At 43.7% G+C, this 144179-nt stretch overlaps 3 protein-coding genes across 3 annotated transcripts; 1 reads left to right on the plus strand and 2 right to left on the minus strand.

Annotated features, from left to right (window-relative positions):
- Nucleotides 1-2723: 2723 nt before the first annotated feature.
- Nucleotides 2724-3693, plus strand: LOC103533843 (GTP-binding protein Rhes). The gene has a single exon (XM_008499751.2). It carries the CDS (start codon nucleotides 2872-2874, stop codon nucleotides 3499-3501), a length of 630 nt encoding a protein of 209 aa, XP_008497973.1. The 5' UTR covers nucleotides 2724-2871; the 3' UTR covers nucleotides 3502-3693.
- An 8151-nt stretch (nucleotides 3694-11844) lies between these two features.
- Nucleotides 11845-90679, minus strand: TNRC6C (trinucleotide repeat containing adaptor 6C). Its single transcript, XM_030462075.1, is given in 23 exon segments — nucleotides 11845-13569; nucleotides 13571-13802; nucleotides 15591-15730; nucleotides 16441-16511; nucleotides 17826-18017; nucleotides 20272-20388; nucleotides 22928-23071; nucleotides 23203-23394; nucleotides 24493-24660; nucleotides 26344-26575; nucleotides 26896-26979; nucleotides 27665-27787; nucleotides 28237-28383; nucleotides 29638-29787; nucleotides 35245-35390; nucleotides 35585-35642; nucleotides 36153-36233; nucleotides 37446-37612; nucleotides 38797-39006; nucleotides 45969-48560; nucleotides 64062-64388; nucleotides 89709-89730; nucleotides 90666-90679. Coding segments are annotated over 20 exon segments (5157 nt in total). The 5' UTR covers nucleotides 48343-48560; nucleotides 64062-64388; nucleotides 89709-89730; nucleotides 90666-90679; the 3' UTR covers nucleotides 11845-13440.
- A 15793-nt stretch (nucleotides 90680-106472) lies between these two features.
- Nucleotides 106473-110683, minus strand: LOC115599333 (basic proline-rich protein-like). Its single transcript, XM_030462125.1, has 3 exons — nucleotides 110536-110683; nucleotides 108234-109016; nucleotides 106473-108020 (listed from the first exon to the last, which is right to left on the minus strand). The coding sequence occupies exons 1-3, from the start codon at nucleotides 110681-110683 to the stop codon at nucleotides 107878-107880; spliced, it is 1074 nt and encodes a 357-aa protein (XP_030317985.1). The 3' UTR covers nucleotides 106473-107877.
- Between the last annotated feature and the right edge of the window lie 33496 nt (nucleotides 110684-144179).

The following is a 144179-nucleotide window of genomic DNA, read 5'->3' on the forward strand; positions in this document are numbered from 1 at the left end:
GGGCTGTTTCCCTCCTTGCTAGCATATCACTGCCTCCTTCCTCTCCCTCCCTCCCTTGTGGGGTGTCTTCAACCTGGCTGAAGCCAAGACCCATCATCCTGACAAGTCCCCATGGATGGATGGATGCTCAGCTTTTCTGTAGGACTCATCCATGAGCATCCCCACATCCAAGTGCTCATAAAGACCCCGTGAGTCTTCCCCCGGGGGGAAACACGTTTTATTTTTTTAATTTGTTTTTCAATAAAACTTGACCCAGGCTGGCTGGACAATCTCTCCTTGAAAACTGTAGTATTTGAGGACATTGTTCTGGCTCAAAAGGCTGCAGTGGAAAAACAAATCTGCATTCATCCTTCTCTGGTTTCTTCCCCCTGCACTTTTCTCTCCCTGCTGTCAGTGGACATAAGTGAATACAGAATGAGATATTCATGCAAAAGGCCTTTGGAAATATTCATTGCTCATCTCTTAACAAGATTACCCCTGAAACCCTCTGTTGCTCTGAGGGAGATTTAAAACCTTTCAGGCTCTCGGTAACCATAGCAGCACAGATGTGAGAACTCCGGGGAGACAACTGATGTGAAAAATCACTGGGGATGTGCAGCCAGGCTGTGCAGGGCTTCAGTGCCAAGCAGGGGAACTGCTTCTCCACCCCACTTCGTGGCTTTGTCTCACCAGACAGTGCTGGACACGAGTGCTCTGTGCAGAAACAGCCCCAGCTGCAGACAGGGGCAGTGGTGGGACCAGTGGTGGCTCCCCTGGCACTGGGGTCACCTTCAAACTGATAAATCCTCTATGGATGGTATTGCTGCTCAGCAGTTCCCAGTAATGTCCATCAGCTCCTTCCCCACAGGTGCTGGTTAGGGATGGTTCAGAGCCTGGATAGGGGGGCTGGAGTTTAAGGCCCCCGTTCCCTCCTGTCACAGGCTCCTCCTCACCTTGAGCACCACTTCTGCATCTCTAAGAGAAATGGGGTGCTATGAGGTTGAACAGATCCGTATTTTGAGGCCCTTTAGGATGAAATATGTGGAAGGTGAGCAGCAGCAAGAGCTATCCCACAGCCCCAGCACCTCTGAAGCTCTAGCTGAGCCCTAAGGACTTTGCCACATCCACACGGAGCAACAATGGGAACCAGTTTCATCTCTTCTCATGAAGAACCCTGCCCTGATGTCTGTCTAAGCACAAAGCATCACTGGTCAATTTCTCTGCTTCAAAGAGCTTCCAAAGCTGAGGTGACATTACTACTTGTCATGCCCTGCTTCCTCATCACCTTTGGTTCTTCATGTTCACCGATGCTGATGGCACACCAGGTACCAAAACACCATCACTGCTTCCTTCCTCTGCCAAAACCCAACCCTGCTCAGCCACCCCTTCTCCTGCTCCCATGCCTGATGCATCCTCAGCTTCTTTTACCTACAGCAGCTCAGCTGAGGGCATCACCTTTGGGCTCTCCTCCTCTCTAGAAAGAGCAACATTTGTGTGAGTGAAAGTGCATCACTGGGTGGTGCAGAACCCCACCAGTGTCATGGGGTACTGGGGATTTTTGGACACCAGTCCCATTGCCAGTCCTGTTGGGGATGCCAGGCTGAGCTGAGGAGGGGACACCCTGATGAAACCAGGCAAAGCTCTTGACGTGGCTAAAATGTAGTGTTAATTGGGTGACAAAGAGTCACATGCAACTATTTTCATGATTCTTGTGAAAAAGGCTTCTGAAATAATCAGAATAAATTCAGCCAGAACTAAGCACTGAATCTGGTACTTCGCTATGGAAAGAAACCCAAGTGCATTAAAACTACAAAAAAAAGACTAGACCAAAGCTGGGGAAACCCCCTCTCCTTCCCAAACGTAGGAGAAAAACTAATTTGAACTTTTGAGCAAATTCAGCTTGTGTTTGGATATTGCAGAAATCAGCTTCTGAAACAACTCGTGTGGAACAGGGAAGGCACCTGCTGTGGAAACAGAGCCGGTTGGGGCGACCTGCCCGACACAGATCCTGCCTCTTGCCCCATAAATCAACCAGCTGTTCTGGGTCATGGTTCTGCTGAGGCTGGGTCAGAGCCAGCGTTCCCACCCATCCCTGCTCGGCAGCTGCTGACGGAGATGGCGATGAATCCTTCCCTGGGATTTGTTTGTTTTCCCCTCGGGTTAAGTATTTCATAAAATCACCCCTTGACTGACAGCCGAACGCCGTGGTTATGATGCACGGGCTTCAGGGTGATCTTGTTGCACCCCGAGGGAAATGTTTCACAGACTCAAGGAAGAGTTGGGCACATTTGCAGCAACCCCACCTGCAAGCAAGTCCCGGGATCAGCACATGAAATGCTGTGGGTGATCCGCCAGCCCTTGCCATGGCCATGGCCACACAATGGGTGAGGGACCCCTGCCAAGCTCCGCTGCTGCTGGCAAGCCCATGCCAAGACACAAGGCATTAATCTCCTGGGGAAGAGAGGAGAGGAGGGCAGGGCAGGCAGTGCAGCGGGAGGGCTGTGATGCTGCCTGTCCCCGGCGCTGCGATGCGAGCGCAATGCGTGGGGCAGCGCTGCTGTCCAGGACTCAGCATCGCGGATTGGCCCGCAGCACCCCGCTCTCTCTCCTCCCTCCCTGTCCTCCCTCCCTCAGCACCCTCAACCCACAGAGATTGGACAGTCTGGTGCCACATGGCAGAGAGGAACCAGGATAAAAGATGAGCTGGACTTGGAAGCTGTAGCGTCCACAGGAGGACGGCTGGGAGAAGTTTGCCAGGGAGGTGGCACCGAACTGGCCTGGCTGAGACGAGGGGGTGCAGGGGAGGACGGACAGACAGACAGACAGCGGCCACACAGGGACACCTGTGGGGTGAGCACCACCCACCTGTGTGTCCCCCTCAGGCACCCAGCCATGTCCCCAGTGGTGAAGGAGAAGAACCACGTGAGGTTGGTCTTCTTGGGTGCTGCCGGCGTTGGGAAGACGGCGCTCATCCACCGCTTCCTGATGGACACCTTCGAGCCCAAGCACCGGCGCACGGTGGAGGAGCTGCACAGCAAGGAGTACGAGGTGAGCGGGGCCACGGTCAAGGTGGAAATCCTGGACACCAGTGGGAGCTACTCCTTCCCAGCCATGAGGAAGCTCTCGATCCAGAACAGTGACGCTTTCGCCTTGGTCTACGCCGTAGACGACGCCGAGTCCTTTGAGAGTGTCAAGAGCCTGCGGGAGGAGATCCTGGAGGTGAAGGAGGACAAGTTCCCTCCCATCGTGGTGGTGGGCAACAAGGCAGAGACCGGTGGCGAGCGGCAGGTGCCGGCAGAGGATGCTCTGTCACTGGTGGAACTGGACTGGAACAACCGCTTCGTGGAGACTTCGGCCAAGGACAACGAGAACGTCCTGGAGGTCTTCAGGGAGCTGCTGCAGCAAGCCAACCTGCCCAGCAGGCTCAGCCCAGCACTCTGCAAGAGGAGGGAGACGCTGCCCAAGGAGCAAACCTCCCTGAGGCCTCCCATGAACAAGACCAACAGCTGCTCCGTGTGCTGAGCCGCCCGCACGCAGCCGGGGGAAAGCCTGGAAACTCAGGTGGGGAGAGGCACTGCCTGGGCCAGACCCAACCCCGCTGCCTCCCACCCCTTCCCTTCTCTTCCCCATCAAACCCGCAGGGAGCGGGGAGAGCTGGAGATGCCCCGGGGGGGGGATGTGGGTGGCTGGGAGGGTGGGTGGGATCCCCAGAGAGGTGGGAGGTTTACCTGGGACACCAGTGGGCAGCCGGCTCCTGGCATCTGTGCAGGAGCTTGCAGGCAGCAGGCAGCTCCTCTCTTGCTAGGAAAGGGGACAGACAGCAGGTTTGTGGCTGCACATAGAAGGCAGGTGTGGGCATCGGGGCAGATAATGCCCCCAGTGCCACTCCCCCAGGTCTCCTGCGGGTCCTGTGTCACCTCACCCCCAGCACCTGCACTCACGGCCTCCTGGTGCGGCTGCTGTTACACCAACAGATCCCGTGTCCAAAGTAGTCTTGGTTTTGTACCTTGGCGTGGTGTCTATGCAGAATTTTGGTTCTTTTTTCTTTTTTTTCTCTTATCTTTTTTTTGTTTTTTTTACACATGACCAATAAACACCGTGTTGCAAAATGGAGCTGGAAAGCATCTGTGTTTCTTTCTCTTCTACTTCAAATCCTGCAGTGCCTGATATCAGTGTTTGATGCCCAAACCTCTTATCACCGCATTTGCTCTCCCTCCTCTATGCCCCATCCTTACCTGGAGCCTCTCCAGCTCCCCAGCTTTCCCTGGCAGTGTCAGGACATTTGGTGTTACAGTTTTCCCAACAGTTTAACCACTAAAGTTTTTACCAAGCATGAGTAACTAAAAATAAAACAGCCTCTTCTCATGTCCATGAAAAGAACAACGGCCATTAAAAGACAGAGATCCACAGACGTGTAAACCATAAACACATTTAAAAGGAGAGGGCTCCAACAGGTTTGGTACCTACCTGTGTCTCTGCAATGGGATGTGCTGAGGAACTGAACCCCAGCAGCTTATTTTCTTTCAACAAGTGGCAGCAGGTGACATGGCTTTTCCTTCCCAGCCACGCAGCAGTGGTGCTGAGCTCAGTGTCTGCAGCACGGGGTGGGCACAGACGGAACCTGTGATGGGCAGAGCTGGAGCTGACCCTGCAAACACCCCGCAGGCACACACCTCAGGAGATGGGCAAGATTTGCCCTTCCTTCTGCTCCCTTTCGCAGGAAGAGGGGGCAGCTGGGACAGCTGCTTTATGCAGGGGCTTCAGGAGGAACCCTGGGGAGAGCAGGATCCACCCAAACATCCATTCGGTTTCCCCCGGCTCAGTTCTGCCCTGCAGCACCTGGCTGTCCCCAGCAGAGCTGGGGGGACAGCAGAGTTAACTGTGACACCGGGCACTTGCAGCCTGAGGACTTCTCTGTGGGTCAGGGGCACAGCAGAAGGAGGGGTTCTCCCCTCCATAGCAGCTGCTGGAAGCTCTCCAGCACACAGGAGACTCAGCATCTAGAAGGGAAGATGCCTGTGAGCTTGAGGGGCAACCAGGGCCCGTTGAGGGCCATATTCCCTGCCAGCCTGGTGCCAGAGGCTTCTGTGAGGGCACATGCTCCAGGGAAAAGCCCTTCTCACCAGTGAGCTGTGTGACACTGCTGGCCCCGAGCTGGCATCCCCGGCAGCAGCACTTACTCTCCCAATCCCATCGAAACACCCATCAGGATACACACCATTTCCTAGTGCCACCGAGGCAGGTGCTGAGGTCTCTGGCGCTGCTGTTCTGCAAAACACACTGCAGTGAACTCAACCTGTACACGTGCAGAACCACGGGCCGTTCTTTCCATCCCCCCAAACATCCTAAAGATCCTGAACATCCTCCCATTGCAGCTCTGCTCATTCCCTTCCCTCCAAGCTGCACTCCGGGCTCCCCCCTCCCTCCCGAGCAGACGCCAGCTCAGTCCCCATGCTCGCCCACGCCCCCCCCACCCCAGGAGCTCCGTGTGATCCCTCGTGTCCTGTTCCACATCACGTAGCACAACCCAGCAAACCACCGTGAGATGCTCCCGCTTCGTTTGTGTACACAAACAATCCGGGGGGGATCGAAATGCCGCCTGCGAAAGCTGCACCAGCCACAGCCCGGGGGGTGGGTGAGGGGTGGGTGAGGGGTGGGGAGGTGTCTGCTGCCAGTCCCTGATGGGCCTAATTGGTGCTGGCTGTGGCAGTTTGCTCAGGTCTTGATTGATGGAGAGCTGGGGCACAAACACTTAAACCAAGGAGACCGATGGAGAAAGCAAAACATTTTAAAACGAAAAGCAGCACTTACTGGTGGAGGATGTAATTAGCCGTGTTTGTCTTTAGGGCCTTGCGCTAAGGGAGGCTCAGCACCGAGGAAAACAAACCGATGTGCTCAGTGCTCTGGAAAGAGGGAACCTGCCGCCCTCGCATCACATGAGCCCCATCAGGACCCATCAAACAAGTCCTTGTGTCCCACCAAAGGAGCCGGGGAGCCCCATCAGGGGCCATCACGCAGCTCCATAAGCCCCATCAGGGGCCATCACGCAGCCCCATCATCAAGACCCACCATGGGAGCTCCTGATCCCCATCAGGGCTTTCCCAGGCCAGGATTCAGCTGGGTCGAGCCGTGGAGGGCTGCAGGAGCACCCCTCAGTGTTGCACTCTGTAAGACCAACCCTCTCCCGAGGATTTAGTTTCCTAAAAGCAGAAGCAGGACTCGGTGCCTGCTCTCCTCGCTCCCCCGTGGCTGGTTCCGTGCCTGCGATGGGGCAGGGGCAGTGCAGCATAGCCCCTCACCAGCACTGCTTGCTCTGATGGTTTGCACTCTCTGCAGCAGCCTTCCAACGGCGCAGAAACTGTTTTGCAAAATTCCATCTGAAACCGCTATCAAGCAAGGAATTTTTTAGAAATGCAACGAGTGATTCTCCCAGATGTGGAGGAAAGCATCACCTCATACGTGTGACCCACTGTACCCACGGGGGAATCTCAGAATGAGAGGGAAAGGTCTCAAGTTGCACAAGAAGAGATTTAGATTTGGGATCAGGAGAAACTCCTTCACTGCAAGGGTTATTAAACACCGGCACAGGCTGCCCAGGGGGTGGCTTTGTCACCATCCCTGGGGGTGCTAAAAGCCCTGCAGATGTAGTGCTGAGGGACGTGGTTTAAGCCCTGGAGTTGGTAGAATGAGGCTAATGGTTGGTAGTGTTAGGTTATTGTTGGACTCCATGATCCTAAAGGTCTTTTCCAACCAGAACGATTCTGGGGTTCTGGCCCCGGGAGTCCCGGTGCAGCTCGGCCCGAACCCCCCCGCCCGGTGCCGGCTGCCCGCGGGTCTCTGTCGCCACCTCGTGGTGACAACCGGGAACTGCAGGCGGGGCCGGGCCCAAGCGAGCTCAGTCCGAGAGAACCGAAAGAGCTGCTCTGGTCTGGTCTGGTCTGGTCTGGTCTGGTCTGGTCTGGTCTGAGGAGCGATGTCTGCACCCCTGACACCTCTCAGGCATTAGATGTCTGTGTTCTGTCTCCCCCTGAGCACAGGGATTATATTATAAGGTGTGTACATATATATAAACTACATATTCCAATCTATATTCTATACATATATATTTCTAATATAGATGTTTCTAAGTACATACATCACCCTCCCTCTCTGCATAATAATCCTCTGCCTTTATCAGAAGTTTTCCATCACCTGTGGGGAAAGGAGGGCTGGGAAAGAGACAGACGTGCTAAAGAAAGGCAGAAAAATGGGTCCTACTTAAAATTAAGTTTAAAAAAATGAAAAACATGTATTTCTTTCCTGTTCCTATGGGGTACAGACAGTAAAAAATAGTTGTAAACCATGAATACTGTAGCCAAAAGATGAGGACCTACAGCAAAAATGGAAAGAGAAGCTGCTCCTCTCCAACACCATCAGTAACACAGTTTTTAGGCTGTTTGAATACATTTTATCAATATAGACTAAGGATGAATTAAGTGGACAAAGAATGCAGGAGATAAAAGTACAAATTACAGAGGAATCTGCCAGTTTTGAATATAACAAAGTCCACTCCTCTGAACAAAACGAACATTTCAAACAGTGAAGCATTTACAAAGGACAATTCCAGACAGCAGTGGGGGGTGGGGAGTGAATTTCTCATCAAGAGTCAGCAGCCCCACAGCCCGCTCAAGGCAACCCACCTTCTACTAGGAGTATTTATTGAAAGTAAAGCAATCTTCCAGCTTGTTGTGTTTGATAACATTTTAATAACCCTGAAATCATGACTGCACTGGGACCACGTTTTCATCAGAGAGAATTTACAAGCAACTCGTTTCCAATGCATCTGACAGTAAAAAACAAACACGGGGGGAAGGGGGAGGGGGGGCACACAGAGGACAAAGTGTCATATTCATTTCTAATGAAAACACTTTTCCATTAGAGAGAAGAAACACGGTGGGAGCACGAGGGGTTTATAATGGTCAACTTTTGACTGTCTTTGCAGAGGCTGGAGGGGCCAGTAGAGGATGGAGTCTGGCAACTTGCAGCAAGCAATAGTTAACCTGAGAGATGGGGTGTATCCACAGGGGGAAGACACCCAGACCCCACTAGAACATGGGCATGTTTAGCAGTCCGTCCTCCCTCAGGAAAGCTACAGTGTGGATAAATAAGTGTTGGGAGGTGCCTCTCCCAGATTCCAAGAGCACAGGTGTGTTACTGGAAGAGGCCCCTTGGGAAGGAGGGGGAAGGCAGAGGACAAGCTGGGATGCTCCCGGAGGCGTTAAGGGTTCCCGGGTACCAACGCAAGGACCTGGGTGAGAGTCCAAGAGAGCTGCAGGGAGCTGAGATCCTCCTGGGCGGCCCATGGATGGCCCATGGTCTCCTCCAAACTTCTACTAAAGGTCACCCCGTGCATCACAGACATTTCCAGGCATTTAGGGAGCTGCCCTTTACCTCGGGGTGCGGCAGCTTTGCTTACAGAGTTCCTTTGAGATCCCATTTGTCAGGACTCCCGTTCCCTGAAACTGGCTACGCAGGACTTGTGAGCAGAGATTGTACATTCAGCATCAATACAGTGATATTAATAATGAGTACACCTGTTGTTGGTACAACACGTCAACTCCAACAGACATTTAGCAGCAGTTCATGTACAAGGTCAGGAGATGATCTACAGGTCACCATGGCAATCTTTGATCTGGTACCATAGGGATGCTCCACACTATAGCTGCCCATAACCCAAATCCTAAAGGGTTTGGTTTTTTTTTCCATTCCATTTCCAGACTCTTCCAACTCCAGTAATTCTTAACATATACAGATATCCATATACATTTTCTTTAAGTAAAATGCTCCTTCACATACACAATCATATATTGAATTATTAAGAACAAGAATATATTTTTGGAGCAGAACAGCAAAACAATCTGCTCTGCCAGTGCCACCCACAAACTAGACAAGTAACTAAGAAGAAGCTTGACAGTTTCAGACCACTTAGGAAAGAGAAGTTCTCTTGGCCTAAAGACAGGGGAGCCATGCAGTGAAAGTGCTATGGAGGATACAGTAAATGCAATATACAGAAAAACACAAATTGTTAAACAAGTTTCCTTGTAAAGATTCTGGAGCCGTAAGGAGAACCCTTAACAATCAGGAGCTATCTTTACAATTTCAGAAACAGCAGAGAGCATTAAAGCAGAAAAGAGTACGACACCAAAAATTAAGAGCTATGCAAACACTGAGTGATTTGGCCAAAAGCTTTTTTTTTTTTTTTCTTTTTTTTTTTCTTTAAATATACCAGGGTGGGTGCTAAATTATAGCAGTGCATCTGATTTACAAAAAGCCACCTCTGCCAACCTTATGGAAGACAAAAGCTCTGGTTAGCTGAAACATCTGACTCTAGTGGGGGCTTTGATATCTAGGCAAACAAAGCTCAGGGATGCAGAAACTGAAAGGCCTCCTTACTAAGAAGAAAATCCCATACAAAATATAAACTAAAAAAAAAAAAAATCCAGGAAGGAAAAGGCAGCTCTCTCCCAAGAGTTTCATTACAAACACCTGGGAAACAAAAACAAAAAACCAACCAAACAAAAGAACCAAAATCCCAGAAGGGAAGAGCAGCAGTTCTCAGCAGAGAGCAGCCCTGGCAGCAGCTCTGCAACGTGGGGCTGATGGTGACAATAATAATATTAGCTGAAAAATTGTTAGCTCTAAAAAAATTAGCTCCAAACCTCAATTTGGTGATTTCTAATTCTATCTACCACCAAACTGCAAACTCCTGGGAGCTGCTCAAGTCCCCCTCTCCCCACTGCTCCATCCTATTTAAGGTGGCTTCTGGCAGAGGAGCTGAGAGTCCTGGGGACAGGGAGGATGGGTCAGAGGGGACACAGCTGCTCAAGGCTGGGAGCTGCTTCCTTAATCCAGTTCTTCAAGTCAGGTGTTTTTTCCCCTCTCTCAAATGACTCTTGTGGAATGAGTCGTAATGTACAAACTCCTGATCCCTGGGGCCAGACCTGCTGTCAATCCCAATTTCAGTTCCTCTCACCCCAAAATCACCAGGAGGTGAAGAACCTGTTGGATGGAGGTGGCAGAACTCAGGCTGCCCCCCCCTGGGATTCACCTCCCTTGATCTCAAAACCTGAAAGGCCAAACATGGAAATACTTTGGTGTTTTCACCCCATTTCATTTCCAGTCTATTTGCTCACCTCGTGCAATTCAATGGAACTGGTGATTCAGACACATCCAGGTCCAGAGAATGGGAGCTATGAATGGCAGAGCAAGAGGAGCCTTCAGCCTCCCAGTAATCAACGTGTTAACAATTCATCTACTCTGTTACCAAAGTCGTGAATAAAGGAGAAAAAGAGATCTCTACAATTAAAAAAAAAAAAAAAAGCCAAGCAAACAGAAAAGATTGCTGCTTCTGCAGCACTTTGGGACGGGATATGCAAAGCTGTCATGGCACAAGCTCAGGAGAACGCCAGCACCAACAAGCACAGACCCAAAGTCTGACCACTCAAGGAGTGATTTGCCTCATTAGCAGTGAAAGAGTTCAACTTCTTCCACAAAACCTTAGCAGATTTTAACAATATATATATTTTTTTTTTCATAGAGTATCCCCTGCATAAAAGAAAAATACACGTTATGTGAACAGCCAAGAAAAAACTGCAATTTATTAAGTTTCAAAGAATCTTCGTACTCTTGAAAGCAACTTTCGGTGCATGTTCTTTTGACAATCACATTCTATGAGGAGAATAAACATGGAAAGCCACAATTTGTTTTTTGTTTTTTTTTTTTTTGTTGTTTTTTAAATCTCAGAGTTACAGACATCTTTAATCCAAAAGGAAAGGAGATTAAAAAAAAAAAAAAAAAAAAGCCCCAAAACAAAGCCCCCCCCCCACCCCGACCCCTTGAACAGAGATTTTCATTCATTCCCAATTAAAATATCAGTTTTCTACAACTCAATGCTAAACTTCAGCATGGAAAACTGCATGTAAACACGCACATACACACATACATGTTTTATATAAGTGTGTGTGTGTTATAGATATATAAAATATCTATGTAAGAGGCGTGTAATGGCAATGAGATGCAGTTACTCTGAGGAAAGGTTATCCAGCTAAATACACTACGAAAACTTGAGGAAAAAAAAAAAAACAAGTCTTGAACCCAGTTTGTGCATAGTTCATGATCCTCTATAAAACCAGCTTTTGTTAATTTGCAATCTTGCAGGACCCTTTAAATCTGATAAACCATTAAAAAGCTAATCTTAAAAAAAAAAAAAAAAAAAAAAGTAATGCACAAATTTCCTGATCCAAGCAGGCAGGGAGCACAATGTTCATATAATTTTTAAAACATACTTGAAGTGTATGTTATTCCATTGTCTTTCTTCCTTTCAAAACAATCAAAAACATTGATCTTTTCTTTAAACATAAAGCGATTTTTTTAATATATAAAGCACTCTTCAAACATCTATTTCTTTTGAGTCCATTATTTGGTAAATATGTAACTGCTACACATTAGATTAGGTATTTTCTTCTTTCTTACTGTCTTTTTTTTTTTTTATTTTTATTTTGTTTTTTAATAATATCTTCAGTGCTAGGAGTTGGGTTTTAAAAATACATGAAATGGTGTGGAGTTGCTCCTCGGGAAACCCGGCTTTCCTGAGACATCTTCCACCATGTGCAAGATAGTGATCACAAAGTTTTCGCCACTTTGACGAAGAGGAGGAAAACAACAACAAAAATAGTACACAGCAATGGCCAAAGAAAAGAATAATACAACAACACTGTTCAATCCCAGAGCTCTGAAGTAGCATATCTTCATTCTGAAAATAGTTTTTCTTTACGATGGAAGTTTTTTTTTTTTTTTTTTTTTTTTTTTTTTTCCTCTGTTTTTTTGTTTTTTTTTTAAATTCCATTTTTTTTTTTTATTTTAAAGTTTGAAGGAGAAAAAAAAGGTCTGTAAACAGGTGGGAGCCAAAACTCCTGGCTCCTCCAAAAGCAGTCAAAACCTATGTCCAAGTGCTTGTTTCTGTTCCTGCTTGCAAGGGAACTATCCACTCTTTACAATTATCTATGGCCACAGTTCAACAAAGAGTAATTCTGGTTTAAACTTTTATCTTCCAAATGGAAAAATGGTGCAATACTCCGGTAATAATTTTCTTGCATTAGTCCACGATAAAAAGCTGCTAAAGGTAGATATACATATTATTCTCCAGAGATACACACTGTAATTTTTAAAATGCAATAAGAGTCCTTGAGTAAACATTTACACGTGAATTGTCGCCGGCCCCTTTTATCAGTTTTCTTTTTTTTTTCTTTTTTTTTTTTCTTTGTAACATTATAGGATTAGCTACAAGAAGGGCTGCGGACACTCAGTGCAAAGTTAGAAGCTAATAACAATTAAACATTTGACCAATGAGCAAATAAAAAGCATATACTGAATAAAAAGGAAAAAACTTCACGCTTTTAGTTAAACCACACGTGGGCACACACACACACACACACACACACAAGCTCACTGACATACAGACAGCTGTTCCAACAAAAACATAGAGTCTGAACTTGAAAAAACAAAAGAATAATTCTTAGAGCCTGTATTTTGTGTACTGATGCCAACCTGGAAGTGTAATAATTAGACTTAGAAAGTGTTCACATTTTGTTATTGGCCTGCTGGATTCAAGTATTTGCATGTTGATATGTTCTTTTTTTTGTTTTTCTTTTTTTTTTTTTTTTTTTTCTTCTTTTTTTCCTTTTTTTTTTTTTTTTTTTTATTTTTTTTTTTTTTTGGGATTAAAAAAAATGACATGAAAAAGTAATGAAACGAGGGTAATGTGCATAGGCAGATCCATGGGAGTAGTGGACACAGAGATTACCCCGACCCTGCCCTCCCTCCCCCCCCAGCTCAACCTCTACAGTCAGGAGTCACCATTTCGAGTCGTTGCTTTCTGTACCAATGGTAAAATATCACACTTCACCCTTTCTGATTATTGGGTCCGCCTCTGGTAATGTGCATAATAGTCACAGGCTCATTTTAAATAGGCTTTCATTTCCCCCTCCCCCCTCCCTCCCTTCCCAGTTGATAAAATAACCCTTTCCAGCCCAAATTCTGAAAAGTGCCCTTCATGATAGACCTATTCTAAGCAGCTTTTTTATACTTGGTTTTGAAAAATCACCATACAAACATAAAAAGACAACATAAAAACAAAAAGCCATGAAAACAAAAAAATAAAACCTGTCATTAGCATGTGACACTGACCCAAAGGAGCCCATACTGTTTCACCAACAGTTCACAAGGACTTCTGCAGTTTCATATTCAATATCGGACAGAGGTACTAAAAAAAACAACAAAAAGGGCTGCCAGTCTGATCTGTTAAAGCTGGATTCTTCATCAAGCCCGGGACTGGAAAGGGTTACAAACTTTTTAACTTTTTTTTTCTTTTTTTTTCCTTTAGTGCTGATGATTGTTATTTCCATTTTGTTTCTCTCTCGTTTCCTAGATGGACTCCCCGCTGAGAAGATCACCTGGAAGAAGAGTATTCAAAGGGGTGGGGCTCCCAATGACTCTGCCATCGTCGGTGCTGGGGGGTCCCCAAAGGCTGCTGGAGTACTGGGGTACCCCCCCCCCAGAGCAGGTCGCTGCTCCCCTTGCCCCCCAGGCAGGGGGGGTTCCAGTGCCCGGCGTCGCTGCGCACCAAAGCGTGGGAGCTGCTGGAGGAGCCCAGGCGGTTCTGGGTGGTTCCAGTGTTGGACTGCCAGCTGGAGGTGGGTGGCAGTGCCTGGCCTTGTGCTAAGAAACGGTTGACTTCTTCCTCACCAGCAAACTCGGCCAGGATGGTAGTGTTTCCCAGGACACACCTGGGGGACAGAAGCAAAAGGTGAAGTGACACCACACGAAGAGCGCCCCAGATGGCTGTAAATTCATTTTCCTCCAAGCAGAACTTGAAGTGTGGATTTATGCCACAGCTGCTCACTTTTAGCAGCCTCCTGAGCAAGCCTTATTCTCTATTTACCTTTCTAACTCCATAGCAAACACTTGGAGGACACCTCATTTAATTAAGACACACCATGGGAGCCTCTTCTCTATTTAGGCATGAAGATACAAGCACACCAGCATTACCAGTAACAAATGACACTAAGAATGGCTGATTTATGACAATATGTTTCCAAGGATTATTCTGATGCCTATATCTAAACAGATGTATCTAAGATGGGTCAATTTTTCATCTAATTTTTTTTCTGAATGCACCTTTACATCTGGAGAAACCATTGCTCCCAAATTAAGTATGGGGAAGGTACTCAGGCCAGCAGTACAGTGAGCTCCAAAGGGTGGTTCTGCTCAAGATTTTCATTTTACTCATACTACAACCTGTTGCTTTCCAACTCTGAACACCTAAGTGTTCTTTTTAAACATCAGTCTCTATATTCTTAATCCTCCCTGCTGTCACTGACTTTATCACTCTTATTCTCCATCTCTTTTGTAATGTGACAATTAGTCCAACAGATTTTAAAACACACCTAAAAGAACATTTTGCTGCCATAAATTTCTTTCCATACCTTCCATAACTCCATTAGAAAAGATGACCACCAAAGCCACACACAGCATTTACCATCGTTTTGTCCCTCCTGTTGCTCTTTGAGTTAAAACCTTGTCTCGTGCTCTCTTTGAGCTTCCTTTGCCATTTTTATCACACCTCACAAATTCTTTGCAGCCTTACAGGTGACAAATTCTTACTAAGCACATTACTAGCAGTGAATCCCTACTCTCAAGTTTTGTTATGATCTCTTATTCAGTATCATAGAATCCTAGAATGGGCTGGGTTGGAAGGGACCTCAGAGCTCATCAAGTCCAACCCTTGATCCACTCCCACTGCAGTTCCCAGCCCATGGCACTCAGTGCCACATCCAGGCTCTTTGGAAAGATCTCCAGACACGGAGAATCCACTACTTCCCTGGGCAGCCCATTCCAATGCCTGATCACCCTCTCCAGAAAGAAATTCTTTCTCATCTCCAACCTAAACCTCCCCTGGCACAACTTGAGACCCTGCCCTCTTGTCTTGCTGAGAGTTGCCTGGGAAAAGAGCCCAACCCCCCCCTGGCTCCAACCTCCTTTCAGGGAGTTGCAGAGAGTGATGAGGTCTCCCCTGAGCCTCCTCTTCTCCAGCCTCAACACCCCCAGCTCCCTCAGCCCTTCCTCACAGCAATTCTGCTGGATCCCTTCACAGCCTCCTTGCTCTTCTCTGGACCTGCTCCAGCACCTCAATCTCCTTCCTGAGCTGAGGGGCCCAGAACTGGACACAGGACTCAAGCTGTGGCCTCACCAGGGCTGAGCACAGGGGCAGAATCCCTTCCCTGGACCTGCTGGCCACGCTGTTCCTGAGCCAGCCCAGGATGCCATTGGCCTTCTTGGCCACCTGGGCACACTGCTGGCTCCTGTTCAGCTTCCTGGCAATCCAGACTCCCAGGTCCCTTTCTGCCTGGCTGCTCTCCAATATGTAGCATACAAATATCCAGCCCCATCAGGTCACTTCCAAAATCAGATTGGAAAGAGTGATCCATTCCAAGTCATAGCAAATAAGTGCCCAAGAAAAGAGTTTCTGAGCTGAAACTGCCTTTGTAAGAAGGGAAGTGAGGACAGACACGTACATATGCAGAGACTTTTGGGCCTTGGCTGCTTCTTCCTTGGAACTGTATCGGACCACAGCATTCCCTTGTGTCAGGTTCAAGTGGAATGTTATCAGAGGGCCATGTTGCAAACACAGTGTCCTCAGTGTGGAACCATCAATCTGGGAAAATGAAAAGGGGAAAAGGTTATCTGCATTTTTGTGATTGTACTTGAAATGCTTGTTAACTGAAGTGTAGGTGAAAGAAAAAAGGTTTTGTTTCCAGAAGTAGTATTTAACTATCGACTTATGATTGGCTTCTTTGAGTGAGATATCCTGGCTTTTAAGGCTTTCCAACAGGCCAGTGCACAAAATTTCCCAGTTTAGGTGATACAAATTGTATCTATCATTAGAAGTCCACAAAAGTCTAAAACTAAGTAGGAAGTAAATCTAGAAGTAAGAAAGAAAAACACATTGTTCATAAATATAACTCCATTTTCCCCAAGATAAATTTGGATGTCTGCATTCATGACTTTGTATTATGTTCTTCCTTATGAATGACACTACATGGAAGATGAGCAGATCTGGAACAAAAAAACCCAGCAACCTGTAGGAAAAGTGTATTTTACATCTCTGTATCTGCTTTAAAACATCATTCCCCTCCAAACTTACACACAGTTAAATGGTGCCCAACCAATGCCAATGACTAATTACAGCCCTGAGTGTTCATATTTGATTTGAAAACTTAAATTCCCTGAAGACAAACTCTTGTAATACAGGCAGAATAATTATATTCCCTTCAAACAAATGCAATGACCAAGGTTCAAAAATGTTCTCATCTCTCAGGTTTGCTGAGTCTCTTTACACAACCATCTGTGCACAACCCTATTTACCTGGGGGGTGAGGTTTCGAAGAACCAGCCAGCTGCTTGTTCTCCCTGAGCTGTCAGTACTCCATGCAGAACCTACAACACAACATTCCACAACAAAACTGTTACCCTGCTGTGGAGAGCACACCACAAGAAGAATCACAGCACAGTAAGCAAGCACGACTGCTACTGAAAACAAAACCCACAGCAGCTTCTTCCCATCTTGATTTACTGTCTTCTTCAGATTTAAAGGTTGTTGAATGAAAACCTGCTTTTGGGACATTTAAAGATGTGTGGCATTTTTTCACTTTCCCACAAGAATTACTTGAAAACTAGTGGCTGCAAGTGTGACCCTGCAACAAACTATCTTTAGGTTACATCAGAATTAATCTGGAAAACACATTTTAAAAGCAATTCAGATGTCCAAGCTCAGGCTGCTGGTTGCTATTAAGTTTTTATAGCACTGCACATTCTGCTATCTTGCCAGGGATATTTATGTATATGACTTATTCAAAACAGATACTTCTGCACTGACAATGTTCTGATTAAAGATACAAGTACCTACCCAACCAAACCTGCTTTTCCAGCTGCAGCCTGAAGAACTGAACAAGCCTGATTTTATAAATGGCATTTGAGAAACTGCTGTTGTTCTGTAGTCACATATGATTATGTGCAACCAGAGATAAGCCTGGCACCAGCAAGATCTGCCCACCAGGTGGGGTTTTGGTGAAGACAGATACAAAAGAAATGGTAAAAAGAGGGAGGAACATTTAACTTCCAAGTTAGTGCAAGCACATTAATAAACCAGTCAGTATTACCAGCTTCCTAGAAGCTGACAGAGCTTTGCCAACATGATATACACAGTTATATAGCCAGATCTGTTGTTTCTCATATTTGTGTTGAAGAAAACCAATAGCATCTAAAAAAAGAGCCTGAACAAAAAAGCTGACACATTCCCTGAGGCTCCTGCAATGACAACAGGTCCTAAATGCTTCACAGCCATGCTCCAAAAATGTGTTCCATATTAAATTCCATAGGCTGATGAGCTCATCTTGAAGTCTTGCAGTCGGAGATCATGCCACAGAGCAACAAGCATACTTGAAAGGTATTTTTAGAAATTAAGGAAATGAAAAAAAAAAAAATCTGAGTTGGGGTGAAATTATTTGGCAATTCCTAAATGAAATTACTAATGTGAGCACCTGAAAGATGACTACTTCATTTTTACAATTTACCCAAACTGAAGCAGCCAAGAGCTTTAGCCCCAAAACAGACACTCTGTTTGTACTGAACCTCCAGTTTCTGGAGCCTACACACAGCTGTTGGGTGCCTTGCTGTTGTGACACAGAATAAAAGCAAACAATTCTAAACCAAAGGGACTGTGGTGGTATAAAATGCACAAGTCAAGAGTACCAGAGGAGTAAGAGCTGGTCCAACCCAGGGGACTGGCACCCCACGTAGATGATGGCTTGGTGTTTAAGCCTGGAGGTGGTCTTGTAGGAGCAGTAGTGTTTCTGGGTACCTTCCATAGTTCATGGGATAGAGAGGCTTGTGTGTGAGAGATTGGGCCAGAGGACCACGTAGACTTGATGTCTGACAATTTACCTGCAACAGAAAAAACCAATAAATCTGTGTCATTTTAGTTAGCAACAACTCTTAAATAACTCTTAAAGGTAGGGTGGGTGGACATAAGTCCTGTGCTCTTTGAATAGACTTACACTGGTATTGACATTTTCCAAGTACTTTGTATTTAATGAATCTCACAACACCTGCTACAGTTTCCTTTTTAAAATCTGTTATCTTGCTTTCTCACACAAGACAATACATGAAAAAAAGACCAGAAAATGGACTTAAGGATTTGAAATCTAATTTAACTGAAATTATAATGAAACACTTGGACATTGGGTCTCTAAAAGCTTTAAAAGAATTCAACTACTTTTTCTTACACAACTCGTTTAATCTGATATAAAATAACCAGTATATCCATATGGTCTTGTGATATTAAAATTCCAACGATCAAAGACACACAAAAACTACATTTTTGATCATTCACAGTAACAAATACTTTTTCCACATCTTTGAGAAAAATGTTTTCAGAAGACATGACCACACCACACTCTGTAACTTTCTTCTGTTCAATTTCCCAAATGAGTTTTTAAGTTACCTTACTCCTTATCCTGCTAAATGAGAGTTTTATAAAAAAAAAATCAATTTAAAAATTAACAAGTAACAGTTTAGAAGTCAGTGTGGGAGACAAAATTAGTTCCAATTACTGTTACCAAAATAAAAACCTCTTTTATTCACCTTTAGACATCTCTTCCTTCCTTGAATCAATACATATGAAAATTTATGCTATAAAAGTACAATTTCCTTGTCCTAGCACAGTGCTTACAGCATGGGGTTGCACTGAAATGACCACATCACTGCATCTTCTGCCACTGCAAATGGTGCTGTGATTATGCTGCCTTAATGCTTTAATGTTGATTGCAGGCAGTAAGAAATGCACTTGGTCTGACAAGCTCCAAGATGCAAAAATACCTCAATTAAAAGAAAAAAACCACAAAAAAACCCAAGCAGATTTGAACTGGTAGAATATGCTTCCAGTGAACCAGTGCTTTCCATCAGGTTTTTTTACTAATCCTAAAGCCAAATTTACCAGTCACTAAATGACACACACTGTGATCACACACACACTCCCCAAATTGCCTCTGTTTATCTGTGTCATTTCACTCAATTATTTTAAACTGAATCAAAACAATTTAAATGAAAAGGCAACTGCTTTCCCACCTTCTTGCAAACTGCTGCAACAATTTGCCAGTAATGATGAAGCCATTAATAAGGCTAAAATGGTAAGAGGAAAGGGAAAAATCCTGAATTCTGGAGCTCAGAGCAGCTCAGCCTGTGGTGCAGAACACAATCCAGGCACATTCCCCCAGATCAGATGTTGCTGTGTCACTACTTCTCATGAGGTTAACTAAAAGATTAGATGACATTGCAAAAAAACTAGAAGCAACTAAAGCAGATATGCATGGCAGACAGAAGAGAAGCAAGCCACTCCTTTTTCCTTTCATCGGAGCAAACCATTTCAAACCAACTTTTTTTCATTTTGCATTCTGCAGTATAACCTGCTGGTTTCATCTTTATTTAAAAAAAAGGAGTTTTCACTGATTAAATAGGACAATATTAATACAATCCATCCAAGAGCCTCAATATATTTTTTATAAGGGGACAAAGTGGAATGTTTAGGTAGAGAGTTTGCTGCCAGATTTTCCATGATTTGCTGAGATGCTCCCAAATTTATAGCTCATTAAAAGAATGGGGTAATTATTACACCATTAGACCATTAGACCAGGGGTAATTATTTAGACCATTTACAAGCTCAGCCATACAGGAGAGCATCAGGCTTTGGACTGACTGTTACAAGAAATTTAGGACCCCCAAACCCAACCTCCAGAGTCATGCAGAGCACCTCCTTGTGGTACCACTAAACTTCTGCCTGAGCTGCAGATGGTTCACTTTTAACAGTGAGTTTATTAACAAAAAAATCTGTATCATTCGTTATCGGAAGGGTCTTGTAGGGTTGTTTCTATCTGAGACTCTAGACAAAGCTGCAGTGGAAATAACCATTAACAGACCTCGATGGCAATACAGAGTGGCAGGATGTGGCACCAAGTGGAATAAACACATTTTTCCTCAGCATCCCATCCAAAGAGCTGCCAGGAGAGCTGCCTCCCTGGCACAGCGCTAGAAAACACACTTCTGTCTAGAGCAGCACTACTGCAGTCACTGGGAAAGCACTTTCTAGGGCCTTTTCTCAGAAAGCAGGGGGGATGTGAAAGTAGAAAGGCCAGTTTCCTACCTGCAATGCTAGGTGCAGATGCAATGCTGCTGAAAGAGCTACTGTAGCCGGAGGCACTAAGCGGCCAGGCACTCGATGAAGGCAGCGTGGCATTCTGAGATGATGTTGGGGATGACCCTGCAGAACCAGCAGAGAAGCAACTAAGAAAGATGAGCAGAATGATGTCTGGTGTGACACAGGCAAATCTGTTATGTACAAATACAAACCATTTTCCTGCGTCGGCCTGGTCCCTGAAGTCTAGGAATGAGATTTCTAGGAACAGACAGCAGGATACAGGGAAGCAGAAGTCTTTAGCAGAAAAGAGAAAGGAGCTGGCACAGTAGCAAGTGTGCTAGTGCCTGAGCAGAAGAAAAACTCTGGATTTCCATTAAGATCTGTGACTTTCTCAAAAACATCAGTGTTCAACTGCTTCATCTCAAAGACAGGCATCATTTGTAAAGGTGCTCTGCCAGCTGACTTAAGCAATGGCAACTGTAGATGAGCAAAGATGTGTATGATAAACTAACCTCTTACCATGGGTGATTTGTCCTAAATTACTCAACATAAGCGCTTCTCCTACATCCTAACGCCCACAAACATCTTTAGATTTTTGCAGACTTCCAGTAAAGCAAGGATACATTTTAGCAATCTCTTCTCAAACTGATAACATTCAATGAAATAGCCTGAAACCATCTTGGTAAATCATTTACAATCTGAGGAGCTATCTAAGCATACATACAATTTCCTACTGGCAGCAAATGAAAGAAACTGAATATAAAATACCTTCATTATAAAGACCAGAAGAGCTGAAAGTATTCTCTCTGGCCAACAACAAAATTAAGTGTGTATGGTAGGTGACTTATCACTCCTGACATCCCTATATGGACTGTGATACTGAAACATCTACAAAAAAAGCCAGGTGAGTTCTTAGGGAAAGAGCACTGTGCTGAGGTATGAAGGGGAAAGGACAGTCTCATCCCTCACAGCTCAGTAAAAACAAACTCAGGCTGTATTTTCAACTGGAAGAGCAACCAACCAAACTTCATGTTCCTCAGATTCCCTGCACTCCAAAGGACATCAACACAGACATCAGTCTCAGGAAAAATAAATGTATCAAAGCCTCCTTTGGCAATAATCTATTCCCCAGGCAGGCCCAAAGAGTGGTTCTGCTAAGACTTTGAGCTGATAGTAGCTGACACTGCAAAGCTTCATTAACAAACAGGTTGTAACAAAAACAGCCCAAAAGCTTTGGTTCTGCCTGTCCTAAAGGGTACAGTGCAAGGGCAGTGTCAGCCACAGCCCAGCCCTTGGAGATCAGATCCTAAATGTAGTTTGTGTGCCTGGAGCTGCAGCAGTCAAAAACTTTGTACCATGGCACCATGTTGTGAAAGAAACAGATTCAGCAATTGCATTTCTTTATTAACATTTCATTATTAACGAGCTAAAAACCTAATGAGGAAAGGAAGCATTTTCCCAAAGTTTCTGGCTCTTTAGGGCCTGTTTACTTATGCTAAGATCATCTATACTGACCCTCCTTAAGTAAAATCATTATTTCTTCATTCCAAAGACTTATACATCAGCAGAGCTAATGTATACTTCCCTTCTAGAAAGAAGGAGGAGCTGTAGTAGGTATAATTTAACCTAGAGGTACAGCTCTGTAGGGCTAGGCTTTCTGGTCTAAGGGGACCATCTCCTGGGTACACCATATCTGACCTGTGAATGAATTAAGCCTTGTACTTTTCTTTTTATAACCTCAAACCATCCAGGTTGCCTGTCCCAAGGGACATTTGGGTCACTGAAAGTTATTACTCATGCACACAAATATTTGATGGTTCAGCTTAAATAAAGATTGCTTTTTGGTAAGAGACAACTGAAATCATTCAGGGCAAGGGAAACCCAGCCTCCTTTCCCTCACACTGGACAGCTCTTCAGTGGAGTTAACAAGCCCAGAGCTGGAAACCTGGTTCAAGGACAATTATGATTCATGAGCTACTGGAACAAAATCCTCATTTTTAAATCCTGACAGGTCCTCCTGAACAACCTGATTATACCTTTCCCGTGCATATCAGAGTGCTCTAATCAAGTGCAGATAACCTGCCTATTTCAGCATGCTGATCACAAAGTTTACTGTTTTGGAGAATAACCTTTTAATTTTGGATTTAGTGCTGCTGAGACAAAAGGAGTGGAAATGGCACAAGGAAATATTAGTTTGGTAGTCAATTCCCTGTTTATTTATTTTGGGAATAAACGAGTTCAAATTTATTTCTTCTAACAAAGCTACAATTAATTAAATGTGACAGAAGCCTCAGCAACAACAGTGGAACTTTTGTATTGTGTCTTCTCAGTATGTCACATAATGTATCTAAGGGGCTGGTCATTATGGAGAGAGAAATCTTGCTCCCAAGAAAGTGTTAAGCATTACCAAAACTTCTAGTGCCCACAGAAGTTTATATTACATCTCACAGGTTTAAATATTTACATTCCCATGGAAATCCAGGGACTTTTAAAACCCACATTTAAATCAACTGTTTCTGGATCTGCAGTGAAAGTTCAGAGAAGGAGCACTGTTAGACTAGGATTACATGCAAAAATATGCTGCATCCATAAGATGTGAAGTCAACTGTTCTGGAAAGAAAAAGAAAGTCTACACAGATGTGAAAATAATTTGTGTGGTTACCTCCACTCTTGAGAAGATAGCGATTAACATCTTGTATCGTGGTGTTTATGGTTGGCCCAGTTGGAACACTTCCAGGAGTAACATCAGGGTCATTTTCAGGATCAATATTCTGCAGACCTTTCCATGGCACTCCTGGATGAAACTCTGTTTCAAATATAACAAAAAGAAGGAGAGATAAAGGTCTCATTCCCTCAAGCTCCTATTGTTCGAATAAACAAACCCAAGGGTACGTTTCAAGGACAGGAGTTCAACAGAAATGCTTTGTATTTTGTTACCTGGTGGCCAGTTTATGCTGGAGCCATTGGAAATTTTATCACTATCAGTTTTGGCACGTGACCAGCTGTGAGGAACAGCTACAGGTGGACTGGCAGGAGATTCACTGTTCTGAATCAGATCATACCGGCCGTAAGAGTCATCAAGGGAGGACTTGCCCGGAGGACCAATACTTAAACCTCCAGGTATAGCACCTGTAATGAATGAAATGGAAAAGCTTTGCTCAGGAGTGGGACTAATTTGAGGTATGGAATTTAATCAGTCTTTATATTTTGTTTCTCCTCACCCCCCCTTTTTTTTTTCTTTATTACAAAGACAAAAAAAGAAAATATAAATCGTGTTAACAAGGCTTAAAAGCCTCTGAAGCTTCACTGGAAACTACAGCACCACTGGGACAGCCACACCAGCTAAAACACTGATTACATGACTACCAAAATGAGACTAAGTAATTCAAATCATCACACTGGTGGTGAAGAGGAATGTGCTGAGAGAGCATACTAAGGAATATCCTTGTAGGCAAGGCTTCTTCTTATCCTGCTCTAGATATTCATGGCTGTTGGGATGGATGGTTTGAAATGGCTGCTCTCATGTTCCTACAAACTACTACACACCTATTGGCATAAACAGTAAAACTACTCACAGAATGAAGTAAAAAAATATAGTAAAAGAAATAACTAACACGAGGCATAAAATCCAGGATAGAACAAAGTTAACAGATCACCATGTTCTAACAGGAAAAACTTGGTAGAGGAAATAAAGGAATAAGTGACTCAGGATACGTTTGGGATAAAGGTGTTCAAACAGATTAGCAATCACTTCTGGAAAAATATGAAGTTTATGCTCCTAACTCCCAGGATGGGTAACTATGTACTCTGTCATTTGTACAGGACTGGGTGTGAAAGGGTGATGACACCTGAACTGTGAGAGAAAACCCATGTAAAGTTTTTCTGGATTGAAAGTATGGAGTAAGGGGAAGCTTGTGGGACTTGTTTTGCCAACACTAAAGGCTTGCTTTACTCAGCTCCCAGGTTCTGAGCAACAAAATTCAGCAAAAAAAAAAAAGCCATTTCTACACCGGGTGCAGGAAGTGCAGGTTGCAAGAACTTCAATGCACTGTGTGACTGCAGGAAACATCTTAAATATATCAGAGTCTCAAAGGGCAACCATCTCTGTACCAACCACTTATGAGCACTTCCTGAAAATAGTAATGTGAGAAAAAACCTTACAATCACACTATGACTCAAGCCACTCCTCTAAGAGCCAGACTGAGGCTGGGATGAACTGCACCATACCGTGCTTGCTGGAGTTCTGGTCAAGAGAAGAAGCAGCACTCGAGAGATTATCCATTGAGTTGGGGTGTGTCCACTGAGGAAGGCGAGACTGGGACTGAGAAGTGTCCTTCACTGACAAACCACCAGTGATGTCCATGTTATTTACATTCATGTTCGGGTTCAGTCCAGCTGAGGGGGAAACAGGTCATTAGATATCCATAACATACTCTCAGGATTAAAAGACACGTTTTAAAACCCAACTCAATAAATTATTAAACATTGATTTCCATGTATGTGTAGTAATTTACCAGGCCCGTTCTCAGCTTGCTCTGAAGAACTTGTGCTTTCATGGGAACACCCATAACACTCCCATGAATTCAGATAATGTTAAAACTTTGTTGAAAGGAAAAAGGCAGAAAGATGTAGGGATAATATTTCAAAGCTGTCAGTATTTCTTCTCTTCACTTGTCTTGGAAAAGGCATTCTGGAAGAATGCACTGGAATGCTTCACTTAAACCAGTGAAGAATTTACAATATTCCATTGTTAGGCCAAAATATTCCCAGTATCTCACCAGCACAGCCCCATGATGCCTGCCATTTTATTGCTAAGCACATTTTAAAAAACCCAAACAAAGCAACTATTTAGAAGGTCATACAAACAGCTGCTATTCATCAGAGCTGGTATTGCATTATTTGGGAATATATTTTGTATACACAGTACAATAACCACCCACACTATATTTAAGGAATAGTTTCGACAAGCTTCTGTAAAACAAATCTGGTTCCTTTTTGATATATTACCCTGAATGTTATCACAGAAAGCTGAGATACTGTAAGAGCCTCTCAGATTTAGGCCTTTTATTCATAAAATTGTTCTACCTTCTGATGCTCCCTGCTACAACAGCTCACCCTAGCAGTCAAAATTACCTTCTGAACTGCTGCATGGTACATAAAGCTTGGCAATTCTATTGTACACAGTATAAAGAGAGTCACAAAGAGATTAAATTAATTCCTTCATAAATGAAGTCTGTAGCATACGTTAAACAATCACAGAAAACAGGTCTGGGAGGCTGTCCTGGTCACCCTGTTTCAAGGCTGAATTGATTACTTTGGCATCAGTTACATTTGACAGAGCCACATCTAACCTACCACAGGATGTCCAGTGAACAAGATTTCAGCAATTGCCCAATTTCTCCCAGTGATCAACGTTGCTTAAAGCAAGTCAGCAATCCATAATGTTTAACTAGATCTCTACAACACAAGTTTATTACCTCTTGCATTAGCCACATACAAGAAAACATCAAAGGTAGCTTTCACATGCTTGAAGATTCCTGCCTCTTGAGTTTTCTCTTTACACAAAAGTGAGCAGAGGATTTAATTTTTTCCTTAGCAGCCATGTGTTTGAAAAATCTGATCATCTGAACAACACTCTTTCTGCACCCCTTCAAACTGATCTTTGTTGAAATACAGTGACCAAAACTGATGCTTCAGAGATAATCAGCATGGAAAGCTGACTCTACGTGACTTCCAGGTGATAATTCTGTTTTTTCAAGGTGCTATTTGTGTGTTTTATGACACGGTGCTGTTAATAGGTATTTAGTCCACAAATAGCTACACACGTAGACAGCTAATCAAGCAAATCTTCTGCTACTTGTAGGCGGAGCAGAGGTGAGCAAACACATCACACCTGAGCAGCTACCAGACAGGCACCTAATAAAATGGTTTTGTTCAGCACTTTCAATGCTATACAGCAAACTTTTAACAAATATTTCTGCATTGTATTGTAAAGCAAAATATTTAGATGCTGAAATAATGAAAAATTCTTCCTCTCTGCCTTTCCCAGGCCAAACTGCTTTAGTGAAGGCCACGTACCAAGAGGGTAAGGAGCAAAGGTGTTCGGTGAAGACTGTTGCTCTTTGGTCTGCAGGTCAGGTAGGCTGGGAGCCTGGGGATGGGGTGAAAAGCTATCCATGGCTGATTTGCCTGCAGAGGGGTGCAAAGATAGATGTGGAGGGGGAGGCTGCTGCTTCATAAGCAGGGCCTGGGCCAGCTGGCGCTGGTGCTGCTGGATCTGCTGCTGCATGTTATTGATTGTACGTGCAACCTGGGGAGAAAAAGAATCAATAAATGCTCAATGGAACAAAAGGACACGAGGTGTCTTGTGACTTTCTCTGCAGTGAAACAACATAATAGGTTTCTTTACAAATAAAACCTGACAGCATTACGGGTTGAAGAGCTTGCCTCCAACAACTGAATGATGTGAAATAGCTTTATTACTCTAGCACTTGTTCTTTTCCAATACTCAAGCCATGCCCTGCATTATTGTTTCTAAGGATGCTTTAACTGCTTTGGTATCGTGTAGCACAATCTGTTGAAGCTATTGAAACCAAACTAATGGAGAGACTGAACTGGCATCAAACTTACTTGCTGCTCCTGTTGTCTCATGGGTCCGGAAACATTACGCTGAGCCTGTAACATCTGCTGCTGGATTTGTAAACGTTGGTACGCCTGCAGAGCAGAAAGGAGAGGTCTCAAGTCCTGACACAGCCAATTAGGCAGATCAAGTTTGCTTGAACTGCTCTGGTACATAACAAAAACACAGAAGCATTCTGAAAACACTCAGTGAAGCAAAAGTAACTTTCTTGTTACAAACGGAGCAAGTTGTTAAAAAAAAAAAAAAAACCAAACAAAACCCATCCTTGTTACAACTGGAACTATTTGATACAGATGTAAAAACTTATAATTGCAGACATCTAATTACAGCTGAAATTAAAAGATACATGTAACAATTGTTAGATAGTGTTCTTGTTGCAAATTAAACAAATACAAATGTACCACAGTTGTTACAAATGAGAAGATATTACACAAGTACCATTCTTGTTACAAATGTGATAAATTTGTTGTGTAATAAATTTCTTACAAATTTTAAAACGTATCCAAGTCCACTGTTCCACTGAGCAGCTGCAAAGGGTAACTATTCCACAAATGACTATTCCACAAAACCTGAGGCAAACCCCATGATTCTGTTTCTTTTGGATTTCTTTTCTTTAAAAAGAAATTCTACCAAAGAAATCAGCGTGATTGTTTGAAAGAACTGCCACAGCCATTTAAAATGTAGGTTAGCCTTTCTCCTAACTTATCTTCATGCTTCCAGTTCTGACCTAGAGCTTATTTGCCTCATCTTTTCACTTACCAGCTGCAGCTGATAGAGCTGGTTCAACATCGTCATATGCTGAGGATTATTAATTGGCGAGGTTAACTGTGCAGGGCTGAGACCAATGTTTTTTGCTGCAAACTGCAAAAGCTGTGCTTGAACCTAAGAAAAGAGCAGTGCATTAAACATTGTACCTTTACTTTTAAGTCTGGCAACCGTGTAAGCCATTAGTAAGACTCAAAAGACATCACTGGAAAACATTACCAGTAACAGAAGTAGTACCAGGAATTTTATAAAATTAAGAAGAGGGTCTAATGCAAATCTTAATAAACATACTTAGGTGTCCATTTATGGCAAAAGAGCTAAGAATAAACTCCTCAGACCTTTAGAAACACTGCTTTTTGCAAAAAGGAACACAAGAGTGTGCTCACACAGACAACACACAGGTAAGAACCTCTTGCCCATGTTCCATGCTCACTGGCTAGTGAACAAATCAACACAGACACAGCCTGCAAAGCCTCAGCTGCACGAGAGGATGCATCCGGAGAGGAGAGTGCATATGGAAGAGTTCCAGGGAAAGGGAAAACTCCTGAGTGGAAATGTCATCTAACCTGAGGGGATAGAAACTGAGGCACTTGAGCACGAAGACTAGGCTGGGATGAATTAAGAGGTTGCACTGGCGGTTGCTGCGGCTGTTGCATGGTCCTGGCTTGTGCTGCTCCGCTATTGCCAAACATACCCAGATTGCCACTCGGTATCTACAGCAGGACAAGAAAGACACTGTCTTTTAAAGACATCACTTAATATATAACCTGGAAGTTACTTATCTGTGCAGCCTTTATCCTCCCAAGATTGTGACAGGCACAGATAAAGAAACCAGTACATACAGACTGGACTTGATGATCAGAGGCTTAGAGTCGGGCATGGCAAAGATCACCCTGTATCCACCACCCCAAACATTGGGAATTTTGTACAGATGCCTCAACAAAGGTAACTGAAGCTGAAGATCACTTTTATAAGGATGCATAACCCTAGAGGGTCACAAGATAAACAATGGAAAGTACTCGCCAAAAATGTTTGTATTTGTGTAGCAAGGGACAGGAGAATGGAGCCACTGAACTCACTGAATCCAAACCCTTACATTAGCTATACATTAGGCAGTTTTGTACTTAACATTTTACAAAGGTACTGATATGGAAATGCCATTAGTGCAGTCTCTGCTTCTGTTTAATGGGCTCTAAGTTCAGAACAAGTACTGCCTTTAGAAAACTAATTATAAAAGAATACACACAATAAAAAGCCATCAAAGAATGACACAGAGTTCTTCCGTGCTATTTCTTATCGTTGCTAGAATGGCAATTAATATGGTCAAAATAAGCTTTTCATAATCAACAGTAGTTTGTGGCCTCTCAGTCTTGCAGTGTTTATCAATTTTCCCCTCCATCTCCTTTCCTTTTCTTCCCCTTTCAGCAGGTTTTACCCAGCAGTAAAGCATCCCCCTTCACCACAGTGCTCTGTGTGACCAGAGGTGCAAGAAGCACACTTGCTTTCTTACTGCCTGTCAAAGCCATGAGCCCTCCTGGCACTTATGGCAGCAATAAAAAAAGACCCCATCACTTCTCACCCACCTCATCACTGAATAATTATGTGAACCAGGAAAGATGAATTAGAGCAATGTCTCTGCCTTAAGAGTCTGTGACAATTAGCAATGCCTCAAAAAAGAGAAACCTCACATCAATCAAGGCGGAGTTACACCAGGGTTCAGTGGTATAAATCCCTGATACTAGAGCTGCTTCTCCACAGATGTGTGTAATTAGCAGGGTAATTACAACTAAGCAGTTGTTTTATGTCCTCTAACATGAACTGTTTACACAGCAGGTACTTTCTCCACTGATATTTCATGTGAACAAAGATGTTGCATGTGCTGTCAGTGTAAAACATCATTTCCCCCAGGGAAGTGACGAGTCCAAGTGATCTGAAATTCAACTTGGGACCTCCCCCAACAGCCTTACCTGTCTAGAAGAATTCAAGTTTTGCATGCCCAGCCCTGAGGCAATCCCGCCCAGGGTCTGATTAGGGAGTGCACTGTTTGAAAGGGGGAGCTTCAGGCTTGGTGAAGGCAAAAATGGTGAAGTAGTGGGCTCTTCCACTAGGCCGCCATCCTGATTGGAGAAAGAAAGGGTGAGCTGCGTGCGGTGCCCAGGAGCAGACAGTGCACAAAACAGTGTCCCATGGAAATATAAAAGGGCATGGATGAATAAAAATATAAAAAATAATAATAATAAAAAAAACAATAACAAGGAATGAAAAGTATGGAGTGAAGGGAGAAGAAAGAAAGAAACAGTATTAAGGTACTGTTTTTCTTTACTTTGGTAACACTTAACCCACAGTACAATCACCCTCAGCCACCTCTCCAGAAGGAAAGGAAGGATTGTAGCACAGAGCTCTGGTGCAGCCACCTCTTCCTCCCCCCCCTTAGATTTTGCCCTCTCTCCTCCACAAGATTTAAACATGGAGAGGGCAGAAACCCGGCATATTTAAGGGAATTTTTCTGTTTGTTTGGTGAACTCTCAGCAGTGGAGCACCAACATACCTAGCCCAGAACTTGGGAAAAGGCCAGATCAGCTTATTTGCCATCAGTCTGTATTTGGTTCTGTATCATAGCTCTACTCTTAAAAGAGCATTTTTGCAACTAATCTGTTTTCCTGAGACACATGAGCCTCGTTTAATACTCACATAGCATCAAGTTATTATTATCCACTATGAAACATTACACTCTAAAGCACCCAGTGAACACAAAAATGCTTAAAAACAGTAATTATAATGTTGTCTCTATAGCCTTCCTAGGAAAGTGATTAAGATACTGCCTGAACATCCCCCAGGAGGAGGCAGATTTTAGCAAGGCATAAGGACCCCTCTCTGACTGCCAGGCTGTAAGGAGCCAGGGATGAACAGGGATACAATGCACAGAAGGCAGCCCCAGCAGGGGCAAAACAGCAAGTCACAAAATAAAATAAATCACAGAATCCCTAATCAAACAGGTAGGTATCTAGCTAGTATTACAGTGGCGTACTGAGTTCTATCTCAAACTGTGCTTTGATGTCTGCAAAGCCTGCAGCAAGCATGATCAAATAACACTGTGTACAAAGTAGAGCTCAAAAAAAAACCCACCAAAAAAACCACAAACACAGGCAGAGTGAGAAATCTTTAATTTGCAATGTGCTGGACTGGTGTTTTTCAGACAATGTATTCATTGCAATGTGAGCTTTTTAAATAGCTGAGGAGCCTAGGTTATTTCAAGTAATAAATCCAATGCCCCAGAAGACTGTGAGACACTGATAAATCTCCTTTGTCTAAAAAAGCAGCCCAGTCTGCTAACCAAACCCAAACAAATGACCTAATGCAGCGAGCATGCTTGGTAAATTTTATGTTCTAAGTTAATCCTGAAAAATGCATTTTCAACAGCTCTCCTTTGATGCAAAGGAAAAGTTTCTTTACTATCAGGCAAAGTGACACTTGACATGCTATCTGACTATCCGTAGGGGGACACTGACATTTTCTAATGATATCCCCAAGGCCTTTCAGCTCAAGATATTTTACATTCTACTGGACATCAGTCACACTCCACAAACAACTGCAGCTTGCATGACAGTAACAGGTTCAAGGATTTCTACTTAGATCACAGACATATGTTTACAATTCCACCCTTCCCCCTTTAAAGTGAAAATAATTTCAAGCTTCATGCTTGCTCTCTCCTTCAGATGCCATTGTTTCCTATGAGAAGAAGCCTACTGACCATGAAAGAGCAATGCAGTGCCTCCCTGCCCTCAGAATTCATTCCAGTCTTGTCTCATTGACATTATTTTTTCCCCGTTTTGGAAACAGGCAGTGCCAGGGACAGTGGAGGACAAGCCACACTGGAGACTCAGGCATTTAATTTCCAGCACAGGCAGGCTCTTGCTGCAAGGAAACCTCCACAGGAGTGTTCCTTAGCTGAACTGCAGCCTTCTGTACCAAGTTTGTAACATGTTAGTCACATTTATTTTTTTAAGCTTAAATGTGTAAGGTGCCAGCTGTGCTGCACAAATCTGTGCTCTAAGTCAAGCTGAAATCAATTAATTTCACACAGAGCCCTTCAGTTAGCCAACAAAAAGCACTCCATCATTCTCAACCTAGACTAGGTGATATCTTTACTGGGTTTGTGACCAACTGTTTTTCTTCCTGAAGAATAATCTTTTTTACATAGCTTTTCTTCTTCTGTGATTTTCTTAGAAATGTGTTGCATTTCTTTCAGGATAATCAATTAAACAAATACCCTACATCTGAATTGTCCAAGTCGTGCTCAATCCAGCACTGTTTTTAGCTTACTTTAAAGAACTGGACACAACTGTAACCTCCTACTGGTGCTAATATTTCCTTCTGCTGTTACCCAACACAAACACCACAGTCATGCTCAATATATTACTTTCAGGACTTCAGAAAGTCTCTCATGATCATCCCATGTACCAAATATGACAGAATGCAAATGGTATTAATCAGATTTTTTAGCCCTGTGAGAGAGAGACAATCTTGCAAAGGATTCCTGACAATCACCTGCCAACAACTGACACTGCATGAATCAAAGTGTCCCAACAGACAGATGAGAGATAGATGAATTTGCCAGAGGTCTTTGTATGAAGTCAGTTACAGAAGTAAATTAGAAGAAAATACGCATTAAATCTTTTTCCAGATGAGGAAATTAAAGGATTTTACCTCAAAATATGTTCTTTTCAAATCTGAAAGGAGTTAGGTACAGGTAAAAGAAACTTGCAGGAAATGCAGTACTCCAAGAAGTATTCATCAGTTTTGAAAACACAAGAATACAAAAGAGATTTCAAAACTTGGAAGTTCAAAAAAGAAAATCACTGGAACAGAGGAAGCCAAGATGGAGGAAAGAGTAATCTAAGATTCAGCCTTAAAATTCCAGTGCCCATAATCCAATTGCAAGGCCTACAGAAGTCTTCCTGTGTAATGCTAAAACATTCCATTCATAATCCCCAAGACAAAAAGCAATCACTCTCACCAGAGATAGCTGGGATCAGAATGTGAAGGATAAGGTTGGGAAAAAACCCACCAAACACTCTGTGTTTGAATTAGAAACAAGGCAAAAGCCCTGTCAGAGTATTTTAGGAAGAACATGATTGCAGCCAAGAGGCATCAACACTTCTAGACCTGGATTTCTCAAGAGTGGAGAAGAAAAGCTGTGACATGGAGAATCTGCAGCAAGCACTGAGGAAGAAAGTCAAAGCAAACATTATTCTAAGGAGCTTTTTAGTTGCACAGACCATTACTAATCCAGACAGAACAGGGAGTTCAATGGGCCCAGAAGGAAATGTAAGGGCTGGATATTCTCTCTCCTCAAATGTATAAGGTTAAAGAACAGATAATAAGTTTATCTGTCAGAGAAAATGTGGGGAGAGGGGAAGAGGGAGGGGAAAAAAAAAAAATCACAGAGACTCAACTCAGATGAGCAGAAGAGCTGAGAAAGAGTGGTACCAATGAGCACACCTACCCAGCTTACAATTTCATGATGAGGAACCTTGCATGATTTCCTGAAGACTCAGGAAAGCTGAACAAAAAGATAAAGACTTGGTAAGACAGTAAGTAAAAAAGGAACATTAGCTGGAGTGCTTTGTGCAGCTGTGCAGGGAGCTTGCTCACCAAGGATGACCTGAGCAGCAAGCAGGACAGCTTGTGCTCTGAAATAGTACCTCAAAGGGCAGAAAGGTTTTAGAGGAGTTGTATGAGCTGTAAATCTGGAAAGAACTTCTTTGGGAAAAGCTCCCTAGCCTTAGAGTAGGAACTTTATCTGTTTAATTCACTTAGCCAGTCACTCAGCACTCTGATAGCTAACAAACACAGTTTGGGATTATTTCCTTTGTTGCAGTCAAGTCACAGTTACACGTTATGCCCAGACTGACAGGTTTTATTTCCTTTTGAATATTAATAATTTTACTACTCACAACTTCTCAATAGTTGTGTTTAACATTTGCTTCCATGATTATGCATTATGCTGCACATAATGCACCTCTCTCTCTCTAACAGTAATTCTACTGCTCAAGATTTTGTTATCCTAGAAAAGAAAAGGTTAACTGGCATGCATGCATCAAGTCTGTGACCTTCAGCAGGAGAGAAATCCTTCAGTTAACATATTCATTTAAGTTTGTCATACACAAATAGATTTGCTTTAGTTAAGCATGAACTTTCCATGGCAGGAAGAGAAAAGGAGGAAAAAGAGCCAGATTGAGTCTTACACTTAGGAAATACAGTCAGTTTAGTTTGATTCAGGGAACAAAAAAATAATGGACACCACATCATTCCAGTGCAAGTAGGGAGCTCAGAACGAACAAATGTTATTATCACGTTACCTGCCAAAAGCAGAAAATCAGTATTCTTGTATATAGGAGCCAATTGCTCATTAATAATATAAATAACCTATACCAAGTAAGATGCCTTTGTGTTCAATCAAATTAAATTGCTTACAGTAAGCATTGTAGCAGTCAAAAAACTCAAACTGTTTAGACTGCAATGACAGCAGAAATAAATACTAGCTGCCCTGAAAAGGTCAGTATTTATCAGATGTCCCAGCACAGCACCGTGCTGATTCTCTAAGCATAACACCTGGGAACCTGTCAGAACACAAGCCATAACTTTAAGGGTAACACTAGTTAAGACTGTAAGAAAACAAGAGGGTAGAGGACCAGAAAGATAATGGGGATTCAGGGTCAGTGAAGTTTTTGATGCAGTCTGTGTTGACACGACTGGATATTGGTACTGCCTCACATCCTGTAAACACCTTATGTAGAACACATTGGTTTCAGCAGAACTTGTGAAAAGCACCAATTTCTGCTCTCAGAAACCACCAGCCCCCATCTGTGTCAAATAAAGAATGGCACCAGAGACTGTTCTTGCCATATTAATAATTTGGGGGTATTCTGAGGTGATTTGGTGGGTCTCTTTCTAAGACTTGTGTCATCTGGTAAATCTCAATTCCTACTGGAGATCTGGCTGTACTTTTCCCTATATTCTTTTTTTCAGTCACTTTGAATCTTGGACACAAATACTCTGGGGCTTCTCCTCAGTCATTAAGTGGTGCTGGAAAATTTGTCATACATGACCACAGAAAAGGAAGCTCAGAGAAGCTATTTATGACTGTGTGTCTGCTCTCTGACTTCACAAAAATATCTCGGCTCCTCATCCTTATTTAAATACTGAGCTTTCATTGAACTCCAAAATGAGCTTAACACTAAAACAGGAATTATGAGCCCAATTCCTTAAGATTTTAACCTTGGTCCTGCCTGATCATTAATCTGGGCAAGGGTCACTGACTCCTTACCAAGTTTCCAAGTCTAACACTGGGGATGACCATCACTCTTTTCTGTGTGGGAATCAAATCACCAGTCCTCTCCAAAAGGACTAAATCGCCCAGAAAATAAAAAAAAATAAGAAGATAAATCATTACACATGGCTTTATTGTCTTTATCACAATTCTCTCTACAGCTTTCTAAACACACCCTGGAAATCATTAATATTTCTGTCCAGTTTTCACTTGGATGCCACACTCCTAGCCATCCACTTACCTTGTCAAGGAAGGTGGGGCGGTCCATGGAAGACTCTTTGGAGATTGGTGGTGGGCGGCAGCCAAGGGGTTTGGTGACCATTCCATTGTAGTCAGTCACTCCCATTCCACGCTTGTCCATTTCCACCTTCTTTTCCAGCAGAGCACCTGCACAGAGAGGGGAAATGTGTCAAAGGAGGTGATGTACAGACAAGGAGTTTGCCAACAGAGATGTATGTCTGGCTTGCAGAAGCAAAAAAATAAATATTACCCCATAGGTCTGGATAAGATCAAGTTCTCAGAAGCATGAATGGTTCCCATGTTGCTTTAAAGAAAAAAAATAATATTTACGTAATACTTACTCATGGCCTGATCGAGATTCATATTGTTGCTCTTCAAGGCCTCTTCCGCTGGCTCTCTCTGTCAAAGATATGGAGTATGTTAAGAGAAAAAGTCATCATGTGTCTATGATATCAAAGCAAACAGAGCCAACAGATATGTGTCCTAAATACTGGATTAAATATTTATTCACTGGTACAAATAATCACCTCACACATTTTTTTCCTGCTTTTAACTAACTCCCATAACAAAAAAAAAAAAAACCAGCTGTATTCTAATTTCACCTGGGTAATAAGGGTTAAAAAAAAAAAAAGAATCATTACTGAAGTTCAAAATAACATCTCTTGCTAGAAAACTAAACTTCAGAAGTTCTACACACGTCATCACACAAAGCACATCATCAGGTAATTTCAGAGAGTGTGCTATGAGTTTAGGGTAGGTTTCTGAAATGAAACTAAATAGGTAACAGAATTATTTCCCAGACTGAAGAAGAGACTGAAAATCTTTCTGTAGCTACAGCCTGAAACAAGAGTTGGAACTACAAGTTTTAAAAGCTAAGCCACAGCTGTTGTAGCTGTGAACTCTACTCACAGGGAAGCCCATGTCTGTGAGCTGTTTTATCAGACGGTTCATGATCCAGGCCTCATCTTGCTTGCTAGATGTCTTCATGCCCTTAGTAAATAAACAGGAGATTCCATTAGTGGTCTGGTTCCCACATTCACACTGATGAGATGAACATAAAATAGATGGTAAGTTTTTCTTATTAATAACACATGCTACTGAAAGATGTATTAGTACATTAATTTAGAAAGTACTGAAGAACCCTCCGAGCAACGCAACTATGATTCTCTTCCCCCAAACAGTGGACAAATTTTATCTCAGCTGAATAGGTGTTCAGTGTGTTATTTAGTATTTGATTTGCTGACCACTGAATTAAAGCCACCTTTGAATTTACTTATTTCATTTTAATCCCTGGTGGAAAAATATAATGAAATAATAATTTCTGAAAATAGTACAACACTTCCTGAAAAACATTCCCAAAAACGACTTTGCAACCTTGAAGTTAAGAATGTTACTCAGTGTATTTTCTTAAAAACAAACAAGAGCGTCTAGATAAACACCTTTAAAAGATCTCTGTGCAGCTTTTCTATCACAAAATCCTTAAGAAGTCTCTTCCTTTCAGTTCTCCAGAAAGTACCAAGGGACAAGCGTGGATTTGTTTTGGGCTGCGGACAGTACAAGAAACAACCATACTTGATCAAATCACTGGCCTAGCTGTTGACTAATGGAACAACAAACAAACTGGCTAAATGCATTCCCAATTCCTTTAAGTTACAGCCTGGCCTTCTCCTGAAATAAAGACTGCAGTGGAAAGCTTCCTAACATAGCTGGCTATGTTACTGGGTGAGTGTGGCATCAATAAAAGTTTGCTTTCTTCTCATACACACCTTAGAATTATTTATTTGTTCCTCACAAAGAGGAAGCAGATTTTTTTGTTGTTGAACCATTTCATCACAAATTACTGTTAATGTTTTTTCACCATCATGAAAATGGTTTGAAAGCCCCCTTAACATGGTTTCTGTTAATACATTATCATTTCTTCAGAGCACATGGAAGCTTATAGAACTTTAAGAGAAAACAAAAGCAGCAACAACAAAACCTCCCAAAACATCTGACAGGCTGAAAGTCCAAGATCTCCCACTTCCCCCTGTAAGCAGGTAGGCAGTACTTGAACCACAGTAGTGGCAAGCTGTGTCTGTTCAGGTGTCAGAGGTCTAATTTAAGAGTTCAGGTGCAATGCAACAAAACCTGTGACAACTCATTCTAGAAATGTTATATACTAATTCCACTTATTTCTAGAGACCATCTTAGTTTTTGTCTTACCTTTTGAAGTCCTTTCTTCGGGGCATTTCCCCAGGAATTACAGGAGGAGCTGCTCTCTTGTGAAGCAGTATTATTCCACATATCTCCTTCCTCATCTTCCCACTGACTAGTACTGAGATTCACTTCATCCCCACCACTGCCCCAGCCTTCTTGCATAGATTTTGAAGCTGGAGGGAAAGGAAAGAGGGAGAAGAAAAAAATCAGATTCAATTTCCTGCAAATTTAGAGATCTATCCTTTTATGCCAGATCCAGCATGCTAACATTTGAGTCTTCTCAAGAGATAGAGAGGTTCATCAAGTAGCTTAATAGGCATTAAATGATAAGGACTCCTCCTTTGAAGTCAGCAAAAAAGAGAAGTTCTCTAAATACTTTACAGAGGAATAACTCCAGCAACTGCAAGTCCAGACCTTTCCTAAGCAAGTAAAATCCGTGCTCATGGGCATATCAGTCTCCTAGGAACCACAAAGGATGACCACTCACTTCATGACCCATTTTGCTTTCAACAAATCTCACCATTTTAGCTGCCACATTCTTCCAATGAACAAAACCAAATTTTGGGATCACTACTAATGAGAAATTCATTCCCATCTCAGAAGAATGGGATCCACCAGAGGCATGTGGGCTGCATGGAACACTCTCAGTGATGAGGTTGTCATCTTGTTCTGTTTAATTCTGTTCATTCTGTTTGAAGCTGGGATTATTCATTTTAAGACCTCTCATTCCTGTTTTGTTTTGCTTTGTTCTGTTTTCTGGGCCTTACACTTCTTTCTCAAGATAGTATTTCGCAGGGGTGAAGACTTCCACAGATAAAACAGAACTCTAAAACAAGAGGTCTCCATTTGGAGATTTTTCACAGATAATTTTAGTTAGGAAGTTGTGAAGCAGTAAGCAGCTCAGGATGTCCCTGTACCCATTAAAAGCTTTCACATCTGAAGAAGACAACCACTGCCTCAGTTTAACCTAAAAGTGAGGTTATGATTAGTTGTTCTCATCTGTTGCTTTTCCTAGCAGAATAAATCATATAACAACTGATCTCAGTTACTTTGCATCAAAAGTTTTCTTTGAAGTACTGTTCACATGCTTCTGCAGTCTCACAGTTTCCTTGGCGTCCACTTTGCTGCTTTTCCAGCACACAAAGAGACCCTAAGGAATACCTTTAAATTTACTCAATCAGCCCACTATATTCCTATTTTTGTCTAAATTTGGTATCTGGAACATCAACATTTCGAGATATCTAATGAAACTTTGAGACTGAAATCAAGATTTAAATACACAGGAAACCAAAAAATGCTGTTTGAAAACTCAGTATGTTTCTCCAGCCTCTCAGGACAGTGACATCCAGACACGTACCTGGTTTGCACAGTGCTGGGGCAGCAGCTGGAGCATTTGTTCTTCCATATGTCCCTGCTGACTCAGCAGGATTCTCTCCCCACCCTGTACCACTGCTGGGGGGTTTCCCCCATGCTGAAGTGCCATTATCAACTGCAGCAGAAGGGGATGATGGCTCTCCCCAAGAAGCTTCACTCTTTGTGTGGACAGTAGGCATCTCTCCCCAGCCTGCTGAAGCAAGGGGAAGGACACAACAACAGTGATGAGAGGTTTTTTGGTCAAGCATTTCAAAGATGAACATTTTATTACAGTCTTTGTAGCACGAGCTGGTAAGGAGGCACAGAGATTTTAACGAAGCGTTTGCTTTTAAAAATAAAACGTCTTTGATTTGGTCTCAAGTTTCATGTATTGAATATTAGTGCCAAGTTAAGACAGAAGGAGTGTTTTAGAAAACAGGCAGGAGCAGGCAGGCTGCTATGTTAGACCTTGTCCCAAGGCAGCAGCTGCTTCCAAAGTGACTTCTCAGAGGAGACTGAACAGGGCTCAGGAAACACACCCAGCAGTGCAAGCAGGTGGGAGATCAGGACCCAAATTGGAATTGGGCCCCATTTCACTGAAAAACTAAGCTATTTTAATTTCTTTTTCTTTTTTTGCAAATTAGCAAATCTCTCTTCTCATGCCCTACAAGGAAGGGCATGTTTGTATGGAGTGTGCATTCTTTACAGCTTTTATTCCAGCTTATGCTTGATGTGTTCCCACTGAGTCCCTGCATAAGAATAAATACGATTTATAAAGAGAACAAAAGACTACAATTAGAATCTACAGTCAAAACATGAGGAACAGCAAGTAGAACTCCCTCTTTTCCTGCAGAATATTATTTTAACTCACTGAAAAACGTAAGCCACTATAAAGAAACTGTCTGGCTTGGCTTGAATGTAAGACATTGTAATCCTGATTTTAGCACTCAAGTCAAATGAGTCAGGAGCAGCCATAGCTTGAGTCCTAAGAGCAATACCAAACAACACAGCAAAAGCATAAACTGAATTTAAAATGACTACTACCTCTTAAAACAAGTTTTGTTTTATTCTGAAGGGACTCATCTGGACCATAGATGGAGTTCAAGGTACTTTTGTAAAGTATACAAAAGAGCCAAACACCTAATAGGAATGTAAACAGTTTTTATATATACCTGACATAACCTGTTCTGCTATGATTGCCACAAAAAGCATCAGATTACATGACAACTGAGATTCCAAGAGTATTGTAGAATTCCGTGTGCTCAGAGCTTCCACTGCTGATCAGGCTGCTAATCCAGGAATCCTCTTTTCAGTGGGCATCATAAGTATGGGTAATTTATTCTGATCAACTATTGCTCTGCCAAATCTCTCATTTCTAGGAGCTCACAGCATGAAACAGACCTGGGAAATGTGAAACTTAGATTTGTTGATAACCAAAACCCTTTATCATTCCTGTTTTTAACAGATTTTCATAATTTCAAGACCAGATGTCTGCTTTGCTGCAGAACTTTTCCTTTCTTGCTCCCTAGTCTTACCTGTAAAAAAACCTCAGGTTTCAGTGAGCAGAAACAAGAGACAAGCAGAGTAGGTAGGAAATGGCAAGAAAGTCACCACAAAAAAACTTTCATTTAAGAGTGCCTTGGAATACAGCAGTCCATCTAAAAACAGAGTTTAACTGAGAAACAAGTCCAGCAAACTTCCTGTTAGATACCTTTGCAGAACTTACCAACTTCCACAGAATTTCTGTTCCTAGAACCTCTGGCAGCATTCACCACCAGCAGTGACTCACACATTTGTGAGCAATGAAACAAATTCCTTTCAAACAGATGGGCTCAGATCTGTGCACCACTTCAGTGTTACTCTATTACACATTTATTTTAGGCTCTATTTCTCAAAGCAACTGCAGCCCTCTCAGATACTGACAGACATTTATAAGACAAAAAATAATCTAAAGGAAGCCTACACGTTCAGGACATGTAGCTTAATAAAGCTCTTTACTAACAGCAAGATTTATTGTGTTTTAAAACACCTGAAACAACTCAGAATTTCCATTCCATGAAACTGATTTCCATTGAAGAGAACATTACTGTGTTCTATTAAGGTATCTTCAGTTTCTTGCTATTTTCAAGTGTGTACAGAAGACACACATGTACATTTCCATAGAAATGAACCTCTCCTGAGCATCACCACTTCCATGGTGTTCCACCTAAAATACTTATCCAAGCTTTCTGCTTGTATATTCAAGTCAACTTTATTTAAGAAATCTTTTATTTGAATTTCTGCCTCAGTACTCAGGAGGCAACCCTGTCAGGCAACTGCATGTATTTAATCATATTGGCATCTGGAAAAGATTAAGCACAGGCAAATGAAACAGAAAACAGAACATCTCTAAAGTACCAACTAGAATACAGATCCACAGAGAGCAGAATACTGACACTTCCTAGTTTATACACCCCATACTGGAAAATCTAAATCGTTCAATTAATGACAATAACCTTAAAACACAATCCATATATTGGACAGACAAAGTGTTCTAGGTTGTAGGCTAAAAACTCAGCCTGGTCCTTCTGATGCTCTTTACTATGAAGTCAACAACATTGATGACAGACCACAGATGTGCAATGTCCAGGTTATTTTGGGTTAAGTGCTTTAAATACACCAAGCAGTAAATTATACAGATTGCAAATAATGAGGGAGCCAATCTTTACTAAGAGATAACATTTGCTATTACATAAAAGCAGACAAAAGGCCTCAGCTAAAATTTCCCAAACTATCTTAACAGATGAAATTATGTACAGAAAAATCAGTAAATAAAATCTGAAGGCTGCTGGAGAAGTGAAGTAACTTGCACATTGGAAAAAGTAACCTGTATATAAATTCCCAAGTACTTCTCAATTACAAATCTGGTTTTCCCTCTGTGGTAAGTACATGCTGACTTAACATCACTATCTCTGTGCTATCTCTGTATGACTCCATACCACTCTATTTTAAAAACTTATAAAGGTAAATAAAGTTACATTTTAGAATGAATGACAAAGTCCTGCTAGCCAGAGGAAAAAAAGAGATTTACTTTGAGGGTTTTTTTGTCCCAGGCTCTTCCTAGATTTTTAAAAATAACCCAGCATGCTTTGTATTTGAAACAGACACAGAATATAAGGTCAGAGGCTGCAATCTCAACAGCTGCTCCTGGCAGCTCAGTACTTTACAGTCCTATCATTACCTACCAAATATCTACCTGCTCACAGATAAATGGTGGTTCAGTGGGCTGAACGAGCACAAGAAGCTGCTTTTGAGTTCCTTTACACAGCCCTTTGGAAGGAAAAGGTTCTGCTCAGAGAAATCTGTTTTCTTTATGAAAATAATGTGCATACAGGCTTCCACAAAAAAAGGATCCATGGCTTAAATAACAGCCAGATCTGTCCTGCAACAGACCAAGCTCTGTTAAAAAAGCTCTCTGGCAAGAAAGTGTGGTTTTAATACTGAGGTTTTAAAGCACTGTTAGAATTGCAAGAAACAAAAAGATCACAGTGAGTAATAAACATGGACACATTGGCAGAGGTCTGTTTTATAGAAATAAAAACATAATTAACATTGGGCCTCAGCCAACAGGAAATCCTCAAGGGAAAGTGAAATGTTAACTAAGCCATGGCAGGATGCAGTTGTTTTCCCTCAAAATAACCCTATAGCTATTTGGATGGCAGAAATGGTTTTCCTTGAAGTTGTTTGGTCTGTGATTAGTACCAGAGTGTATGAATATAATTCAAGCATATCAAGATATTAGAACCTTATGTAGACAAAAAGGATGAAAAATAGGTAGAAAAATGATATTGTTTACTAAATATTTACTAGTTAGTTGTTAATAATAGAAAATAAATAAGCTATACAAGTGAGAGAGAGTGCGTGTGTGTGTTTTGAAACCTTAAAGTAAGGAAAAGGCATCACAGAGCTTCTCTGCTTCACATGAATTCTGTGCTATGAGCTGAGACAAATGCACGAGGATTCTAAAGAGAACTTACACATTTAGAATTTAGACCTGGTTCAGATTTTAAAACTTAGGCTCCTTAATCTCTAGAAAACACAAAGACCATGATTTTTCACCTCAAATCTCCATAGGGAAGCCTCTATTCCCTTTTTGTTTCTTTTCTCAGCTGGAGGATGGATGGTTGGAACCCTGCCAGCCATGACCAACCTAACAGGAACAGATCTGGTACTGCCTGGGATCCAAGCCCTGTTTGCAAAACCTTTTCTCACTTCTTATTCCCCTTCTATCAAAACAAGTATTATGCATGAGCAACTTACATTAAAATCAAATCTAAACTCAAACCACTAGCTTTCTGCTCCCTTTTCAGACAGCTCACCAGTGGTTTGGGTTCCTATCACCAGGAAGGACTGTGTTTATCACATTATGGTTTTTTTCCCCCCTCTGCCCCCTAAGAGAAAAAGAAATTCCTTCAGTATTATCCATTTTCATCAAGTGTGTACCAGCATCTGCTTCCCATCAATAGCTTTTTAAGTTCTGAATTCAAGGAATTTTCAGAACTTCTGGGCATGGGTGATAACTTCAATAACAAGACTGTAACTTGGTCTCCATTTCTAAACTAATATCTTATATAAACTTAAAACCCCAAAGGGACTAATGCTCCTTTGTGCTCTGCAGCAAAATTAAAATTCACTGCTTTGCTTTCAGGATGCAGGACTGTGCCATCCCACAGCTACACCAGACTTCCCTACAGGAACAGAGGGCAGGGTTCCTTCTTCATGATACTCCATGAATAACAGGGAATGCTAAAAATGATTGGGAAAGCATGTCACAGCCTGAGACACAGTGCCAGTGGTAACTACTTCAGTGATAGAGGATTCTAGATGAGCACCCAACCTGAGCCTTACGGCACAGTCTTGAACAACACAATCGTGCTCTGCATGCAAAGAGTGTACATGGAATTTTCTTGTGAATTTTCTGATTCTTGTCTCCCTTGCAGCAGAGGCTGGAAAGGCACAGCCAATGGGATAGGGAACTGGAGCAGGAAAAATAAAAAGGTTGAACAGCACACCAAACTGTAAGCCCCTGCCTGTGTGGAAGGAAAGCAGCTCATGACTTGCTTCTCATTTCTTAGCTGTCCCAGCTGGGACATGATTTGTGATGTTTAAAGTCTGTGTAAATTTCCACAAAGACCAACAGGATATTGCTCTACAGCTGCTATGTGCTACACAGTGCTAAAGACAGGTCTTTGACTGGGGAAGCTAATATGGTCATTTTAAATTACATTTTCTGCTCTCTCTCTCTGTGTAAGATAAACTCATGACTGGCCCAACAAAAGTAAAAATATGCACAACACATGAGGACAGAGGGGACTTGCAGAGTCAGCTATAATCCTTTAAAATATTTCCATGTATGGCCTTTATTTTTGTACCTATGGCCTAATGTTTGTCTTCAGTAAATCTAAATTTTAGTATTAGAACTGTATTTTAAGCTGTCCTCACTATTACTCAATTTATCCTCTTTCTTGCAGGCTGTCTTGGGTATATTCCCAGAGCTGGTTTTCCTTTAGTATCTTAGAATCTTCCTAATGAACATTTCTGCAAGATGCACAATATTGTCATTTTAGCCTCATCATGTGGTAGCTGAGTGGATGGTTACAGATTAATAAGCAGTTCTCTGACTGCATAAACACATCACTTCAAAGAAACCCTTCCTTTGCTGCCATGTATTCTCTGCAGTAATCACTGCAGAACACCACCAGGTTTTCAAATATCATTTTCAAAATCTGTAGGACTAGTAACAGGAAGTTTTCCTCTGCAAGGTGTTGGATTATTAACAATACCCTGCTGTCCATGAACGGCTTCACAAACACAGATGCAATAATCAAGAAATGAGCTGAACAAAAAACCAACCCACACGAAATTCCACCCCAAAACCAAAGAAAAAAAACCACTTTCATGACAATTCCTCTACAATTAAGAACTGAATTGTCACTTTCCTGGGTTAATTGCAAATTAGCAATTTAGGGTAAATGAATGATAGATCAGGTATTTTAGACTGACCAAGTAAAAACCTATTTTCAGATTTCTCTGTTGGGAGCACATATTATGTTATTAAAATAACTGGCCTCAACTGTTAAAATATTTGATTAGAGGAGGGAACATGAGACTATTTTTACACAGACATGAATTATTACAAAACATCAAAGAGAAAAATGATGGAAAAAAGGAGAACAAATCCCACTTGGAGAAAAACATAGTTAAAAAGTCAATATTTAGCCGTGACCAAGACGAAACAAAACCTTGGAGAGAAAAATCAGATGAAGAATTTCAAAGAGCATTGCAAGATTAGATTTATTTTAAGAAGTCTGTGGTCATGATATAGAGCAGGGCTCCCAGTAATTTCCATTTAAATACCTCCCTCCTAAGCATTTTTCTCATTTTTCCCCATTTTTATTCCTTGTTGCTTGTCTACAGCAGTACCCATCTTAGATTAAAAAAATTCCTAGATTTCCTAGATGCTTACAACCCTGTCTCTGGAACACAGCTGAAGTTAGAATTCTAACTTGTCCCTGCTACCCTAAATATTAACATCTTTAACCAATCCAGCTTTATGAGAATCACATGAAAGTCCAGAATATTACCCACACTTGAGACCTGAAGTATGGAAGAGAACTATTTCCTTATAAAAGACAACAAACAGAAGACCAACAGCAAGAGCTGATTCATGCAACCATTAACAACATCTGTTGCCAAGAGATACAATTTGCAGAAAGGAACAGATGCCAAATGTCTTAACAAGAACAAAGACAGCAGTGGTAACCGGAGAACAACAAGGGAAAAAAGGTTAGAAGAAAAAGCCCAAACTCTTAAATGGCTGAATAAAAAGAAAATGCCACCTAACTGTGGAAGACCTGAAGAAATAAATAGGGACAAACAATCTAAGGATATATGGCATTTTGGACCAGGTATTGCTTCAAACCTTTCTCACACTGACAGGGACTATGGAATCGTGCCTGGAAGGTTCCTCAAGCCAAGCCACGAACACTGCTTCAGAGTAAATGAATAAACTTACTTTATGGTATAAATGCAGGATTTCTATCTTTAATGCATAACTACACACTGGTGAAGCCAGACAGCATTCAGTAATCAGTATCTTATAGTATCTTAAAGTACTTTGTAAAACTGTTTCCATACCTGGACCAAGCAGTGGGGACCGGTTTGGCTGGGCACTTGACTGGTGCGATGGCTGAGGTTCAACCATATTTGTGTTGATAATGGTGCTAGTGGTGGTGGTGTTGGTTGTGGTACTGCTCTGAATTATAGGGTTATTTCTATCCCACATGTTTACAGTCTTGTTGTTGTTGTAATTTGGGTCGCCCCAAGCTGAGGTACCATCATCGATTTCCATCTTGCGGCGAATGGACGGTGGAGATGGCTCTTCCCAGCCAGTTGCCTCACAGTTCTCTTTTTGTTTGGCTGGCACTGGCCCACCAACCCACCCTGACCCCGTCTGTTTTACAGAAGCAGCTCCTCCCCAGTTACTCACATTGTTGTCCTGGGGTTTATTAGCCCAATTTTGCTGGGGGCTTGGCTTTAAAGATTCCCCCCAACTTGTACCTGTATTAGCCTTGCTGTTTGTGCCATTTCCCCACCCGCTGGTCCCAGACCTCGTGGAATCATTCCAACCAGACCCTGATCTATTGTCAGAATCCCATCCAGATCCATTCTTCTTCCCCTCACCCAAGTGTCCAGGAACAGATGATGAATCTGTCCAATCTCCACCTCCTGAAGTCCAGCTTGGATTTGATTTCTGTCCATCTCCCCAGTTCTGAGATTTGGGTTTCTGAGGTTCACCCCAGGTAGGTGATTTGTCCTCCTGATTTGCGGTCCCACTCCACGCGTGGCCGCTTTTGGCAGAAGCAGCATTATTAACAGTAGTAGAGCTTGCTGACTCTCCCCACCCCCCTGGGCCATTTGGTGCTTTGTTGTTATTGTCTCCCCAACCTGTATTTGTTGGAACAGCTGCCGGTGGAGAGTTGACCCACCCAGATACTGAAGAGGTATTTGTACTGTTCATGATGGACCCATCGTTCTTCCCCCCTGAGTTTGAAGATTGAGTAGCTGCACAACCCCAGGCCTCTGTTCCATTGTCATTCTTTCGCTCAGACCTTGGGGACTCTTCAAATTCCCAGGCAGTGTTTTGCTTTACGGGGGTTTGTCCCCACCCCGTATTGGACAGGACCCTGGGGTCAAGGTCATTTCTTGGCAACTGAACTTGCCCTTGGTCTATCATCCCTTTGTCTCTCCTCCTGCCCTCTCCAGCCCCCTCCCTCCCGGTACTGCCTTCAGTTTGACTCCCACCACTCTCGTTACTTCCTTCACTAGCTGTGGTGCCAGAGGCTGCAGCTTTGGCCCAAGAGTTTATTTGTTCACTGCCCTGCTGCATGGCAGGATTGGGACTGGTAACACTGGAGCTGTCCCACCCTGTTGATCCTTTCCCGTTGATGTCGCTATTGGAATGCTGGTTTGGGGGCTTGCCCCATTCCCCGTTCACACCATTACTGGTGTTCCGGTTGGGGTGGCCCCAAGCTCCAGAATGCATGCCACCAACACCACTGTTGCCACCACCCCTGCCCCACGCCAGTACCCCAGGACCAGAAGGAGGTCCCGAATCCCACGCGTTCGCCCCGTTCCCCTCCTTCTGCGCAGCGCCGCTGGATCCGTTTTGTTTAGCACTTAATGCTGAGTTCACAGTGTCTCCATTCCCCTGACTGAACCCAGAATTGCTGTTTCCTGTGGCAGGATTACCTGGGGACATCCCCCACACTGAACTGCCCATCCCTTCACCACTGCCCCCGCTGACTTGAGAAACTGATGTTCCATTAGCACCAGGAAGGCCTTGCAGGTGGGGCGGGATGATGGCCCCCATCCCAACAGCCATCCCCCAGTTCGGCAGTCCATTTGTCTGCATTGCATTGATAGGGTTTGGTGAAGAGTTCATGGGGTTAGTGTTATTTGGTCCATCAGTGTTAAGGTTCTGAGGTTGTACGCTGAAAGACACATTCTGAGAAGTGGACGTTTGTGGTTCTGTGCTCTCTTGCGGCAGCAAGTTTCCCCAAGCACCTAAGGTGCTTGTTGGGTTCCCATTCTGGTTGCCCATGTTCTGACCTATGGCACTGACTGGACTGCAAATACTGGAAGGGTTGCCTGCTCCCACAGTTCCTTCATGTCCAAGTACAGGCCAGGCAGCTGGATTGGCATTAGGGTTAAGGTTAAGATTAATGCCAGCATTCGAGTTGGAAGCACCCCAGCAGTTCTGACTTCTACCATCTCCCATCATGTTGTCCATCTTTCCATCCCCACCACTGGCAGAGCAGTGAGCTAGGCCAGAGCTGGAGCCCCCAGCCACCCCCCACACTCTGGCTGAGTTGCCATTACCATTTGCTCCACCAGCTCCAAGGGCACTCTGGTTAGAAGTGCTTTGGACGAGTGCTCCGTTGGCGCCATTATTGCCATTAGTTTTCTTTGTATGTCCAGTGAAGTTGCCTTGGGCACTCCCTGTAGCCATGCTACTGTTCTCTGAGCCACAGTTGGAGGCAGAGTCAGTGTCTGTAGTACATTCTGAGGCAGACTCAGTCTCAGCTCCGGTAATGGAAGGCCACGCTTCCTTGTCAGTCCTGTCTATTATCACTTTATCCCAGCTGCAGTTGCCTTCACTCCTGAAAGTGGGCTGCTGTCCCCAGTGGGAATTCTCATAATGGTCTCCCAATCCACTGTGGCTGAGATCTGAAAGGATCCAAAAAGGTTAAAAGTGAGTCCACTGTTCAAGCACTGCAAAAGCCCTCTCTGAAGCACTGTTTTACATTGCTGGCCACAACACTGCAGACTGCTAAAATTTAGAGTACACTCTCTAACATAACAGCAATTTTCCTTTCTGCATTAAAGCACAATGCTCATATTTAGGGGTGTTTAATTCTAGCAAAACTCTCAATAAAAACAATGGAATAACTCCATTTTAGAACAGAGTAATGAAAGTGGATTTTATCCCTAAATATACTGGTAAAAATAACAAGCAGGCAAATAAAGAAGGATAGCAAACATTATCTGTGTGAAAAATCTGAAAAGCAAATTTGGAGAAAATAAAGAAGATAATCTTAGCAGACTCTTACCATTTATTTTGACTCAATTCTCATTCTTCAGAGAAACACAAAGAAAGAACAGCCAATAAAAAAGTATAAAAAGTCTGCCCATTATTAGACATCACAGACATCAAACTCAACACACCACATTCATCCTGCATTTAGTTTTTCAACCTTTCATGTAAATAAAGGAATAAATATGGACAGCCAGCTTTACTATTTAGTGTCATTTATGCAACTAAACACCAATACTGTAACTTACATTTTCACAGAGAACTTGGGCATTTCTAAACAGCAGATGGTTCTATCAAGAAACTTCTCTCAAAGGATTTACACGTTGCTTAAACATTCTTCTGCACTCGCCCATACAGACCAGTTTCTCCCCAAATCCATGAAAACCAATGCTGTGTAGTACAATCACTCAGACTTCTCACAGCACCACCCACATCCTCGAACAGAAATGCTAATCCAAAAAATGACACAAAGGCTCCTGAGCACCTGATTGCTTGCTAGGGTACAAAGTGAAAGGGGAAGACACCCCACTTCTCCTGCTAAGAGCTCAGGATTAGGCAACGTTTTTGCATTTACTTTCCATTCTGATAGCTCTCTCCAAGATTTCTAGCAGAGACTACTCCTTTTAATTTCTTTCATGGGAACTTAATAGCAAGTAATTCAGTCTTATCCTAGGGATATGTACTAGTGACCATCTGTAGAACAGTTCCTCTTTAATGGTTCTTGAAATAAGGGAAAAAAATTCATATGTTTAAGATAGAAATTCTAGATGGAAGTTATTTTTACTCACTGTAAATCTGCAGAAGCATTACTTTTATTTTTATATTGTTTGAATAAAAATAATATTTTGTAGTTAAGATGGATGAAACAAACCTCCCAAATAAATTTATCAGTAGATGCCTAGTATGCATTAAATTAATTCACAAGCATTTTGGTAACCCCCCCAATTGCCTCCAATTAGAGGTTTGCCAATACTGCAAAAAATTTGTCTGAATAAGAAGAAAAGCCCTCTGTCTTTGACAAAGTCTTGTTATACACATATTTCACCTGTAGCTTTTTAAGAAAGGAAGGGCTGATAACACTGTTACCTCATGAAGATTCATCAGAATAGGGATAGAATCTTTTCCTTTTTTTTTTCCCCCAACATGAACCAATTGAAACAAAACTAAGAATGCTAGAGAAAGGAAGGGAAGAGTGTCTTGGGCCACAGAAAAGCCTGGCATTTCACTGGAACAGCTGAAAAATTGACATGTACACAACAAACCCAAAAGAGAATGTGAAAGGGGCCACCTGGGTTTGCCTGGATTCTCTCTAAATTCAATGGCTAGAAAGGAAGAAAGGATCCTGTATTCCTGGTTACATCAGGAAACCAAGGAAAAAGGTTGAAAATTGACCTGATATGTTTGTTACACAGGTGTTAAATAGAGACCAGAATCCCAGATAAGATGTGAAAGGTGAAAGAAAGCCTGTGAAATGGCTTTAAAAGGGTCAGAAAAATGAGCCAAGCAAAGCAGAAATGAACAAAGGAAAAAGCAGCAGCAGGCCAGGCCAGGAGATAAGAAGTTGAAGCAACCAAGGAATCAGATAAGAGGAGTTTGATGAGATTTTTTAACACTGTGGGGGGTGAGATTCAGCAGTATATTTCAGACATGACACAAAGGTTTAAAAGAGGCTTGAAACACACTTTTCCAATAAAAAGGCCTTGTCAAAGCCAAAACTGAAGCCACCTCTGTGAAGGATGGTGCTGTCCAAGGACAGGGAAAGTGTCTGTGCAGGGCAGGTTTATGAAGAAGGATGAAGAGCACAGCACAAGATGCCTCAATACTCACAAAGATGGCTTTAAGACCAACAAGATGAGATGATAGTGAGCTGCTTGTTCATTTTTTTTTTCCTTCTCTCCCCTAAGATGGTGTGAAAGCAATGCTCAATTTTGTGCACTCCGGAGACAGAAAGTAAAGAAAAGGAAGAGGAAGGTGACAATGAAGTTTATAAAGATTCCTGAGACTAGGGAGCAAATTCTTCATTAAATAACATACAAGGATTTTGAAGAGCAGTCACATAAATGGGAAAATTCAATTTTTGAAGGGGGAAAAAGTACGAAGACCAAGAGATAACCATGTTAAAAGCAGAAAACAACCAAGTGCCTCAGCTGGGATCAGGACATCTACTCCAGATAACACAGTATCACACCAAGTACCACCAGCACAGTTCCTTTTGCTGTGGTTCAGCTTATACCCTCAAAAATAACAACTGACAAATAAAACCGTGGTTATTTTAATAGGGATTTCAGTAATTTTTAAGGTGACATGAAATAAGCAAGGTGCCCCTGGAGTGGCAGTGCACTGGGCTGTGCCTTCTTGCTCTGGAGTCAGCAGGACCATGCTGGGACCTTCCACAAGTCCAAGATATGAAAAAAGTGCAAAACCAGAAAACCAGAGACATTGGTTCCAACACCAAAGGCTGCTGCTCTGAAACTTGAAAGAAACAGAACAGATAAAGAGAATAAGGTCACAATATAAACAGAAAGCTGCAAAAACCCTGACTTTGCTGCCTAACAAACATAGCAGCTTGAGTACAGAATTACTCCTGAAGAGAGGACTTCTTAAACTCTTGGCTCCAGAGGCAAACAACCAAGACATTTTTAAATGCTGTCTAGATTAAGAGAAGTTCATTCTGTAATGAAACAGCCAAAGAGCAGCACAGTTCTACTTAATCCATGAATACTTTGAACGTTTTATGGAAGATAATGGATTTTTTTTTTTGTAATTATACTTGGAAATTTGCTTGGTTTAAACACAGACATTTCCACCAACTTTCATGGAAACCAAACTCTTCATTTAAAATATCACTATTTTATTCCAAAGCTGATAAGACTGAAATGAGAAACATCTTAGTAATAATTTTCATGCTCTTGATTTATGCAGAAATAATGCATGGCAACCCAGCAGGAGCAGCATTTCTGTCCTTCCTGCATGAACCAAGCAAAGATTTTAAACAAAGCATCAGGAACAGGAACCACTGGTATTTTGTGGTAGCAAATCCAAGTGCTAATACACTGCAAAGTAAAACTGATTTTTAAATACTTTGTTTTAAATATTAATTATGAACCTTTTAAAAAGCATGGTTCCCTTGATTAACAATATTTACTCAGCAATCAGAAGGGAAAATTTTATCTAACAGCTCAGATTTGTTTTAAACATGCATACAACTTCTCTCAAGTTGCAATAATTCAAGCTATATATAAAAATGCAGGACTTTGATGAGTGCTACCAATAAGCACGAGCTGTGTATTTGTTTTGTTGGGTTTTTTTAATAATATCCTTAATGGAGGGGGAGGAGATTGCTGTTGTTATATACTGTACCAAACATACTTTAATTGACTTTTATTTAGTACTTATTAAAAATGGCAAACTGTTTTGGCTGTTTGATAATTAATATGAAGAATTAATTGCAGAATCAGCTTGATGTTTACACAGATTACAAAAGTAAAGCATAAGTGAAACAGGAGAAGATGCTGGATGCATTTCTAAGAAAAGTAAAGCCCTTTGCCTGCACAACCAGGTTACTCACTACTTCAATCCTGTACTGAAAATGTCCTTTACAAGACTATTTTTCATTTTTTATTCAGCTGATTTAAAAGTAACTATGCTTGCAACTTTTATTACTCTAATTAGTTCAAATGCTGTGCAGTGAAATTATGCACCCTCAACTATATAACATAATAGCTGACTGAGAAACAGAAATATGGAAAAGGTGTGAAATGGCCAAATCTGGGATAAACTTTCAGTGGGAAACACATTAATAAGTTGTGCTCCACCAGTTTTAAATCAGATCCAATAGCAACTCTCCCTCTTACTAGTAGTTGTATTTTTCAATTCATGCCAGCATAACAACAACCAGATTCATTGGCTCATCCTGTCCTGCCCACAGGACAGGTTACAGATGGTGGTGGGGTTTGTTTTGACATGAAGAAGAAAGAAAAATCCAAAAGGCCAGTGACAGCCCTGCTTGGTACTTACTTGTCACACAAAGGTTAGTAACTGAGTAGGAAGGCATGAAAAAAGGGTAAATCACTTTCTTTCCACAGAAGAAACAGTTTTGAATTTAACTTGAGATCTTTAAAAGACTACACGTTTTTTTTTCTAAATCTGAATTAAATAGGTATTGCCAGAAACATGCAAGTGCTAGATTAAACACTGGATAATTTGGTAAGACGAGACAGTTACCTGTTCTGAAGAACAAAATATAATGAAGTAGAAAATCAGGGAACTGTAGTGTTAATTTTTTAGGTTACCTGCTACATCCAGCTCTCTGCACACGCTGCTTGAGGACAGATTTGAAAACCGTCATCTATGTTAAGTCCCTTACAAAGGTAACTTAAGAGAAGTCTCACAAACATTACAAAGCTGAAATCTTGAATAGCACACATGATGTAGAAAGACAGAAAAGAGATGGAAGCACTGAATACAGCAGCTTTATTTTAAACCTAAAGCATAGTTAAGTACAAAGTGGGAAAGCCTGTCAGCCTGTTTCTGTTTTCTGCACTACGACATTAAAACGTAGCTCCCCTCTCTGATGCTGAAAGCTTCTAAATGCATTAGGAAAACAAGCCAAAATAAACAACACTTCTCAGTATTAATTAGTAGAGATTCCACTAAATGCTACCTTCTCCAAAGCAAAAGCAGCAGTAGCAAACCAGCAAACAATTGCACTTTGCTGCTCAGTGCCAGCTCGGTGCGAAGACGCCATTTTATCAAACCTGAAACGCAGCCAAAAGCTCAGGGCGCTGTGCTGCTGCTGCTGCCTCTCTGAAATGTTATGTAATAAACTGATTTAACAGAAGCAGATGCTATTTTCTCAGGGTTAGGGCTACCTTCCCTTTCTTTCTTCTTTCTCTTTTTTTTTTCTTTTCTTTTTTTTGGCTCTAGAAAAGGGCTGATGGGTAATAAAATACCTGGAGAAAGGAGCCGCCCAACCATCCTAGGAGTCGCTACATTGTGTGCAGAGCTCTTTCTGCTCCTGCCTCTACGTTCTCCAGGGCTCCCGGCTTCAACATGTCGGCTGTGTACAGTGTGAGCCTCATCCTGTAGAGCTGCCAAGAAAATCTCTGTGCAAGCGTGCGCCCAGACAACCTGCGAGCTCGGCCGGGCCTCTGCTGCACTGGCTATGGAAATGCCCTTTCCACCCACAGCCCTCCTCCTCCTCCCCCCTTCCCCTGGCTCCGCTCCTTAGCTCTAGGTGAAGGTATCAACAGAGCAGGATTTTTTAAGCTTTGATTATCTAATTGCAGCTGACACTAAACCGATCTTCCTTCCTCTTTAAATTCTTTCGACTGTCACAGAACATTTTCACTTCAGGACCCGGCTACAATTAGCACCCACAATTAGCACCCTCGATGCTTTTTTTTTTGTTGTTGTTTTTTGAAAGTCAGCCCAGAGGAGACCTGGGGGCTGCCGACTGCCTCCTGCCCCAACCCCACCTCCTGCCCACTGTCCCCCCTGCTCACCCCAGCACCAGCTCCCACCCCATTTCTCAAGGCAGAAGCAGCACAAGTCCCAGCTGTATATTGGCGAGCTGCCAAGCCTTTAATGACTTCCCTGCCTCTATCTGGAAAAAGAAAAAAAAGAAAAAAGAAAAAAAAAGAAAAGAAAAAAAAAGAAAAAAGGAAAAAAAAAAAAAAAAAAAAAGAAAAGAAAAAAAAAAGAAAAGAAGAAGAAAGAAAAAAAAAAAAGAAAAAAAAACCCCAAAACCACCAACCAAACACCAAGCTCTAAGTGCAAACATGAGAGCACATTAATCAAAGGCTCTGCTGTTTATCCCGGCAGCAGGGAGCTGCCCTCAGCCTGGATCAGGGTGCACAAGCAGGGACCTCCTTGTACCCACAGCAGGCTGGAAAGCACTGGTTGCCTCTGAGACATCTGAACACACAGGATGGGGACAGAAATGGGACACACACAGACAACAGCTTGATGTTTACAGGACCCAAATATCATCAGAAATCCTGAGAACACACAGGAAGTTTTATCAGTGCAGATATATGAATCCCAAAGGATAATTTACACACAAACTTCCAGCATGCCTAATACACTCCTTTACAATTATTTTCCTTTCTCACTTCCTTGTTCTTCCTCCTATCTGCCCCAAATACATATTAATTACACAGTAAATGGAGCACATTTTAAATTTGCTGTTTCTATTCTTATCAGGTGTTTATTTGAGCAGTTTCACCCTTCTGCACTGGATTGCACACCACTGATGTCTCTTTAAAGGTTTGGCTGCATTCTCAGAATTGCTGCCACTTCACTACCAGAGCACAATCACTGCTGCTATTCTTGGCTCAAGAACTGTTCCACTAAAGTACTTCTGAAAATAGTCAGTTTCCCTCTGAAGACATTTACTCTGTTTCTTTGCAATAGTCTATGAATACTGGATGGGCTTAACCTCATTTTAAACTCAAGATGAATGAAAATCAAATCTCTTTTGTTTTGCTTCCATTCAGGAAACTCTTTCAAATGCGACAAGAACCTAAAGCCTGAAAGTCAATTTTGCAATAAGTTTAAAGTCAAAATGTTGTTGTGGATTATTATATGAATTTATATCAGCTATGCATAATTGTCATTTTCATTAGTTAAGATTATATCTGAAGGCTGGAAGAGAATGCAAGGCATATTTTCACATTGTTTTTTATTTTTCTGATTAATATCTGATATCATAAGCTTCCTGAAATCTACTTTCCAGAAGGCAGAGGACAACTCATCAAGGGGTTACTGGACAGGGGTGCGTAGGAAGGCAACGCAGAGCCCCCAGGAACATACTTAGTGTCTGGGGACAAAATAAAGCCCAGCTTCTACTCCAGCCCCTGATGGAGGATAAGTGGCAGTTCCCTTTACATGCTCAATCTTGTAGCAACTTTGACAGGCCATGGGTCTGATAAATCTGAAATTCTTACAGATCCTGAAAGACTAAAAGGGAGGAAATTGGAGAGGTCATGCAGACCACTCACCTGATCTCTGGAATTGCTCCTGACACCCACGAAGTGACATTTGCCCAATCCACCAAGGAAGCTCTCCAGCAAGAGACACTGCACATTCCCAAGTGCTCTCACGTCTGAAGATAGCTCTCATACTGGCACGTTTTCTCTAATATCTAGCCTTAATCTTCCTTGTTGAAATTTAAGCCCATTATTTCTTATCTGATCCATCCCAGGCATACAGAACATATCACTTTCTTCCTTGCAGCAGTCATGGAGGTATTTCTGCATTTCTAATTTCAGTCTTGCTTTGGCTTGGCAGCTCCAATTCCTTCACTCTTTGCAAGGATTGTTTTCAAGATCTCCGTTGCATTCCTCTGTTCTTCTTCCAGCTGGTTCACTTCCTTCTGAAGGCAGAGTTCCCCAAACTGGATTCAGAGGCTTTATCAGAATTGCCTCACAGAAAGCAATGTAATTTATTTCCCTCAGTATGCCTGTCTTCTTTCCAAGTGTTGACACCATTTATCTGGTGTAGCCTGTGACTTACTCCAGATCCATTTCTGCAGTGTGATACTCACACAACCAGATTTGTCTACAGAGATGTTCTGGCCAAAATAAAGAACTTTTCCCTTTTCTTTAATTCTTATTTAATTGAGCAATTTTCTCACCATTATTCTATATTGTAATTTTACCATTATAGAAAATAAAATCTTACCATTATACAAACCCAAAAGGCTGTTCTCTATAACCAAAAGACTGATACAAATATCAGAGCAGAAATTTGCCCTCTCACTCTGAATGTTCCCATTTTGCCAATAAGGACTGGCAGCTACTGGCTGTCTGCAGCTTCCTGAGCAGCTCTGACACTTCTTGCAATAGTTTCATCTTCTGCTTCCCACTTATTTACACCACCCCACGTCCATCACAACAGTCTTCTGAGGCACTATACCAAAGCCTGCACAAAGCCAACTTCTAGGACATGATTTTCCTCCCCATTTCACAGTTCCTGTTACACTGCTGACAGGGAACTCCTCTCCTTTGGCCTCACCTGCTCTGCACAAACACATTTGGCTCCATTGTTCTCTCTTGCACACAATGCACAAAACAGTCACTTTATTTTTTTTTTCCAACAGCTTTCTAGCAGATCACAACCACTAATCTGCAATTCCTCAATTTCTCCTTTGTCACCTTTAAAAATCAGGTGGTTTTGTTTTCTAGTTCTCACATTCTGAAAGCATACTGGTGGAACAGACTGCTCCAACCCATTCTCAATCCAGTCTACTACAAACTTAATCACTTCTGGACAGTTTGAAATAGTTTATTCCCATAAGTAGCCTTAGCTCTATGTCAATCATTAGTTTAAAATGAAGGGAAAAGCAATTAAAATATTCTTGATGCCATCTAACAATAATTCTCCCTGTTGAACATCAGACATGTTCCCTTGGCCTTTCTTCTCCTGACATTTTCTTTTTATTCTTTGTTTTCCTAACAGCTACAAACTTATTTTTTATATTTGTTCCTTGTAGTATTCTGTTTCCTGAGCTATATAAATTAATCTTTCTGATAATTTTCACATGACATTACTCCCTTTCTGCTCTTCCCATGGACCAAACTTATTTCCCACATTTTTGTTTCCTTCTCCTGGTGAAAATCTCTAACCACTATCCAATATTTCAAGCAGCAGATTTATTTTTCACACTCTGCTGCCTGATGTCAGATAACATACACAATGCAGAAAAATTTATTCCAGAGATTAGCTTACTAATGAGTTTTTGCCATAATTTTTCATTCATCATGCCCAGGTTTGTGCTACACAGCGGCTTCTATTTCTCTATCTCTATTCAAAGGATTATATGGAATTCTGAACACTTCCACAGGAGACAAAACCCTTTGCTAGCTGCAACTTGCTTCTCCAGACTTTGCCCTTGCAGCATCTCAGAAAACCTTTATCACTCAGGAGCTTTATCCAGACAGCAGCTACTGGCTGGACCCCATCTCCACGTTAGCTGCTGTGTTTGTGTCCTCGTGCCATGGTTTCTTAACTTCCTTTTGTCTAAACACATACCTGTCACTTGTGACCTTTGGTAATACTGCCTGCTTTCCAGGGACATGTACCAGATAACAACCACTACCAAATGTTAAACAAAGCCCTAAGGAAAAAACCAAGAAGAAATGTAATCACCACTCATGCAACCTCTGGTGGCAGCTGAAAATTCCTCTGCAACACTAATGCAGGGAGAGTACTGGCAAAAGAGTTCATCAAAATACAACACTGAAAATGTCCCTATTCCTTAAAAACTGGCATAGGATCAAATTTGACCCCACAACTAGGAAGACTTGTCCAAAGCCACGTTGTGGAAACCTTGGGTATAGTGATGAGCTGTAGAGTGAACTGCTCTGCAAGTTATGGCCAACGCCTTGTGAAGTGAACTAAAACCTGAAAGCTGTGATGCTTCATCTGCAATAAAGCTCTTAACATGTTTTCTATATAAACAACCCCCTCTTGTGTTTACAACAGAACATCACCATGCTAGTTCCTTCATTCAACATCAACACCCATGACAGAAAAGTTAACTTCTTTCAGGTACCTTCTTAAAAATCTATTTTCTATAGAAAGTGTGAAGTGATGGACAAAGGAAATAACCATGGTGAATAAATATATGTAACCTAATCTTTCATTTCTCCTTTAGAGTGGTGCTTTAGCTGTTACATATGAAAAATACTGTTTATGAAGGATCTAAAGTTTTTGTTTCTTAACTTTCCAACTAAAAGCAAAACCACAGTAATGTTTTGCCACCAAAGATACTCTGCTAGTGAGATGACAGAAAAAGGAGCCCAAAGAGATAAAGTTCAGCAAATCATTTCCACAGAGGCAGTTCTCATCTGTTTTAACCACTCATTAAAAATCAGTGTGTTTGCCATGCCTCCAGGGAATTGAGCTAAATCTTATTTCAGCCTTTGCAATGAGACTCCAAACACTGCAGACCTGCCTTTTGCACATGCATGCCATGCCTTACTGCCTGCAGTCATCACTAAGTACAGTAAAAGCTAAACCAGACAATTGTTCAAACATGCATCCTCTGCAGAAGTTACTGCTCTGCTTGACCAGACCTGGTGAAACAAGCCATGTCAAAGCTTATCTGTTTTTTCCAACTACACTGATTTGTTTTAGAAGAGGCATTATTTCTTCCTAAAATGTTTCACCCAATTTACAGCTGTATAAAATCACTCTATGAGAAGGAATTTTAAAGTGCCATACAGTTAAAGGATTGGATGTTTGCAATGGGTACTGTCAGGTATTATTTTAACAGTGGGCAATGAATATGCAAACTGCAGCTAAAGAAATCTTGAAAAATGAAATAAAACTTCATTCTTGACAGAAAAGTTCAGCAGAGTCTGGCATTAGACTGCAGCAGGAAATAAATCTATGTAACTGCTGTCAAATTCTCACTTCTCAGAAGACAACAGAGAAAATAAATTCCCAGTGTAACTGTTCAGTCTCCACAATGTTTGTGTGTTTTCTTATTTTGAGTACTGCATTAATTACTTGCTTGCATTTCTTTTTAGACTGGAAACACATGCTATGGATGTGTTCCACTAAATACTCAACTCGCCAACACAAAAGCAGCACAGAAGTTCCATCATGACTCCTGCAGGACATCTTACATTTCTCCTGAGGTGATGGAAGTTGGTTTCATTTTGCTGAATTGCAGAAAAGTGAAAGGCATCTTCATGAAACACTGATTACTTCTGATCTTTGTTCTTAAACACACATTGGTTGCCTGGAGACTCTAACACAAACTTCATAATTTATAAAGAAGGAAAGAAGGATACATGACTTGCTGTTTTTCATCTCTCATGGTAATTTCCAGAAATTACCTTAATTCTTTTCAATCACATGGCAAAAGGATCATTCCATTAATGCCTCACACCTTAATGAAGGAAACTGACTGTTCACCAAATTTGACTCAGCTGAGAAAGGGGGGAGGAAAGAGAGAAAGCTCCACCTTTAAGAAAAATTAACAAACTGAACTAGGCATTAGAATCTTGCTCATAAATTACAGATACAGCTTTCCTACAGTATAATCCCAAAAAGGATTACAGAGCAGGCATGTCGAGAGTGGGCCCTGCAGCTCAAGATAGAAGTTGCAGACAAAACAGAGAACAGTCCATAGTGTTACAGAAAATAGCTTCATGATATTTAGCAATGAATATAACTGCTTTCAACAATATTCTATTCAGTTTGAAACATTTTGATTTCTCCTATTCACAGGTTTTCTAGTTGATGTTTGACAGATTACCTTAAAAGAGAAACAAAAAAGTCACTACTCTCATCCACTGCAGTAATATCTCCAGATTATAAACCTGACAGAGAATGTATTAGTGGTCATGAATTCCCACTCCCCTTACATGGGCAAAACATCCTTTTTCATTCATGGCACTGCAGATGAGAGTTCTGAGAAGTGTTTTGGATAGGCTAAAGCAGCAGGTAACAGGACTGCTGATCAGAGAATAAAGAGATTAAACAGTGTGTTTTTACAGTGAAGAGGCTGGCAATGCCTTTGTAACACCCTTCCTTGTATCCACATGGTTATAAATAGTGCCTGGAAAGAACACAATAATTTCATATTAACTATATGGGAATAAGACCCTATAAAAAGCAAAGTTACAGACATGACTTTACATTAAGCAGCTTCTGGATACAAGATGCACAAGAATCCTGGCTCTGTGATTAATACCACTCACCCATCACAAGAATGTTACCATTGTTCACCAGCAGTGTAAAGCAGCCACAGAGACAGACTTGGCTTGGGCAGAATCCAGATGGGTCTGACAAGCTCTGGTGAGGTTAATCAGGTTACCAGATAGTGAGAAAGCCCAAAGCATTGATGTGTTACTGACTGCCTCCAGACCTGGGAAGATGTCTAATAACATTCATTAAGTGATCACTCTTGTGTTCAGAGAGACAAAATTCCTCTCTGTATGTGCATCAGGTACCTGCACTGATTCTTCTGGACAACTTTGATTATTTTGTTCCTTCCCTTCACCTCCCCAGAGAACTTTTACTTGCCAAGACTCTTTAGCAAATGAAATATCCTGGGAACCAGAGACAAACATTTAAAGGGATACAGTTCCTACTGATGCTAAGAGGAGAAAGTGAGAAGTTTCCTTCTGACAACATACTGCTCAGTCAGAATCCTCATGTTTAAGAATGTTTAATGGTCTTCATTTTCATATTCCCCAAAATACTACCCAGCTGGAATTAAATTTCATGGGAAAATCATTATTTCAGTGCTGGAGGTTTTCAGAATACAGAATCCCACAATTTTTTAAGGTTCATAATTACTCAAATCCTAACAACTGAGAAGAAAAGATTCTGGCTTTGCCAAGATACTCTCCTTACTTCTTTGTTTTTATGATCATCCATCCAGGTGAAGATGAAACCATTGTGAGCCCAAAGAAGACTTTCAACACGTGTTTCATGGCTAAAATGATCTCTCAGGAGTGAGATGTGCCATACTGCTCAGCCTCACAAAGCAGCCAGGAGCACAGCTGTCATGGTTACAAACAGAGCTAGAGAGATTAATCCTTTTTCTCCTCTATGTAGTGAGTAAATGAACTGATGCTCCACCTGCTGGAAAGAGAAATACATAAGCTCTGGTATTCAACCTAGTTCTTTCTACAAGGAAGATGTAGCCACTTGGGTCTCAAAACACAGCCTCTTGCATTTTGCTTGCCTAAGATTCCCTTCCCTGCTCCAGGAACCGTGCACAGATTTTCAGATGCATTTGGAAGTTTTTGTTTTGACTTCACATAGTAAACAACAACTTGAAAATTACCATTTTGTGCATTTATTTGAGTAATGTGTAAGAATTTTCATCTGGTTAGCTTGTTTTGTGCAATATAGAATCTAATAATATGAAGCAGAAAAGCTGCTGTACTCCTGTTCCTATTTGTACTAGCTTATACTGCATTCTGAATTTTATCAGCAGTGACAAGAAAGCAGCAAAAGAGTAAAGAAGCAAACTAATTCAGCTGTATGAAACATCTGTTGATAGTTGCCAGGCTGACAAACCACAGAAACAAGTGCTTATTTTATACAGCAAGTTCAAATAGGTACCAGGAAAAGAAGTCTAAAGCCTCAAGGTACAAATGCATCTGGCAAGATCAAAGTCAGACAGCCCATACTATGCTCTTACAAGCTGTGTTCTTTCATGGATTATGTTATGATTTATGGTGGACTTTGTTTCATGATTTACAGTATGCTTTCCTAAAGATCAAACATGTCTCAGATACATCTGTACTGATGCCTGGAAGAAGTCTAATACTGATCCTCAGCTAGCCCTAGCCACACGAGTTGGTCAATCTGTCTCTACCATGTAAATAAATAATAGACTTGTGAAAATAATAAACACCTAAATCCATAACATCTAAAAATATATAAATTTAACACAGAACACCAATCTGATGATTAGCAAACAAGTCCAAATTAAAAAAAAGCCAAAAATGTCAGCCACCATTCCAGCTGAACTTTGACTTTTAAAGAAGGTAACTGGTGGGAATTCATTACTTTCCATCTCACTAGAGCCAAGCATTTGAGAATACAGAAGCAGAACTTCTTCCCCTCCCTACAAAACCCCAACACTTCAAGTAAGTTGTTCTATTTTGTTTTTTCTGATTTGTATTTCTGAGGAGTGATTGAGAAATATTTTCAAATGCATCTCCATAACCATAAAAGTTACAGTATCTGACAGACAGTATTTTCTTACCTAAAATTCTCAAGTACAATGTCAAATAACTTCCTCTGCTGAAGTTCAAGACCACAGCAGCAAGTTCAGCAAAAAGATTCACTAATGCCCAAAGGGAAAAACTGCAGGCTTTCCAGAGCCAAATTTTGTGATGTCTGACAGCATATATGAGTGGTAATCAGCAACACTTGGTATCACTGAGAAATTACTAATATTCATTATATCAAAACCCCCTTGTGATTCAATCCAGGTAACTTTTTCTGAGCCACAGATAACTGTACCCTAAGCACTCCCTGCTTTGCAAACACAACACACATACAGCAGTGATGAAAAGGTGATTTATACCAATTACTGACCAACCTCATCTCCCCAGTGACAGTTCAGGTTACATTATTCCTAACACAAAAGGACAAATATGGAAAGAGCTGCTGCTTCTTGTCTCATCAGCAATTCCACAGAAAAAGGGTGGCTAAAAGAATTCCTACTGAAGTAATAGTAGTAAAAGGGTAAAAAGCAGTAAAAGGATGGCTAAAGAATTCCTACTCGATTCATGATTTCCAATAGGCAAAAGCTCAGTGTGTCTCCCAGCACAACACCACATAAGCAAAGTTCCTGGGTTTCACTTGTATAGTTATATGCAAAGAACACTAATATTACCAAAATTACAGTAAAAAAATTGGCAATAATCCAATTAGCAGTGCTTCTGTAAGAATGGTCAGTCAAGAAACATTTGGATGTCCCAGAGGTCATACCCAGTGTAACTACCAAAGAAACAGCAGGGAAAAAGGGAGAAAGACCTCACAGGTCGGAATATCTAAGTAAATAGGGAAAGCTTTTAGAACTCCATCCTGGAAATTACATCATCTATTCCTGTTACTCGGTTTAATTGCCAGGCCAGTGTTAAACCATGACAGGGAAGCAGGAAAGGCAGGAAGGGCAGGAAGCTGGAAGCTTGACCCTTGTGATCCCTCAAATTTCTCCTGAGTATGAGGTGTATGGGATGGAATCCTCTGTTTGGTCAGTTCTAGCATCTCTCTTGTCCCTTCCTCCCCAAAGGAGGCTGCAGGTGGGACCCCTTTATTCCTTCTGGAGGGTAAAATGTTCCTCAGAGCTGAGCAGTGTCCTTGGCTCTGCATACACCTGAGTGGGATCAGTCCCAGCAGCACACGCTGTCTCAGAAACTGCTGTTAATTTCAGCAAGTGCAGCTACTTACAAGAGACTGAGCTGAAAGCAGAAGTACAAGACAGAAAATCCCCTTTATCCTGGCCCAAACGAGGACATTTCCATAAGAAAAAGAGCAACAGCACACACTTCACTTTCAAACCTGTGATTTTTAAGCCAATTCTAACATCTTTTGAAGTCAACCACCCTTACGCTAACAACCAAGCCGCGATCCCGCTGGGTTCCGCCTCTTACCTGGTTGGGTCTTACTGGGATGATGCTGTCCACCTGCTCCTTGCTGTGGAGGAGGACTGGCCCCTGCTTGTCCAGTACCTTGTGCTGGGCTGGTGCTGCTCAGAGTCCCAGTTGGCAGTGGCTGCCCCCGCTTTAGGAGCTGCTTCTGTTCTTGCTGGCGGAAGCGTGGAGGCACCTCACGGGGCAGGTAACGGGACGCAGCGGGCTGCTGCCCAGGAGCAGATGCACGTTTGCCATTGCTGCTGTTGGTAATAGTGCTGGTGGAAGTACTGGTACCGGTACCGGCAGGTTGGGGCTGGCTTAAACTGGTCTTAATAGGTTCTGGCACTAGATTTTTCAAAAACAAAAACAAAAAAGTGCTTTTTTAATAGCCGAAAAGTTGTGTGGTTTTTTTTTTTTAATTGGTCCTGGAATGGAGCTGAGGGATGGGGATTTCAGGCTCCCAAACAAGAGCTGGCAAAACATGGACTATCAAATGCATAAAATACGTTCAAAATAGAAGTGTTACAACCAGAACTCAGGGCTAGGTTACTGTGTACGCAGCACCCTGACACATTTTCTGTAACAATTTTGAAATCTTAAAACCAAAACTGTACAGCTGTACAAAATCAGATGTACCAGAAGAGAGCTGACAGAGGCTTCACACCCGAGTTCATGAGAGCCTGCACATCCTTTTTTAACTGTGTGAAGCTCCCCCAGCCTAGCACACACCTCCTGCTTCCCAGCCTGCACTGGAAATCAGCAGCACACAACAAAGAAGTTGCTTACTACAAATATCTGGTACCCACTGCCCGAGCAGAGAACATGAAGGCTGAGGATGGAGCAGTCAATATACACAGAACAAGGTCATGCAGCACCCAAACAGCTCCCATATACAGCAGTGTGCACGTCCCTGCAGGTACCTGGGCACTTAAGTAGGATTTAGGCAAGTACAGTACTAAGAAGAAACACACAGATTTCCTACTAACTCTACAACAGAGCAAGTGAACAAACTTCTTAGATGTTTTCATTTCCAGCATTTCTATGACTTTCATCAAAGCCAGACCTCTCAGAATGCTTAACCTAAGACAGCAAGACAGTTATTTGCACATCAGGATTTCTGCACAACACGTGCTTTAAAACCCTTCAGGTGCAAAAGCTTTTAAACATATTAAATACTCTCTCAACGGCTCCTTTTCCATAGGTTTAGCTTCTTCTTTACAACCAGGAGAAAAAAAAATAGTGTTCTATGCACCAAAATGGAATTAAACTGCATTTGGTTTTGAAAATCCAAACTGGTTACTCTTTCCTCAGGCACAACACTCTGCCCTTTTTAGTATTTGAACTTTATAGTCCTTACCATAACAAATATTCTGTCTGGCTTGGAACAGGAGGGAGAAGAGAAAAGAGCTGTGACGATGTAGTACTGAACAGAATGCTCACTGAAACTGCACAGGAAGCTATTGCACTGATCCAGAGCACCAGCTGCCTCTCTAGTTCAGCAGTTTTTCTGACTTGGATGCAAGATTGCTATAATTATTATTATTAGTGCCATCATCAAATCACACTGCCTATAGCCATGAGAGCATGAATTCTTAGACTCCTAATAATCTCTCAAAAAGCAAGTTAAAAGACCTGACCCACCAGCTTTTTCAGCACCCACAGAAAGCTTTTGTCTTCTCAGGGTCTTTACCTAAATTTTCATACCAAGCATTTCAGGACACCCTTGGCTCCTGGATTTGCTCTCCAGCCACATATTCAGTAAGACCCACACCACCTGTGTCTGCAACAAGCAGGTCAGACCCACCCTGCAGTGGGATTTGCCAGCACAGAAGTGCTGGGTCTCCTCAGGAAAAGCCTTGAGAGAGTTGGTGTGAGAGCAGTGGAGCAGATCAGCCCCAGCCAGGGATGGAAGTGGTGGTGGGAAATCTGTTCCACTCACTTGCCAGCACCTACCCAGGTCACTCAGCCACCTAGAGGAAACCCTTTGGGGTTCCTAACTGCACAGAGCTCAGTGCAAAACTGCATCTCCTGTCATTACACATGAAATCAGCATTCACCCTCTCTTCAAGCTGTGACAGGCCTGAAAAACTGACTTCCCCAGCAGAAACAGTAAACAGGCATCAATGTAGAGCTGTGGGTGGTTTCAAAGCAAGCAGAGGCAGAGACAAGCAGAAATAAGCCAGGCTTGAGGGCAGCAATCAGCCCTTTGCTTCTCCAAGTACTTATTTTGGAAGCCTAAACAACTTGTCCTGTGTTTACCTCTATTAACAAAAAACAACTCTGGATATAAAAAAAATTTAAAAGTACCAACAGTATCTGAAGTCCAGAGAATAAAGGGGTTTTTGCCTTTCCAGGTTATACCACCAGCTTTAGAAACAAAGCTCATACTAGCCATATGAAATGCAGACTTTCAAATATCAAATTTATATTTACAACAGGTAGGTGAAAACGATTTTGTTTCCAAAATGAAAAAAAACCAAACAACCTGTCACTTGCATGATACAAATTATCACTTAGTTTTAATGGGTCTTTAAAGTCCTCTTCATCACTTTCCCTGGCCTTTAAAAAAACTGTAGTATATAACCCATGAATTAAGCTGATTCTCTCCCTGAAGAGCAGTCTCTGGAGGAAATCATCTCTCCCCAGTGTTCTGGGCAGTGCCAGAGATGCACACACAGCCTCTGCCTGTCTGGCAGGTACCAAACCTGCTGCTCAACAAACACAAGCTCAGGCTCTCACCACCCCCCAGCCTGGGGCTGTGTGTGTGTGTGCACAGCTAAGTGCTTGTTGTCCAAACCTGGAACTGCATCAAAAGCCAAGTCCTGCTTTGTATTGAATGCTTTGAAAAACAGAAAGGGTAATTAAAATAGTCTAACTTTTCATGCTCTTGAACAAAGTCTGTATTTCCCTTTCATTTGGGAGATGCAGAACAGAAAAGGGAAAAATTAGAGATCCTGGTTTATTACTATTATTACTACTACAACTGCTGCTATTATTATAACAGAGAGGTAAGCATTTACTTACTACTACTACTATTATTATTGTTAGAGATGCAAGCATTTACCAACACTGAAATGTTGAGTACTCAGTGCTCCTGCAAAGAATGAAGCTGCAGGTGATTTCCCCACAGCCACAAGGTTGAGAAAGAGCACTCTGATCTACCCTACAGACCTGGGCTGACCCACCAGAACCACCAAACCAGTCCAGCAACTGGGATCAGAGCAGCCACACAACCCCTGCTGCCAGCAGCTCAGAGGGAACACCAGGAAAGAGGAGGAGGAGGAGAGGCCAGGCAGGAGGTGGCATCTGGGGGGGGATCAGGATTGATCCCTCCATCACTGCTCCCCAAAACCTCTTCCCAAGCCAGCTCAGCCCCAGGCCATCATCATGCACTGAAGGACTCCAAGGTCCTGATCATCTCTGGACAAAAAAAAGGCTGAAAGTGCCAACTTCATGGTAGCTGAGAAACCAGAGCCTGCTGACTTTTTTTTTTTAAACTAAGAAATAAATTTTCTATGGAATTGAGGTGTACAAAAGGATTAAAACCACTAACTGGCACCATGCCAGTAGAGACAGTGTTTGTCTAGCCTCAAGATTTTCTTAAGGAATATTAATAAATGTGAAACATATTTCAGAGAACAAGGCAGGCTGCTTTTTATAAAGCATCACACTCTCAGTACTGGAGTGTGTGTGTGTTTATTACATTGCTAGCACAAGCCATAGAATACACACCTTTTGCTTTAACTTAAATGAATGAAGTTGTTCCATCACAAAGGTGTGGCCAGAGATGCCACTTTCACTGTTAGAAACAAATTTTCCCTCTACCTGAACCACGTACACAAGAACAGAGAAAATCAAAATATCAAACATATGCTAGGATACATTTAGGACAAAAACATGTCTGCAGATTAAAATTTCTGCTTTTTCTCTCATCAACACAGCAAAGTGATTTTCACTTTGTACATCAAAGTCTCTTTATAAGACTAGTTAAACAGAAGTTAAACCTTATTGAAATACTATGTATAACAAGCCAGGGTAGCTGGAAAAAAAGCAACATTTAAACTACTGATGGGAAATAAAGCAAAAGGAGTCAACAACATCAGCTGTGAATCAGCTGGATTCCTACCTTCGTATCAGGGTAGAATTCAGCCTTTAAATACAGCAATAATATTGGGAGAAGGCAATGTAACTATATTCTTTGGAAAAAAACCCTATTTATAAAGTCATCTTCAGCCATGTTTAAGCAGCAATTTTCATTTCTGTGCACTGGGAGGCACAGCTACCATCCCAAGTGTCTGCAGGAGAACTCCCAATTATGAATTTTCATAAGATCCTCCAAGAGCATCTTTACAAACCATGCAGCCATCCTCCTGCCCACAGTGGCTGGAGCAGGAACGATGGCTTTCCCTTGCAGAATATACAAAAACATAATATTTGAGCAAACTGGAGGCTGAAAAAGCAACCCAGGCAGTAACCTTTAGCACAGAGCCTGTGGTCAGCAGAGAACAGGGATGCTCTGTGTGCTGTACATTTAATCAGCCCCAGGGGCCAACCTGCCAATCTAGAGAGAGCCCTGCTGGTCCCTGGAGGAGCAGCCTGTCTACCCTTTCACCTGCAAGTCAGACACTGTCACAGCTAATGTTATGGAGGCAGCTGCTTGAAACCCAGGAATCCAAATGCAGCTTTTATGGCTAAATTTGTTTTAATGCTTTTAAAAAAAAAATATAAAAAAATCTTAAATGAACAGGGGATGCAAAGTGGTTTTTGTGCTAGCAGATGATTAAAGAGCTAAAGCAAAAACGTTCAAGTAGAAAGCTTCTTGGGAAAAGACAATTAAAGGCATAAAATAAAAGCCTTGAGACTGCTTGCTCTTAGGATGTTTGTGATGGGTATCTGCTTATTCCACATTCTGAGAGCTGTACATATACTAAACAATGAGCTTGCTTGTAATAATTATCAGTACTTAATGGTATCTAAACTTCTTAATCCAATTTTACCCAAACAAATCCAATAATTACTCCATATGCTTTTTGATGATTACAATCTCAGGAATCCCAACTGCATAAAAAATTGTTAGGAGCAATTGTAGGTGGATTTTATGAATATAATGAATAGGATCAGTCCAACAGATTTCAATTACAACAATGGCTTTTAAGTACATTCCTACGACATAAGGAAAGAACATGCACAAATGAAAGAAACTGGTTAAGCCACATAATAGTGATTTATAGCAGCTTTTTCCTTTCATTCACCTCATTAACATTTCTCTATATTTCAGAATCTCCCATTCCAGCTCTATAAAACTTGCATTTCCAAAGCCTTCAAGGACCAGACATTCCAGAAGAGAAACAGTTAAACCCAGAAATGCATTCTTGGCTGCTACTGTGACAGGATTTATTTACAGCTTCTATTAAACACAGCAGCTCCATTACAAAGTGCTGGATGTGAGAAGAATTTCTGATTATCCAGTGCCAATGCCTCGCTGCCTTAAACATATCATGCCAGTGTATTTTTTTTTTTTTTCCTTCAGCAATTCGTTCAGGTCATTGTTTGATGGGTTTATGAATTCATTACAGGAAACAGATGGATCCCATAATTCAGAGCTATTCTCCCAGCCAATCACACGGGCAATATTTTTTCTCATCTTGCTCCCCCCTCCAAATCAACCTTAATGAAGCCACTTCCTCCATGTCCAATTCCCCACACAGACACTGGAGAGACAACTGCTGCTGCTTAAAGCAACCTGCAAACACAACATGCTTCCAGAACAGAGCTGAGCAGCAGCATTCTCATCCACAGACACACACACAGCCCCTTTGAAGTCAGACAGAAAGCCACGAACTTACCCAAGTCAGGTGAAGATAACAAAAAACCAGAAGATTGTAGTGGGTAAAAGCAGATATTCTGATTAGCAAGAAATCCATTTTTATATGCTGAAAAAAAAAGCTTTCCTTAGGAAAAATCTGTTGCCCCCCCCCAATCTACTTTCAAAGGCTGAATTTTCATTTAGCAAATTACCTCCTTTGTCTACTAAGCACTGGGATTTTTTATCCACAGTGACATCTACTGGCAAAAGTAAAGGTATTTCAGTAAACTAATGCATAAATTACTGCTTCCTTCTGTTTCTATACAGAAGTGGGAAATTTTCTGTCTGGATCTCCCCTTCCCCCAGGCAAAAAAACTTCTCCTAAAAAACACTGCAAAAAAGGTACAGTCTAAAGCCAGGAGAAATTCCAATACTGGTTTTCAGTAGTACTAATAATGGCTTTAAAACTGTAACCAGAACCTGCACTTTTACATCAAAGCCCACATTCAGGGTTAAGAGTGAAAATATGTGCATTATTATGGCTCTTGAACTTTAACACCATTTATTTAAAGAAATTCTTCAATTCTGTGACTTTTTCCTTGCCATATTTATTCAATGTTAAGCACAATAAAGTATTTTCCTGGTTTCACTCTATTTCCCCCCTCCCTTTGCCCTCCCAGAGGACCCTGATTCATCTCCTCCTGCTCCTCTTCCAGACATTTCTCCTCCCTTAATCTCTGCAGGGTTTCCTGCCCCTTTCCTCAAGTCTTTCCACATCCCACCTCCAAAATCTCTCACCCCAGCTTTCCTTTCCTGACAATCTCTACAGACTCCTCTCACTTCAACTAACTCAACCCTTAGAACAAAATCTTGACATTTTTGATGGCAAATTTGAGCTGAGTCTAAGAATTAACAAAAAGCTGCAAAGGTTCTGGTGAACATCTACATCATTGTTGGGATCTATGCACCATCCTGGTAACTCCAGTTTTTTTGTAATTTAGAAATAAGCAAGGAATGCCTTGAAAAGATGTATTTTCCAAACACTCATCCCTGCTCCAGGCCTCTCTGGGCTTTAGGAGTGATGAACATGATGTGGTCATACAGACAGCCCAAACTACACATCTCCAAAAACCAGCTTTACCTCTTCTTAGGAACTGCCACCACCTCTGTTTTACCTTAATGGCAACTGATTAAAGCAGTATTTTGGAGCACTGTTACACACTGCAGAATTAATTACCACAACAAGTGCTTACAACTCCAGAAATGATAAAGAAGTCAAAGCTCTCAATACACACACCCCCAGAACTGATTCTATGAAAGATTTTATTCAGCAATAGCCAGAGGTAAGGGCTTCCCTGCTTCTCTGGAGTAGTTTTCAAGTCATGTTTAGCAGCAGGTTCGTTGGCTGATGGAGCTCTCCAACCATAAATAAATGGTTCTGGCTTTGCATGAGAAGATCCCGATGCTCAAATGAATTCCAACTCTGCAGCTCACAGCCTGATCCGCTCATCTGAACACATTTCACAGCCTTCATCAAGATATGAGCATAATTTATTCTAAAATTATATTCTGACATATGATCATTGCATGAAGTTAGCAGATAACTGCCCACTATAAATTGGTATCTATTAAATACCGAAATTTATTTGTTATCTATTCAGTGGATTGCAGTTGAGTCTAAAATTAATTCCTAATTCTGATGCTGGGAAACCTCCTTTGAAAATCTGACATCCAGAAAGATTTTACAACCCTCTCTGAGAAACCAGTATTTTATGTGGAAATCATAATGTTATATGGCCCACAGAGACAAGCCAGCCACAAATCATCCTCCCAAGAGCAAGACTTCCACGTTACCTCTTAGAAGTTAAAGGTTTTATTTTCATCTTCATTCTTCGATCCGTTAGAACCCCATAAATATTAAAATAAGATGGAAAGTGCAGAGTTTCCTGCCTCTTTCCTCAAGCCTTTCAACATTTGGTTGTATTTCACATTTTCTGAAGTACTAAACATGAGACATTGGTGTTAACAGTACCATGGGCTTGTTCAAAGCTCTCCACTGGCTGGCTGGCCAGCTGGCAGGCTTGGCAGACCAGATAACCACTAAATTCACTTGAAAGACTCTACTTGAGACATCAGAAAGGTGGGAAAGGGATGGAAGGGAATTAACTAAAGCAATGACATGCACACAGCTGCACATCCCAAAGAACCTCTGCAAACCTCCTGCTGAACTTGGTCAGGACTGGCCAGTAATTTCTACAGCTAAATGGGGAGATTGAGACAGGAACACAACCCAATCTCAAAGTATTCCCTTAGGAAACGAGGCCAACAGCACACCTGGAAAATTTATGTATCAGAGCATTTTTTTCCATTGTTTATAAAGTGTCCCTACAATGAGAATTCTGCACTCATCTCTGCAGGTAATACTGACAAGTTTGTATTGATGAAGAAAGGAGAGTAGAAAACTTTTGGAGGAAATTAAGAGGCATTAACAGGGAAAAGTCACAAATTGTAGCTTTGTGATTCATGGAATAATTGAGAAATTTGAGTATTTAGATTAATAAATTTTAACCAAATATCCCCCCAGCTACTGATGGACAAACATACACTATCTGTGCAATGGAAGGGTCTCCTAGCTTCTTCTAAATGAAAAACCAAATCTCTCCACTAGCACAAAATTTATGATTTGCTATCTATTCATCCTTGTGCCTTCTCTGGATGGTAACTCCAATTTTTTGTAATTTGCAAATAAGCAAGGAATGCCTTGAAAAAATGCATTTTCCAAAATGTACTTTCCAAACAAACAACACTTTCCTGGAGCCTGAGCTCCAGGCTTCTCTGGGCTCAGAAGCTGTAAGAGCTTCTGAGGTTTCTGATGGCATTTCCTCAGCTGGAATTTGGTGTCTTAATACACCTGCTTTATCAGAACCATTTGGGATAGTCATGTCTGCCTCCAATCTGTCCCTTGTCAGCCCTTATTATCTTTTCCTTATCCTCTTCTGTGTTTCTTAATAAATCATTTAATCACCAGTGTTACTTTCTCACTGTAGGCTTTATGCAAAGGTCTGAAACAGGAAAACATTGAGACTCCATCCACCACCTACCTCACTTTTGGTTCCAGAGCCATACAGCCACCAAGCTGATCCCTCACTCCTACCCTGACCTTCATTTGCTCCTCTCTGCTCTCAGACCCAGCCATCTGCTGCAGTTCCAACAAATTCTACCCATTTCTCAGCTATTCCATCCGTGTCCCAACACCCAAAGCTCTCTCTACACATTTTAACTTCACAGTGGTTTCTGACATGGAATTCTTATGTGAGATTATCACAAAGCAACTTGGGGAAATGTGAGCTAAATGTGAAATTGGTTGAGATATTCTCTGTGAGAAGCAATGGTTTGCTGTCAAAACAGAAGTATATTCCCCAGTGGATTCCCCAGGGACTTGATCCAAGCCTATGCTGTCCATTGTTTTCATTAAAAACTGGATGATGGACTAGAGAATATCCTTATTAAATCTGCAGATGACACCAAGGCAGGAAGAAAGAAGATGAGGGTGATCAGATTGCTGTGTGATAGGATCAGAACCCAGCAATGGCAAACTGGAAAAGTGATGTGAATAAAAAGCAACAGTGATTAAATAACAAAAGTCATGTTATTAGGTAGAGCAAACAATTCACCCCACAGCAGTGCTGCAGAAAAAGATGCAAAGTTTAACAGATGACAAAGCAAAGAGAAGTGAAAAATCAGGCTATTGTAAGAAAGCAAGTGTAAATAACCAGCTCCAAGGCTCAAAGTAACCCTTCAGCTTCCATCTGCCATCTTACAGCACTGCCTGTACCCCCAGGTGATCATCTCTCCAAGACAGAGCTGGACCACCTGGAAAAGGAACAAAGGAAACAGAAATCTGGAAACAGGAACTACCACAGCAGACAGAATAGTTCAGTCTAGAAGACTCTGGATACACTAAGCAGAAAAAGGAAGAAAAAAGAATTAGCAGCATAGTTCAGAGCTCAAATATTACATTTTCTTTCCTTTTCTTGAAGGACATCTGTATTTTTTGTCTTTCTGATCTGTCAGCACAGAGGGAGCCAAATGCTTCTTTTGAGAGAAGGAGACAAAACCTCTTCTGGGTGATTCAACACGTGTTTACACAAGTTTTTTTCAGTCACATTCTACATTATTCAGGTTGGTCTCACACGCAGCAAAATCTTGTGAAGAATACTTAATAGTTTAGCAGCTTCTCATATTTTCCTCGCTGCTTTCGTGCATGTTAGCACTGATTATAATTTTAATTTTAAATTCACAATTAATTAGCTGTGCCATTAAGAGTGGCACAGCTAATTAGGTTGATAGGTTGTCATCAACAATAGATTGATAATCCAAAGCAAATATGATGCTCTTTCACCGCAAGTCAGATTCCCTCATGTGCTCAGAGTGCACACACGTGGCTTTACCAGGGCCTAACTGAGGAATAGAAGTTGGCCCCCATACATCAGGCCTCAAATGTACAAGTCCTAGCTAGAAATCCAGATCCTGGGTAATGGAACAGTTAAATTACTGCAGCTATATCCCTTCTTCAGGATGTGAACTGACAACACGTGGTAACTTTCAAGACTTGACCATTTTTCTGGTTTGTTTGTTGTTTTTTTTTCAAGTAAAAGTTCTCTGATTTGCAGAGAATGTAAAGCTGCATTTATGAATCCATGCAACTCAACTACCAGTATTAATCATGTACACACAGAGGCTTCTCCACATATACACCTACTGAATGGGAAGACAAATAAATGCCTTGAGCTAGAAGCTGGTCTCCAGACTGCTTCTTTCCTAAAGCCTCTGACATTGCAGGACAGGCATTTTGCTTAACATGTCACAGACATTAAGATTTCTTTAAATTCAGTTCCCACCTCCAGAGCAGGACAGTGACTGACAGAGAGCCAACCTGCCTATTATGAATGGAAAATAATGAAGTTATTAGAAGTTTTTAAGCACTTGTGGTCATAACATTAAGAAACAGCAGCATTAATAAGAATTGTCTATGTAGGACAGAAGGTAGGCAAGAGTCACTGCTGAGATGAATTCCTGGGTAACATTCTATTACTCTACAGAGAAGTGAGAGGGCAGCTCTGGATGATGAGATTGTTCAGCTGGTGTTTAGAAACATTTGCAGAGGGTTGGGGTTTTGTTTTTGTTTTGTTTTGTTTTTTAGTTTTCTGCTAAAAGCCTTTCCAAATGCACAAGTTCAGTCCTCTTCACAGCTACAGAATTCACATCTCGTATTCCTCTGGAGTGCTTAGAAACATATCCATCACCATATCCATCAATAAATTTTTAAAAACCCATTAGGCAAACACACACTAAGTTCCAGCCCATCAACAGGGCAGTATCACAAACACAACCTCAACAACTGGTAACAAATAAAGGTTTCTGCCATTTTACATATGAGGAAGGAGTCCCAGGCATGGCTTGGTACAAGGCTCCCTCCATCACCTCTGCCCTCACCCTGTAAACACCTCCTAAATGTTGCTCCAGGCACAGCAACCCCATCAGTAACTACACAACAAAAGACTCAGAGAAGACAGGAAACAGCTCCAATTACCCAAAGCTAACACTATCATCACTGCAACTACTAGTGGGAAAATCCAAGCATACAATTACAGATTAAATAACTTCATACAGAGTCACACAAGAAGTTGGGGCAGAACCAGGATCCAAACCCTTTAATTTTCTGCTGAATGTGTGCATTTAATCTCATTAGACAATGTTTTGCACAGTTTTCATATTAAAAGGAATCCACGAAGAGTGCAAAGTCATCGCTCTAGAATCTCTTATTTCAACAGGCACAGACTGGAAATATTATTTACACCAGAAATCCACTCATTGTTAAGCCATTCACACAGCTAGATCAATTAAAATTCACTAATTAGTACATTCATAAGTAATTGAGAATGAGGACAATCTCAGTGTCCATCAGTTTACTGTCTGTGAGAGCCTAAAATTTCATTTGCACCTTGAGCAGTGACACACCTACAGGTCACAGCTCCCAGGAACAAGCCTTGAGACTTGTTTAAAAGAATCCCATGGATGTCCATCTTACAGCTTAGCAGGGTTTTATTTAAGGAAGCAGAGTCAAAAATCTCATTATCAAACCTGTTCCTAAGGAAGTGATTAATGCCCATCCTGTGTCAAACAACTGCTGTCCTTGCAGCAGGATCTGCTCAGGGTCTGGGGGACCCAGCTCAGCCCTAGGAGCTGCTGAGGTTTGAAGAGTCCCTGACTGCAGCTCTTCTGCTGGGGCTTCCAGCTTCCAATACAGAAGTGGTTGAGTTCTGTAAAGAGATGCCTCCCATATCCATCATTCCTACCTTGGATTGCTTTGACAGAAGTTCAGTTCAGCTGCAGCACTCAGTGCACAGATTATATCACACCTCAAAGGCACGTGCTGTGCCCATGCTTGGTGTGTTCAAGGTTGATGTTTTCAGAGCAGGGTGCCCCTGTGTCCAGTCAGTGCCAGCATCCTACCCAGGAAACACTGAAATGCTAAAGCATTTATAGTATGTCAGGTATAACTTCCTCTTCCATTTAGGAATCTGAGCTGGAAGGAAGGCTCTGGTTATTTTTCTGGGATGTCTGGAAATTGTCTGTGCATATTTATGGATTAAATATCTTTGCACGTGGACTGTCTGGGACCTACCAGGTGTGCAGGCAAGCTGCACATGTGTTCCAGATCCATCTCCTGGGGATGACTAGGTCTGTAAAGCATGCACACACAACAGGTTGTAGCACATCAGCACTTGGACACATCTGATTCACTAATACATGTGCACACATTTTTCTTCTGGAAACCAGAAACAACAACTCCAATGATTTTATTTAACACTGAACAGGCTGCCCTGGGAAGTTGTGGCTGCCACATCCCTGGAAATGTTCAAGACCAGGCTGGATGGGGCCTGAAGCAACTTGGGCTAGGGGGAGGTGCCCATGGCAAAGAGTTTGGAACTAGATGATCTTTAAAGGTCCTTTCCAGCCCAACCCAAGGTGTTGGTGCTATGCTTTGGGGGGAGCATTGTTATTTAACCCCCTTTAGTAAGCAGAGTGTTAACTGCTTGCAGACTTCAAGTTTGCTGGTGAAATAGGAAGCATTATTTATACTGACAATGGCTGCTGCTGAAATCATGGGACTCTGCTCACATCAAACTGACTCCAGTCCTGTGTAAACACAAAGCCTGAGCTCTGCTGTCATGTACATTAATGGTACCAATATTTGATGTGCAATACTAAAATAGTAACAATTTTGTGGGTAGCCAGTGAAATGCTTCTGTATTTCTGGCCCAACTCTTCCAGCTCACGTTTTATCTCAAGAGAAGGCTTAAAGAAGATGTTTATACTGCATTCCTAAAGATGAAGACAGATTTCTGTGCTATCACTTTAAATCAGTCAGCAGAAAGAACAGAAGCAGTGCCAAGAGTTCAGCTTTCCCCCTTCCCAGCAGTGTAGATGCATCAGAAGCCTCAAGGACCCAGGGAAACTCTTTCTGGAGCCAGCTCAGTAAAAGCTGAACCCAAGTATTTTGGCCATAGATTTCAAGTCTGAATCCTTCCTGGATAACTGAAAGTGTGTTCATTATTGAACAAAACTGTTTTGACCAAGTACATTCTTAAAAAGATACAAGAAACATGAGACATTGCCACCTGATGAAACTGTACCTACAAAAATTTCAAATGTTATCTACATAGAAAAAAGCTTGGGGTCCTAAATCCTATTTTCGATGCAGTTCCCAGCACTGGGAAGACAAGCAGCCGTGTGGAAATGTCTTTCTTTTGCCTTCAGAAATTAGCAACTGAAAAAAATCTGAAGCCCCAAAATAAGAATGGTCACTTGCTCAAAAGTCATGCTCTAGAGACAAAACTACTGCTCGAGTCTGTGTACTGGTCCAGAGGGCTAAAAAAACCAAAATACACTGAACTCAAAAGCTGTCTTTCAATTTTTTTGATACTACTTCTTAAATGTATATGGCATTTAATAGGCAGATATCTTTTTCTATGTCCCAATGACAGTTTCCTCATTGGAAGCTTTTTATTTTGAACTAAGAGTTCACTTACCCATTAGCAAAGCCTGGAGAATTGCAAGCAAATGTTTCATTTCAGATTCAACACAGAACTTAAAGCAAATTATTCATTAATTCAGTTTAAGCCACACAGATTTTTTTTTTTAATGTCTGTAGTGCCATTGTGCATTAATGCCAGAAATGAAAAACAGGATTTAAATGAAGAAAAATTAAGAAGTAGTTTTCAGACCCTCTCCTTTTCAGATTATTCAGGAAAATTTCCTTAATAAAAGCCAGCTAAAGGCTGACTGGGATTCTGCAATCGTTTCACTGCAGCCAAGATGAAGCCAAAAAAACTAAAATCAAATGCTTGGTTCGATTTGTTGAACACAGCCTGACAGAAAACCCCTTTTGTGAGCTCCAGCCACAGCAGGTCTCTTAATGACCAAGCATTCCTCAGGAAGCTTTTCACTACCCCTCACAATGCAGCCTTGGCATTGCTGGAGGTTTAGGCAATCGAGTTCCCTGAAAAGACCAGGACCAGAGAAAAGCAGGGAACAGAGAGGATCCATCTGGCAGTGCTTCCAGCCCAGCAGCGGTGTCACCGTGCAGAGCAGGGCTGGTGCATTTGTTGTTTCTGATGACAGCTCTGGTTGATCAGGCTGTCACCATAGCAACTTGCACTTAGAACTCACAATGCACCCAAACGAACTCCAAGCTAAATTAACTTATTGCATGTCACCAGTGAGAAATGACTGTTCAGAGGTAATTTTCTGTACTAATATGTAATAGAGTTAACTCTCTAAATTGAATTAAATTAATTAAATGCCACTCCCAGTAAATCAGATTCTATTACATGAATGTTAAAAGAAATTAAAGATGTTTTAATAAAGATTACTAATAATAACTTAATATTATTACTTCATTTTAATTCAAAAATTCTGCTCAGTTTATTTTAGACACGTCTTCCCCTTACTAGAAAGGAATATCCAATTACTCTACACACATTATACACATTTATTTCACATAGATGTGCTTTGACTTATCCAAAAGAAATAACACCAGCACTTTCAGGACTGTACACCTGTGAAATGCAGCTTGGTTTATTATATGGCACCCTAAGATTTTTCTCTCTCACACACACACTTAAGCTTTTGGTAAATTCTCCTACCTTCAATGATTGTGTCCAAAGTTTTATTGCTGGGGTTTTTTCAGAAAAGGAAAAAACCTTTTACAAGAAGTTGAAATGCAAAGAAAATGTCTAGAGAGGCTACAAAACCAGCAGCTCTTTGGGGGCTTTACAGATCTACCTCACAATGTATCATTAACTTCATCTTTTAAAAGCAGTTTTCTTGCACATCAGAGTAGGACACTCAGCTGGGAGGCAAATCTAAGATGCTCCCAGTTCCCAGTGTAAATAAAAGGCAAGCTGTAATTGCCACCTGATGGTATTTTATGTATTTTTATATTATATATATATATTTTTATATATATAATTGCCACCTCTCCTGATAGACCAGACTTTAACTCATACTAAAGGCTCACCAGGATACTTCAGGCTAAAATGGGCCCTCTCTAACATTAACCTTCTTTCACAGTTAGAAACCACATTATTACTTTACTTTTCAAAAAGCAACTGGGTTTCCATGTGAGAGGGCAGCAATTAACAGCAGGGGGAGCACACGGAGCTCCTCTCACTGCACTGACCATGCTGGTGACAATGGTGACAATGACATGTGTCCTGGTGACAATGACACAAGGTTCAGCTCCAATTCTGCTGAGCACCCACAGGAAAGTCAGGATTTCCAGAGTCTGGTAAATTAGTATTAAAGCATTTCCCCAATTTCAACTGGGAACCAGGCATAAAAAAAGCACATGGTAAAAGCAAGTGGGCACGAATGTGGTGAGAATCCAACAGAGTGGAACAAGGTCAGCTTTGCAACAGCATGCCCACATTCCAGGTATCTGGAATATCCAGGTATTGTGGATGTGTTACAGCCTCGTTCAGCTGCAGTAAAAAAGTAGAAGTCTGACCTGGCTGAGAATTCAGCTGTCTTTTTTACTAGAAAGCTGGAAGCAACAGCAGGAAGCAGTGGTCAGGGTCACCTCAGCAAAGGCAGTGGGGTCTGAGCTCCAGGCAGGCTCTCTGCAGTAAGCAGGACATGGGAACAGGGAGGCAAAACAGATTTCTGAGAGATACACTGCAGGAAAAGTGAGGCAGAAACATGAGTTCTGGAGTCTGCTAACTGGTGAGGGGAAAAAAGCTGGAGAACAGAGCCATGGATACATTCTGGGAAGGAAGAGCTGAACAGCCCCAGGCAGCTGAAGAGACCTCCCATTGATTTCCCACAGTGACTATTGGAAAAGATTAGGAAAAAAAACATGCAACAAAGAACCAAAAATTGTATCATTAATCTTGGGGCAGACAGCAAGGTAAGAATTCGGACTGAGACAATGTCAGAAATGTAGCACTGAATACATTATTTTCTTCCTATTTCACTCTGGAGACTTTGTCTTGTGGGGAAGTCATTACTCAGATCCCCAAATGGAGGGAAGGGGCTCCCTGACACACATCAGAAAACACCAGAAATGCAGCAGGACAGCCCGCCACCTCCAGCACTGCCAGGAAGTTCTCATCCTTTGTCAAACAGGCTTAAACTGCAGCAGAAACTGTTGGGAAATAAAAGCAAATACTCCATATGAAGAAGTCATCCTTCAGAGTACTGCCTGCAGACAGCAATCAAAATGGGGAAGGGGAGTGCTGGAAAAAGAAACTCCGTGTTATCATCTCAAGATCCTTAAAGAATTAGAGAAGAGGGCATCTGAAATCCAGAAGCTTCTTAAAGCAAGCTTAGTTCATGGACAGAGAACTGAATGAGAAGAAATAAAAAGCAGCACTGCTATGGAACAGCTTGGATTGCAGAGCTCTACAATGAAGTGAGCCTGAAAGCCATAAAAATAAGCCCTCAATTTTATTTGTAAACAGCAGTAGTACAGTTATAGTTACACAGGTTAACTCAAAAGTTATTCAATAATCCTCCAATTACAGACACTACATTTAAAAAGTAACTCTGAACTGAGTGGAAAAACTTGCAAAGAAGAGAAACAAATTATTATGGTTTGAAAAACAGCTTGAAAACACAAACATGAGGGAAGACTGAATGGGCTGTTAAGTAAAAAAGAGAATACACAAAAAGGCCCCTGCAGAGAAGGGGAGAGAGCTGCTCTTCATATACCAGGCAAATCAGCCAAGAAAAAATGGACCTAAGTTATAAGAAAGACTGTTGAGACTGAGTACAAAGATGAATTTCCCACAATAACCAAAACATCTTTCAAGAACAACTGCTGGGTCTGTCTGACAGTGGGGAGATGGGCAAGACAATCCCTTCTTTCTCATCTTATATCTAGTTCCACGATTCCTTCAGTGTGGTATTTGCATTTTTTAATGGAGTTGAGGAATCAGTTGTGGAGCTTAGTAAATCCTGTGCATCAAAACTAAAGCTCCTGACAGTCTGGCCTCAGAAAGGTGAAAGGTTCAGCTCCATAAAGACTGCTGAAAAAAAGTAAGACAGCATAAACAGCCAAAATGGAAATTATGTCAGAGATGTTAAAAGCCTCCTGAAAACAGAACAGACCTTGAGGAAACCATGATAAGCCAGGGAACTGCTTCTGTTAACACGGGAAGAGGCAATCAAGAGCTTCAATCATACCTCAAGTTCAGCTGTGCCCCTTGGGCAAACAGTAATAATAGTTGTTGAAATTTTCAGGGCAGCTGAGGAGCGTCCAAAGCACTGAGTGGTGCTATTAAACACAGGTCCCACAAGACTGCTTAGGATGAGCCACTGCTGCCATGCCATAAAGCTAGGGCAGGATGCTTAAAAAGCAAATCACCTCCTCTCACAGTGATCTTGGACCTACAATCAACCTCATGAGTAACCACCTCTTAGGATGCTAATGCTAAACCAGTTCAGGAATAACCTGAATGGTCAGGTGCACAATGCAAACTCTACCAGAATGCTTCAGAGCATTTACCAGTGTGAGCTGGTTGAACAGACATTTTAAGTAGACCTGTAGGATTTGTAAAGTATGGGCTAACACCCTTAACAACTCAGGAAAAGCATTAAAATAATCTAGCAAAACATGGGGAAGTCAGGAGACAGCCTGGGTTCTCAGTGTAGAGGAATGCCAACACCAGAGAGTCAACAGGAGAACATGAGGTCCTTCAGGCCAAAGGCTTCACACACAGTGTAAAAGAATCAAACCAGTTTAATTTCCTTCATTTTCACAAAATAACCCTCTTCAGCACTTGCAGAGTGACTACTCCAAGAGCATGCACTAGTGTTCATCCTTTTCAAGGAAATGATCAAGAAGCATTCAAAACCTGACACGTACCTCAAACAATCATTACCAAACTGAGGTGGTACATTTCCTGATGAACCTCTCTTTGAGCTTCTGGTCTGCAGATATTCCATGCAGTACAAGCCTCCTCTAGGCACTAAGATGATAATCTAATAATGGAAATCTGTCAACAGGCTGCAGGTAAATCAAAGGTGATAGGTTTGCATGGAGAAGGCATCACAGCAGTGAACACAGTTCTCTATAAATTAATTGTCTAAATGATAAATTCCTTAAGGCAGACAAGAACCTGCCTTCACAGCCCTGTTTAAGAACAGTAAAAGTGACAGACAGACTTTGGTTCAAAAAGTAAAGGGCAGAGCAGAGTGGGAAAGCAGGGCAGCTGGGCTGTAATAGCCACTTGCAAGAAAAATCTCAGGCTCTGCTGGGGAGGTAAGAAAGCTCAGAGATGCAGGGTGAGTGCTCCATATGTGCTCTATGGACAACAAGAGCAGACAACATTCTATTTATAACTGGAATGTAATTATGTGATAAACAGACTGCCAGAAGAAAGGAACACAGGCTATTGTCTGAACTGCTGTGATGCCACAAGTGCAGCAGCCTGACCATTTCACAGACTACATACTTAAATACATGGCATTAGGCACTGCCCATGACTGGAAAGTCTATCCAAGCAGGAAAGCACACACTGTGGGCAGATAAATAGCCATAAAACATCATGCAGTTTGATCATAACTACTACTGTTACCATTGTGTAGCTGTGTTCAAATTTATATTGTAGAATATACAGTTGTCAGCAACTGACCTGGCAGTTGTTTTGTCTTCCAGAATGCAGGCCAGGGATTTAGCTGAGAGGCATCACCACCAAGGGGCATCCTGACAATGAGGGCTAGATGAGAAAAGCCAAACTGGTGGTATCTAATTTGTTCTTATTCTCTCTACACCCACAACTCTTGTAGGGATAATATCCCAGGCTTGAAATGGATGTGACAATGGACAATGAAGAGCCATCTGATGAAAGGATGTAGTTCTACTGCCTTCAAGCAGAGTATCAACCCTTACATCATTTAAAGCATTTGAAAAATACTTTCAATCAACTGTTTCTAGTGTTAGAAAGCTCCCGTTTTCACCTAATTTTAAAGCTAAGTATATACAGGTGAGGCTGTTGCCATCCTTAATCTGACAAGCCCAGATCATTTCCTAATTGAGGAAACTGAGAAAAGACAAACCATGTGGAATACTAGAGCAATATCTGTGTGCATTTTTATTGTAAGCAAGTGTACAAATTTGCCTGATGGCAAACTACAGCACAGAATAAAAAATACCTCTGAGGAGTACTAAGAAATATCAAGGATTTCTGACTTGAGCTCTTCCTCACTTTTCCATTCCCAGCTGGGAAACCTGTAAAGTTTTCAAGCCTGCAGCCACCCAATGGGACTGGAGGTATCTAAGTACTTGAGCAGTAAAGCAGCAGCAACTCCAGCCAAAGATGTTGAGGTGCTCTACACCAATTTAGGGGGCTGCTGTCCTATAAATTCAGCTCAGGACAGAAGCACATTAGGAAGAATGTATCTCACATTTTCTGATTTTCAAGTAACACTGGAGTTTTGTGTTTGGTTCTTCTTTTAAGATATGTTTTTGACAAAAACCTGGCCTTGGTGCCTCGTTGTCTGAAAAGTGTTTATTTGAAACCTGAAGAGTCTACAGCATCACAAGAGCTACAGGAGCCTTAAACCTTCAGAACTGTCAAGCTCAGGGTGTCAAGCCCTGACACACACACAAAAAGACACCAATTCTCAATTCCATGACTTTTCTCTAGTGGACTCCACGACTTTCAACCATCACATCTGAAACAATAAGCAAGAAATCAAAATTTTTTTCTGTACCAGTTAATTCCAAACCTCCTAGCTCATTCTTGCTTTGTCTCCTTGAACATGCAAATTCCTCCTCCTGTCTGCTCTAATCTTCCTGTATTTTCTCTTCCTTTTCACCCACTATTATGGCAGTGACTCTGAAGTGGCTTCATATGCTATTCTTAGTGGATTATAAAATCATGCTTACTTCTGTATCAGAGAAGAGATATCTCAGTCAGTTATAAGAAAAACAAATGCATGTTTGTTTAAAGATACTTGTAACAGCAAACCAACACCACGATAACATTTATCAAAAAGAAAACATTTTTGTTATAAAGCTTTGATGTATGGCAACAGGTTATCATTAGGTTATCAAATGACTGCCTATTAAAATCTAATTAAAGAGCTTATTAAAGTGCTCCCCCTCCTGCTGCAGTGATTATTTATGGCACATTTTGTCACTATAGTGTTCACCAGTTCAGGACAAACACAGCACTTAACTAACAAGATGGCAGAGGCACATAATCAGGAAGAAGCCAAATGAATCAAATGAGTCCAAGGTCATAACTCTGTTGCAAGTCATACCTGGTTTGTAGACTGAAACATTTCCTAACCCTATGTAATAAAATTCTGATGGTTCCTATTATAAAAATTTTAAAAAGCCTTTTTTTTTTTTCCCCTTAAAACACTGTGTTACACACTGTCATAATTCTACTTAAAATACTGATGAGTCTCTAAAGGGGTTACTCTTCCTTTTTTCCTATGGAACCACCACGACCTGTAAAAGCTATCAAAGCCAGAAAGAGCACATTACCAATGTACATAAAACTGCATTTCTCTATAAGCAGAATGGAGTGTAGATTTCAGGAAGGTAATTCAAATCCAAAGGAGTAAAAGCAGAAAGTGTTTAACAGCCCATTTGGCTGTTTAAGTAAAGGATCAATTTAAAACTAAGCAACAATCTACATGTTTGATTTGGAAATTAAAACACCTGGCTTTGTAGAAAGACATGGCACTACTGCCATCCAAACAGAAGTGCAGGGGATGGGATCTTAGATCTTTGGTTCCACCCTATTTTCCTCTTAACTTCCATTTAAAATACAGTTGACCATGTTCCTGCAGATCAAACACACAGCACTGCTTGTACTGTAAAACTGCTATGCAAATTTAGGAAGAATCTGAAGAAAGTGTGCCAACATTTGCAACACCACGGAGAGTTTCTCCAGCAACCACATACTGTTAAATGCTTTCTGTTCTTTTAAGTCCCCCAAAATAAAGTGTATTAAAGCATCTCCTAGGCAGAATAATCTCTCAGTCTACAGACAACCTTCCTGACTCTGCAAGTTGCCTGTTAAAATGATCGTACACTGACAAGTCACAAACAGCCCCAGGAGAGATGAAAGCTCCAGACACAGACCAGAGGCAGAAGGGAATGATCATTAGGTCAGGACTCACTGCAGCACTCCAGCAGAGGACAGGCAGTGCTGCTGAATTCCAGGATTATTGCAGCTTCTGCAATCCTGCTTCATCTCATAAACAGGGAGGCAAAGCTCCCATTTTCCCCTTGGAAAGCCAACTTTTCTTCCTGGGCTCAAGCCATGGACATGGTTGAGAGAGATCTGCAAGGATCATGAAGTTCCCAGAGGCAGAGACTGGCCTCCTCTGCTTTAAATTAAGAAGGGAAAAATAATTTCCAGACTAACAATTCTAATCAAATGCTTATCAAAGTATTTTCTGTGTTAGACTTAAACCAGTATATTCTTAACTCTTTTACTTATATGTTTGCAGATTTAACACTTACCTTCATTGTAATGCTGGAGGATGGGATGGGTACTTTGCCTTTCAATTACCACGGCAAATATTTGAGTAACAAACCACTTCATCTGCTTTAAACCATTTTAGGCAAAGTGTACAGAAAGCAGCTGAGATGGGAGTAAAGCAGCTAAGGAACTGCTCACCTGTGTGCTGACTAAACCTGAGGCAAGATGATTAGATGAAAAGCAGGCAGCAAAATGCATTAACCTCATGGTATTTATCACAAGCACAGCTGTCTGAAAGTCCCCTGTAGTTATTAAGTTACAGCCATTTACCATGCTAGTGCCTATTTACCATCGAGTACAAAACTCCTATTGGTAGTTCCAGCTGAATGTTTTCATTACAAAAGCTTTTATACACAAAGTTTCTTTATCAAGTGTGTATAAACTGGCAAGAGTTTACACATTTCAAATAAACACTAAAAGGCTGTGCTCAATAGCCCTGTTCTCAAAAAAAACATTACCAACAGAAGAATAGTAAGGTGGATACACAATGCACAGCATGCAATGAAAGCCTGTTCATTTCCCACCTCATCTAATTCTGCTGCAATCCTCTCCAACTGAACAGGAAGATGACTTGCATTTGTTTTCAAGTAATTGAGAAACATTTCAGCTACATATCAGCACTTCAAACCTTTTTTTTTCCCTTTCACACATTCCTGACAGCTGTGGCCAACAGTGTATTTATACAAGATTCAGCCTAACAAAAAATACTCTGGCAAACAATGTTGCAGGGAAAAAAAAAAAATCAGAAAGTGAAGAAGCTGTTGTGTAGAGAAGACTTAAAAGAGCTGGATCCTTGTTTAAACAGAAAAAAAAATAACTGAAGCTGTTTAAACAGATGCAAGAGCTGAGCAAAGGGAGCACTTCCTACCCCTGGACCAGTAACTCCAGAAGCAGCCACAAACCTTCCCTCTATTGGTGGAAATCCATGTTTATTTTGGAAGGGGTTTGTGGTCCACATCACCAATGGGAACATTCAGCTCTGTCTGAGGCCTCAGAGCAGTATTTAGCTGACAACACACCACAAACACCCACAGGAAACCTCTTTCCTCCTCACTCACTTTCTCTTTCCGGAGGCCTCACCAGCACCTGACCGTGCAAGAGGCAGCACCAGGGTACAGCAAATTATAGAGATACAAAGCATGGGAGAGAACTGCCAGATAGAATAACAACTACACATGTGCCACTCTGCTGGAGAAGTGGAAATCTGAACTGGAAAACTTCAAAGAGCCTTACTGACACCACAGAATAAGGCAGCCATAGAGCTAACCTTTCCTATGGCTTGTCCAGTCCCATCCTAGCAACTTGGAGTAAGAGGTCACCTTCATAGATAGGGCTGGGGGCTAATAAGAAACAGCAGAAATATTTTTTCCAGTCAGCTGGAAAACAAACTGACCCCCCTTCCATATCACATAGAGCTGTACAATTAATTTTGCTGCAGTATGATCCAAAGGGTGTGAACATCTCTCACTGCTATGGCAACGCAGTTGCAGAATTAAATGACATCTACAGAATGAAGGATTTTTTTTTTCTAAATTACCACACGTCCCTACCACATTTCTAAAGAGAACAAAACCTGGATATAATAACATTCTGCAACAGATTCAGGCCCCAGCCTTAATACACCCTGCATGCAGCCAGTTCACTGGCCTGTGGTGCCATCCTGTCTTTAAAATTACTAGCTGCATACAAGATATGAAGTTTACTAAATTCAATAATAATCCCCAGGTTGTTTTTTAGTTGTAGTAGTATTTGTCACTCAACCCTGAAAATGTTAGCAAAATAAAGCAGCTGGTGCAGTACTGCATTGGAGTGTACAGTCAGATGTAAGAGAACAGAATCTGAAAGAGGGAATAAAACATTCCCATGGACCAACCTTAAAAGCAACGAGTAGCTGCTTGCCAAAGGCAATTAAAGGGTTATCCACATGACCCTAAATCACCACTAACTCTTGCACTGAAAATGAACAGGAGAGCTTTGGTTTCTCTACAGGTCAGCTCAACTGTTCCCACTGAAATTGTACTATCAAAAGGTACATTATTGCTTCCTGACAGATGCAACAACAAAAGCCAGAACTGATTAATCTTTAGCACAACTACCTTTATTTATTGCTGTCTTCTTCCCAATTCATGCTTTATAGCAGTAGCACAGGATGCTAAATACAAAGATAATGGACAAAAACCCAAACAGATGGAGAAAAGCAGTCCTTAAGGTTGAAAGAAATGAACTCTGGTGTGCACCTGAAAAACTGGAGTTAGCATGCTACTTTTATAAGTCTTAAACTTGACATTTTCAAGAAATTAAATAAAAAGTTGTCACAACAAAGACAGAAATAATATACCACAGAGGGAAGCAGAAGGCACAGTGTTTCAATATTAACAGAAATAAAGCACTACTGTATTATCACAGGAAAATGAACTTAAGTTCCTTTGACAGTAAAAACATCTGCCATTGAATTACAGTATTAAAAAGTCATTATAATACATTATGGAACAGGGAAACCTTTTCACACAAAACTGAGCTGATTCAGGGAACAAAACACAAAGTACTGTGGAAACTTCACTTGGATGGAAAATTCTCTGGTTTATGTTAATTGCAAATTTTTCGTGTACTTAAGCTTTTGAGGGGCTTAGCTATTTCTGCTGCCTTCTCCTCCCGAAAGCAAAATCCACTGTTACAAACGAAATGAGATCTTACAGGGCAGATGCAACAGAATTCAGATCCTAATTTTCTGACTTCACACTTTTTACGTAAGAAACATTTGGAAAGAATGGACAGCTTCAATAAATTACTTGTGGCAGTTTCTTCATCGTGTAGTTGGACTTGATTTTTCTGAATTCAATATTACTGAAGCAATACTTAATTTTTGCTGTATAAATTAATAAAAAGTGTTTGAAGCATAAGTTGTTTTGTCAACCCCATATGTTAGGCTTGGCTCTTCTCTAATTCCCAGTCTTTGGGAATCTGGGAAGCTCTACTTGTCTGCCACCTAATTACCCAGCAATAAATAACAGTGCATATTAACTCATTCAGAAGTGTTCCACGGCCCTGAGTTCTGTGTGGTGCCATGGAAATCAAACAACAGAGTACATAAAATAACTAATAAATAACTACAGTACATAAAATAACTGCAAAATAACAGTTGCAGCAAAGAGGCATTACCTCAACTCTCTTCCTTAGGGTTTTTAAGGCTACAGCTTCATTAGCATTTCTCCTAGGAGCTCACTGCCCCAAAAAGAAGAATGCCTTGCTTATCTCTGCTGCTTCCCAGACCATGCTGCAAGCCAATAAATTCACTTATCAAGAAGAAAAAACACATGGAAAGAAAAAAAACGTGGTGGTAGTGGGGGGAAAACAGCTTCCTTGTGAGTCCCACGAATTGGGTTTTGCCCCTAAATTGAGTTGAACTGTGCACTCAGGGAGAGAGTTACCTTTTTGGCAGCAATTAGTTATTTTTTAAACAGATAAATAACTACTAACAACTAAATGGAAAACTACATCTGTCCTGACGTTAGGGGAAAAAAAAAAGGTGATAATGTTATGTTTCACAGGAATTTAATCCATGTATTCTTGTTAAATGTTGTCACACAATACTCAGCAAGATAAGCAAAGAAAAAGCTTATGCTGATAATCAACTTATAGTCAGCTCCTCCAACAAAACAAAGAACAGAACTAATCCCACTAAGATAAACTTTCTCCATTAAAAATATGCACAGAATAAGAAGTACAAGCACATTATTTAAACAAACTTACAAAAATACCAAATGGTTTACAAAGAATAAATGAATTTACCTTTGGTTTTTTGTTCAGCAGCCTGAAAGAAGAAAAGAACAACACAAATCAACTACTTTACAATATTTGACATGATACTTCATTATAGGGCTGTAGATCTAACTTTCTGCAGAGACTCCTTATATAAATCAAACTTTAGTGGCAACTAAGGACTGAAAAATTGTTCGTGTAGCTCCATGTATTAACTGTGGAAAAGTGTTGAACACCCTTCTCTGACTGAAGCCAAAAGCAGATGATGAGCCAGTACCAAACATGCCAGCAGAATGCCAGCACCCATCTACCCAGCCAGTGTTCCATCACTTGAGGTTCAGAGCCTTCCAGAACCTAACAGTACAATTTGGAACTTCTGAATGCTCAGCAGAATGAGCTTCCATGAATCTGTCCAGTACCTCTGTGAATCCATACCTACTATTACCTTACACAGATTCAATGCATATTTTGTGTAGAGCCACCTTTTTTTTTTGTGGGTTTTATCTGTTTGGAATCTGCCTTTTTTTAAAACTATGCCTAATTTTGATACTGGCAAAACCCAATAAACTACTGGAAAAGCTCAGTTCCTCTCGACTTCCTAAGGGTCACTGAAGATTAAACCTAACTACATAATCCAGGAAACAAGGCAGGAGAACACAGACCACAGAAAATACCCAACAGCCTTGGAATCCAGAGTCACTTCAGTCCCAGTTGAGACCAATCCTGTTAACTCTGCATTGCCACTGACAAGGAAGGTTCAGATGAGAGCTGGGAGAGCAGCAGCTCAGCATCAGGGGATGGTCAGCAGCTTGGGGAGTGTTATGGAACTGTCATAGCTGCTTCTGCAGAGAGTTCCTGCCCAGAGCCTCAAAGCTGAGAGCACTGCTCCCTTGTCAGAACTATTCACAGAAATAAAGGCTGCAGACTCAGTATCCAAACTCTGCAGGTAGCAGTGAAAGGAGAATTTTACAAAGAACATGAACCAACCTTTTTCTGAGCACCTTCCTTCTTTTTCTTTTCTTCCTGCTTTTTCTTTTTCTTTTCTTCCATCAAATGTTTCTCTTCTTGTGTTTCTTGTTCTTTCTCCCTGGTAAGAAAAAGGTTGGAAAGAACTTTTCAATAGGATGAAGTTTATCTAGGAAGGTAAATAACCCATGCTTACATTGCCAACTTTTTATATCTCCTATCTAAAGCAGGCTGCTTATAATGCTATAATAAAAACATTTTTAAAAGCTATTTCAAAACCAAAACTGATGACAAATAAAATAGAAGGCAATGAAAATTCAGCAGGAATATATTTTATTTGGAACGTTTTAAAAAATTTAAAAGAACAAACCCCAGGTAATTAATGTAACTGCCAATGACTTCAACAGCTCTGACACAATTTACCTCAAAGATCACAAGCAAGTACATTATTTTGCAACTATTTATCTTTTTTTATCAAACACAATACTGTCATTATTTCTCATATGTATGGATTTCATCCTCAAGGAGTTGTAAACTAAGGCCCAGATGAATTCAAATGCTCATCTCATAAAGAATTTGCACAAATGCAAAACAAGAATGTTGCAGTTAAAATTTGGTTAAAATTGAGCATAAGGTGACCCAGATCAGGAAGATGATACACTTGACATCTCACTCCCAAGCTTTGTCCATCACTGTAATCCATGGTTATAACAATGAACCCCCCAACACCCTTCCAAATAAATTCCAAAGCAAATAATATTTAATTCTCTCTAACTATTTTATCTCCCTTGACAGCTCTTTTAAGTCCTGATCATTTATCCAGACTACAGATCGTCTGAGATTACTCCAATTCTGATGGGCTGAAACCATTACAATTATTATTACTATTCTATTTTATGTCTTCCAATTATTTATAGAGATCACTTGTAGGCTTATTATTGCTTAACCTTCAACGTGCTAAAGCCTGCAGTCCTCCTTCCTTGTAACTTTTTTATTTGTTATTAAAAAGGTCTTTTAACAAGTCTGCACATTCTTACATGGTTTTCCTTCTATAAAAAGGAATACTCAGATTTTTGGAGAGTTGGGTCATTCTGGGGGTTGGCTTTTTCACTGCAGATGCTTTAATGTTTACAGAGACCTGCACAGAGCTCCAGACTAAACCCAAAGCAGTTTCCCTTTCCTTGGGTTACCCAAAACAATAAACAACCCAGTGAGCAATTCAGAGGTCTCAACAGAGCCCTTTTAGAAACAGCACTCAAAACTTTCCACAGAAGTGATAGATATGGCAAGATCCAAAGTCTGAGGAGCAGTTTGAGGTCAGGCACATGTGGAAGTGAGTGATGGAGGTCAGGACATCTGAAGGGACATTAGATACCTGCATTCTAAATGCTTCAATCTCTACGCCATGACCAAAGAACACATCCCCTGCATCACCACTCAACTTCATCCTTTTTTTTGTCTTAACACAAGTGAATGAAACAAGTCAGTGCAAAATGAGAAACCTTTTTGTTTCCTCTTGCTAGTAGCACTTAAGATCCCATAACATCACTGCCATTCCAGAACACCACAATTACACTGAAATCTCTTTTAATAGTCAGTGAAAGTATTGAAAAAAGAAACCCAAACAACAACCCTTAAACCCCAAGCCAACCAAAATACATCACCAGCACTTCACTAAATTTGCAGAATTTATTCAATCTATGAAAGTATAAACTTCTAATTTTCTTAGAGCTTTTTTTTTTCTTTTGAGTACCTTATATCACTGCTGAGGTCCCATCACTTACATTGGACTCCACTACGAACTTCTCTATTTCTGGTCTTTCTGTCCTCTAAAGCTGATTGCTTTGGCATTTCCCAACACTGATGTTATTCCCTCCCTTGTGCAGGTAATTCAAGGTCAGATGATTTTCTGAATCACAGAAGAGCAAGAATTCTGCTCCATTAAAAGTAAATTTTATTTTGTTACCATATTACCCTCTCCATTACAACATAAGAGGCAGAGGTGCCACTCCTAGTGGAAACCTGCTTGGGTTTGGTTGTGAGTTTGGGTTGTTTTGGTTATTTTTTTATTTTTTTTCTTTCCAAGCTGAAAATAGCCTCAAATTAACTCAGAAAACGATAGCACGATTTTTAATGGAGTTCAACTTCCAAAACTGATTTACATAATGACACTTCTCAATACATGTGCTTTAAATAGGCCTAAAATAGAAATAAAGCTCCAAGTGGCCTCTCAGATGGCAACTCTTGCTGTCATTTCTAGGCAGAAATTAGTCATCTAAGTAAAACAAAAGGAAAACAATAAAAACACTGCTATATAAAGTTTGTTGTCAAAGGCATGTGTTGCAGTTTTACTTCTAATTTATTCTTTATTACAGGAAATGCACTAAAAAGTCATGGATACAAAGCTCATATGATTTAAAACAGAAGCATCTCAGAATATTCTTGTAGGAGTTTGCCTTCTTCATCCATCCAGATCTCGTGTATCAAAATCCTAAGGGATTTTTCTGAGCAGAGAGGAAAGAGTCTTACTAGAGTTATCAATTGCTGCTTTTAAAGATTGCAATTAGCTTATTAAATCCAAACCTAAAGCAAAGTTACCTTCATAGTACACATTCTTAGAAGCTTTCTCTAAACAGGAAAGCAACACAAAAGACAGCTCGTGGTCAGAGAAACTTTAGAACTATGGCTCTGTTCTAACAGTGCCTATTGCACAAAGGCTTATTGAACCCCTAAAAAAAAAAAACCAACAAAAAACCCCCCCAAAAAACCATATACTGATTTTATTTTTTAAGCCAAGACATTCAGTTTTCTTGTTGGTATCAGCCACTGCATTGCTTTCCCATCTGAAGTCACAGCTGGTAATTTGAATTAGCAGTGATGTGACATTCTAACAAGATTTTCCAATGTGTCTTTTGGGAATATCACATTCCTGAACTTCAAGAAGAGTCTGTCTGTGTTATTACATGCAAGCTTTTCAGCCCTACAGTGGTTTATAGTACAGAGGTCCCTGCAATAGCTGACACACAGGGCCCTGGCTCTCTTGTCCCTAACATCCAGTGAGTTTTTTGGGTATATTTCAGACACTGAAGGCTTTTCCTTTTCCACACTGGATAACTGCTTGGAACACCAACACAGTCCAGCATTCTTAATCGTAGTCTACAGATATCATTGCCTTGTTTAACTCAACAAGAGAGTAGCTACCATAGCTTAATTGTGGAATATCTCTTGTTCCTCTAATTCACATCCTACTTTATGCTGGAAAAACCTCCCTTGCTGGTTGTGAAAGCTGCTGTTACTGACAGAAACCCTAGAGATTGCCTCTAATTGCTTAAGAACTGCTCAGGTTTTGACTCTCTCCACCACGCACCAGGGCATCACACATTCCTGATCAGACATTTTCCCTCACAATGAAGATGAGAGGGGAAAATATCCAAATCCTTCCAAAAAGAATTTTAAGGAACAAATTATCACCCCAAAGCAGGCTACAAAAGTAGACAGAGGGTTTTTTGGAAGGAAGCAGGAGTGCCACACATCCTTACATGTGATAAAAGAGGATCTGGACAGCATAAACATGGAACACCAAGAAACCATCTACAGAGTTCTCAAAATCCAGTATCATACCAAGTAGAATTTAGGAAAAAAAAGTTACTGGAAGTTCTTTGAGATTTGATTCTAAATGGTAAGAAACAAGTGGCTGAGATCATGAAGGCAGAAAGCAGCTTGAGGGGTGGCAATGAAATGGAATGAAAAAGTAACAGAATGAAGAGCAGTGAATCCTGGCAAGGCAGGCTTCAGGAAAACTGGAAAACCTGTCACACAGGGAGAGACAGAACTGGTCCTTGGAAGCTGGCAAAAAACTAAAGAATCCAGATACTGTAGGGTATAAGAGGAATAGTACACAGAGCAAGTGGTCACCATATCAGCATCACTCCTCATCTTCACAACTTCAACAGATAAACTAAAAGTCCACATCTGCCTATGGCTAATTTTGGTTTTTAAACCTCATCCTTATCTGGCCCAGCTCTCTTTGACCTTTCTAGAGTAAACACTGGTGAAGGCAAGGAGCTGGTGTGACTTCAAGAAGTGCTACCTTTTCTCCCTTGGTATCGAGGCTCAGCTATTAATCAACATGAGTCAAGCTGGTCCCTTATTACAGACCCTCCAATCACCTCAAAATAGAAAGAAGCATGCAAAACTAGGTCAAATAAATCAGTATTGAAAAACCAAAAAACCAAAAAACCAGCCACCCAACATAACAAAAACCTCAGCACAAACACATAGGGACAAAACTGAGGAAGACCAAAACCAACCAGTTAGCATCGTGCATATAAGTAACTATAAAACCACCTTCAATACCCACTAATAAACAAGAGCAAATACTAGTTTTGATACTCAGTGGGAAAGGGAGACCACTGACAGATGACTCTAGGAGGGCTGAAGTGATAGGACTTTTCTTGCTGCTTTAGCCTTCCCTAAAGAGGTCAGCTGGGAACAGATGGCCAACAACCATCTGAACCCGTGCTGAGCCCCCAGATGATGACAGCTTCCCAGAGGGATTTCACAGAGCTCTTCCCTGCACAGGGAGGCTTTGCTCCAAGCTGGTGGCAGGGGCAGAAAAAGCAGGATCTCTACCACCACTCCTGTGATGCTGCATTCTGGCTTTTTCACCCCAAAGGGATGGATGGATGGTGAACACAGCTCCACACAAGAATCACCAAATGTCTGAAACTCAACCTAAGTGCCTTTTCCCCAAATCTGGGAAGGAAGAACTAGCTGGAACTAAATGTTTTGCTAGCATTTCAAATAGGAAATCAGGCCAGCACAACTAAGAACAGCTTAAGAAGTCCCAAGAGAAATTAGATGTGTTTCTACAGACTGGGACTGATGTAATTTACCATAAGAACAATTGTGTCCAAGTCATTACAGATTACCATAAAGAATCAGCAGAAGATGGATGGCACTCCAGAACCACAGCAAATGGCAAAGCTTGGGTGCAAAATTTGTTCCTATAGGGAGTCATAAACTGAGTTTGCTGAGAGTTTTTGTTTGACCTCAATTTATAATTTATTAATCCCATGCTCTGAGGTTTCTAGCTGCCAGATTATGCTCCTGTCCTGCACTTGTCACTTCTTAATACATTATATATCTTGACAGGGGATTCCTCCCTTACCTTGAAACATCAAAATATAATCCACTGGGAACAACCATGGGCTTGGTACTCTGATGCTCCCACTATCTGGTCAATTTATCTTGAACTGACCACTAATACTACTCCTGCCCTTGATCTTTCCTTTTACTGCACCATACAGCTGTGGCTTTAAGTCTTCTTTTGTATTTTTATTAATTTGATTTGTCACAGAGCACTGGTAGGTATCTTCAGGTCTAAGCTGCTCTCTGGACCCTTCTCTACTGCTGCCTGTAATTGTCAGAGATTAGACTTAATCCCTAAATTCTCCCTTCCAGGCTTTCTTTAAATCACACTTGACTAAGGTGCAAGACATGTTCAGACAACTTCATTCACTAGTGAAATCTGTACAGAAGCAGAATGTAGCTCACATTTAAAGACACCCAGGAACACTACACCATTAGTTGAGAATGGGGTGTGAAAAGCAGCATGTTTAATTAAAATAGCTTCCTGAAACTGCAGGAAGATTTTAGGCTGCCCAGAGACTGGATTAATAATCTTGCTCTTACAACCTGGAAAAGAGAAATTCCATGATTAGAAGAAAAAGAGCACCTGTGTTGCACACCTTGTCTCCAGGCTGCCTCTCCAGTGTTTTTAACATGTCATTCTGGATTATTGGGTAAAGAACAACACAGACTGTTTACAGCATGACCTAAACTCTTGCCAGAGGTTTCCAATCCACCCATTGTTAACTTATTGTGACCTCACTTTATACAAGATAAGAGTTCTGAAGTAAATGAGATGAGAACACACAGCAAGACTAGATAGTTACTCTCATTCCATTCAAGATTTTTTCCAAAAGCACCCTGGCCTGCCTGTCTGAGCCTCTACTGGTTGATTACCAGTCATTAGAAGCAAGAAATGAAACTAATGAAGAAAAAGCCTTTATAAATTAAGAAGATATTTGAACTGTAAGTGGTAAATCAGACATCAGAAGTTTGAAGAATCCATATTTGAGCAGTGTCCAAGTCCCAGTGTGTGTCTGTTGGGTTTCTAGGTTTTTTTGTTTTCATCTCCAGTCTTCCTTTTGTTCACTTTCTCCTGGATTGATACCAGAGACAGATGGCAGACTAATGAGAGGACTGGAGTACTGAGAACATTTCAGGAGGTGGATGTTACATCTTCATTAAGAAGCAGTGCAGACCAACAGGAGTGGCCTGGCAGAGCAAAACTGTCAGTGCAGAGGACCTGGCAGCCACACTGCCCCCATTCCAGGTGATTCCCTGTGCTGAATACTCACTTGCAGGAGGAAAGCATTAGGGCTGAACACCCTTGGAGCACATCATCCAATGGAGTTTTACTGAAATGGAATAAACTTCTTGCTCCTACATAATTCCATCAGAACACAGTGACTTTAAACACTCAGAGGGTTTGCTTAAAGGTGAAACTCCTGTCCCACAGCACTTCTTTGGTGGAGGGTTGCTCTCTGCAGAGCAGTGCTACCAATCTATCACAGGCTCCAGATTCAGGTGCAACTGAAGTGGTTGGTAGGGAAGTCCAGCTACGAGGTAGAGCACTGCACACAAAACCTCACCCTTGGGTAATTTTCAGGCACAAAGCATACCAGCATTTACTCCCTCAGCCTGCTAAGAAAAACAAACAAAAAAAATCCAAACCAAATACACAGAAAAAAACAAACAAATAATAATAAAAACAATACAGAAAACCCAAACAGAACTAACAATAACTGCAAAAGGCTTGCATCGCATTCACCCCTCAAAGAATGCAACAAGAAACAGGCTATAAACATCTCCCCCAGCAAACATGGACAGACTCCTCTCTTGGAAAACTGAGCTACACACCATGAAGAGTGCAGATTCACTTTCACAGCACTGATGGTATTTACCAGCAGTTGTTGTATCATCTGGTCCAGAGTTCTCCAGTCTTCCTGGGACTTAACACACAAAGGAAAACAGCTTTGGAATCCAGTAGCCCAGCAAGTTTGTCTCTTTCCAGATAGTACATTTGTTATTTTTATTTCTGCAGCTACTTAGTTGATAACAGCCCTGTGCCAAGAGAGGCAAAGCCTCACACTGACAAATTGTTCAACCAAGGATCACCCACCAATTGACCTAGAAGCAGAAGCAACCTATGGACAAGTTTCTGGCTCAAATTACTCAGCTGGCTTTGAAGAACATGTCAGAGGAGGGAGCAACTGCTTCCTGGGACAGCTGCCCAGGGACACTGCCAAGTAGGAGGCCAGGAAACAGGCTGCCCAGGGAGGGGGTGAATTCTCCATCCCTGAAGGTTTTTAAGAAGAGACTGAATGTGGCACTGAGTGCCATGGGCTGGGAATCACAGTGGTAGTGGATTAAGGGTTGGACTTGATGTTCTCAGAGGTCCTTTCCAACTCAGATGATTTTGTGATAGTGGAAAAGGAGTAAGAGCCACACAGGATGTTTTGCCACACAGCAACTTGCCTATTGCAAGAGCTGAAGACCAGGCTGGTACCCTCACACAGGTCATGTTACATGGCACAACCTACAGACTCAAAAAGCAGGCAGCAGAGATGATGCTGAAAGCAAATGTGTCTGATGGTGGCTTTCTACTTATCCTGGGGAAAAGGTGGTGCCAATGCATCCTCAACCAAAGGCACCCAGCAGCCACAGCTGTACACATCCAGTGCCACAGTCCTGAGTGGCTCCAACGGAACTAAAAAGGAAGGGAAGGCAAGGTCTGGAAGAAACACCTCTGCTTTAGGTAGCATTCCTGCCACAGGCACAGTAGAAAAAAGCATCTGCACTGCCTTCACTCCTGCCCACAGGCAGGAAAACTGTGTCTAAGAATCAAACCAACACGTATCAGCAACACAGTGAGTAGCAGACACGTTACCAGACATGCACATGTCACTCGGCTTAAACACAGAGCTGAGATGTTCTCCCGAGGTCCCTTCCAGCTTGAGTTTTCCTACGGCATTAAAATTGTTCCAGATGTGTGGCAGAAGCCTGCAGAAACCAGCCCCTAGGAAGAGGACATCCCCCTGCCATTTCAGTACCCAGATCTCCAGCTGTAACTGGCAAGTGGCACCTGAGAACCCAGGTGCAGGACACTGCTGCAGCCCCAGAGCCCAGAGTCTCGGGGAGAGAAACAGATTGAGGAGTTATTAAAAGAAAAAAAAGAAAAAAAAAGATTCTCCCTGGTGATGTAGAGAGGTCAGAATGTTTGTATTATACCTGCTCCCAGATACGGCCATAAGTTGGAGGAATGCAGAGCTCCTGACACAACAAAGCAATGTAAGGTGAAAAAGGGAAAACTGATACCAACTCCTTATTGTAGAAACCACAAGGGAAATAAATTCACAGGGGATATGAAGACTTCTGTTTCTGTAAAGTGTTTATCCTTTTTAAAGATTTCAGAACACACAAACCCATAATTTACCATTTCTGCATTTTAAAATTTGCTGAGTGAGCTCATTGAACATTCAGGTTTTTTCTTCAAGTTTTCCAAATACCATTCTATTTAAAGGCACTGTGAATAGGGAATTCAATTTATCAAATGAATGAAAGAAGAATTCTTAGCAGGAACCCTGGTGAGCTAATCAAGAGTCACAATAAAATGTCATGGGCCCTGGAATTCTCTGCAGGAGGTTAACACCAAATTTGATCCCAGTCAAGGAAGACAAAACATACTATAGATTAATGAACTGTACTAAAAGTTGTGCACTGCAGACATGTGAAAGTTTAAATAGAAATGGAAAAAATCTACTTGTTTTGTTCCCTTTTTACGTACTTGTAGTGTTTAACTAAATGCTGCCTATCACAATCATTTCATGCAACTTCAAAATAACACATCTGAAGTAACTTAGTTTTGGTTCTACTGCATCTGTAGCTGCAATGATGTTCTGAAAATTAATCACCATTAATTTAAGTCAGATAAGAAGCCCCTATATTCCTCTGCACCTATCTTTAGGATGGAAATTGAAACCACAGAATTCAGAAAGACTATTCTATTCTAGAATAGGAAAGGAAACAAAGGTCAGAGCTAGCACCCTTCCCTCCACAAATCAAGCAGAGTTTAAAGGATTAACTCTGCACTGCTGAAAAAGTAATCCTTATTCTCATTCTGTTCATCAGGTTTCCAAGTTCCCTTTCCTCCACTTCACTTCCCATAGTAACCAGCTGCAGTAAATACCATTTTGGAAATCACTTTAGGATCAATCATGACCTTTGTAATAACTGTTTTATGCCTTCAGTTAAGTCCACGAAATGCCCAGGAGAGCAAATATTCTCAGAAATATACTCAAAATGTCTCCCAGGATATTATCAGATCAGTAGATGCAGACAGAATTCCAGAAAGATGACCTCTTGCTGGTCTGGATGCTGATAAGAGAGATGGGGGATGGATGGGGCTCAGTGTTGCAGTACCCTCCAGATAAAACAGATTACATGTATCACTCTGGGTTACTTACTACAAACACACAGGGGTTTGGTGTCACTGCAATATTTCACCCAGAAACTTGTGATGAACATTTCACCTTCCTCAGAGGAAAAAAAAAAAAAAAAAGAAAAAAGCAAAAAGCAGAGGGTCTTTCTAAAGCAAATAATTATATTCTAAAGCAAATAACTATGTAAGCATCCACCCAGCAGAACCATTGCTTTACTCAATAACCACATGGAAGTGTGGTAGCACAATAAAACTGACAGCACTAGATAAGGGACTGCTGGTGTCCAGGGAGACTTATTTCACTGGGGTCATGCTTTTCAAAAGTGAAGGACTTCTAAAAGTTTGATTAGAAGAATAGAAACAGTAAAAAATGCACATCTCTCAACCTCCACTATGTCCTATTTAACATCTCTCACCTGGAACAGCACAGAGACTTTCCTCAATGGCAGAAATTCTATTACAGTGACAGGCCAAGTTGATTTCCACATCTGGATCAGACAAATATTTTATCATGATCACACTAGAAAATAATAGCACCTAGATTGCTACCACCAAGCTGCTCTTCGTTATCAGAAGATGCTGCATTTTCCATTTTTTTAAAGGCTTAAAGAGATAAACATATATCTTTAGAGTTTACATCACCTAATGTTATACAAAGAGAAACCAGTTTCATAAGCAGGAAGATAAGAGGTGTGTTATGAGCAGATGTGATTCTTATGCCACTAGGTTATTTTTAATTAACAGCAATTTTTTTTGCAGCAACACAAAGCAAGAATGAATACTACACACTTATGGTATTACAGCCATGACACCATGAGGGGCTAAAAATGATTAGATTTGCATGATTAGATTAGATTGTAACATCTTTCTTTACACAGCCAGGAAACAAGAGAAACTTCAAATGAAGCATCCATTTCAAAGCTGAAAATGGGGGGGAGGGGGCAGGAAATCAAACAGCAGAATCATTGGAAGCAAATCTCCTGTTTGTTAAGTAAGCTTATGTAATGCATTAAAAACATTGAGAGGAAAGTGCATAACCACAGACAGAATGATGTTAGCAAAGATAATGAGGAATCCTCATAACCAACAGCTCTTTGCAGTGCTAGCGAAGTTTTCACCTTTACATTTCATATGAAATACCATCTTCAGTACCCAAATCTTCTCCCAAGTATTTTATGAACATACACTGAGTTCAAGCAAAAACATAAGCAATACCAAATACTACTGCCTGTGCTCTTCTTTTAATGACCTTGCTAGAAAATACAGCAAAATAAAAATCCATGTATTGTGTATATGTATGTTTTGGGGGGGTTGTTTAATTAAGTTTTTTGCATCCTCACTGAACTGCTTACCAGTAACCAGCTACTGTTTAGCATCAGCCATGGAAACATTTGGAATCCCAAAGAACTAAAAGACCTGAGAATCCCAGACCAGAGCACAATGAGCTGACACAACACAGATATCTGCTGAGCTTAAAATAGACTTGGCAGGAGTGAGTTGGACCTAACAATCAATATGTGTATATACTGACCACCCAGAACGGGCTTCAAGCCTCTGAGTATTCTGTATCCCCCAAACAAAGCAAAAAAGCTCTCCCACTTCTCACCAGGAAGCCTTGCAAAGGCAGTGAGAGAAAAAACCGAAGTTCAAGCAGAGAGCCTGCAGACAGAACACAGGAAGGGGAAAAAAGGCAGGAAAACAACACATTGAACCAAAAAACAGATATGCCACTCTAGGAAACTGCAAGATCATAACAAAGGCACTTGCCACTATCCCTTCAGAAAGTCATCAGGGGAAAACATGCACAGACCCCACTGTGGAGAACCTGGGGGAGGGAGAAGAATGGCTCAGGCTCAGGAAAGCCCCCACAGGCAGACACTAAACACTTCATAGCCCAGGGTGGATTTTCTCTTGCAGTGGAGGGGGTGGTGGTGTTATCTTTTCCTAAATGAGCCTGTGGCTGGTAGCTGCATGATAACTATTTTGAGACCTATAAACATATTTTTCTCTGGGGTTTAATTACCACAAAGGATGCCAATCGATTTGACAAGTCAATCTTTCTCTCAAATTAAAAAAAAAAAAGTCTCATTCTCTCACAATTCAGAGCTTACTGCTTAAAAAAGCCCTATCAGCCAGGGGATAAATACTAGCTATTTTTAATAAAAAGCAATAAGCAATTGTTAACACTTCTGATAGGTGAGCTTCTGATTTTCTGATTGAAATTGAAGTAAATGTGTACCCCATTTGCAATTTTTTTTAAAATGGATGCACATTTCAAACAAGCTGCAGATAGCTGTTTATTACAAATGACTTCCACCTCCACAGCCCTCAAAGGCAAACTATAAAGCTGTGTGCAGAGCCAGACAATCTGGGCATCCAGCCATAAAACATCACTGCTGCAGCACAGATAACTGTTCTCACTCTCAAGCCATCCTTAGCTGGAAACCCACGGGGAAGAGCTCCAGAAAGCAGAGCTCACTACCAGCAAAGCTTCTGATATTTTATGAGTTTGAATTACAACTAAATTCAAGACCTCAACAGTGAAAAATTACAGTGCTAATTCATATCCGGGGCTAAAACCAAAATTAACCCAGATTTCTGATGCTTGGTACCCTGAACCAGAAGACTTAGGAACAGCTAGGTTTTTTCCAGATGTCTTTGGTGAAAGAAGCTTTTATACTGGGATGAAGAGATATATTAAATTTGAAAATAATAATAATAATAAAAGAATCAGCTGCATATTTTAAAGTACTGCTGCATTTTATGCAAGTGACACATTGCTGATACAATCTTAGGGGGCACTGTAACTATTCTGTGCCAGAGAAACTTCTTGTTATTATCAAATTCAGACATTTTCATCTCATGAAGATGGTTTTAAAACAACTGGGTGACCAGGTGGGAAAGTGCACCTAGTGAGTTCCAGAAGACACAACTGTGTGTATCAGAAGCCACAGTGAAGCTAATCATGACTAAGTAATTATAAAATAAGTACCTCTACATCTCCTAATTAAGATGTAAAACCAAACCATGCTTTTGTAGAAAATTGTCCATGAAGAGCTCAGATTCCTAAAGGAGGCTCAAACAATAGTTTGATTCCTCTGCTTTCAGACATGAAGAATAACCACCTTTCATTTTACCACTAGCATTTACCTGTTAAGAGACTGTGCAAAGCACATGGATCATTTAGTAATGTAATTTACTGCCACTTCTAGATCATCTCCCCATTCAATAAAGGACACTTCTCTTCTAAATACTCTTTGCCCTGGATGGTATCTTCATAATACAGCTGAAAACCTCAAAGCATTATCACCAGAAGATATCAGCTGATCCCAAATTGGCCAGACTGCAGCGTCACAGCCATTTAAGAGGTTTCCTTATCATTCATCTTTAATACTAAGGGATCGACAGGCTCCTACCTGCAGCTTCTAGGCCAAAGGGAAACCTTCTAATAGTATTACCATTATCTTGTAATCTGAATTTTAAACAATTAAAACAATAGCACTTTTGTGTTCCCCATCTCTACTGAAACCAAAGACAATCAATTTTTAATCAGTTTTCCTGTTGGAGTCCTGTATAAAGCACTGATTTTACAGAAGAAGGAGCAATATGGATTCTACATTCTAAAGAGAAGCAGCACAGTAACCTGCAGAGATACAAGCCATCAACAGAGCCTATTCTGTTTATTTAGCAAAGGTCTGCCCATTTTTAAAGCTGCAGTTCTGGGAGTCAATCCTATCTAACAATTCTCCCCTGATGAAAGGCTCTTTTTACCGAAGCAAAGGCTGGCTCCACCCCTGACCTCCTCCTTCGCCTTGCTTTGGAAAGGGGCCAGATGACAGCATTTGGAAAAGCGCATGTTTATCTCAGCAATGCCAGCTGCTAAGTTAACATGTTCCCCGTTCCCACATCCACCACTCTTGCCTAAGTCTCAACAGCTAAAACTGAAAGTAAAAGCTGCTATCGGGCTTTTCGGAACCAAGTTAAAACAGCCGAGAGAGAAGGTGTCTGAAAGGGCTGTAAGGCTCGTTTTGAGGAACCAGCAGACAGAAAATCCTGGATTTAAATGAATAAAATTCCCTGGTTCTCCTGAATGAACTAAAACCAGAAAAATAAGGTTTATTTCCAGACTAATTCAAAGTTATACTTTTTATAAGGTTGCCCTCCAGCAAGAATTTACTTGAAGACACAGACATTAACAGCCCCTGCTTGACAAAACCTTTACCTTCACCCTGTTCTGCTGCTGCTCCAGCCTGGCCAGGTATGGAACTTGGGAGCTTTGAGATCACCAAAAAAAAAATTCATCTTCAAGTTAGAAGTACTCTTATGCCAAATCATGCTATTTCTCACATCAAGGCAAATTTCATTCTGTTATTTTTCTAAGCCTCAAGAAGCCCCTGTAAACAAAAAAATTATAGAAATAACTTCCTTAACTTAAACCTCAGGGAAGGACTACAAAAGTCATCAGAAGCACAGCTTGTTACTTTAACAGGAAAGACAAAACCTGGGAAAAAAAAAATTAAGCCAGAGAGGTGGATTTTTCCTTCATCCTAACAAGCAGGCTTTGCAACAGCAGATCAGGTAAACCTCATCCCATTCACAGGTGATCAGAGACAGATTTTGAAAACTGCAAAGGTGCCAGGACAAGAGGACAAAGTTACCAAATGATCCCTCTCACCAAATGAAGACTCAAGGGCAGCATCCCAGAGTAAATTCCATGCTTTGTAGTAGGACAGAAATGGCACAGACCAAGGTTCCCCACAAGTACATTTTTAGTAAGTGAGGCTAACACCCTGCAATAATCACAGCCCAATTACAAAACAATCCATGTTGAAACAGACACAGCAGCATCCACAAACATGCTCAGGTCAGCTTTTACTCTGATGGATGCCAGTGCTTAAATTTGTCAATATGAGAACTGACATAAAGAAAGAACAGAAATATTACTAAAGTCTAGAATATTTTATACTGCAATCCAGAAGAGCTGTAAATAAACAGGTTAATGTGCCCTTTTTGGGTTGGTTTTTTTTTCATTATTAGAAACAAGCTTCCATCCAAAGTACAGAATTTTGCCTAAAATACAGCCCCTATTATTAATAAACATCACTCTTGTCCTGAAACAAGCCCTGCCCCCTGGGCTCCAGCAGCTTTCCTGCTGGCAGCACCTGCTCATCAAGGGCTGAGCTGAGACCCTCTGGTTTTCTCAAGCTTCATGCCATGCCAGCCAGGTAACTGAAAAGATTCCTTGCTTTGTCCTGGTTTTCTAAGGAGAAGGAAAGGCATTATTATTACACCACTGCTAGTCCCCTTGAACAGCCACGTCCGCTACAAACAGAAAGTTCAAATTAATCTGATTTATTAGAGCCAGTTGTCACCGATTCCAAAGCAGCAAGGATAACACAGCCTCTGTAATCCCTACCCCAAAAAGCAACCTCGATGCTATAAACCAGAGAGCAAGCCTCCCGCAGACAAAAGCAGTCTTTCTCACTACCTGTATGTATACAAGTCTGACATTGAGGCTTCCACGTTTAAGAAATAATTCCAGAAGCCGGAGGAGCCAGAACACTACATCCGGGGGCAGGTTCCATTTTGAGTTCCCAAACCACACATTGGAGTAACCTGACAGATATCCGAGGGCTTCCGGAATTTCAGGCACCGCAATTATGGAAAAACTCCGTGATTTGCTAAGCAGAGGTGGCACCCGCGGCAAGTCACCTACTACTGCCTTGGAAAACACAGCGGGGGAAGCATCCAGAGGCAGCGTTTACCCCTCCGCTACCTTCTCAACCCGATCGAGAAGGAATATCGCTCAGGAAACTGCGTTTTAATTCTTAGTTGGAGGTGAATCCAGAGGACCCACCCACCCACCGTGTGTAACCAGGCCGAGCTTCTCAAGCCATGACTTCATTCCGCAGCAAAACCCGGCAGCAGTGCAGATGTTCTCCTGCTCCTCTGGGCTGGCATTGTCCTCCCCACCAAGAGCCACCTGATTTAAAGCTCTGCATCACCCAGCAGCCCACTAACAGCGGGATTTATTGGATTTTTAATTACCCTAACCGGCCTGATGTCCAGAGCAAATTTCAGTATATAAATTAGGCGTAAATTCCTCAGATATCTCTGCATGTGCACAGCGAGGAGAAATCTGCTACAGACAAGTGTGACGTCAAGATTATTTCTGTATTTAAACTGGCTGGAATTATTCACCTCACAAATACCTGCCCACAGATACGCTCAAGTCGTAGCAGAAAATAAAAGCCATAAAGTATGACTAGCAGTATTTAATTTAATGGGAAAAATGGGGGGAAATGGAATCGAGTTCAGTAAATCCCCTAATTGGACCTTCAACTAATTACATATTAAGAAGATTAACCTTTGACACGAAGTTGTGATACAAAGAAGATTCAAACAATTAATAAACTTAAGTGTTTCAAGATTTCTCAGGTTAAAAACTTAACTCTCGCCAATTTCTCCCCCTTCAGCGTCGCAAGTTTAAAACAAACTGCTCGATATTCTCTCTCCCACCGGAGATTTACATCTTTAGACGAAGATCTCTCTGAATACTCCAGAGAAAACTTACAGCAGTTGCCCATAATCTCATTAGGTGGGGGAGAAAGAAGGGAAGGGAGAAGGGAAGAAAAATAAAATTTAAAAATCCAGAAATCCTAACTTTGAACAGAAAAAGCTGGAGCCTCATCTCCCAGCAGAGCAGCACTCCTGACGAGACTCACACCCCTCATTTTCCAGACCCGGGATCATTTCCAACACGCTCTGCAGTAATTTTCACACGTGTAAGTTACAAAGCGAGCACACACGGCACCATCTGACACAGGTTTGCATCCATGGCACAACGAACACACAAATGGCACCTCTGTTCGCTTGTTTTGTGCACAACAGCTATCGGAACCGGGAAAAGGTGTATCGAAAAATACCCAATTCTTGCACGAAAAATAACATTCCGGCAAGCTGCTGAAAGGAGAAAAGGTATCTGATCAAAATAAATAGATTTTGAAATGTTTTAGGGTGTTGCTTGCTTCACCGACTAATAAGTAGGAGGAAAAAAAAAAGAAAAAAATCTGGTTTGGACTTGTGAGGACTAAGGAAGTATGCACTGGCTTAGCAGATCTCTTCCACTGCTAACTTCTCCCATGCCCAGATCAAGAGAGGCTATTACCCCTTCTTACCTTTTAGTCTTTTCTTTATAGGGCTCTTTGGCAGCTTTCGACTCAGTCTTGCTGTGAGGAAACAAGTGAATATTTTGTCTACCGTGTAGGGGTCTTTCTGACGTGTTCCTTTCTTATTTTAATGCTTCCTTTTGTTTTTTGATTTTTTTTTTGTAAGTGTACCCGTAATTTCACGAATCTAAATACGAAAAAAATCTCACACGGCCAAAAAAATCAAGTTTTTTTGTTGTCGTCGTCGTTGTTTACCCCCTCGAGGAAAAAAAAAAGTCTGCCACACAGGAGAAGAAAAAAAAATCCCAACAGATCAAGAGGAAAACACTATCCAAGTAGAAAAGCGAGGAGCTTCAGTGTTATCCAGCCCAGAGAAGTGCAGCAGAAGCAGCTCCAATTCCAAAACACGCTTCTGATTTCCAGTGAAGCAAAGGAGAGAAAAAAAAAAACAAAAAACCAAGAAACCAAGACAAAAATACACCTTAAAAGTCCTCAGCTAAATTTTTGCACGAGTGTGTCTTAATACAAGTTTGCTTTTACGTGTTGCAGCAAAACCCACGCAAGCCTGGATTTGGAGTTGATCGAGATGAGTTATCGTGTGTGTGTCTTGATGGGTTCTCAGTCCACATGGAGGAGCATCTGAGAGGGTTTTAAAAAGTGCAAATCAAAAAAAGAGAAACCGGGATCCAGAAAATAGTTTTAAGGTGGATCCCTCCCCTTCAAAAAAAAAAAATAAAACACCAAAAAAACAACAAACCCTAAAAAACACACAAGAAAAAAAAACCCACAACAACAACAACAACAAAAAAAAACCAAAACCAAAGCCCCAACAACACAAAACAAAAAACCCACCACGGAGCCACGGGGGGGAATCCGGAGTCTCACATGGGGCTCCGGGCAGGAGGATCCCGCCGAGTTTCTCGCTCCAGGGAGCGGCGGAGCCGCTGCAGTCTCTCGGGGGAGGAGGAGGAGGAGGATCCGCGTCTCTCTGGCAGGGACCCCAGCGGAGCGATCCAGCGGCCTCTCCGGCGGGAGGAGGAGGAGGAGGATCCGGCAGCCTCTCTCGCAGGAAGGAGCGAGCGCGGGGAGGGGATCCGAGGAGGAGGATCCAGCAAAGTCTTTCAGAGAGGGAGGGGGGGGGAAGAGAACGCGACGGGGGGAGCGGGGAAACCCAACAGTCTGTCTGCCGCGCTCGCACAGGGGATCCGGGGGCAGGAGGAGATCCCGCAGGCTCTCTCCGTCTCCTCCGGAGGGATCCGGCAGGCTCTCTGGGCGGCGGGAGGCTGCGGCAGCCGAGCCCTGAGCCTGGGGACAGGGACCCGGACGCCCGTACCCCCGGGGGGAGGCGGGTAGCAAGGGAGGCCGGGGGCCGAGGCCGCAGCGTCTCCCCAGGGGGCTGCAGCAGTCGGTGTGTCAGCCGGGCTGGCTGGCGGAGGCTGGGGAGGGGGTTGGGGTAGGGGGGATGGGGGGGACCGCAGCGCTTCTCTCCGTCCCTCCCGCTCGCTCTCGCCTCGTCCGCTCGCAGGCAGGCGGTGCCTGGCTCAGTGCTGCCGGGCCGGTCCCCCGCTCCTCCGCGTCGCCACCGCCGCCGCCGCCGCCACCACCGCCAGGGACGCCGCCTCCGCCGCCGCCGTCCTCAGGAGCAGAGCTGCTGCCACCGCGGCCATTTTGTTGCTAACTGACAACAGCCCCGCCAGGCAGCGCCAGACCGCGGGGAGGCTCCGCCAAGCGCTCCCCCTCCCCTCCCCTCCCCGCGCTGACCTCAAACAGGAAGTCTGCGCCCCCCCTCCCCCTCCGCCCCCGCCCCCTCCGGCCCGCGCGCGGACACGTGACAGGGGAGCCCCCGCCACATGCAAATGAGCGCGGGCGCCGCAGCCAAAGAGCGCCCAGGCCGCGCGCTCCGGCCACGCCCTCCCCCCCCCCGCACCACCCAACAACGCAACCCCCCACACACAGCCCCCACAGCCCCCCACACAGTCCCCCCCATAGCCCCTCATAGCCCCCACACCCCCACAGCCACGCCCGCACCCCCCATTGCCCCCCATAGCCCCCACCGCCCCAGCGCCCCCCCCACACCCTCCCCACGACCCCCTACAGCCACCCCACATCCCCCTCCATAGCCTCCACCCCAGCCCCCACCCCTCTTGCCCCCCAGGTCCCCACACTCTCCCCCACGACCCCCCCCACAGCCCCTCCCATCACCACCCCCCACACAGCCCCCGCAGCGCTGGGAGGAGGGGTGGGGGGGAAGGAAGGGAGGAGGGGACAGTCCCGCACAGTCCCGCACAGCCCCTCACAGCCATGCAAACCCTCCCCAATGCAAATGGATTTCGGTGCACGCACAACCCCCTGCACACACACATACACACACCCCCCCCTGTGGAAACGCCCGTGGGTGCCTGCACACCCTGCCCTGCGAACAACCCCCACGCAGCAAACACCCCAGCGGGGAAGGGGGTTTGGGGGGAGAGGGGGGGGAACGGAGCAGCGAGAAGGAGCCGGCCCAGAGGGTGTTGGTGTGAAACAGGGTTCTGTGCACCTTGAGGTGCCGGTGGTTTGATCCCCAGCCCTGCTGCCTCCCAGCAGTGCCCTAGAGGTGCGGGTCTGTGCGGGTCTGGGTGCCCACGCCTGTATCCCCCTCACCACGCTCCGCAAACCCCTTGGGTCGGGGCCGGCCCCCGGCAGCGCTGAGCTACTTCAGGCCATCCGAAGGGGACGCTCGGCCCTCCCAAAGATGCCAACAAAAAATAACTGCAGTTTTGTAAATAAACTTGCGGTTACCCGAGCCGGGGAGGCTGCCAGGAGCTGTGTGCCTGGGAGAGGGCAGGGGACACAGCAGCGTTTCAGAGGGACGGGGCTGCACCCCCAAACATCCACGTTCAGCATTTGTAGGTTTGAGGAGAAAGCCGGGATCTGTTCCCGAGGCACTACCGGGAAGCGAAGGATGCAAACCCGGGTCACTTTTGCTACACATCGGTGAGGCCAGGTCTGCCAGCAGGTCCTTGCTGCTTCCCTCCTGTCCCTGCTCTGCAGTGAATGTTCCGGGAATGTTCCGGGAGCTCCAAGGAAACCCAAAACCCGAACCTTGATTTGCGCAGCCCCGCTCCGCTCCGGGAGGAATTGAGTGTGGGTTACGGAGCAGAGAGTTTGCTACTGCACACACAGCAGGAGCTGCGGAAACCAAAAGCCCGGTCCAGTCCCCGGGTGATTTCTGGAGGGATCAAAACCACCCTCGGCAGCTCCAGAGCCCGGGCAAGCGACAGCAGGAGCCCGGTGTCCCTTGACCACTGGAGGGAGCCCATATTGTGCCAGAATGCAACAGAAACACCAGGCGGAAGACAAAAAAATAATAAAATATGAAATATCAGATCATTGTAGTCAGGACAAAGTGTCTTCTCCAGGTCAGACAATGATCTATATATATGCACAATGTTATAAAAAATCAGATTTAAATGTCCCATTGTACTTCATCAGCACAAAGAAAGGAAGGAATTATTAAGAACAAGGATTTTTTTTTTTTCCCCACGTTTTGAGTGTCAGTCTAGCACCTTTCACCAGGAGTGAATTCATACACCACGATGAGTGGCAACACATGGACGAGACCTGGCTTGTGCAATCCCAAGGGGAGGGCTGGAGCTGCTGGCAGAGGAGTCAGCACAGCTCCACACTTGCTTTTCTTACTTAAATGTAGGTCAGCACCTATAGACTCCTTCCCACAAAGACCACCCCAGAGCAGCAGGAGGTTGCCACACTGCTTCTTTCGAAAGAGATTTTGCTCTTCTGATAAACCAACAACCCCAAAGAAGCAGGACTGATAAAGCCAGGTGCCCTTTCCACCAAGCATCCCCATACTGGAGCTACAGGAGGCTGCCCTAGACCAAAAACTCTGCTTGGGAATTGCACAGAAAAATGTTCCTGGTCAAACGTGGCCTGGGATTATGTGTTGTGAATGTGCAAATATTTGTAATTCAAAACACACTTTCAACACACAAATATTTCCTAGAATGTCTGGCCCTGCAGAGCGATGCCAAGTTACAGGAGACCCTGAAATGTCAAAATGGAATAAAACTGAAAGGGATTTGTGTACTGATATGTTTCTTTGGCCCTGGCAAAATTACCATAAAAAACATGATGTAACCTCAGCCTCACAGACACAGAGAGCATGTTGTGTTTTATACCCACCATCTAAAACACTATCTTTAAGTGGTAAAAATGCATTCCAGCAAATCATTCCTTTCTTGCCATTTCTTACAGGGCTTTAGCCAATGCAAATGTGATTTTTTTTTCCCCCTGCTTTGGTCTCTCTCTGGGATTCTGCACTCCCTGCTCCCTTGGCTGAGCTCCCCAGGATCTCAAAGAGACCCTCACTGCTATGGGCTGAAGCTTTACAGTGCCCAGTGACTGCTGGCACCACCTCTGGCACATCTGTCCCTCAGAGCCCCTTGTCCTGAGCTGAGGACCATGCTGGGGCTCAGACTCCTCCTGCTGCTTCATTTTCCAGAGCAGCTCCAACCAGAGCCATCGTTTCAGGCATCTGCTGCTGCCTTTGAACTCTCTCCTTCCCCCCCTGGTCAGGTAGTCTTTTTTTTTTTTTCTTTTTTCTTTTCTTTTTCTTTTCTTTTTTTTTCTTTTTTTTTGTCACACATGAGTAAGAGCAGATGTGATCTAGTGTGAAGGGAAGGTAAAGGGACATACGAAGCCAGAGGTGCCTTGCTGTCAGAGGAGGAGGAATTCCTTTGCTTGCATCACTGCATTGTAAACCTCAAGCTTCTCAGTAGGTCTCAGGGAAAGGGCTGTGACCAAACTGTTCAGAGGACTGACTGAGATGTTGAATGGATGGGTGTGAGGGTGAGGAACCACATGGAGCAGGTGTTATCTTTGCTGAGCCGAACCTAAGCAGAGGTCTTCATGAAAAATATTCCTCCACTGTAGAATTTACACCTCTTGCTCTTGCTTTACACCTCTCCTGTGACCCAACCGAGTACAAAAGTGAGTTAAAACAGTCACCAGGCACTTCATACCAACCAGTAACAAGCACACATAAAAATCACCTCAAAGCCTGACATCATCACTAGCCATTCTTAAGTGGCAAAGGCAGCCTCATGCCTTATGGACAGTCTGGTCTCTGATACTGAGCAACATTTCCTAGAGCTCACACAAGGTGAAGCTACACCTCCAAAGCCCTCCCTTGCCTGAGATGATGCTCAGGAGTAGGTTTCAGATGTGGCTGCACTAGGAGGGCAGGATCCAAGACACAACAGGCTCTTTCCCTGGTTTCAAAGGGAGCCAGGGATGTGAAGACTCTTGTATTGAGCCCATTCCCTCTGATAGATGCAAACACACGCCTCCTGGCCACCCTATCAATAAACTGCATCTTTAGGGTGAATACTTAAATGAACTTACAGATCATTTGTTTTGAGGAAAAACTCATCCTAATAATAACTTCTGTTTCTGTCCCCACACTTGCACATAAAAAGAAGTAACTGATCTTTGCCCAGTTACTGGGACCATGACCCAGTGAGAGACAACCACAGTGGGGTGGTTGTATCCAGCTAGGAAATGGCCTAAAGCAGAGAGGACACCTGAAAACCTGGTACCCTGAGCTCCTCCTGATCTCTGGCACAGACATTTAACATCAGCAAACCCACTGCACCAAGGAGCATCACCACAGCAGTCTGAAAGCCCATCCAGTACTGCTGGGTTGGATGAGCTGGTTCCCTCTTTTTGTATAAATAACCCATTACTTCAAACACTTGTCCAGAAAAGGTAACATCTGGATTCAATTCCCTCCCCAACCTGAGAGACTCTAAGCTGTATTTCCCATGAGAGAGATGTAGCATGATGCTAAACAGCAATCTGGTAAGGGGGGGAAACAAGGTATTTTTTATTCTTGCTCTCCAAGCAGAACTATTGTATAAACAAGAACACAAGTGTCCTGAGGCCAAAAAGCAAGCAAGAAGCACATGACTCTCTATCCTACTTCTCACAGCACACAGCAGCTGTGCTAACATATTCTGCTTTTTACCAATAGCTGTTTAACTTTGAATACATAATCTGCCCTGCACAGAGGTGCCAGAGCTCAGGACTTGACCCTAGAGCTTACCCTAGAGCTTACTCAGGCTGAGAGGAAGGAACATTTCAGAGGCTGCAGTCTGTGAAAGCAGCATCCTGAGCTCAGTCTAAGCTCAGGGAAAAATTGTGCAGAGATACATCATGTTCCTGCTTGAACAAGTGTTTTCAAGAACAGGTTTTTAGCTTCATGGACATCATTTATTGGTACATGAGAGCTGGAACAAGCAGAGAGAAGACAGAGTCTACTGTGGTGGCAGAGAGAATGCTCAGCATCCAGGCATGGCTGCAGATGTCACAGAAAACCAGCACCAAGTGTGCAAAACCCCAGTGAAATATTGAATTTGTTACACTTGGCACTGGCAGGCTGATGGGGATGCCAGGCCAAGTGTCTGTAATAAAAATCCTGCAGCAGAAAGGGAAAAAAACCCCAACGCGACTATCCAACCTTTCAGTGAACTGGAAGGAAGGTGCCAGTGCCTCTTTGCTCTCAAGTTCTTTCAGTCTCGTTCACATTGGTGATTTTTCTCTTCATCCCACACAGAGCCTCCTGAATGTATGGAAAGCATGGGAGCTGTTTTCCTGATGTGCTCAAAAGCCATGATCCTTTTGGGTTTCCTACTTGTTTAAAGGGTTTTACCCTGACCTAAAGCAGAGTTGGAGGCAGGCTACAAAAAGGTTAATGTGCTGTATGTTCATTTGCTGAACATACATTTTTTTTTTTTCTGACATGGATGCCTCAAACAGCTGCACCAGAATGAAAAAGACCCCAGGGACAACAACTCTTCTGAAACCAGTGGTGGGGAGGAGAATCAATTTGAGCACCCCACCAGCTATCAAAACAGCAGTTAAAGGACTTCTAACAAAGACCTGGTGTTCCTGGGAGCTTCTCAGGGCAAAGGACAGCAGAATGGCAAACATGGCTGCAGCTTCTTTCTAAGCAGTTGCTGCACCTTCTTCTCCAGTGACCAAAGTAGAAATGATTTGTTATAGCCCAAGAACCCAGATGAGACAAAAATAAAATTCCTGACTAGTTTTCATGAGACCAAGTGTTAGATCCAATGGTAAGAGCTTTTCCCAACGTCCTGCCTAATCATCAAAGGAATGATTTTTCCTCTCTTAAAATCTCCCCGTATTTTTGAAGGGTCATTACATCAGCTTCATCAGCTTCTTCCTTTTTTTTTTTTTTTTTTTAATTAAACTGGGCATAGTGTCTGCTGCTTTCCATCCCAGTGGCAGCAGAGAATGTTCAGAACAGAGTTGATGCCAATATAATGTACATTTATTGCCTGCCTTGAGATCTTTGGGTGAAAACACTCTGATGTGATGCCTATTATTCTGCACAGACTTACCAGGTATCAAAACTTTGGGCTGGATTGTACCTCAGGCACAATTCTGTATTCCTGACAGAGCTGATATGATTTATCCCTGGGGTGAGGAGGTGGGAGAGGAAGAATTGCTTGTGACAGATACTAGTCATGTTGCTTAATGAAGTTTTGCAAGGTGTTCAGAGACAGGAGGATGGGGTCAAATCAGGGAAGGTCACACCACTGGAAGCTGCAGTCCTGAAGTCAAACCCTGGCATCCTCTCAGAGCCTGTCACTCTGCTCCCTACCTGGCTGGCAGAGTTGCTCAGATTGCAAAAAATTTATTGATACCCACCCACCATCCCTAAAGTTTTATGGTAATCTAGATCCATTAGAAATCCATTTTACAGAGGTATTAAAATAACGAAGGTGAGAATTAAGAGAGCAGCACACTCCTTGGAAAACCTGCTGATCATAATATATTGCTTTAAAGAAAGTTATCATGTGGTCCCCTTAAAGTTATCAATTAGTCACTGTATCAGACATAGGAGAATTGTTCCCTGAAGAGGATTTTAGGAGGAAAGCCATTGACTAAGTGATGAATTTATCACCAGGAGTTGCATGGCTCCCTGAATTAAGATGACATGAGATGGCACAAGGGACTCAGAGAGCAAACCGAGAGGCTGGGGGTTCCTGAGGGCTTTGGAAAAGCTCTTTGCACTGCACAGGCAGTGGTGTGGGGTGAGATGTCCACACAGCTCCCAAGCAGGGTGATGGCATGGCCAGGGAGGAGATGTGACACCCGTGGGGTGAGTCAGAGCACCCACGTGTCCAGGCAGCTTGGGGTGCTGGGCAGGTGAGACCCCACAGCTTCCAGTTCCTGCCACTAAGAGCCACAGTACTGGGCTGGGAATGCTACCTCATGATTTCCTTCACTCACATCTTTCCAGAGCACCATAACGTGCTGTGGAAAAGGATTCACTAAGGATTTTCTGATCCAGGTGTCCCACTGAAACTGAGGGACATCAGAGCTGCTGTAAAATGGGCATGGGCTGGTGTGTGTCCAGGGGAGACCCTGTCCTTCCCTGCAGCCGGGCTGGGAAACACCCCAGGACAAAGTAGAAGTCAAGCACCCTGAAGTCAAAGTAGAAGAATCCAGCACCCACTGAGGCAGTGGGAAGACTTTAAAACATCATTTTTACACCTTGAAAGTGCTCTGGCTTCCTGCCCTGCTCAGCACTCCCTTGGCTCCCTGGCACGCGTGGCACATGGCCAAACGTGCCAATAGAATAGACTCACTCCATCCCAGCTAAAATCTTCATTCCAAACTGGTTACAAGCATTCATTTTTTTCCCATGTGTTTTTTTATTTCATCGGTTCTCCTGCAGGTGCTGGGAGAACTCAGTATTTCCCTCCAGGGACCTGCTGTTTCCATGCTGGTCCTCTCATTGTGGAGGGACCAGGGGATTTGGCCACTGAAGGATGTTCACTTCCTCTACACACATCCCCTCTGCAACATGTCAAGGAGGATCACAGAATCTTGGAATGGTTTGAGCTGAAAGGGACCTTAAAGATCATCTTGTTCCAACTCCCTCTGGGGGGACAGGGACACCTCTCACTAGAGCAGGTTGCCCAAGGCCCCATCCAACCAGACCCTGAAAATGCCTCCCCTGGCTGCCTCTGGCAGCTCAGCTGCTGAATTCCAAGAACTGAACATGAACAGAAGAAGGAGCCAGCAGGAAAGGGCTTTGCTTAGTGGACAGACACCTAGAATCACAACTAGACATGATGAGTACACACGAGTCCATTCCCATCCCAGCACAGGAGAGAAGGTTCCAGTATGAAGAGCTTGGGAACGTTTTCTAAACTTGGGGGAACCCACAGTGTTTCTGTGAAATTGAAAGAAACATGGAATAGCTTCCTTTTGAAGCAAATCTACATTTCTCAATGCAAAGAATAGTTTGTGGGCAGAAGGCTGGTGTTGCTTGGCTAAAGTGGCTCCTGGGGTGCCCCCGGGCAGGCACCCACTGCCCAGACCTCCCCTGGCTCAGCCCAGCAGCTCAGCAAAGCCCTAACAAATTGCTAAGCTCTCCTGAGAAAAATAATCACAAACAAAAATATTTGTGTTTACTGTGGGGATTTGTCTGTGCATAATTATGCATTAGTCATTAGGAGGACTACAGGAGAGTTATACACATGTAAATATGCTCAGTTAATTAGACAGGACTGCTTTTGGTTTGTTTCTTCTCTGCAGTCTGAAGTCATCAAACACTCCTGGAGCATGAGTTGTGTTGAATGAGATCCGTGAGGAAAACAGTTCTCTCCTTCCCCATAATGCAGCTCTGGTTATCAATAGATATTCCATTAAAATACTTCTTGCAGCTTTTCTGTTCCAGCCCCAGGGTTTGTCACACAGAGTGCAGTGCAGCCTTCCCACTGTTCTCTCACACCCGTGTCTTCCAGGGGAGAGGCATTTCTCAGGTAACACAATATAACACATTCTGCTCTTCTGAAACAATTTTAAGTGCCAGCAGTAGCTTTTAGTAATCTTCTAGCATCTTCTTCTATGTATGACAGAGTCTATTAATGTCATTTGCATGAGAAGTACACAATAAATCATTCATGCACAGTTTAGTACAGGTTAAGTGTAACAGCCTAACAGTGATTTTCTGTAAGAAAATCAGAGCAGCTCATCAAGTGGTGTAAATCAGCATTGCTCCATCAAACCTACTGAGTCACACAAACTAATGGCTTGGCCCAGGGGAAAGCTTTCAGCAAAAAAGCAGCAGGGAAAGAGCACGATTCCTGCCACACTTGAAGGTTTTGTTCGGAGAGCTTTTCTCCTGAAAACCTGTCCAAAGAAAAGACCCAAGGGTCTTTTGGGGCCAACACAGCCCAGCTGCTCCAAGGCCACCACTGCTTCCTCAAGGCCCTGGGCTGTGCTGTGGGCAGGTTCCCACAGGCTGAGGAACATTTCTGTGGAGCCAGCCCAGAGACAGGGGCCAGAAACCTCTGCAGGAAACCTTTGGTTTGTCCTGGCCATGTGGATGGGGGAAAGAGCAAATGCCCCAAGAACCTACAGCTGAGGATTGGTCTCTTCTCCCAGGTGACAAGGGCCATAGTTTAGTGGCAGACTTGGCAGTGCTGGGTTAAAGGTTGGGGTCAAATATCTTCATGGCCTTTTCCAACTAAAACAGTTCTATGCTTCTCTGAAAGCCCTGACCAACAGCAAAATGGGATTTGAAGACTGTCCAGTATCCAGCCAGTTATTGATCTCCATTTCACCAGTCAGTTGTCCACTTATGGACCACTGACCCCATCTGCTAATAGGAGGAGGCTGTTACCTGTCCCTGGGGCAGATCCCTCTGGCAGGAGGGCAGAGCCAACCCCAGGGGGTTGGTGCAGGATGCCCCAGATGCCAGCTGGGGCAGGGGGGACCATTCATAGAATCCTAGAATGGGCTGGGTTGGAAGGGACCTGAGAGATCATCAAGTCCAACCCTTGATCCACTCCCCCCGTGGTTCCCAGCCCATGGCACTCAGTGCCACATCCAGGCTCTTTGGAAAGATCTCCAGACACGGAGAATCCACTACTTCCCTGGGCAGCCCATTCCAATGCCTGATCACCCTCTCCAGAAAGAAATTCTTTCTCATCTCCAACCTAAACCTCCCCTGGCACAACTTGAGACCCTGCCCTCTTGTCTTGCTGAGAGTTGCCTGGGAAAAGAGCCCAACCCCCCCCTGGCTCCAACCTCCTTTCAGGGAGTTGGAGAGAGTGATGAGGTCTCCCCTGAGCCTCCTCTTCTCCAGCCTCAACACCCCCAGCTCCCTCAGCCCTTCCTCACAGCAATTCTGCTGGATCCCTTCACAGCCTCCTTGCTCTTCTCTGGACCTGCTCCAGCACCTCAATCTCCTTCCTGAGCTGAGGGGCCCAGAACTGGACACAGGACTCAAGCTGTGGCCTCACCAGGGCTGAGCACAGGGGCAGAATCCCTTCCCTGGACCTGCTGGCCACGCTGTTCCTGAGCCAGCCCAGGATGCCATTGGCCTTCTTGGCCACCTGGGCACACTGCTGGCTCCTGTTCTGCTGTACCCAGCACGGGCCCTCATCTCTGGAAGGAAAAGGAAATTCCTTTGTGGTGAGGTGGAAGGTGTCACCGGCTCTGGAAAAGGGCCCTGTGGGTATGAGATGCAGCCAAGGGAGGGGGCAGGGGGTGGGGGTTAAGCTTTGTGCTGGAAAAAAGTTTCCCTTCACTGATAACTTATTGTCTGTCTGCGGGCACAGGCACCGAGCTCAGGCAGGAGGTGAATTCCAGCGCAAGATGAAGATCTTTCTCCTCCCCCCCTTCTTTTTTCCTTTTTTTCTTTTTTTTTCTTTTTTTATTTTTTTCATTCGGTCTGGTTCTTGTTCTCAGTGCAGCAGCCTGTGGGACAGAGGCTCATTGTTCCTGCTGTTCAGGAAACATGCTGCAGGACTGATCTTATTAGAGCTTGGGCCATTCCCCGGCCAGCCAGGGAGGGGCCTCCGGGCCATGTTCAGGGGCTCGGTGTGGGGGGAAGAGGCAGCCACGTTCCTGACTGCCTTGGGTCATTTTTGGACACTTGGCATCAGTCACCCACGGGCCTGATTTTTGGCTGCAGTTTTAAGGCTTTGCTTGTGCTCGGTTCCTCTGAATCGAGTGCCAGGTAATTGATGTTGAGCAGTAAAATGCAAGGGGAAAATGTAGGGTGCTGCACCCAGGATCTCTGCTGGGGGAGCAGGGAGGTGCTGAGCGGGGATGCTGTGAGGGCAAGGAAGAAGCATAAACAGCTCAGGTGGTTTTAACCCGACTGGTCACAGAAATGGAGCTCATGCAGTCAAGCTACTGGCTTCTGCCTGCTGTCCCCCTGCTTGCTTTGAAAATCATTTACTGCACTTGAGGGAGAAGTCAGGAAGACGTTAAGATCCTACGAAGTTTGCATGCAAGGGGAAAAAGACAAGAGAAGGGTCCCCACCAAGCTGCAGAGTGACTCTCTGGCTGTGCTGCTCTGGCTGAGAGTCCAGCAGGCAGCACCCAGCTGCTCTGCATGGCCCCATCCCAGCTGTGCCACCACTTGCCAGGAGGACAGCAAGAGGAGATGTGGGTGCTGGAGCTCTTCCAGCAGCTTATCTCAGATTTGGAGGAAAGGCTTAACTTGTTCTGAAACAACTTCCTCAGAAGTCACCTGAAAGCTCAGAAAAATCAAGCTAATGTCATCCATGTGGATGGGGTCCTCCCATGCTGGAACAAGAAGCATCACCCACAAGTCTGCTCCAGCCAGCCCAGCTGTGGGTTTCAGCCTCAAACTGGAAGGGTCAAATCTTCCAAGGGCAGCTGGGTCTCTGGTGGCTGCTCCTGGTGCCTCCAGGCACTGCAGGAATGCTCTGTGCCTGAGCCCTGGTGGCAGCAAGGAGCACAGAAGCACCAAAGGGATGGCAGCACTGCCTGGAGCTTTGCCTTTACAGCTCAGGATATCAGCAGGATCAGCACTGTGAGCGGGACCAGGAAGATTTCAGTCACTGCTATTGCTATTAAATGTGATTTCCATCAGGCTGTAAGAGCAGGCAACTCAGCACAGAGATTCCTGGGGACATGTGCTCTTTTTGGATGCTCCGGCTCCTCCACAAGACCCAGCTCATCCAGGGGCTCCAAGGCAGGACTGTCTCCTATAGATTCATTTTCAGTGCAACAGCAGAAATCTGTCCCAAGCTGCCCAATTCTGCCTGACCTCAGCAGCGACGAATCCTCTAAATGCTCTGCTACAAGAAGGAAGTTACACATTCCCAGGCTATTTATTTGTTACTTAGAAAGAACATCATTTTGAATGCACTGGCTAAATAAGAATTAATTGTGTTAAAAATTCAGGTTAACGAATGCTGTAAGAAGTTGTCTTAAGGGAAATAAAAGGGGGAAAAAAAAATCACAGGCGCTAATGATTAGAGCAAAGCCCTGATGTTAGGAGGACTTTGTCTCTGTGGAAGCAGGTTACTCATCTTCTCCAGAAGATACACGCATGCACTGCAAAATGTTTATTTTGTACTCTCTGAAGTGGCTAATCTACATGCAGAGGCAATGAAAAGGTGGCTTATTAGGCTAATTGCTAATAAAATAAAAAAGAGAGAAAGAAAGAAAAAAACCTCCAGAACTACTTAGAGCAAATATTTTAAAACAGATGCAAAAGGCTGTGAAAACAAACAAAATCTCATTTTTCCATAAAGTTTTCCCACCAGAAATCAGGCAGTTCAAAGAGACGTCCAGTTAATATGGTACCTCCAGGCTCCTGGCACTGGAGCTGTTCATTAGCCGCTTCCTAATTCTGTGATGCAGAACTGGATTAATGGAAAGGTGACTGGGAAGCCACTGAGGGACCTGCTAATGATACTGCTGAGTCCTTAGAGAAGTCCTCTCTAGCCTTGCCCACGTGCAGCAAAACACACACCATCAGGATACAACGCCACATTATCACAAGAAAACACTTTGGAGAGGGGAAGGAGATGTCATCACGGAGTGGTGCTGGGAACTGGCAGAACCCAAGATGGAAAAATAATTGCATGCATGTTTTTTAATACAACAGGATTCCCCCAAGCTCATTAAAGCAGATGGAAGTTTTAAAACCTGTATTACTTTAAAAATTAATTTACAGCTGAGGGGCTTGGTGGCCCAGAGAACATTAAAATTATAAATCCGGAAAGGTGATGTGAGCAGGGAGGAGGATTACTTTGGTCACAACATGGCCTCCTGAAGCCAGGAAGGGGAGATGTTACAGTCCTGTTGGCTGCCCAAAAGCTGCCTCCACTGAGCCGAGTCTGGGCTTAACCCAGATTTTAAAATATTGTAACAAATTATTCAGATTTCCTCCCAAGCCATGGATGATCCAGAAACCATCTCAGTGCTTCTCTGCTTCACTAGGTACCTGCTCACATGGCAAGGAAGCTGATATGACCCCAGATCCACCCTCTGGACCACAGGAAAGCCTCAGCAGAAGATGGACTTCAGCACTGGCTCATGGGACCATCTCAGGTCACCTTTGATGGCCTGAGTGGCTCTGCTGCCATGCTCCCCCACCCCACCACCCTTCGGCAAGCTTGAGAGGCTCTGAAATGCCCTAATTTCTCCTGCTTGGCAGCAGCCTCTCAAGACAAACCATGCCTGTCTGCAACCACAGCAGTGTGGCAGCATGCCCAGGGGCCAGCATGGTAGGGCAGGCACTCACACAGCTCCTGGCACTCTGGGTTGGTGCCAGGCAGGGAATCCTTCCCCCTGCACAGCCATCACCCTTGGCTGGGGCACCCCTGGCTGCAGGAAGGGCCAGAGACAACCGTGGAACAAAGCCAGGCAGCTCAGCCAAGCTCCGTGGAGGACGGGCCATATTTTCCTGCTGTATATTTGTATGATGCCAAGCACCAAGTAATGGGTGTGTTAGGTACTGCAGAACAAAGGCTGGAGGCAGGTTGTATTCAGCTCACACCGGCTACCTCTGCGTGCTGGGAAGAGAGAAGCCCTTTGTTTGGAAACCGCAGCTACTCCCACAAAATCACGGGTGCAAGAGCCCCTGCTCTGTGCAGAAGGGATTTTCCATAAAGCAGTCCCTGCCCACCCCCAGCAGGAGCCCCAGGGTGTGCCTGCTGCAGGCTGGCAACCCAGAGGCAGCACATCCCAAACCTCCCTGGGTCTGAGTGTGAGGCTGGGGATGAAACGGAGCCCGGGAATGTGCTGCTTCCAACAGCCCCCGCAGAGCCCACACAACATCCCTGTTCCAGCCAAAGGTGGGCTACCAGCCAGCACTTCAGCTCCCAAAACAGGAGCCAAGCTGCTGGGCCAGCTCACCCTGACACGGATGGGCCACTCCAGCACCCACCGAGGTGCTGTCCCTGGGAAGGTGCACATGAGGCTTTGTCTGGGCTCTCACCCATCCATCCCTGCATCCCCAGCATCACACCTCTGCCATTCCAGGAATTTCCTACAGAGGGGCGGGTTCTCCCTACAGACAGTATCCTGGCAGCCCCCGGGCTGTGCCAGACACATGGGTGAGACCCAGAGGAGCAAACGAACCCGGTTATTAATGGGGTGAAGGACACCCCTCTCCTCGGACACCCCTTCCCACAGGCCAGCCTCTCTGCTGCTGCATTTATTATAACACGCTTCTTGTTTCCCTCTCTTACCCAACAAATTAATTTTAACAGTAAATTAAGTTTATTCTTTTGCTGCTTAGCCTGTGGAATGAGAGCAGGGCAGATTTTTCCACTGGCCCATTCCGGGAGGCCCCGTGCCTGGCCAGCAGCAGCAGTGACTCACTGCCTATTGAAGGGACCAGAGCCTGAACAAAGCCCCCATTCACTCCGGGGCTCTGCTAGTTTTTCTTTAAGCCCTCACTGCTTTATTTTTATTCTTTCTCAAACACTGTTGGCTAATTTCATTGACAAAATTCATAACTTGGGGTTGGAGAGCTTTCATCTATTCAGCTACAAGCGCTATGGGGGGTTTGGTTTTCTTTCCTAGGCTGCCCATCTTGCCTCCTTCTCTGCACCCTCTCAAAGCTGCTTTCCAGCCTGTGCCAGGCTGAGGGATGGAGCCGAGGGATGCAGCCCTGCATTTAGGTGTCCTTCAGCTTTTGGATGGGAAGAAAAAGCAAGATAAAAAGATCTATATCTTTTCATTTGTAAGTAAAAGGGCAACGCTGGGGGCAGAGCAGATGGAACTGAAATAATTGAGTGACCCCCTGAAGTATACAGCAAACATTTTAAAACAAAAGCAGATTTAGCTTTTATATCTTCGATTCTCTGCATCTAGTCCAGTTAATTACAGCTATTTTAAAACATCTGCATTTCATAAAGAACTAACTTCCCTTCCCCTCAGGCTGCCCCCTCCTGAGACATCTCTCTCCTGGCTGCCGGGTTACACAGTAATTATAACCCCGAAGTACCTGACATCACCACCAAGTGCAATGCATTATGGCTTCAAAAACAAGAGAAACAATATTACTCAAGATGGGTTGAAGCCAAAATCCCAGCTCCAAACACCATCATTTTTTTGGCAAAGTTCAGCACCAGACCCCTGCGCGGCAGCCGAGGTTCCAGGTAAATGCTAGAGAGGCATAAATGGAGGTTGGGTTAAAAAAAGAGGAGATTTTGCCTGTCGGCTGACCCGGAGGAGCTTAAATACATGCGAGCAGAGAGCAGTGCATGGATGGAAGCCACAGCAGCAGCAGCACACCACCAGCAAAGAGCTCAAAGAAAAACCGTGCTGGAGGTGGGAAACAGCCTTGGGGAGAGCCAGCCTCTACTCCCCTGCCAGCTCTGCCCTTCTGCTCTCCCTAGGAGACCTGCAGCCCCCTCGGGCACGGCCCCTCCTCCCATCCATCACTGGGAGATGGTGCCAGAATTTGCCAAGACTATTGTTTTGGAAAGGGATGGGGGCTGGACCAAAAGTGGCCTCGGGCTGTGGGAGCAGGCAGGCATCACCCCGGGTATCTGCCTCTGCTGGACAAGCTCAGGAGAACGTCCTGGAGAGTCAGGCCCTGGGGGAAGCACTAACATCATCCCACGATGGTGTGGGTTTGTACCCTTCAAGCTGAAAGGAATCCGGGTCTGTCTTTAAACAACCTGCAGCAAGCTTGTGTGTGCCTCCATACAAACATGTCCAGGGAATATACACACATCATTTGATCTATGGCCACCAAAGTGCACTCAGCTGGTACCTAAAGGAAAGTCCTTAATGGTGTTTAAACAGCATTTCCCTTTTCTCCTCCTTTCCAGCAGCTGATGCTGGTCCCAGGGTGTGCACACTGCAGCAGCAGCAGCCCCAAACCTGCAGGAACACCCCCCCAGCCTCTGCCTTTTTGCTTTGCTCAGCTCTCCAGGCCAGGTCTGTTTTGTTGTTCATTTATTGGTGTGTTTCCCTGCAGAGATGCAGTTGTTAGAGGAGAAAGAGTGTGTTTTTTCGGTCCACAGAACAAGCAATTTACTTTTTGAGGTTGTTTGCCAAAACCACATTCCTGCTTCAGCCTCCAGTCCAAGCAGAGGGGAAGCTGAGAGCAGCAACCAGAGCCATGGGTTGATTTTTCTCAGCCCGTTGTGCTCTCTTAGCCTTCTGTGAGAGCTGAGCTCACTCAGGGGTTCAAACATCCTCTGCACCTTCACATCTGAGCAACGAGCAGGGAAAGAAAGCCATAAGATTTCTTCAGCAGTCAGCAGTACCCAATAAATTCACAGCAAGAGCAAGACTCTAAAAGGAAATTAAAAATAAAAAAATACTCTCCAAACCAAACATTTTATCCTATCCTGTTCTAATTGGGGAATAAACTTAACAATTACTTCTAAGGATAAAGAGAAATGGAAAGGGATTAAAAGCAGGGCAAGCCAAGTGCTGCCATGATCCCAGCATCAGGCTGGGCTCGCAGCCCCAGAGGAGCCAGGAGCTGGGTTTGCTGGGCTCAGGGCTGCAGCAGGAGTCAGGCTCTTTGCTCTCCTACACAGCTGGTGGGATCTGGGTGTCTGGCACCAGGAGAAACCTCCCAAGCCAAGGCTTGGAAAATGTGGAGCAGTCTCAACCGGGAACCTCTGCTGTCTGGGAATGGGATGGTGTGTGCTGGGTGAGGGGCTGAGCTCTGGCTCCCTTATCCCAGGAGAAGCTTCAGTCTGCTTAAGGGGATGATCTCTGGGTGATCCCTGCACATGCTGCCCCTCAGCCTCAGAGTAGCCCTTAAAGAGCCTCAGATGAGCTTCAGATGGTTTTTCAGGTGTGAAAGGATGCTCCAAGAATTCAGAGACAATGCAAGCACCACTGCCTCCTCCCGGTGAGGAGCCAGGCTGGGGGTGGGGATGCTGGCTGGGGATGCAGAACCTGACCCCCTTCTCCCTCTCGCTGTGTTTTGGCTGCCTGCTCAGCTCCCTCCTCTTGCCTGCTGGCCATGAGCCATCTCTCTGTCTGGACCTGCACAGCTGCCCCTCGCTGTGGCCACTCAGAGAAGCCAAAAAGGGTGGAAAAGGGGTTCTTGCACAGCGAGCTTTCCCTTGGCATCCTCACTTCTGGAAGCCCCGCTGGCTCCCTGAGCACTACAAAGCTCTCCCAACCAAAGCAGAGTGGGAAATGCCTGGTGCCCCTAAGAGAGATGGTGTGAGCAAGGCGATTCCCTCGGGGTGTCTCGGGCATCTCTGTGCTGGGCAGATCACCTCGGGGCTGTGCCAGTGTCCTGCTCTGCTCCCCAGGTCCCACAGTGCCACCGAGGCAGTCCCCAGGGAGCAGTGGCACCAGCCCTGTGTGCAGGGACCTTGCTGACAGCCAGCTGTCCCTTCCAACTCCCCCCCAACTCTGCAAACCTGCCCCAGGCAGCGTGCAACATCCCAAATACAAATGAATCCTTAAGGAATGACAAGAAGTCTGGGACTCTACACTTGCTTATCTTGGAAGAGTGGTTTACAAAAAAAAAAAAAAACACCAACAAAAACCCAACACAAAACCTACTTCTGAGACCTGCTTCTGCTTCCCTCACTTTTACTTCCACTCTCCCACCTCTGCCACCTCCAGAGCCACCCAGCCATGTGCCTGAGCCACATTCCCCTCCCAGGGTGCTGCCACCTCCTTGTTTTCAGGTGTTGGGTCACAATTAATGGAAGTTGCTCCCAGATGGGTTTCTCACACAGTAGCTCTGGGTCCTGCAGGAACAGGGGGCTGGCACTGGGGTCCCTCCTCTTAAAAAGCTGGTGGCCTCTTTCACCAGCAGTGCTGGAGATTATTCTTAAATTAAGAGTCTTTGCTCACTGTTTTCTCTCTCTATTGCCCTTCCCTGCTCCCATCTATCCCATCTTCTTCCACTCTGTGTTTTCAGTTTGGTGCCAGGACCCTGAGCCCTTGCTCCTTGCCCAGGACACACGGACACTGGCTCTTATCCAACCAGCAGCATTCCAGAAAATCCCATCTTTGCAGGGCCCACATTGCTCCTTGCTATCACTCCAGAAATCCCACACAACATCCTTTCAATCACCATCACCATTAAATCACTGTTGGTCTCCCACTTGCCACTGGGCACATCACTTCCCAGCACCCAGCTGGGTATTTCCCACTCCATCCTATCCAGCATGGGGACAGGGAGGCAGAGCCTGGCTTTGGCAGGTCAGTGTGTCTTTTGATGCTACACATAGAGAAGATATATATATATATATATATATGTGTGTATATAGATGTATGCACAAGCTTATTATATACCAGAACACCTTCCTTGCTCACCAAAGGTCAAACTTAGATCCATTTTCAGTCAGGAGGGAGACGTCTGTCAGACAAGCACTAATCACTATTTAGTATTCATATTCACCTATTAGAAGCTCCATGCTGTAAACATGTCTATGAATTAACAAGGCATCTGGCCTCTCTTATACAATATGAGCAGCTTGGATCATGAAGTGTCTGCAGAAAATAAAAAGTGCCTTCCATCTGTCTCTCCCAAATATCACTGCTATCACCAAAGCAAACAGACCGGCTCTTCCAAAGCACCGAGCATCCCCCTCCCCCAGAACGTGTTACTCAAACAAAAACAAGCATTTTACTGAGAGAGTTTGACAGATCTGAAACGGCTCTGAGGAGCAAGGTGCAAATTAAGAACGGGGAAAAAATTAGCTGAAAAATAACCGGGGGAAAAGGAAAAAAAAAAAAAAAGGAAAAAAAAAGCTGCCTAATAACAAAGTCTCTTCTTAGCACTCGGTAATTATTCACAGCACTGGCACTGCTGACACCATCAGAAGGTCAGCACAGCCTGGCAGAAGATGCACAGGCACACCAGGACCCGTGCCAGGGCACAGCCAGCCATGGGAAATGCTGTGCCCTGCATTCACACCTCTGGGACTCGTGGTGGAGAAGGTGGCTGAGGGGTCATGAGGAGCTTTGGAAGGGCCAGACACTCACCTCAGTCCTGCCGTGTGAAAAAGGCAAAACCCAGCTGACCCTGAGCCATCAAAACCACCCTGGGCAAAGGCCACCTGCCTGACTGCTAGGGGAAAACTCAGCTTCATGGATGCCACCAGAGTAGCCTGCAAGCTCCACCCCAGGGCCAGGGGATGTTTTTCCCCTCTAAATCAGCTCATGGCTCTGCTTCCCTGTTGTGTACAAGGAAGACACCAGAGTTCAGGTGAGCAATTTGTGCTATTCCCATCCAAGAAGGCTTCATTCCAGAGGAACTGGCATGGTGCAGGACACCAAGGAAACTCAGAACTGCAGCTACCCTGATGGCTGTAGGAGGGAAGAACTGGTGCAGCCCCTGGGACAGTCTCTGCTGGGCTAATGAGGGCAGTGGGACCATCTTGTCACTTGTGGGACAGTGAGACCAGCAGACCAGCATCAGAACTGGTTCAGGAGACCTTCCATCTCCACAACACTCAGGTGCTCCCCTTGTCTCCATGTTTCCCCACCTCACAGCCTTTCTTCCCCTGGTTTCCCAGCTACATTTTAGCTCCAGTGCTTCCCAGGGTAACCTGGCTGCTGGCAAACTGGGTGGCTTTCTGTTGACTTAGCTCCTGACAGGGTCAGGGTAAAGGCAAGACCTGGGGCAGGGAGATGATCACTTTTTGTGGCAGCTGATCACCCAAGATGCTCCCAGGTCCCCAGGACACCTCTCGTGCCTTTGCTAAAGCTGGTGGCTTTAAACCAACGCGAGCTCCTCTGTCTCATGGGAAGGGAGGGTTTACTCTAAACCTCAGCTTTGTTTTTGGAAGATAAATCTAAACTAAGGGGGAGGAAGAATGAGGTTCATAAATCAGGCAGGTCTGGAAACGAGGCATGAAAAATGAATGAATGAATGAATGAATGAATGAATGAATGAAAGAACGAGGTGCGTGTGCGAGCCCCAACCTGCTCCAGAGCCACAGCCCCCCCGCTACTGGCAGCCCCAAACTCTGCCCTCCTGCTGCCACCCAGCTCCCCCCTGCAGCTGCAGACAGACCTGGCAGCTCTCACACAAGTTTTGCCTCCTTCCCAGTTTGCATCCACACAGAAAAGACCCCACTTGGTTTCAACTTGAGCTGCTGGCAGGACGATGGGCTGAGGGGGAGCCATGTGCTCAGCACTGCTGGGCTCTGCCTCACTCCTCATCCCATTCTGGGCTTAAACAGCTTTATAAAAGAAAAGGCCGACTCTTTGGATTGCCTGAGATAGTAAAAGCATCAAAATGGGGGAGCAGAGGGAAGCCATGGTTTCTGGAAGAGGTTCTCACATCCCCAACACACCCGGATGACAGAAAGCAGAAGGAGTTGTCTGTCTCAGATCAGCCTCTCCCAGCCTCTCCCCTGGCCAGCTGGCTGCTCCTCTGACAATGATGGAGACAACTCTGCCCCTTACAAATCATCCTCTGGGAGAACATCTCTCTTGGGATGGGGCTGGAGCAGCCTGGTGTGGTGACAGGTTAAGGCCACCCTGTCACCAGGAGGTGGATCTGCACTTCTTCTGGAAGACCTTGGTGTGTCAGGTCCAGAACCTGGTTTGGATCAATGAGAAACCCTCCAAACTTGGCAGCCTCCAGAAGCAGGTCTGAGTGCATGGGTGAGCATGCCCACAAAGATTTGCATTTTGCAAAGCAAAAAGGCCCTGACCAAACAAAGCCAACGTGGTTGCAGGTGCTGTGACCTGAAAATGCAGGTTCTGAAAATGCAGGTTCTGAAAATAGCCATAGAGTCATTTGACACCCAAGTATTTCAAAGAAAAAATTCAAGGAAGAAATGGTGGGAGAGTGGCAAGTGGCGGAGCAGAAGCCCCAAGCAGCTAGTGCTGAGCTGGAGAAGGTGGGAAGGAGGGAGAAGGAAGAGTTACGATGGAAAAAACTGGTTTTATCCTGCTTTAAGTTGATCTGAAGTGGCTCCATCTGGGAGACCTGGTGACTGGAGAAAGGTCTCACATCACCAAGATCCATCATGCCATCCTTCCCTTGGGAAAAGCTTCTGAAAAATAACTGGTTTCCTTGCCTTAAGTATTTGCCTTTCTCTGTCATATCACATTGACCACTTGCACTGCTGCAAAAATCTGACACAGAAGATTCAGAGCTGCCCAAGTTGCACTGCTGGGGCCAGGGCCAGGACCCCCTGCGTGGTCCTACAGGACCTTGGGGCAGGAGCAGCTTTTCCCAGCTCTGGGATGGCAGCGAGCCCCAGGGCTGCCCTGCAGCCACCCTGCTGCCTGACCCCAGTCTGGGGCCACCAAAATCAATAGGGAACTTGTCACCAGCCTCACTGGGGACAGGATCAGGCTCTGCATGCACACGGAAACCCTTCAAGCATGAAAGCTAATTTAAAAGGAGCTCATCTCCTCATGTTCAGAGACATGAAGCAAGGAAAAAGCATGACAGGTTTTGGTATATTTTAACTGAATTATTGTCCACTGGGGATTGAGCTAAGACCACAAACATTATTTCACTTTCTAGCCAGGCTGCAGTGATGAATCTGGGTTTCAAAGGAGAAAAGCTGGGTGGTTCTTGTCTCTCATCTGAATTGTTCCTCCTCCTTTGGAGGTTAAGTGTGAATACCACGGTACATGGATGCTGAAACAAAGGCTTCCAGCCCTCGGTAAGATATCCAGATCAGCAGGTGAATGCAGTAAAGCTTAAACCCCACATATCAAAATGCAACAGAATTTCACGCTAGGCTCTGTTAAAAATATTCTGTTTAATTGATTTTTTTAAAAAATCTATTATGCTGCTCTAGGCATGGCTATTGATCTGCAGTGCTGGAGAAGTAATGAAGAAGCCTTCAAATCAATAAGGCCAAAGTATATCTCAAACTGTATCTGCTCCACCAGCACAACAGGGATGTGGCCAGAGAAATTCCCTAGATGGGGCCGGGAGCATGAACAAACCTGTTCTGATGCCTGCAAAGATTTATTTCTATTGGCATAAACATAACTAATGAAACCCCGACGACTCTTCACTTCCCTGGAAGCTGATAATATATTGCACTCCTCACAATGAAATGAGCAAGAACACATTTGCAAAGGAAGAAAAAAACCCAACTCCCTCAACCGTGAGCTGTATTTTCTTCTTGGTGCCCTTGATTCTCCTCCACCCCCTTCCCCCAGCCAGGATAATATTTCTTCTAGGAGCTCTCGTAGGGATTTTAACACAGCTCTTATAAGTCTCCAAGGTTGGAGTTTTTAGGTTTTCTTTTATCCCTGGCTGTCAGGTTGGAGTAGGTAGGCAGCTAAAATCACAGGCTGACAATATTGTTTGGGGCTAACAGCCTTATCTTATCTTGTTTCTATTATTCATATCACCTTTGATAAGCCACCTGGGGCCACACACAAGCAAGATTCAAGGAAGTGACCTCATTAAAGTTCAGATACCTATTTACTGTAAGGAGAACAGCTGGACTAACACAGCCACACTTTGAACCTGGCCAGCACTTCCCATCTGAGGCTTTGGCTTGATCCTTTTCACACTTCACAGCCCAGAGGAACAGAGGAGCTGGAGTTAATCAGCACCCTGACTTTTTCTCCCAAAGGCCTGGGATTACAAAAGGGGTTTTACCCACTTGACATGGAGTGGGTTTGCAAGCCTGGCTGCAGGGTGAGCACCCAAGGTTTGTGCTCTGCACCCCAGGGAAAAGCCAAAAATCCCCTGGTGATGGAGAAGAGCTGCTCAAAAAGCTCCATTTCCAAGCTGAAGCTTGGGGGGTGGATTTCCTGGTTTTGCTTCCCTAAAACAAAGCAGCAGATCGAGCAGAGGGGCAGGCTTAGCTCTGGGCAAGTGTTTACTTCTGTCTGGCTCAGGCTCTGAGCTTGGTAGGAAAGAGCTTCAGGGGTGTTTTGATCAGTGGGGCCAGGGCAGAGATCACAGGGCAGGACCTGGAGCAGGGTTGGCACTGCTGGATGCAGCTCCAGGAGCAAACGTGCTGCTTGGTGCCACCCTGGCTCTGCTGAGGACCCTGGCAGCCACTGAACACTTCAGTCGGTTTCAACCAGCAAATTAATCTAATTTTTTCTCTCTCTCTTTTTTTTTTTTTTTTTTTTTTTTTTTTTTTTTTTTAAAAACCAACAAAAAACCCAACCTGATCCTCCAAAGTTTAAAAATATGGTAATGCAATTAGTGGCTTTGGCAGGCTAATGAAGCCACTTTAAACTCTTACAAAAATACCATTAAAAGAGAATGCTTAAGAGCCTCTTCAAACTTTCCAAAATGAGAAGTGTGTTCGTATTCAGAAGATGCCAATCTAGTCTCCTTTTCTCCTTTCTCCAAGGTTCAAGATTAATTAGGGACTTGTTTAGTGCATGAATGAGGAAACAAATGAACTCTTGGATTGCAGAGCACTGGAACCAATTTTTTAATCATTTTTTTTCTTTACAATTACATTCCTATCAAGAAAGTCTTCATTAGACTTTCCGTCACGGGGCTACATCGTGTCAGGTATCTATTAGAAGGGCTTGGCTTTCAAGCAAAGCTTGAACAATATAAATTCTCTCTGAAATAAATACATGCTATATGTATTTAACACAGTATTTTCTCATTAAAATGCAATGCTTTTTCATAACACATATATAGAACCCTTCCTCCAAGACTCCTCAAAACAAATGGTTTATAAAAGACCAACAATACCTTCCCCTTTCTAAAACCAGCCTGGGTATTTAGAGATTGCCTCTGAGAAATGCATTAGAGCCTGATATAAGAAGTGCCATACTATGGATGAGCACAACAACAGACAGGATGAGAATTACTATCTTCTAGACTAATTGTTAAAAGAATGGGGAGGTTGCATGCTTAGTGAAGGAGAAAGGAAAAAGAAAACCTTTCTGTGTCTTTCACTGAATTACACTGATCAGAGGGACTGCTTTGGCTAATCCCATCCACCAGGAGGTACAGCTTTGGATCCAAACTCAACCAGAATCCAGGCACTCCACTCCTACTTCTGATTACAGTGAGGAGCAGCTGAGAGAATTCACTCTTCAGCACTCCCTTCCCCACACACTGCCTTTGTTTTGATGTTGAGAATTTCTCCAGCAAAAAAATAGAGCATTAAAATAGCATCACTCACAAAAAGGAAAAAAATCAACGCCTTGTGCACTGTCATCCTGGGGTAAACCCAGCTCCTGGCATCCTGCTGAGAAAGGGAAGCAAAACTCCAACAAGTTTGTATTGCAAAGAGAAGACAAGTACACCACAGTGAGAATAAATGCCAGAGACACTGTTTCTGCACTGCTGCTTACAAGCTTTTACTTATTTAAAAGTTTAATTGCATTTAGGTGAGCTACATCCAAAATGCAGCTTCATGCCATGGTGGCAGGAGCTCCCAGGGGAGGAGAGGTGGCCTTAGCTTCAGGAGGACTGATGAAAGCCCAGATATTGCTTTGCTCATTTTTTTTTAACAAGTGATGAAGAGCATGAAGATTCAACCCATAACCTGAAGCTCATGTCACAGGATGGGTAAGAAATGGGTCACACATCAGGATGGGTGCCAGATCCCACTAACACCCCTTTATCATTAGCCAGAGCTCTGCTGGGGTGAGCAGATAATGTTTTCCTAAGTGGCAGGGCAAGGGTAGAATTTTCATAGCTGATTTGTTTATTTCTACCTCTCTCGTGGCCTTTGAGCAGTCAAAGCTCAGATCTACACTTCCCAGGACACCCTTCTGGGGGCATTTATAAATAAAGTAGTGCATCACCACTTGACCACCCTCCCTAACCTTGCTTCTGTTGGGCACCATAACAGAGGCCACACAAGAGCTACTCCTGATGGAAGGGCAGGCTGCAAGGCTGCTTTTCCTCATTACTTCCTTAGCACAAGCAGAGGAGAGGATTTTGCTCAAACACTGTTAGACTTGGCAGTATTTTTTCACAGTAACTGTGGGCAGACAAAGAAATCCAGAAGTTTTTCTTAGGGAGTCCACAGCCCATCACCAATAAACCCCACAGCACATCACTAATAAACCCCACAGCCCATCACCAATAAACCCCACAGCACATCACTAATAAACCCCACAGCCCATCACCAATAAACCCCACAGCACATCACTAATAAACCCCACAGCCCATCACCAATAAACCCCACAGCCCATCACTAATAAACCAGCAGCAGATGAAGGAGGGCAGGCTGAGCCCCAGGCCCCCGAGCAGGGGATAAGATGTCCTTCTGCACATGTCCTGCCACCACCAAACCTCTTTTGGCCCTTTGCACAGGCTGCAGGGAAACCCTGAGCTGGCGGGGCATCAGAAATCTTTGTGTCAAGAGCTCTTCTTACATTATCTCTGGAGATCCATGTCCCAGGGGCTTCTAAGTCACTAGAACAACACCTTTGTTGGATTTAAACCCATTCCTGGGGGTTGGATTGTCTCCATTGTCAAACCTGGCAGGTTGCAGCCTCTGCCTTGGGCAATCCCAGGCATCAATAGCTGTTCTTTTCTGGAACTGATCAGTAAAGGCTGTACAAGGAAACCCCCTATCTGCCACCCTGAGTCAATGTTATCAGGCTGCAGTGAAGACCACAAAATCAGGTTTGCATCTCTTAACCACTGGGTTGTTGCTCTTTAACTCTTAAAGAAAAGACCGAGGACTGCATTCCCACTCGTGTTTCAGTCCGGCTGAAACGGTGCCTTAAGACAGGGCAGAGAGTTGAAAATCCACCCCAAGCTGCCAGTGTGCCCAATATCTCCTCAAAATCAGTGCTGCAGCTTTCATCTTTTATCCAAGGACTGCAGCTCTGGTCCCACCAAGTGATGCTGATGCTAGAGCAGAGCTACTGAATTAAGGAGAGGCAAAGTTTTCAAAGGAACAGAAGAAAAGGATCTGGGGTGTTGGTGGAAGAGTTGTGGGATAATAAAAGCCTCTGCCAGCTGACAGGGAGATGTGCAGAGCACTTGTAGAGATCTCAGCGAGCCCCTCCAGTGGCCCCTCTGTAACGGGTCACTTATTTGCATCAAAATAACGAAAGACTTGGTTGAAAGAAAAGAATGGCATGCAAATCTACCATTCTTCTTCTCCCATTATAACCCTGGGAGCCCCGAACCAAATTCCGTGCAACTCTGGAGATGTTTGGCTTTTTCGTGAGCTCAAATTTCACAGCTCGGATTCCTCCTTGTCCTAAAAGGTGTTTGCATCAGGTAACTGTTTACCTTGTCCCAGCAGTAATGTTGTAAGTCAGGAAAGGACCTAAGGAAAAGCTGATATTCCCAGCGAGGACAAGACTACTGAATGCAGGAGTTTGGAGATCAAGCTATCTCTACAGACCAGGCAAAGATTTTTTTTTTTTTTTTTTTTTTTTTTTTAATGCAGATGCATTTTCTTCAGTGCTTTGTGATCACTGCCTTTATTCGAAGCTGCCTGGATGGGCAAAGCCAGCACACAGCCCTGGCATGGCTTGCTGGAGTGAAAGGCTGCACTGTGGGAAACAAGACCCTGTGAAGAGGAATTTTGCATTGAAGGTGTCAGGCATCAATCACTGAAGGGCATGTGCCCAGAATAACCCTAAAGGAGACATCTCTGGTTTGTACAAATCAGCTATTGTCAGCCTCCAGGCATCTTCCAGCCTGGGCTTTTCTTAAGCAAAACCTGGGCTGCCTGGCTTTGTCTTTAAAATGCTGGCTCCTGCCTGCTTGAGTGGAACTATTGCATTTCTGCTCCCAGGTTTTGCTGGATCTTGCAGCATTTCATCACCCCAGGCACTGGCAGAGCCACAGTAGATTTCATGAGCAGGTTGCTGAGCAGTAGCCAGAGAACAGCAAATCCTGAAAGTGGAGCCTGGAAGGAGAATTTGCAAACTGCTGTGTTTTGCCTCTGCAGTTCAAGGATACAGAGGAACATCTGTAGCTGGACTCTAAATAACCAGGTTAACTACCCTCTGCAAATAGACAAAACCTCCTGCCCTGAACCCTGCTGCTCTCATGGACTTTTAATGGCTTCTGCAATAAAACCCAGTGAGTCCCAAAGGAAAGCTCTCCATTTATTCAGAAAGATGTTGCTAAATTCCTGCACACAACATCTTCCATTGCTGGAATACGTGCCTCCTGCTCAGCAGATCTCCTTCCTGCCAGCCAGGTAAAGGCAAGGCATATAATCATCTGTGTAATCTGATTTGCAAGGTTAACTGCTCTGGATCATAAATATGCAGGGATTTATGACCATGAAGGTGCACTTCAGGAGGCTTCAAGAGAAAAGTGCCATGTTCACATCTCCCTCCTCTCCCTGACTTCGAAAAAAAAAGGGGAAGAAGGATGTCAAGATCCAGGAATTACCATGCTGTAATGGAAGATCCTCAGGTAGACTTGGTTTAATTACACAGCTCCATGTTTCCTGCTGCCCATCCCAGTAGGAAATGGCAGCAGTAACTCAGGTAAAAGAGCCCCTGAGGCTGTGGGATCTCTGGGCCAGTGGGAACCTGGGGCTCTGCTTCTGCCCCAGGGAGGGGTTTTTCTTGGTGAGAGGGAGATGGAGAGCTAAAGCCTCTTCTTACAGGGCAAGAAAAACCTCATGGCTTGTGGTGGAGGGAGCACTGCAGGCAGTGTGAGAAACACCCTGGGGTTGTAGTGTCCTGAGAACAGCTCAGAACTGGATGCAAGGAGATTTGTGGCAGAGGAAAAGGAGATGAAGGCTATTAAAAGTTAAATGTCACCCCCCCCCCCCAAAAAAAAAAAAAAAAAAAAAAATCACGTTTTGCATATTTCTTTCTCTAGACAAGGTACAAAAGCACAGGGCTGGAAAGCAGAGGCCATGCCTCTGCTTAAGGGTGCATCGTGTGCAATACAATAGCACAGGAACTACAGAGCACAGGAAGGCCTTGAACCAGGCACCAAATCTCTTCAAACATCACATTATCTGTACAGTCTTTTGGCACTTCACTCATCCTTGGCAGTGGAGCTGACCTGGCCATTTTTCCCTTTTTACTTCTTCCTGCCACTTTCTGTGGCATTTTAATGAATTAACACAGCAGTCGGGTTTTGTGCTTTACTGATAGGAAAAAAAACCCCAAAAAACAAAAAAAAAAAACCAAACAAAAAAACCAACATAAAACCCACAACCAACAAAAAACCCAAACCTTTCCTATTTAAATAGAGACACGTGGCAGCTGACATTTCCTGAAAACACTTTGACTCACATTAAGCTTTGTAAGTCCTTTTATTATCTTTAAAGACTAGTTAAAAGCATGCCTATGACAGCAGGCCAAATGCAGGCAGGCAGGCAGCCTACCTGGGGGAGGGGGATGGAGACATTTCTGGCTCCAGGCTCTGTCCCCAGCCGGCTCCAGAGCTCAGGCTGGGACAGCCACCACCTCCTCCTGCCCGGAGCAAAGCAGAGGGTTCAGAGGCACAGCAGCTGCCAAAGCAACACCTCTCATCCTCCCCTTGGTCTTGGACTAAAAAGGGAGGTGGGGAGTGAAGCGGAGCAGCAAAGGAGGAAACGGAGGCATAAAGTGTGCAAAAGATTTCAGTTTGCTGCTTTTTTTCCCCAGTGCTGCCCTGCCTGACTGCATGGCAGAGGTGATGCTGGGGACCAGCAGTGGGGACCTGCTGAGAGGTGCTGAGGGGTTCTGCTCCCCACCATCACCTCTCCAGAACCAGCCTGGGATGCAGCAACGGGCTCAGCCCCTGGGCTCGATCCTGGTTTAATTCCTAATCCGCGGAGCAGAGCTGCAGGGCTCAGCCTGGACACACCACTGAGACCCCTCAGGACATGCCCTGGCACAAACGACAGCACTTACAACTTCCCTGCACTCCGACTCGACTCCAAAAAGCCACAGAAGACATTCTGCTGAGATCTGAGATGCACAAAGCAGTTTCCAAAGGTAGCAACAACCCCAGTGCCCGGCAGAGGTGAGGGAGGGCTCAGCCCTGCCGTGTCCCCAGCCTCGCTGCTCTCACTGCCTGCAGGCTCCTGCTGCCAGCACTGCTGGAAGGGGACAAAGGCCTTTGGATGGCCCCAGGGGCATCAGCAGCTTGCTCTGGAGGCCAGCAGGATGTGGGGCAGTGCCTGCACCCCCCACCAGCACTGCCCATTCCTCTGCCCTCCCCTCACCCCCAAAGTGCCTTTTCCAAGTCTCTGCTGAAAGCCTCACACCACCCTCCACCCCCGAGCCCTTACAGCTGTGCCACCCGAGATAAGACTCCAGGGAACCCATCTGGCACAAGAAATAGGAAGGGGACCTTAAGTGCCAAGGGTTGGAGGTTAAAGGAGTCTGAGGAGCATGTGCCGAGCCAAGGAGAAAATAATGAGGAAGGGGATGACCAAAGCGATGCCAAGATGGGCTCCACAGCTCTTATTATTTTATAAAAGGTGACAGTGGACGTGCTGGGGGTGGGTGATGCCTTTGTTGCACCCCCTCATGTAACAAAAACATCACTGCTAATGGCCACACACCCACACTGCACTCACCCGACCACAAGTGAAAGAAATGGGGCACTTTGTATAGAGTTTCCTAAAAATAAGTTAAATGAACAAATCACATTTCTAGCCCTCCCTTCCTCCTTTTATACCAGACTCCTGCTTCTCTCACTGGTGACCCCCCTGTGTGCCAGGGGACAGACAGTGGAACCTCTCCTTTCCTCACAGTGCCCACCCTTTGCCTAAAATTCACCAGCTGGGGTTCACAGGGCTGGGAAGCCAAAATTCAGCTGTTTTCCCTGAAACAGTCAGAGCTTTCCCTTGGAGGTGTTGCTGCAATTAGCTGCTCTGTTCTCTAACCCACTCCTGAGGTCATGTGTATGCTAGGAAGGTGCTGCTTGTGCTCGCTGTGGGCCTGGGTGGGAAGGAGGGCTTTTAGGAGAATGTTTTTCCCTTGCCAAGAGTCTGTGGCTTGAAAAGCAATCAAACCCAGTGCAATATCCAGGCAGTGAAGTGCAGAAAACACACGTGCAGAGGGCACCAGGGACAGCAGGCATTTGCCTTTGAAAGGGCTATTGCTAAAAAAAATCCCCCATCTCTGTCTGCAAACAGAAATGAGGTTGTGGAGATGGTGGCAGGTCCCTGGCTGGGGGCATGGTGGTGGCAGGCAGGCAGCCCGATGGGCTGTGCCCAGGGCTCAGCTCAGCCCAGCAAGGACATGGTGTGCAGGGGACCTGCCAGACACAGCAAGGGCCACATCCCTTCCTTGTGTAACAAGAGACTCAATGTCATCCCCCAAAAACACAGCCCCCAGAGCTCCTCAGGGGCTTTCCCTGGGCTGGAGGGTCCGTGCCTGAGGGGGGATGGTGCTGGGGGTCTCATGGCCACTGCTGCCATCCCAGCCCCAGCAGCTCCATGCTCACCCAGCCTCAGCACCCAAATGCTGCCAGTTCTTTGCTTTACTCTTCCCCAGCATCCAGCAGACCTGCCTGGGCACTCCAGTCAGGCTTTGGTCCAGGGAGATGCTGTACCCCTCCCCATGGCCCTGAACCACCTGCCCCTTGTGCAGAGGGCTGGGATGCTGCTCAGGCTAAGGAAAACCTTTCCATGGTGCCCTTCAAGGGGACAAATCAAACCTCCCCAAGTCCACCCCTATTGACACTGCAATCCAGACCCACCAATGGCTGAAACCTGTCAAACACTGACCTAGTTTATGGGCAGGATATCTGAGGTGACCCCAGCTCCTCACATGCCCTGTACAGTGCCAGGCACACTGCTGGCATCAATGGCAGCACAAAATGATGAAAGGACACAGATTTCAGCACAAGTTTTCCAAGGGGAACCAATTAAAAAGAAAAGAATCAGCCAAACTGTTCAAAGGGTTGTGAAAAATCACCGGGCAATGTCCTTTTAAGCAAAGATCTCACCTTTCTCATGTACTAGATCCTCAGGCCACCTACCCAGCCTATTTAAGTGGGCATCAGAAAGAAACAGACAATTAAAATTTAACTTGCACCAGGCTATTAATAAACTAAGTGACACTGGGGCTGCCACAGCAGGGAGGCAGCATGGCCAGGGCTGGCTGGTGATGTTCATCCCCACAGAGCCCCCTTCTCCCAGGGGATCACCCCAGCAAGCAGTGCCTGGGGAAGAAATTCCAAGCTTCAGCATTTCTTCCCTGTGTCAGGTGAGTGAAGGTTTGGTCTCTGGCTGTGTATGGCTTGGGCCATCCTGCCTGCCCTCCCCTCCAGCTCTGCCTGCTCCACGGGAGCAGGAATTAATCAGTGGATGTGCTTTCCCCAGCCCTATAGTGCTTATGTCTCTGCAGCATTAAAGGTATGCAGAGCATCTGTCACAGAGGTGTAATCAAGATCAAGTTAAAGTGGTGCAGAAATTTCCCCTGCTGGATCATTTTGTCTGTAGCATCAAAACCTTGCATTTGGGTAGAGGCTCTGCTGTGACCTGGCTATGCCCCCCAGCTGGACTGCTCCTGCTGGAGAGACTGGGGTGGAGGGCCAGCCCCAGCCATAGCTTGGGAAAATAGGGTAGGATTTACCCCAGGAGGGACAGACAGATGTCTATACCTTCTGCAAGAGATGCCAGGGAGGCCCAGAAAGCCAGTCTGTCCCCTGGACCAATGATGCACCCAGACATCAGCAGAGCCAGACTTGGACACAGCCCCCCCAGCTCATCAGTGATGTAGTGTCACATCCAGCATCCCTCCTCCTTGGAGAATGGGACACCACATGAAGCAGGGAGGGCAGAGGGGACATTGTGCACCAGAGACCCAAGCACCAAACCCCAGAGATTTTAGGGTAAGGAAGAGCTGGTGCCCATCTTATCCTCTGACCTCTCACAAAATCTCCACCAAATCAGCCTCCATCCACAGTACCTCACTGGCATTTCCTGATCACCAAGACAGCCCAGCACTGCTCCTCCTTCCTCTACAAAGTTTGCTCATCACTCCCCAGAGTTAAAAGTTCCTGAGTAATGCCTCGAGTGCTGTGGGTCTGCTTTCCCTGTCCCCACCAGCCTGAGCACCACCTCTGCTCCAAACTTCACCAGCAGAACCTCATCACACAGCTTCAGCCAAGGATGCAGCTGGCTGCTGCCACCTCTCAGCTCCTGTTCTCCCCGAAACTGCTTTCCCCAGCTGATGCTTCACCCAAACCACAGCACTGGTGGCTTTTGGTTGACAGGCCAACCCAGTGAGCAACAACCTTCAAGTTGGTTATAAACAACACCTGCAGAAAAGCCACAACGTGTGCTGCAGAAGGCAGGGCTGGGCTCTGGGGACAGCTGGTGGCTCTCAGCCTGGCTCTGGGGGGCTCAGCCTCCTCCTCTCTGCCCCCCAGCACTGCCCACCCCACCTCTGCCTGCTCCAGAGGCTTTGAAGCTGCAGGGAAATGGGGACAGGTTTTGCTCTTAGAAAGGTTGTGACGAAAAGTGAAGAGGAGCAGGGACAGACATCAGGATGTCCTTTCCAGCTCAGGAGCACCTTAGTGTTCTGCTGGTGGGGACCAAGCCCTCCTGAGAGTACTGTCAGAGGAGATGGCAGCTAGAGGGGCTGCTCCATGGCATGACACAGGCTCTGGTGGGACAGCAGCGTGCTGTGGGGCACAGAGAGTTGGAACCATCATCACTGAGCACCCAGCAGAGTGTCTGGGGGGACACAACAACCAGCACTGAGTGGTGTCCCTGTGAGCCAGGCAGCCAATTCACCCCCTCCCTGTAATTAGCAACTTTTGTGATCGTTAAATTCACCACCAGAAGATGCTTTGGGGTTGGGTTTTTTTTTGCTGTGGCAAACCCTGTCTAATCCCCATCTGGCTCGGTCCAGGAGGTTGGGACTTGAGGAATGATTTTTCAATTGCTGCAAAGCTGCCTGCACCACATCAGAGCTCTGCAGGTTTGTGCCCAGCCCTGGGCAGCTTCACTTCTCAGCTGGGGCTCAAGAGAGCCCGTCCTGAACAGATGAAAGCAAATATCTGCAGGGAAATTGCAATTATAACCTCTCCCAGCAGCAGCAGCAGCAGCAGCAGCATCCCTTTCCTGAGAGGCCCTGGCTGCCAGCAGCACATTGCCTTTGGGCTTTCTGGAGGCTGCAAGCATCCTCTGCCTACCCACTGGGGAACTTTCAGCCTCAAAAAGCTGCAAGAACCTGTGGCTTGGGAGCTGTGCCAGGCAGTAGCCATAAAAAAGTCCAGGGTAGTTAGAGAAGAAAAGTAAGAGCCTGACTTTTCTGTTCTGCTAAGCCATTTGCCACACACACAGGGCTTAGGAGATTACTTTATGGAGCCACTTGGGTGAAAAAACTAAAAGCAGCTCAGTTTTTGTTTTACATTTTAAAAAACCCTGTTAGTATTTTTACGTGGAGCTGGAAGAGGCACCCAACCCGTGGAGACCTTGGGGGCTGTACCTGCCTTTACCCAGCAAGGTCTGGGAAGTCCTTGAGCACAAACACAGCTGTGGGTTGGGGCCCCCCTGCAATGGGCCAGGGCTGGGAGCAGGATCTGTGCCTGGTGCTGAGCTGGTGCCCTCGGGGACCTGAGCACATTGCCAGGCTGCTGGGGGGCTGTAGCTCCCTGGGGGAAAGGCAGGATCTGTCACCACATCAAATCATCTGAGTGTCCTCTCCTCCCAAACTGTCACAGAGGGTGAGCCCAGGAGCCATGGGGGATAATGGGCACTTTGCTATCTTGACAGGAAACTGGTGACATCCCCTCTCAATGGAAAAGTTGATACCCAGCAGCTTCCAGGGCACAGATTTATCCCATGACCTCCAGAGCAGTGCACAAGCCTGGCTGGGCTGGGTGCAGGACCAAGGCTTGGAGATGGGGCTGTCCATGAGCCTGCATCAGACTTTAGCAAAATGTAAGAGCCCCCAAACCTCCTCCTTGTTCCACCACAAACATCTCCTGCAGCTGGGAGGAGCTGCCAAGCCTCAGGGGAGAAGCTGCAGGCCTCTGCTGAGAGATGGTCACCAGAAGTCAAAGGCTTTTGTTATTAAATCTCAGTTTTTGGTTAGATCAGTGAAACCAACAGCTCCTGCTCTTGGTTTCTGCCTTAGCAAGGGGGATTTGTTTTGGAATTTGTAGCAAAAACAAAGCATAAGTTCTCAAGAAATCAACTGATGAAGGAGAGGTCCTCCTAAAAACACTAAAATACTTCCAGTCACTTAAAATAAAGTGCTTTTTGCACGGTTGTGGCTTGGGAGAGCAACAGGTGGCTGCAGGGGCAGCTCAGCACAGCACGGATGGTACAGAGCATCCCCCCCATCTTCTGTGTAAAATCAGATCTGACAAATGTAAAGCAAGGGAAATTCAAGACATGACTATGAAGGACAATATGAGGCCAAGCCTGTTAAATTATCTCCCCCCTTTCTGTCATGTCTCATTTTCTACAGAGCTTTCAGCTCCCACCCCTCACCAGCCAGCTTCCATCACCCTCCCATCAAATTTTCCCTCTCCTGGTTTCTCTCCAGCTCAACCAGAAGGATCCACCTTTAACACCAGGAGAGTCACCCCATCTCCTCTCCTCCTCAAATGTCTTTGATTTTCCCTGGTCAGGACACCTCCAAAGAGGTGCAGACATGGTCCTGGTTACTTCTCATGCCCTCCCAAGCCATACAGTGCTGCTCCCATGGTGGGGAAGGAACAACCCCCCCCCATTTTTCCTGCAGATTTGCTGCTTTGTAAATGCTGTGTCAGCCACTGGCACAGATTTGTCCCTGTCACCCTCCCAGGCACTGGCACTGCCCCCTTATTCCTCCCCAGGCATTAATCAAAGGCCATGCAAGGCTTTTGATTTATGGTGTGTCCCAGCTTCCAGCACCCAACACAAGGAGCTATGAGAGACCCCAGAAAGCCAACATCAGAGGGGGCAGCAAGGGGATGTTGGCCATGCCAGGCACCTCTTCCTCACCTTCCTCCTCTGCTGATGCTCTGCACTGCAGGGCCTGGTCTGACCCCCACACTGGTTCCCTTGTTTCCCTTTCCTCTCCTCCCACAACACAAAACCAGACCTGGATGGCAGCTACAGAGGAGCAAGGATGAAGGGAGCAAAGAAACGACACAAGGAAAAAAAAACCCAAACTGCCCTCAGGGAAGGCAAAAACTGCCCATGGGAGAGGGCTCAGGTCCAAGTGCACAAACACTGCTGTGCTCCCCAGCAGGGAAAGTGAAATAAAAGCCTGGGATGGCTCAGTTTTCATATGACCTGAGCAGAAGCAGAAGCACCCAACATCTGCACATCCTCCTGCCCCTGTCCCCATGGTGCCAGCTGATCCGCTCTGAGCTCCGAGCTCTGTGCCACCCCGAATGCTTCATCTGCTGGGATGGACAATTCCCAGCAGAGCAAAACCCCAGGGTGTTTTCACCCCCTGCAGCTTAAAATCAACAAGAGCTGTAGCTTGTTCAAAATTCAAATATGCTGGAAAACAAGTTTCAGATGGGTTGCAGAAGCAAAACCTCTGCACACGATAGCAATCACATTTCTTAATGTTAATTTCTTATCTCACCTCTCCAAAGGCCTTTGTGAGGTTTTTATCCTGTTAGAGGAAATTCATCCCCCTGATTTTCCCAGGCTTATAGAAAAGGAAAGAAAAGTACTGATCTTAATGAGATAA

Source organism: Calypte anna, chromosome 18 (assembly GCF_003957555.1).
Source record: "Calypte anna isolate BGI_N300 chromosome 18, bCalAnn1_v1.p, whole genome shotgun sequence".
NCBI classification, from domain to species: domain Eukaryota; kingdom Metazoa; phylum Chordata; class Aves; order Apodiformes; family Trochilidae; genus Calypte; species Calypte anna.

What these genes read in the sequence shown, in the direction of transcription:
- LOC103533843 (XM_008499751.2), top strand. Translation starts at nt 2,872, where the DNA reads ATGTCCCCAGTGGTGAAGGAGAAGAACCACGTGAGGTTGGTCTTCTTG.
- LOC115599333 (XM_030462125.1), bottom strand. Translation starts at nt 110,683, where the DNA reads ATGGGCTCCCTCCAGTGGTCAAGGGACACCGGGCTCCTGCTGTCGCTT. An exon ending in CAGCTCCTGCTGTGTGTGCA is followed by an intron (nt 109,017 to 110,535) that starts GTAGCAAACTCT and finishes TCTGCTCCTGAG; the next exon opens with GACGGCGGCGGCGGAGGCGG. An exon ending in TTCCCCCCCGTGGCTCCGTG is followed by an intron (nt 108,021 to 108,233) that starts GTGGGTTTTTTG and finishes AAACCCTCTCAG; the next exon opens with ATGCTCCTCCATGTGGACTG.